Genomic DNA, 121,896 nt, shown 5'->3' with positions numbered 1-121,896 from the left:
GAGAGCATAGACCAAGGTGGGGATTAGCCGCAGCTTTCTGGAGTGGAATTAACCTGGACTCAATCGGGTGGAGGGAAAGGCCCTGTGCCATCAGGGACCAGAACCTGAGTCTCACGTGTTCCAGTGGCAAAGGCTGCATTGCCACTGGAACACATCAGACTCAGGTTCTGGTCCCTGACGGCACAGGGTTCTTTATTACTTTGGGTAATGCACACACCTGTAATGCAGAGGAGAGAGACCCTGTATGAAACAGGGTTAAACCGAAACCGTCTGCCCCAAACCACAACTGCTCCAGCCAGCCAGGCTAGGGAGTGTCTAGAAATTACTATTTCTGGGGAACATAGTGGGGGAGGGTCCAAAAAATTCAAGCACTGTGGAAATGTCAGTTGTTGGTGTAAGATCACAGTGCTCCCTTATGTGTATGCCTGGCACCGTTTGCAGGACCACAGGAGTGGAGTAAATTGTCAAGTGTTGGTCCTAAAGGAGGGTGCAATGGCCAGCTGGATCTGCTGTCCTCTGCCCAGCATTCAGCCCCTACAGTGATTACCCTCCAAATGCCTGGCCGTGTTCTGCTTTCCCTGGTTCCCTGAATGTGAAGAAGTCTCTCTGCCCTGAGCTCGCTCAGTGCCCCACCTTTTCTTAGCCTCAGTCTCTGGGTTTGGAGCCCGTGACCCTCTCCTGTAGTTGTTTGAAATCCACCTTCTCCAAAATAACCTGAAGCACAACTACTCACTGGTAGGGAGAGACCGTGGAAGCAGGAATGGACATGGAGCCCGACAAGGAGAATGGACAGCAACTTCGACCTGAGTTTACAGTGGGATGCAGTAGACGATAAGGTCAATGCAATTTTGGGCCTCAAATCCAGCACAGGGAGGCAGCAGCCTCTCTATCTGACACGACTCCACCTGGAATGCCTTGTTCAGCTCTGCAAAGCACATTGCCAGAAAGATACAGAACGTACCAACAAAAGTGATCAGGGGCCTGGCAGGAAGATTGAAAGGCCTAAAAAAGTCTGAGTTGCCTAAGCCATGACTAAGGGGTGTCAGGACAGTCTGCAGATATTTGAAGGGTTTTAACACAAAAGATTGAGAGGGGCTATTCATTAATTATTCACATTATGGTAGCACCATGACCATGTCAGGATGGGATTAAGGACAGGTTTAGGCTGAGTGTGGAGAACTCCCTGGCTCTGAGATTTTCAGTGCTCAGCAACCAAAAAGTGTTGATGCAAACCCCAAAACTATTGAAGAAAGATGTTAATTTAGATGAAAATGAAACTTTTCCATTTTTTACCAAATTTTTGTAGGAAGAAAAAATAATTTCCCAATGAGTTGCAGTTACTGAACCGTGGGAGGAAATGCCCCACCCACTTGTCCCAGCATTTCCCAGTGCTGGGATGAATTTTAAATGCAACCCCTAAAAGGGAAGAAACTCTGCAAGAGATTTTCTCATAATGATCGTGGTCAGCCACAGTATGGGCCTGACCTGACTCACATTTACTTCCTTCTGCAAGTTTATGGGCAGTTTCTAAGACCAACTCCTTTTTTAATTCCTCTCTGCTGTGATCCTGGCACCTTTCCAGCATGTCTGCTCGAGGGAGGGCCAGGTTACCTCAATGAAGCCAGGCTGTTACCTGTCAACATTAAAAGGAAGGCGAGCTCTCACTTTCCAGTGTACTTCCTTGGGCAACGTTGAAGTTTATTTGTCCAGAGAACTAAATGATCAAAAACATCTTGTGTCAATGAAAGTCTTGTTTACAAAAGTGGTGCACCCAGATTCCATCCCAAATGCCACACTTCACCCACAGAGCCAGGCTCAGCACAAAGCAGTCCTTGGACGCAAGCAAATGAGAGGCAAAGGTTACACTCATTAACATTCATCTCAGGCTCTTTTGCCATTGGCTCTTTCTGCACTTCCATGAAAGATGAATTCCTGGAGTTGGAGCAATGAGGGTTCAACCCTTTCAAATTCCCATGAGGCCTCAATGACACCAGGTCATTTCTGAAACAGAAGCACCATGGACCTGATTTTCAAAGAGGTCACTTGAGCTGCCACAATTCCCTTGGGCTTCCATTGGAGTTGTGAGGGCTCAGAGCTTCTGAAATTTGGGCCTTGATTCTGATTTCTCTTACACTGATGTGACTCCCTTGATTTCAGTGGAGTTTTTCCTGGTTTACATGAGTGTGAGCTCAGAATTAGGACCCCGCCTCTCCTGCACTTATCCCTCTTCCCCCCACCCCTTCCAGTGTCTTCTTTGAAACAGAACACCAGGGACTTGGACAGCTTTATCACAGGATGGGAACCTGGGAGGCAGTGACCATGAGATGGTCGAGTTCAGGATCCTGACACAAGGAAGAAAGGAGAGCAGCAGAATACGGACCCTGGACTTCAGAAAAGCAGACTTTGACAACCTCAGGGAACTGATGGGCCCGTGTCATGGAGTCCCCGGGCGATGCTCTGGAACTGCTCCCTACAAAGCCAGGCAGGACTCTGGGGAAGTCTCCTCTCTGGGAGCAGACTGTCTGCAGGGCAAACAGCTCACACAACTTCCACCTTCCTGGGTCTGTCCTCGGAGCATTCAGCATCCTCTCTGCCCTTCCGTGCGGTTCCCACAGCGAGTCCGCCCAGGCAGGCTCCTGGGGAAGCCAGAGGGTCCTGCACTCCAACTCTGCAGTCAGATGTGACTCTCAGCCAGACAGTAAAACAGAAGGTTTATTAGATGACAGGAACATGGTCTAACACAGAGCTTGTAGGTGCAGAGAACAGGACCCCTCAGCTGGGTCCATTTTGGGGGGCAGTGAGCCAGACAACCACTGCTGCACTTCACTCCATGTCCCCAGCCAGCCCCAAACTGAAACTCTCTCCAGCCCCTCCTCCTCTGGGCTTTGTCCCTTTCCCGGGCCAGGAGGTCACCTGATTCCTTTGTTCTCCAACCCTTTAGCTCTCACCTTGCAGGGGGGAAGGGCCCAGGCCATCAGTTTCCAGGAAACAGGGTGTTGGCCATTCTCTGTGTCCAGACCCCTGCACACACCTGCCCTCTAGGGCTCTGCAACGATCATACACCCTTATCCCACCACCTAGATACTTAAGAACTGCATAGGGGAAACTGAGGCACCCACACACTATTCAGAGGAAACATTAAGAACAGTCCCGCTTCATCACAGCCCGATCCCCTGGGAGAATAACATGACAGGGGGGAAGAAAAGGAGTACTTGTGGCACCTTAGAGGCCACAAGTACTCCTTTTCTTTTTGCGGATACAGACTAATACGACTGCTACTCTGAAACCTGTCATGAGGGGGAAAGGAATCCAGGAGAGCTGGCTGTATTTTAAAGAATTGTTATTGAGGTTACAGGGACAAACCATCCCAATGTGTAGAAAAAATAGTAAATATGGCAGGTGACCAACTTGGCTTAACAGTGAAATCCTTGCTGATCTTAAACACAAAAAAGAAGCTTATAAGAAGTGGAAGATTGGACAAATGACCAGGGAAGAGTATAAAAATATTGCTCAGGGATGCAGGAGTGAAATCAGGAAGGCCAAATCACAGTTGGAGTTGCAGCTAGCAAGAGATGTTAAGAGTAACAAGAAGGGTTTCTTCAGGTATCTTAGCAACAAGAAGAAAGTCAAGGAAAGTGTGGGCCCCTTATTGAATGAGGGAGGCAACCTAGTGACAGAGGATGTGGAAAAAGCTAATGTACTCAATGCTTTTTTTGCCTCTGTCTTCAGGAATGAGGTCAGCTCCCAGACTGCTGCACTGGGCAGCACAGCATGGGGAGGAGGTGACCAGCCCTGTGTGGAGAAAGAAGTGGTTCGGGACTATTTAGAAAAGCTGGACGTGCACAAGTCCATGGGGCTGGATGCGCTGCATCCGAGAGTGCTAAAGGAGTTGGCGGATGTTATTGCAGAGCCATTGGCCATTATCTTTGAAAACTCATGGCAATCGGGGGAAGTCCTGGAAGACTGGAAAAAGGGTAATGTAGCGCCCATCTTTAAAAAAGGGAAGAAGGAGGATCCTGGGAACTACAGGCCAGTCAGCCTCACCTCAGTCCCCAGAAAAATCATGGAGCAGGTCCTCAAGGAATCAATTCTGAAGCACTTAGAGGAGAGGAAAGTGATCAGGAACAGTCAGCATGGATTCACCAAGGGCAAGTCATGTCTGACTAATCTAATTGCCTTCTATGACGAGATAACTGGCTCTGTGGATGAGGAGAAAGCAGTGGATGTGTTATTCCTTGACTTTAGCAAAGCTTTTGACACGGTCTCCCACAGTATTCTTGCCAGCAAGTTAAAGAAGTATGGGCTGGATGAATGGACTACAAGGTAGATAGAAAGCTGGCTAGATCATCGGGCTCAACAGGTAGTGATCAATGGCTCCATGTCTAGTTGGCAGCCGGTATCAAGCGGAGTGCCCCAAAGGTCAGTCCTGGGGCCGGTTTTGTTCAATATCTTCATTAATGATCTGGAGGATGGTGTGGATTGCACCCTCAGCAAGTTTGCAGATGACACTAAACTGGGAGGAGAGGTAGATACGCTAGAGGGTAGGGATAGTATACAGTGGGACCTAGGCAAATTAGAGGACTGGGCCAAAAGAAATCTGATGAGGTTCAACAAGGACAAGTGCAGAGTCCTGCACTTAGGACAGAAGAATCCCATGCACCGCTAAGACTAGGGACCGAATGGCTCGGCAGCAATTCTGCAGAAAAGGACCTAGGGTTTACAGTGGACGAGAAGCTGGATATGAGTCAACAGTGTGCTCTTGTTGCCAAGAAGGCCAATGGCATTTTGGGATGTATAAGTAGGGGCATTGCCAGCAGATCGAGGGACGTGATTGTTCCCCTCTATTCGACATTGGTGAGGCCTCATCTGGAGTACTGTGTCCAGTTTTGGGCCCCACACTACAAGAAGGATGTGAAAAAATTGGAAAGCATCCAACGGAGGGCAACAAAAATGATTAGGGGACTGGAACACATGACTTATGAGGAGAGGCTGAGGGAACTGGAATTGTTTAGTCTGCAGAAGAGAAGAATGAGGTGAGATTTGATAGCTGCTTTCAACTACCTGAAGGGGGGTTCCAAAGAGGATGGATCTAGACTGTTCTCAGTGGTAGCAGATGACAGAACAAGGAGTAATGGTCTCAAGTTGCGGTGGGGGAGGTTTAGGTTGGATATTAAGAAAATCTTTTTCATGAGGAGGGTGGTGAAGCACTGGAATACATTACTTAGGGAGGTGGTGGAATCTCCTTCCTTTGAGATTTTTAAGGTCAGGCTTGACAAAGCCGTGGCTGGGATGATTTAGTTGGGGATTGGTCCTGCTGTGAGCAGGGGGTTGGACTAGATGACCTCCTGAGGTCCCTTCCAACCCTAAGATTCTATGATTCTATGATAGGATAACCTGCACCCCAGACCCATTTATGAGGGTGTGTACAAACCCTGTACTGGTGACGTGAGGGTTAAGGAGTTGATCTGGACACAGGAAGCCCCACTCCAGCCACCCTTGCTGGGCACATTCCCAGCAGAGGCAAAGCTCAGAAGGGAGTGGCTCAGTTCAGTCTGTGTAGGCAGAGCAGGAGGGGGTTGCAGCCTCTTGCAGAGAAGCCAGAGGCTGGGACCAGGCTCTATGGTCAAGTCACCACAAGCCCTTCAGTCGTGGGGGCTAAGGACAATGAACCATGGCAGGCAGAGGGGGACCCTCTGGGGAATGGCCTGAGAGCGCTCCAAGGGGGACCCCAAGACAGACTGGTGGGGCCAGCAGATGATCCAAAGCCAGGCTAGGAAGTGGCCCAGGGAACAGGCATGGAGTGCCTGTCTCCTAGGCCGTGCAATTTGAATTATTGTTTCTTTTGACTCTGCATTGCAGCCTGGTAGAAGAGGGGTCTGGGACCCCTGCCCATGGCCACCAACTCTCGCCATTGGGTGACACGGCCACTAAACCCTGCCACTAGATGAGGCGGCTGCTGACTCTCACCACTGGGTGCCTCAGTCCAGAGTATCGCCACTAGGTGGTGCTGCCAGCCTTTGACTAACTCCCACCCCCCCACCCACCATTTGACATCATTGTAATATGGGCCACTTGCTACGTTCCCAGTGAAGACTGTGGTAGAAGTAATAGGAAAGGCAGGAAGCAACATGGCGTGCTGTAGCAAGGTATAGTTTATGTCAGCTGGGTACTGGTACTTTCCTCATTGGGACACTAAGGATTCACCTGCAGTGCAGAGATATTCTGGTATCTCTATCTGGCATTTTGTCTGCAGTCTTGGGACATGCTCCCAGTTTGAGGCTGAGGTTTTGTTTGAAGCCCTGAATCACACATGACTGATGTTACACAAATAAATACAAACCCAAGAACAAAACAGTTAACTCAATATTAGGGTTACCCTGTTACACAGAAAGTGACGTTCATTTCCCCACATTGCACATACAGGATATGGTTATTCATTTACTAGCCTAGTAATCAAATATTTAAGCTGGCCAAGGTGAGGAAGTGAATGAAGGCACCTTCCCAGCAACCCTTGTTCTTGGGATTTCTTTCCTCCATGAAGGCACCCTCTAGGAGTCATGTACCTTGCCACAGACCCAGTCTGACCAGGACAGCCATTCAGACATGTGCATAGCCTCAAACTCAGCATGCCAGAACTCCCTTAGAAAACTCCATTAAACACCCAGCTCCTCAGTTCCGCTCCTCTCTAGAAGTTATAGGTGCCTAAACTCCAAAATTCTGGGGGAAGAGGGAAGCTAAGGGTTAATCTACACAGAATGTTTTACCAGTTTAATTATATTGGTATAATTACACCGATTTAGTTATACCAGTATACCTCCCTGGGTGGACACTGTTATCCTGGTATAAGTGTGGCTTTTTTCAATTTAACTTAAACCTCTTCCAAAGCAACATAATCTAAACAGAAGAAAAGCCACCATACCAGAATAAGTGTGTCCAGAAAGGGAGTTATTCTGGTAAAATTATAGTGGTTTAAATTCACACCTTAGCTTATACAGATATAACTTTCCCATGTAGACAAGACCTAAGGAGCCCCCATAGTGGCAGAGAATTTTTGCTTTCCTGAAATGAATATTTGATCTGGATTTGAATATGAACAAAACTCCCAGTAGGAATCTTACAAATCTTCAGTATAAGCAGGGTTCTGACTGTTCCATGATTGTACAGAATTTGCTTCAGAATCCTACCCTCTCTGCAACACGAGCTCCAGAATCTAGCTTGAACTGTAAAATAAATAAATAAATAAAATGGTGTTTGCTGCCCTCAGTAACTGTATCCCAAACACTGTGGGATACTCACAGAGAATGCCTCGAGACCTCTTGATTTTCCTTTACAATATCCAAAAATTCCTGCTGAGCCAGACTTGTCCACCTGCAGAATTTCACTGGCTTAACTAACAATGTTCTTTAAACCAATAGAGTTAAACTGATTCAACTTTGTGTGTGGATACTCTTTAATCAGTTTAAACCTGACATATCAAATTGACATTAATATTGACACACAATTTAAATAAACTGGAAGATGAGGCCTTAGCTTAGATGAAGCCTTAGCTTTCTCACAATTATCAAAACTGGGACGGACAGAAATTTCAGATAATTGGTGAACATTTTTTTTAAAGCAAATAAAATGTACCGACTCTCTGGTGAATGATGCATTACCCACTGGAGAGTGTATAGTACAAGTCCCCCTCTGTGCTGATCCACAGAGAATGAGTTGTTATAGCTGCCAACTGCAAAGTCGTGAGTCTGGTTTACACTACAAAGTTAGGTTGACATAAGTCGACTTGCATTGATCTAGTTGTGCATGTGTCTACACCAAAATTTGTCTCCCACTGACATAAGCACCCCATTACAACAATGCAATAACACTGCCTTCTCTTAGCCCTGGTCTACGCTGGGTAGGGGATCAATCCAAGGCTATGTCTACACTATGAAATTAGGTCTAATTTATAGAAGTTGATTTTTTAGAAATCGATTTTATACAATCGATTGCGTGTGTCCCCACTTAAGACCATTAAGTCGGCGGAATGCGTCCACAGTACCGAGGCTAGCATCGACTTCCAGAGCGTTGCACTGTGGGTAGCTATCCCACAGTTCCCGCAGTCTCCACCGCCCATTGGAATTCTGGGTTGAGATCCCAATGCCTGATGGGGCAAAAAACATTGTCGCGGTTGGTTCTGGGTACATGTCGTCAGACCTCTCCCCACCCCCCGTGAAAGCAACAACAGACAATCGTTTCATGCCTTTTTTCCTGGGTTACTCGTGCAGACGCCATACCACGGCAAGCATGGAGCCCACTCAGCTCACCATCACCGTACGTCTCCTGGGTGCTGGCAGACACAGGGCTGCATTACTACACAGCAGCAGCTCATTGCCTTGTGGCAGCAGATGGTGCATTATGACTGGTAGCCATCCTTGTCGTCTCCTGGGTGCTCTTGGCCGGCTTCAGTGAGGTCGGTCAGGGCACCTGGACAGACATGAGTGCTCCTGGCAGATCTCGGTGAGGTCTGTCAGGGGCACCTGGACATAAATGGGAGTGACTCAGGTCATTCTCTTCTTTAAGTTTTGTCTAATGGAGATCAGTACTGCCTGGAATATCAACAGAGGAATAGCTCAGTGGTTTGAGTTTGGCCTTCTAAATCCAGGGTTGTGAGTTCAATCCTTGAAGGGGCCATTCTGCCTCAGGTTGCTCTCCCAGTCAGAGCAGCACTGTGAGAACCCAGGAGACAATTACAGCTAGCAGTTGTACTGCAAGGTCGGCTGCTAGCCTACCCCTTGCTTCCTCCTCCCTCCATGAAAGCAATGGCCAGCAATCATTTTGCGCCTTTTTCCGTGCGGGCACCATATTGCTGTCAGCATCGTCATCCACCTGCCGCTTCCGCTGCCACTCTGCTCTCCTGCAGACGCCATACCATGGCAAGCATGGAGCCCACTCAGATCACTGTGGCAGTCATGACTATTCTAAACACCACGCGCATTATCCAGCAGTATATGCAGAACCAGAACCAGAACCAGAACCTGGAAAAGCAGGCAAGTAGGCAATGGCAGCACGGTGAGGAGAGTGATGAGGACATGGACACAGACTTCTCTCAAAGTATGGGCCCCAGCAGTGTGGACATCATGGTGGTAATGGGGCAGGTTCATGCCGTGGAAAGCCAATTCTGGGCCTGGGAAACAAGCACAGACTGGTGGAACTGCATAGTGTTGCAGGTCTAGGATGATTCCCAATGGCTGCAAAACTTTCACATGCGTAAGGGCACTTTCATGGAACTTTGTGACTTGCTTTCCCCTGCCCTGAAGCGCCAGAATACCAAGATGAGAGCAGCCCTCACAGTTCACAAGTGAGTGGCGATAGCCCTGTGGAAGCTTGCAATGCCAGACAGCTACCGGTCAGTTGGGAATCAGTTTGGAGTGGGTAAATCTACTGTGGGGGCTCCTGTGATCCAAGTACCCAATGCAATCACTGAGCTGCTGCTACCAAGGGTAGTGACTCTGGGAAATGTGCCGGTCATAGTGGGTGGTTTTGCTGCAATGGGATTCCCTAACTGTGGTGGGGCGATAGACGGAACGCATATCCCTATCTTGGCACCAGGGCACCAAAACAGAGAGTACATAAACCGAAAGCGGTATTTTTCAATGGTGCTGCAAACATCACAAGGGACGTTTCACCAACATCAAGGTGGGATGGCTGGGAAAGGTTCATGACGCTTGCATCTTCAGGAACTCTGGTCTGTTTCAACAGCTGCAGCAAGGGACTTTCTTTTCAGACCAGAAGATAACCATTGGGGATGTTGCAATGCCTATAGTTATCCTTGGGGACCCAGCCTACCCCTTAATGCCATGGCTCATGAAGCCATACACAGGCAGCCTGGACAGTAGTCAGGAGCTGTTCAACTATAGGCTGAGGAAGTGCAGAATGGTGGTAGAATGTGCATTTGGATGTTTAAAAGTGCGCCGGCGCAGTTTACTGATTCGGTTAGAACTCAGCAAAACCAATATTCCCATTGTTATTACTGCTTGCTGTGCAAGGGGGAGACATTTATGGCGGGGTGGGAGGTTGACGCAAATCGCCTGGCCGCTGATTACGTGCAGCCAGACACCAGGGCAGTTAGAAGAGTACAGGAGGGCACGGTGCGCATCAGAGAAGCTTTGAAAACCAGTTTCATGACTGGCCAGGCTACAGTGTGAAAGTTCTGTTTGTTTCTCCTTGATGAAATCCCCTATCCCTTGGTTCACCCTACTTCCCTGTAAGCTAACCACCCTCCCCTCCCTCCTTGATCATCACTTGCAGAGGCAATAAAGTCATTGTTGCTTCAAATTCATGCATTCTTTATTAATTCATCACACAAATAGGGGGATAACTGCCAAGGTAGCCCAGGTTGGGTTGGGGAGGAGGGAAGGACAAGGCCACACTGCACTTCAAAACTTATTGAATGCCAGCTTTCTATTGCTTGGGCAGTCCTCTGGTGTGAAGTGGTTGGGTGCCTGGAGGCCCCCCCAACGCGTTCTTGAGCATCTGGGTGAGGAGGCTATGGAACTTGGGGAGGAGGGTGGTTGGTTACACAGGGGCTGTAGCGGGAGTCTGTGCACATGCTGCCTTTCCTGCACCTCAACCATACACTGGAGCATATCAGTTTGATCCTCCAGCAGCCTCAGCATTGACTCCTGCTTTCTGTCAGCAAGCTGACGCCACCTACCATCTTCAACCCGCCACATATTATCTTCAACTCGCCATCTGTCCTTGCGTTCATATTGTGCTTTCCTGGACTCTAACATTGTCTGCCTCCATGCATTCTACTGGGAGGACTGCATGAGCTCAGAGAACATTTCATCGCGAGTGCATTTTTTTCGCCTTCTAATCTTCACTAGCCTCTGGGAAGGAGATGACAGTGTGAGCGTTGAAACATTTGCAGCTGCGGGAGGGGAAAAAAAGGGAGAGTAGTAGTTAAAAAGACACATTTTAGAGAACAATGGGTAGACTCTTTCAGGGTGAACCTTGCTGTTAACATTACATAGCACATGTGCATTCGGTAGAAGGTCGCATTTTGCCTCTTATATTGAGGGTCTGCCGGTTTGGTGTGACACACACAGGGCCAGCGGGCAACAAAATTTGGCTTGCAGGCAGCCATGGTAAGCCACAGTCATTTGGCTTCTTTAACCTTCATAACATGTGGGAATGGTTTCAAACAGCAGCGCCCTCATTTCCCATACCAAGCAGCCGTTGGGTTGGCCATTTAAAATGGGTTGGCAGTTTAAAAGGAGGGGCTGTGGTTTTTGAGTTAACGTGCAGCACAAACCCAACTAAACCCCGATACACCCCCCCCCCCAATTCTCTGGGATGATCGCTTCACCCCTCTCCCCACCGCGTGGCTAACAGCGGGAAAGATTTCTGTGCAGCCACAGGCACACAGCCCAGCAGGAATGGCCACCTCTGAATGTCCCCTTAATAAAACTACCCTATTTCAATGAGGTGACCATGAATGATATCACTCTCCTGAGGATAACACAGAGAGATAATGAATGCCAGCAAACACTGGAACCATACGCTGCCATGCTTTGTTCTGCAATGATTCCCGACTACGTGCTACTGGCCTGGCGTGGTAAAGTGTGCTACCATGGAGGATGGAATAAGGCTGCCCTCCCCAGAAACCTTTTGCAAAGGCTTTGGGAGTACATCCAGGAGAGCTTTATGGAGATGTCCCTGGAGGATTTCTGCTCCATTCCCTTTTCCAGTAGCTGTACTGGCCGCAAATTAATCGTTAAACACGCTTGCTTTTAAACCATGTATTATATTTACAAAGGTACACTCACCAGAGGTCCCTTCTCAACCTGGTGGGTTCCGGAGCCTGCCTTGGGTGGATTCAGGGGGTAGTAGGTCCAGGGTGAGAAATAGTTCCTGGCTCTCAGGGAAAACAGTTTCTCCACTTCCTTGCTGTGCGCTATCTTCAACCTCCTCTTCCTCATCATCTTCCTCATCCCCAAAATGCGCATCCCTGTTGCATGATAATCCATTGATGGAGTCAAAGCACAGGGGTGGGGTAGTGGTGACTGCATCCCCTAGAATGGCATGCAGCTCATCATAGAAGTGGCATGTCTGGGGCTCTGACCCCGAGCAGCCGTTTGCCTCTCTGGTTTTTCGGTAGGCTTGCCTGAGCTCCTTAAATTTCACGCGGCACTGCTGCGGGTCCCTGTTATAGCCTCTGTCCTTCATGCCCTTGGAAATGTTTGGGCATTTCATCTTTTGGAACAGAGTTCTGATAGCATGGATTTGTCTCCCCATACAGCGATCAGATCCATACCTCCTGTTCAGTCCATGCTGGAGCTCTTTTGCGATTCTGGGACTCCATCATGGTCACCTCTGCTGATGAGATCTGCACTCACCTGCAGCTTGCCATGCTGGCCAAACAGGAAATGAGATTCAAAAGTTCACGGGTCTTTTCCTGTCTACCTGGCCAGTGCATCTGAGTTGAGAGCGCTGTCCAGAGCGGTCACAATGGAGCACTCTGGGATCGCTTCCAGAGGCCAATACCGTCGAATTGAGACCACACTACCCCAAATTCGACCCAGCAAGGTCGATTTCAGTGCTAATCCCTTCACCGGGGGAGGAGTATAGAAATCGATTTTAAGAGCCCTTTAAGTTGAAGTAAATGGCTTCGTCATGTGGACGGGTGCAGAGTTAAATCGATCTAATGCTGCTAAATTCGACCTAAACTCATAGTGTAGACCAGGACTAAGTTATGCAACTTCAGCCAAGAGAATAACGTAGCTGAAGTCAACGTACTTAGATCAACTTACTGTGGCGTCTTCACCACGGTAAGTCGACTCTGCCTGCGCCTTTCGCAGCATTGGAGTACAGGTGCTGACAGAGAGTGCTCGGGGGTCGATTTATCATGTCTAGACTAGACACGATAAATCGATCCTCACTGGATCGATCATAGAATCATAGAATCATAGAATATCAGGGTTGGAAGGGACCCCAGAAGGTCATCTAGTCCAACCCCCTGCTCAAAGCAGGACCAATTCCCAGTTAAATCATCCCAGCCAGGGCTTTGTCAAGCCTGACCTTAAAAACCTCTAAGGAAGGAGATTCTACCACCTCCCTAGGTAACGCATTCCAGTGTTTCACCACCCTCTTAGTGAAAAAGTTTTTCCTAATATCCAATGTAAACCTCCCCCACTGCAACTTGAGACCATTACTCCTCGTTCTGTCATCTGCTACCATTGAGAACAGTCTAGAGCCATCCTCTTTGGAACCCCCTTTCAGGTAGTTGAAAGCAGCTATCAAATCCCCCCTCATGCTTCTCTTCTGCAGGCTAAACAATCCCAGCTCCCTCAGCCTCTCCTCGTAACTCATGTGTTCCAGTCCCCTAATCATTTTTGTTGCCCTTCGCTGGACTCTCTCCAATTTATCCACATCCTTCTTGAAGTGTGGGGCCCAAAACTGGACACAGTACTCCAGATGAGGCCTCACCAATGTCGAATAGAGGGGAACGATCACGTCCCTCGATCTGCTCGCTATGCCCCTACTTATACATCCCAAAATGCCATTGGCCTTCTTGGCAACAAGGGCACACTGCTGACTCATATCCAGCTTCTCGTCCACTGTCACCCCTAGGTCCTTTTCCGCAGAACTGCTGTTTAGCCATTCGGTCCCTAGTCTGTAGCTGTGCATTGGGTTCTTCCGTCCTAAGTGCAGGACCCTGCACTTATCCTTATTGAACCTCATCAGATTTCTTTTGGCCCAATCCTCCAATTTGTCTAGGTCCTTCTGTATCCTATCCCTCCCCTCCAGCGTATCTACCACTCCTCCCAGTTTAGTATCATCCGCAATCACTGTCTGCCAATCTGGTGGGTAGTGAAGACATACCCATACAGCACAGAGACATGATTGACTTATTATTATTACCTATTTAGGTTGATGAAATGTGAGTGTAGACACTGCATTAGTTGTGTCAACTCTAACAGTCTTCTAGCAGCTGTCCCAGAATGCCCTGGTTCCTTCAACAGTGACCACTTTGGTCACAGTTTTGAACTCCACTGCCCAGGGGTCACTATTACACAGAGGTTCCTTGGCAAAGGGTCCCCTCTTCTTTTCAGACCCCAACTCTCACAAACTCATTGACACCAAACACATGTTTTGAAGAATATTTATCCATATAAAGTAACTTGTAAGGTAACTACTGAAAGCTTGTAACTTGTCAAGATTCATAATCAGTGTGAGATGCATGTACAGGTAATATTTCAGAAATAATGAAATTATACTGCAAGTCTGCTTTATGGACTTAGAGTAAAAGTTAGTTCCCAGGATAGTATGTTTTTGTGATAGCCCATTCAGGAAGGAGGGAGTTGTCACCCAACCCTGGTTAGCCAGTGATGCAATGCAAGGTTCAATTGGCTAGCCTTGCTCCATTCTAAGATTATCAATGGAAAGCCATCAGAGACAACTGGAACAATTGCCAGAATTGAGGTTTAAAAAAAAAAAAGAAACATTAGAACATACAGGGGATCACCCTGTCTATAAATAGAGACCAGAGACAGTTCCAGTGTAATACAGCGGGGGGGAAAGGCCCTCTATATCTTTTCACTGAGGAGACACCTTGGGAAGGGGGAATGTTTTCATGAAAAACTGGATCCTGGTTCTTGTGAAGCCAGCCACCTCTGCAACAGAGTGAACTTTATTAGATAAGAAAGGTAACTATTAATAAGTATAGAATCAGGTTTGTGTTTTATTGTTTTATATTGTAACCGTTTGCTTCCACCACTCTCTTGTTTCTTTTTTCAGAGTAGCAGCCGTGTTAGTCTGTATTCGCAAAAAGAAAAGGAGAACTTGTGGCACCTTAGAGACTAACAAATTTATTTGAGCATAAGTTTTCGTGAGCTACAGCTCATTTCATCAGATGCATTCAGTGGAAAATACAGTGGGGAGATTTATATACATAGCGAACATGAAACAATGGGTGTTACCATACACACTGTAAGGAGAGTGATCACTTAAGGTGAGCTATTACCAGCAGCAGAGTGGGGGGTGGGGGTGGGGGGAACCTTTTGTAGTGATAATCAAGGTGGGCCATTTCCAGCAGTTGACAAGAACGTCTGAGGAACAGTGGGAGGTGGGGGTGGGAAATAAACATGGGGAAATAGTTTTACTTTGTGTAATGACCCATCCACTCCCAGTCTCTATTCAAGCCTAAGTTAATTGTATCCCGTTTGCAAATTAATTCCAATTCAGCTGTTTCTCCTTGGAGTCTGTTTTTGAAGTTTTTTTGTTGAAGAATTGCAACTTTTAGGTCTGTAATTGAGTGACCAAAGAGATTAAAGTGTTCTCCAACTGGTTTTTGAATGTTATAATTCTTGACGTCTGATTTGTGTCCATTTATTCTTTTATGTAAAGACTGTCCGGCTTGGCCACAATGTACATGGCAGAGGGGCATTGCTGGCACATGATGGTATATATGACATTGGTAGATGTGCAGGTGAACAAGCCTCTGATAGTGTGGCTGATGTGATTAGGCCCTATGATGGTGTCCCCTGAATAGATATGTGGACACAGTTGGCAACGGGCTTCGTTGCAAGGATAGGTTCCTGGGTTAGTGGTTCTGTTGTGGTGTGTGTGGTTGCTGGTGAGTATTTGCTTCAGGTTGGGGGACTGTCTGTAAGCAAGGACTGGCCTGTCTCCCAAGATCTGTGAGAGTGATGGGTCATCCTTCAGGATAGGTTGTAGATCCTTGATGATGCGTTGGAGAGGTTTTAGTTGGGGGCTGAAGGTGATGGCTAGTGGCGTTCTGTAATTTTCTTTGTTAGGCCTGTCCTGTGGTAGGTGACTTCTGGGAACTCTTCTGGCTCTGCCAATCTGTTTCTTCACTTCAGCAGGTGGGTATTGTAGTTGTAAGAATGCTTCATAGAGATCTTGTAGGTGTTTGGCTCTGTCTGAGGGGTTGGAGCAAATGCGGTTGTATCGCAGAGCTTGGCTGTAGATGATGGATCGTGTGGTGTGGTCTGGATGAAAGCTGGAGGCATGTAGGTAGAAATAGCGGTCGGTAGGTTTCCGGTATAGGTTGGTGTTTATGTGACCATCGCTTATTAGCACCGTAGTGTCCAGGAAGTGGATCTCTTGTGTGGACTGGTCCAGGCTGAGGTTGATGGTGGGATGGAAATTGTTGAAATCATGGTGGAATTCCTCAAGGGCTTCTTTTCCATGGGTACAGATGATGAAGATGTTATCAATGCAGCGCAAGTAGAGGAGGATCATTAGGGGACAAGAGCTGAGGAAGCGTTGTTCTAAGTCAGCCATAAAAATGTTGGCATACTGTGGGGCCATGTGGGTACCCATAGCAGTGCCGCTGATCTGAAAGTATACATTGTCCCCAAATGTGAAATAGTTATGGGTGAGGACAAAGTCACAAAGTTCAGCCACCAGGTTTGCCGTGACATTATCGGAGATACTGTTCCTGACGGCTTGTCGTCCATCTTTGTGTGGAATGTTGTTTCTAGGTAACACCCTACTTTTGTTTTAGTATAAGTGCTTACATGTGCTGTGTAGTTCACAGGAGTGGTGATTTCAGATGAAACTGGTAAACTGGAGTACACTGCTCTCTTGGGGGCAGAGGATGTGGGATTTCTGTGAGTAGCCAGTGTCAGGGGCTGAATATCACAGGGGAATGATTCAAAGGGACTCGAGGACAGGGGTGCACCTGTTGTTAACCTGCAAGGTGGAGACAGGGCTGGCATAGACCAGAGGAGAGTGCTTGAGTGTCTGAAAGGCTGGTGGTGTCAGGGAGCTGATTCCCAGTCCCCACTCACTGGTGCTGGTGCTTAGACCTGCTGCTTTTATGATGCACCGCAAATGAGTGTGAACCAGCAGATGAGTGTGAACACTTTGGAGAAACCCAAGGCAGAGACCCCCTGCCATAAACAGTGAGGAGGAGGATGAGGACAGCTGCCAGAGTCAGGTCAGTCCCAGCAGGAGGGTGAGGATGGGCCCACTGATGAAAGACAAGGGAGCTCAGGTAAGTGTGCACATTCATTATTCCTTATAGTGGGTTTTTTGCTTTTCATTTCCCTGAAACCTCATTTCTCTCTCTCCCTCACTCTTCCCCTCCTCCTGCTCTCCCTCCCCACTTAAAAATGGGGCTGCTCTCATCCGCTAGTTTAGAGAACAAGGTATTGAGTTTTAGTTGCTTTACTGCTATAATGTCACACAATAAAATGTTAGGAACAAATTCTAAGAGTAGAATGGCAGTCTGCTTACACATCCACCCAGAGCAGTGTCCTGTGCTCAAGCAGAGAGAGACCAAACAGAGGTAGAGTTGTCAACCACTTGTCATTTCTTTGGTTTTTGGGGCTAGTCAAGGGGGACCATGCAGAACACTGTGTTTATCTGAAGAAAGATGTCCCTTTTATCCCCTTGAAACTTTAATGGAGATAGTGTGCAATCCGCTCCTGAAGATTTCTAGGGAAGACAACCTGGTTTCTTCCACCATGATACGAGACTGTCCCACACCACTCTGTGATGAATTCGGCTGGCACCATTGCAGTCAACAGGCTCGTGGCATATGGGCCTGGTCACTGTCAGGACACCGCTAGCAGCTGGATTTGCTCAGCCAACAGACTTAAATGTTGCAGAACATTGTTGACCTACATGTCCAAAGACCCTGGCCTCAACAACCTTTCCAGTCCTTGGAGAACTCCCCACTTGTCCATACACCCCAACCTGCCAACATACCATGTGGCACTGCTTACCCCTACCAGTCCACACAGAACAAAAGGGAGAACACCAGCATACCTTCAGTCTACCAAAAGCACATTCAATCGTCTGCTAGCCCTTTCCAGCTGACTTGGGCTGTGGGGCTGTTTCATTGCTGTGTAGACTTCCAGCTGGGCTCTAGGGCCCTATGGGATGGAAGGTTCCCAGAGCTGGGGCTGATTTCGTTGGTGTTGGTCCTGCTTTGAGCAGGGGGTTGGACTAGATACCTCCTGAGATCTCTTCCAGCCCTAATCTTCTATGGTTCTCTGCAGTCCGAGCCTGGAAGCCTACACAGCAAAGAAACAGCCCAGCAGCAGGGCTCTCCTTGCTGTGTAGACATACCCCTACTAGTGACAGGTTTCAGAGTAGCAGTCGTGTCAGTCTGTATTCCCAGAAAGAAAAGGAGGACTTGTGGCCCCTTACAGACTAACAGATTTATTTGAGCATGAGCCTTCCTGAGCCTCAGCTCACTTTATCCCTGCTAGTAGTTCAGGCAGTGCTAATGGAAGCACCCAAGCAGTGGGCATGCACCGACCCAAGTGGCATACACACTCCCACGGCTGTAAGCTGACCTCCCATCACCGGACCTTGGTAGCCTAGCTAGCCCGTGTCTTAACCGCGCACTGCAGCGGCTCCTGCTTTTCCTTCAGGGGGACCCCGGTCAACCCTGGCGTGTCAGCGAAAAGCGGCCCTGACCCGTGCAGCAAGGGAAGGCTTAGAGAGAGGAGGGCTCCTTCCCTCCTCCCCCCACACCTGGCTGTGGTGGGGAAGGGAACCGCTGCTCCGGCAGCACCAGCCCCCGGAGCACCGGCAGCCCGCGGGAGCGCTGCTCAGGGGCCCGCTCACAGCCCCTTCCCCAAGGGTTCCCCCAGCAGCCCCGGCTCAGGGCGGGGTCGGGTGGCTCCGGCATCCACATTCCTGTTCCGTTTCCCCCTTTCACAAGCCGGGAAGGACCCAGCGCCCCCGCCCCGTGCCCCGGCCTGGAGTGGCCCGGCAGGTCCCACCCCGGCTGCAGAGCCGCCGAGCGCCCCCAGGGCCGGGCCCCAGCCACCCGTTGGCGGCGGGGCGGGCAGCGCCGGCCGGCTCCTGCCCTGCGGGGGCGGCCCCCGGCACAGCCGCGCTGCTGCCCGCCCCTCTCAGGGCGGTCGGGGGCCGAGCGCAGGGCCGGGCTGGGCAGCGAGCGCGGAGCCGCCTGCCCCTGGGCTCCAGCGCCCAGTGCCCGAGGGAGCCGCCATGGCCAACGCGGGCTTGCAGCTGCTGGGCTATTTCCTGGCGCTGGGCGGCTGGGTCGGCACCATCTGCAGCGCGGCGCTGCCGCAGTGGAAGCAGAGCTCGTACGCGGGGGACGCGATCATCACGGCCGTGGGGCTGTACGAGGGGCTGTGGATGAGCTGTGCCTCGCAGAGCACGGGCCAGGTCCAATGCAAGCTGCACGACTCGCTGCTCTCGCTGGACGGTGAGTCCCGCCGGGCCGGACAAGGGGCGCGGGGCGGGCGGGAGCCGGGGGGAGCCGGGGCCCCAGGGCGCTCCGGGAGAAGGGTCAAGGGGGCCCAGGGGAGCGGGGCGATCTGTGCAGGTGCAGCCCAAGCTCCGTGTCCGGTCGCTCCCGTTCCGGCTTCTGGGGGCAGCGAGCTGGAGCGGGCCGGGGGCCGGCGGAGCCCCGGAGCGAACAGGACCGGGCGCGTTATACGGCCCTGCCGGCGCGGAGCGGGGCAGCTGAGGGCTAAGCTCTGCCCGTGGGCCGGGCCAGCGCCGCTCAGACCCCGCGGAAGGCGCCGCCTCGGGGCGTTGCAGTTGGGGGGCAGGTGGGAGTGCGGCTGGGGGCCTTTACGGACCTGCCAGCCTGGGGCGGCGGGAGCTTGTCTGCTTGGCCCGTGGCTGCGGCAGGCCCCGGCCGTTCCTGCCAGGGTAGGACTGGCGCTGGGTGCCGGGTCCCTGCGGTGCGCTCCATGCCGCGGAGAGCAGCCCCCGAGCAAGGAGTTGTCATTCCGGGGGGAAGCCCGGGTTCAGGGAGCCTGACCGGGAGCGTGCTGAAGCGGCTGGAGGAAGCCGAGGGGGCGGGTCCCCCGGCAGTGTAGGGCGTGGGGGTGGATTGACGTGTGTTTGTATTGCCCCCATCTCTGCAGTGCCCCGGCACCGCCCCTCTACTTATGTGTTTGTCCTCACAACACCCCGGGGGGCAGGGCAGGGCTGTTATCTCCAGAGTACAGATGGGAAACTGAGGCCCAGATTCCCAAAGTCCCCTGGTGGGAGTTAGGGGCCTAAACACCTTTGAGCATCTGGGCCTGTGGGACTTGTTCAAGGTTACAGGTGGAGTCTGTGGCACAGCCAGGAGCAGAGACTCGACCAACCCTTTCCCCTTGTCAGACGTGCCTGGCTGAGCTCAAATGCCAAATCTTCCCTTTCATCTGCACTCCGAGGGCCCCGAAAAAAATCTTGGGACACACTGAATGTAGCTGGTGCCCAGATCAGCCCCTGGAGCACAAGAGTGAAAAGCTCTCCTCCCTCGTCCTCCTCGGGACTTTGTTCTAGTTCAGAAAGCGCCTGACCCAGTCCCTTTGCCTCTGGCCTCTGGCACAGGCTGGGTTTTGTGCTTCGTCCTCAGCGCCCTGGGGCCGGTCTCCCCTGGGAATTGACATCGGCATGTCTGTGTAAAGCCACACCCAGAGCGATGTGGCTATGCCGGCCTAACCCTGGTATAGACAGAGCTAGATCGAAGGAAGAATTCTTCTGTCCACCTCACTACCGCCGCATCTGGGAGGGGTGGATCATCTGACGGGAGACCCCCTACTGGCGGTGTAGGGAGTCACACACTGGGCACAGCTGCAGCCCTGCGAGCCGCAGGAGCATTCAGTGTAGCCAAGCCGCGGCCCTGCAAGGAAAGGGGTGAGTTGCCAGTGGTCCAGCGGGCGTTAATTACGGGTTACAGCACTGCAAACAGTGACCCACAGTTACCCTTTACTCTTGTCAAAGCACCGTTTGGTTCATTGAAAACTCCCCTGCCTTTGTAATGTCACTAGTGAGTCCTTGTGAACTGGAACGTCCTTCGCAGCCCGTTATAGTCCGTCCTATCTCCTCCTTTACACTAAACTCTCCTTGTCTCCTCTGCTCGGCCTTCCTTCGCAGCCGGGCTGTGTCTGTGCTGAAAGCCCCCATGGTGCGCCCAGAAAGGGGCTGCTGTGGGCGAGGAGCCTGGGGATTCCCTCTCCGTTCTCAGCAGTTCGCGGCACTTTCTCCCCCGCTGGCCTTTCTCTTTTGTAGCAGACAGAGGCCGTGTCTGACCCCCGGGCTCTTCTGCAAACAGACGTCCCGGAGGGAATCGGCTACACCCGGAGAAGTGTTCGAAGAGTGAGTTTGGGCTACAGCAGCCGCACCCTGGGAGAAAGCTCTGAGCCCTTCCCAGGAGCCAGCCAGATGCCATGTCTAAAATGGAAACGAGCTATTTGTTTAAACGAGAAGAGTTGAAACTATTTGTCCCTGTGTCCCTAACACAAGCCTGGGCTTAAAAATACCCAGCAAATCCCGCCTGCCCCTGCTAGTAGCTGCTGGAGATTTGAAGCCAGCTGGGAAATGAGATTAGCTTAGTTTGCAGGAGAGGAGTGAGTCGCAGATTCCGTTCGTATCCTGTTTCAGAGTAACAGCCGTGTTAGTCTGTATTCGCAAAAAGAAAAGGAGTACTTGTGGCACCTTAGAGACTAACCAATTTATTTGAGCATGAGCTTTCGTGAGCTACAGCTCACTTCATCGGATGCATGCCGTGGAAACTGTAGCAGACTTTATATATACACAGAGAATATGAAAAAATACCTCCTCCCACCCCACTGTCCAGCTGGTAATAGCTTATCTAAAGTGGTCATCAGGTGGGCCATTTCCAGCACAAATCCAGGTTTTCTCACCCTCCACCCCCCCACACAGATTCACTCTCCTGCTGGTGATAGCCCATCCAAAGTGACAACTCTTTACACAATGTATCCTGGTAACTCACATCCCTTTCCTGGGGTCTCCTTCTTTTGTTGGTACAGCGGTTGTGAGACGCAGCCTCCACCACCTGGTACGACGCGAGACCAGGAGGCAAATGAATGAAAACAGGCCCCAAAGGGGTGTGTGTGCGGGGGAGGGGTTGTACTTTATGGGAGCCGTGTGAATGCTCAGCCAGGGGGAGGTAACCGCAGTCAGAGCCGAGCAGCGCTTTCCCTTAGCTCGCGGTTCACAATCCCCTTGTCAGCGGTTCATTGCGCCGCTGAACACGGGGGTCACTGCATCGAGTGGGAGCTCAAAGAAGAGGAAATGCTGGTTCCTCCCCTCTGAGCAGGGTTCTCCTGATCGCTCATTTTTGCCCCAGGGAGGGATTTTCCAACCTGGTTTTCGGGCTGCGGAATAGGAGGCTGCGCGCCTTGGTTTTCGCTGGCCCGGGACGGGCCGATGTTAACAAACCCACCGCTGAGCTCTGGCGAGCGGGAGCAGCGCCTCCTTCTGAGACTGCCTGGGAGTAGCTCCCTGCACCCGGGCACCCTCCGCGAGCGGGACTTCGCCGTGTCCCCACCCTACATGCCCCATGTGCAGCGCTCAGGCGGGGCCAGCAACCTTCGCATTTCAAATCTGGCAGGGGGGAGTCTTGGGCTCCCAGCTGCGGGCTGCGTTTTTTGGTTTGCATCGCATCACAGGCTCCTTTCCCCTCCCTGCCAAGATAAAACGGGCTGGCAACCAAACAGGAAATGAGCAGCCGACGGGAGACGTTCCCGCTGCGGACTGAACTGGTTCAGCCGCCCGATGGTCTTGCTCCTGCGCAGGGGCGTGTGCACCCAGGGGGGCTTTTTAAAGGCGAACATTTAGCACACGATTTTCCTCACTGAAAAAACCCAGTAACCTAGTTAATAATCATTAATAATAACAATAACAATTAACAATAAAATCAACTCAGAATGAATGAAACACGTGTGTATACTGTAGGTGAGATTATTATAAGAGAAATGAGAATGAGCTTGCTTTGGGATTCTACAAGGCACTTATATCATTTAAACACATTTAAACCCTGAGTAAGGATAACACTTCTTGCAAAGCACATCAATAGGGATCTCATGGTCCCCTTCCTTCACCCCATTGCAAAGGCGCAAGTGCTGTTGCTGGCTGACCTAGGGCTGCCGAAAACCCTATGGGCAAAACATATGGAAAGAAGAGGATTAATTTATACAGAGGGCTGAAGTGCAAAGTGCATTAATTAACACTTAATAAATACATCAAAATTAAATACATTACAGAGATAAGAACCTGTAATGACAACTTTACTTCAGGAGAAGCTCCAGAGAAAGAAGCCCCAGAGGGAGTAATGGTAGGGGGAATCCCAGGGAGACCAAAGGGGCTGGTAGAGGGAGCAGACGGAGAACAAGGGTAGAGGCAGAGTGGCTGCAGGGTTGGCCCAGTCTTCCTGTGGGTGGAAAGAAGAAAAGGAGTACTTGTGGCCCCTTAGAGACTAACCAATTTATTTGAGCATAAGCTTTCGTGAGCTACTCTGATGAAGTGAGCTGTAGCTCACGAAAGCTTATGCTCAAATAAATTGGTTAGTCTCTAAGGTGCCACAAGTCCTCCTTTTCTTTTTGCGAATACAGACTAACACGGCTGCTACTCTGAAACCTGTGGGTGGAGACACTGATCTCTCTCAATGTAAGAGGGAACAATAGAATGGAGTGCCCAGAAGAATGAATGACTTGAGGACAGTTTCCTGAGGGACCCATACCCTTGCAGAGCTTTTCTAGCTCTGACATTTACATTTCTACACGGTTTGACCCACAGAAATAAAAATCTGCACATCTTCCATGTGTTTTTGGACCAATGGGAAAAAAAGAGTTACAATTCAAGTGACTTTTAAAATTCCCTATGAAACTGAGTTAACAAAATAAATGAGCTTATGAACAACCAGAAAATATACTTCTCAAGTGAAAAACTATATCTGGACTTGTTTGCAAAGAAAATGTAAGTTTTCTTACAAGAAAAGACACAAACTGTCTGGAAAGGAAGGGTAGATTAAATTACTTGCCTCAGTGAAATTAAATACCCAGAGAATTGCTGGGCCTGTGATGACGGTGACCGGGGTTTGCTCACCTGTGGCTCCCCCTCCCTGTGCTGTGGAGGCACCATCTGGAAGCAGGCCCCCTGCCTCAGGTGCAGCTCCCATTGGCTGCGCTGGCCAACAGCCTGGGAGCCTCCTGGCCAATGAGCTGGGGGCGGGACGGGGAAGGCAAAGGGGGAGATTGTAGGGAGCTGGGGAGCAGGGGGGAGGGGAGCTGTCTCTGGAGGCACAAAGGGGGGGCTCTCTGGAGAGGGGTGATGGGGGCACAGGGGCTGGTGGGGATCTTCCAGGAGGGCAGAGGGTTGTGTGGGTCTCTGTGGGGTGGGGGGAGTGATGGACAGAGCCAGCTGCAGCCTGGGTCTGGTCTGTGGGGGAAGGGAGTGTTGGTATACCCCCCCTCCCCAGGAAGCCCTCTCTGTACTGTGTATTTTATGCCAGCCCCGGGGTGCCCATCACTGTTACTTTCTCCTGCCCCTGGCTCCATCTGTTTGCCCCCACAATGCCGCCCCGCCCCCCATCTGTGTCTGACAGTGACAGACTCCTGCTGCTTTCTCTGCCTGCAGCTCCCTCCCTCTCCCTGCTGGGGAGGCGCAGTCAGGCAGCTCTGGCATTGCCCCCCCACCACTCTGGGAACCGGGTCAGCTCTGGGAGGGGGGATGGAGGCAGTGTGCGGAGGGATGCCGGGGAGGGGGGAGCTGCCCCACCCCACACTGCCGAACCATGAAGCATGGGCACCACGGCCCAGCTCACCTCCTATGTATCCAACCCACCCTGCTCCCTGTCCCCTGACTGCCCCTGGCCCTTGTCCAACACCATGGCCCCCCAATCATGAGGCTTCTAGAAGCGTTTGGCTCAGCGCAGAGCCAGACACGCTGCCCCATGGAAGCATGCAGCCCCGGCCCCCCAGAGCTCTGCCCTGCATTAGGGTGTGCCTGGGCACACCCGGCACACCCCGTGCGCACGCCTATGCTCGTGGGGTGGTGACCGGGGTGTTTCTGAGCGTTTCCCAGGAATCCACAGTTGAAGATGGTGGCCCCTGACGAAGTCTCTGTTTCTGTCTCACGGAATGTCCATGGTCCATGCCCCAAACTTAGGCATTTCACTTTGTTTTAAGACATTTCTTGTGTCCATCTTTTCTGAGCTCACAAGCGCATAGAAAGTACTTGGAGCCGGTCAATTCATGCAGTTCCTTCCCCACCAATCTGCGCTGGTGTTTATCACCTGTTTTATGACACATTCGCGGCTCATGATGGCCTCCTGGCCCCTTCTCTCCGTCTGACTCAGGCAGGTTTGAAACTCTAGCCCAGCTTTTAGGTGTTAAAAACAATCAAGTCTAAGCAACGAGCTTGTGGGACAAACCCAGAGCCATCATAGAATATCAGGGTTGGAAGGGACCTCAGGAGATCATCTAGTCCAACCCCCTGATCAAAGCAGGACCAATCCCCATTTTTTCCCCCAGATCCCTAAATGGCCTCCTCAAAGATTGAACTCTCAACCCTGGGTTTAGCAGGCCAATGCTCAAACCACTGAGCTATCTCTCCCCCTTATGTCTGGGGAACACAATCTCAGTGCATTCCTATGGCACTGGCCGAGAACAGCCTTGTCTACAACTCCACACCCTCAAAGCCCTTGTGAATAAGGATGACAGAGCAGGGCTGGAAGATGGCCAGGGTAGGGTCTCACTGCACAAGTTCAGGGGCTTTTTTATTCCAAGATGGCTGCAGCCTAAGGCTTAATTCTGCCTTTCTAAGGCGAGATTTTCAAAGCTGTTTAGGGGAGTTCAGACACATAACTGACATTGAAGTTACTGAGAAGTGGGTGTCCCAATCCAGCCCCTATGCTGATGTGTGTGTGTTTGATAACTGCAAGTTTCTAGTAACCATTTAACACTCCAGACTAGCAGCTGCTCCTCGGACAGAAGTAGCTAATGGCCACACTGATCCTCCCCCTGCATGTAATGGGCAGTGTAATTAATGGGCTGCATAAGAAACGGAAAGGGGGAGATTGAAAGGGAATAAGGGATAATACATTTGGAAAGTCTTCTTTCTCCTCCCGCATGGGGGCTCTGCCAGATACCCCAAGAGTATCAAGTGATGTGATTCCTCCTCCGGCCACCGGGGGCGCTGCACTGCGGGAGCCGCGTGGGCTGCGGCCTGGCCCTGGGCACGAGCCCTGGTGCTGCTGCTCCCCCGACCCCTGGCCCTGGGGCTCCCGCTGCTGCCGGGTGGGTCCCCGGCTGCTCTGCTGGGCCGGGGCTGCGTCCTGCTACTCAGGCTGCTCCGAGCCACTCTGCCCACGAGCACCCACCCCCCTGCCCGCAGCCAGCCCCTGCCGCACCCCCTGCCCTGCCTCCAGCCACCCCTGAACCCCCTCCCTGCAGCCAGGCCCTGCAACACCCCCTGCCCTGTCTCCAGCCACCCCTGAACCCCCTCCCTGCAGCCAGGCCCTGCAACACCCCCTGCCCTGTCTCCAGCCACCCCTGAACCCCCTCCCCACACCCCCTGCCCTGCCTCCAGCCACCCCCGCACCCACTGCCTGCAGCCAGTCCCTGCTGCACCCCTGCCCAGCCCGCAGCCACCCCCTGTCTCCAGCCACCCCCTGCCCTGTCTCCAGCCACCCCTGCACCCCCTGCCCGCACCCCCTGCCCTATCTCCAGCCACCCCCTGCCCTGTCTCCAGCCACCCCTGAACCCCCTCCCCACAGCCAGCCCCTGTCTCCAGCCACCCCCTGCCCTGACTCCAGCCACCCCTGCACTCCCTGCCCGCACCCCCTGCCCTATCTCCAGCCACCCCCGCAGCCCCTGCCCGCAGCCAGCCCCTGCCGCACCCCCTGACCTGTATCCAGCCAACCCCTGACACACACCCCTGCCCTGCCCACACCAGCCCCACACCCCCCCTGCCCTGTATCCAGTCAATGCCTGCAGCACACACCCCGTGCCCTGTCTCCAGCCAGCCCCGCACCCCCTGTCCACACCAGCCCAGCACCCCCTGCCCTGCCTGCAGCCAGCCCCTGCCGTACCCCCTGCCTTGCCTGCAGCCAACCCCTGCCGCACGCACCCCCTGCCCTGTCTGCAGCCAGGCCCGCAACCCCCTGCCTTGCCTGCAGCCAGCCCCTACCTCCAGTCAGCCCCACACCCCCTTGCCTCCAGCTACCCCTGCACCCTCCTGGCTCCAGTCAGCTCCGAACCCCCTGCCCTGCCCGCAGCCAGCCCCACACCCCCTGCCTCCAGCTAGCCCTGCCCCACGCCCCTGTCTGCAGCTGGCCCCATGTCCACTGGTGCCCTGCAGTTCCCAGGGCAGTAACCCTGCACATCTGCTTCAATGAGGGGGGCAGGGAGCAGCTGGGACCCACATATGTGCACAGTGACCAGACAGCAAGTGTGAAAAATCAGGATGGGGGTGGGGGGTAATAGAGGCCTATATAAGAAAAAGACCCTAAAATCGGGACTGTCCCTATAAAATCCGGACATCTGGTCCCCCTAGCACACCCCCAAGGCGTGGTGGGGCCTCACACCTGTGAAACAGAGCTCATTTCTAGCTCAGGTCCATCTTTTTGAAGAACTTTAGGCAGGGTTAACATACACCCGTATTTTCCTGGACAGGTCAGGCTTTCTGGTTCTTAAATCGCCATCCAGGAGGAATTTTTAAATTTTAAAATACGGGAAAATACGGACGTATGGTAACCCTGTTGGTACAAAAATACATACTGGGGCACAGCCCTTACATCAGAACTTTTTATAGGGAACCGGTTGTTAAGATTTTGGCAGCTCATCACAGGATGGGGCCTCTCTGCAGGGCTGTGCTCCACTCCTGAAGTGACCCTTGGAGAAGAGAGGAGGGGGAACTGCATCTGGTTACAATGCCTGAGGCTAAATCCCCCCCAATATACACAGCCTCCAAAGCCCCCACCTGGGGCTGGGAGCTTGATGAGTCGGGGTTGGATTCTGGACTCCAGAGAGCAGCGTGGCTGGTAAGGAAGAGGATCCTGGTGCTTGTGACGTGACCTGATTGGTGGAGAACAGCTCCAGGATTGGCCACGACGTTACCACTGTGCAGAATGGCTCCTCAGTGCCACAGAGCAGCAAACCTGGGGGAATGGCTCTTTAGACACCACAAGACAATATGGCCACGGGGAAGGGCTGCTGGGCACCTCAGAACTGCTACTTAGGGATGCGAATAGTTGCACTCATCAGTGCAGGGACTTGGGAGGCACTGTTCTTCCCCGGGGTGCTGGTCTTGTTGACCAGTGATGCCCCCTCTCTTCTCTGGCTCTGGTTCTTTGCATGGTTAATCTGCTCTGCAGCACCAGTGACTTGCACTTTTCTTGCTTTGCAGTTCACCTCCAGACCTCCCGGGCGCTCATGGTGGTTTCTATCCTCCTGGGCTTTGTGGGGGTCATTGTCAGTGTGGTGGGAATGAAATGTACCAAAGTGGGGGACGAGAACCCTGTTATCAAAAGCCGGATTGCTGTGGCCGGTGGCATTCTCTTCCTCATAGCAGGTAAGACAAAGTCCAGAGCCCCCTGTACCCACAAACTCCTGCCATTTGATGATAGTCTGAACTTGTCTGCTGTGATATTGGTTAGCACTAGCGTGGGGCAGGAGATCTGATGACATGTCACAGCTTCTGAATGGGCAGGTAGCCTCAAAGTCCATGTGAGTTATTCCCCTTGCAGGAGAGAGTGTGATCACAGGCAGGGGGTTAATAAACATTCTCCTCTATTTCTAGTAGATGCTATGCCTGTAGATACAACGTCTGGGCATAGGTGGGTCTAGCAGAATGGCCTCAGGGATCTGAAATCTGCCTATCCACCTACTCAGTGGTTCTAAAAGGGGGTCTCTCATTTTTACTCTGGGAGATGTGGAAAACTGTAAGATGAGGGGGTGGGGTTTAGATAAGTGGCACTTGTGTCTAATGGAGCCGGCTGGCTTCTCCAAGGCGGGCAGGCTCAGCTGAAGGCCCATTTAGCTATAACAGTTTAGCACAGGTGCTTTAGACCTGCCTCTCAGCTAAGGGGAGAGGCCCAGCATTGAAATGGGCTGATGCCAGCCAATGCTGGGATGTTTCATCTTGGTTCTTTTGGCTTTGACATGGGTTCTCCCTCAGGAAAATAGCATCTTCTGCTGCCAGTGATCCTGCTTGTTTATTGAAAGTGTTCAGTGCAAGGTGAGGAATTTGTAAAGTTAATTCCATCCCCGATTTATGTACAGATGAGGCCCCTGGCTACGAATGTGTAACTTGGATTGAAAGCTCTTTGAGGCAGGGCCACCTCTTTGTCATGTGTTTGTACAGCACCTAGAATAATAGAACCATCCATGCCTAGGTCCCCTAGACACTAGTGTAATAAGAAATGATACCCGAGACCAGGCTGGATGCTGCTGCAGGACCAGTGTTGGGTTGTTGTTAAAGTCTGATCCCATTCCATCCCAGGTGGTGTTTGGGATTCAGTTGGAGCCGGTAGACAAGCAGTGTTGTCTGGGTCCCTTTCTCTGACCCAGTCAGGTCAGGACATCTTTCAGGATTAGGCCGGAGGTCCCAGCAGATGATGGGGTGGCAGCCATGATGGTGAAGCTTGCTTTAGTAGCGCCATCTGCTCTTTCCCACTCCCCCCAGAGTCTTTGTAAATGGGAATGGTGGGCAGAATAGCCTATCCACTCATTATTTCATCCACCAATTAGGTCTGGTTTCTGACACACCTATTTTGAGTCATTAATTTTCAGACCCAGATTTTCTTGTCTACCAGGCATGATCTCAACACATGGGTTATATGTGGAGGCCTTTTTGTTTGGACTAATTCAGTCTCTGTCTGGTTTTCTTGCACCTGTTTGTAAGATTCTTTATTGAAAATAACTTCCTCTACTTCTCCCCATCAACATTTGTTGTTACAGGTTATGGTGACATTTGACGAACCTACACTCACCTCTTACAGTTGAACCCACAATTAGGGTAAATGTGTAGGTCCAGTTATCACAACAGGATACCAGAACTGGACAGCGCCCATTATTGGTCTCTTTCCTGCCCTATACAGTGGTATTAACTCCTCCTACTGATGCTTTATGTTCTCTTGTTTATATATCCAAGGATCATGTTAGCCCTTTTAGCTCCAGTTACCCACCATGACCCACTTTGAGTCTGTGCTTTCCAGGACACAGTTCCCCAACCACAGAAGTCTGACCAACATTCTTGTTTCCTTGAGGTGTGATTTTTGCCTTTGGCTGTAATAAATGGTGTTATTTAACTGCACCCAGTTTACCAAGCGATCTGATTGGTCTGTATCACTGACCCATCCGTGTCATTATTTACCAACCCACCAATCTTTGTGTCATCTGAAAACCTCATTTTTCTTCCAGATCATTGATAAAGATAATGAATAGCATTGGGCCAAAAACGGGTCCCGATGGGAACCCACTAGAAACATCCCTTCTAAGTGTTGATTCCCCATTAAAAATTTCAGCAAAGGTCCAGGTGTTCTTAAAACGAATATTCTGCCATGCCTGTAGAGTCCAAATCTGTGCTCAGTACTGCTCTGAATCCAGTCCGGAAAAGATTCACTTCTTTCCCAAGGTTATAAAGCTGTCTCTAAGAACAGGGGGGTCAAACCACCTTCTTCTGGTCTGGGATCCTCTTTGTTTAGGGCCATTTTGCAACAGGAAAGAGAAGTAGTTTGACAGTTTTGCACCTTATATTTGTTCCTGCTTCAAAGAGATCTTGTCTCTTAAAAATGGTGGCCCAAATTCTGGTCCCAGTTCCACATGGAGTAACTCAGCTGACTTCAGTTCAAAGAAGAACTAGATAAATTCATGGAGGATAGTCCCATCAATGGCTATTAGCCAGAATGGCCAGGGATGGTGTCCTTAGCCTCTGTTTGCCAGAAGCTGGGAATGAGCGACAGGGGATGGATCACTCGATGATTATCTGTTCTGTTCATTCCCCTGGGGCACCTGGCATTGGCCACTGTTGGAAGACAGGATACTGGGGTTTGGTCTGACCCAGTGTGACCGTTCTCATGTTCTTATTCACATATGTAAACTGAAAGCATATTTTAGTCCTGTCACATTAACTACCTATTACTCCTATCTGGCTAGCTGCCTCTTAGAATCTGCTTCCTTGTTTCTAAGCAACCTGGTGACAGTTTTAGCCCTTTATTGGAAAGTCCCTTCCTACCTCATATTACATGTGTAATGGTGGGTCTGTGTACCAACGTTCACCAAAATAACAAAAGGTGTGAATGAAACCAGTGTCGTCATTTTGGGTCATGGTTGTCCGTAGACGAGCCCTGAGAGTCCCATTGGACTTCAATGGAACTTCGTAGCCACAGAGAATATGAAGAATAGAATATTAAAGGGCTCAAATAGCTTTTAAAAGCGAAGGACTGTATTCAATTGTAAAGTCTATGGTGGGAAAACATCCCCAAAAGGCCTCCGGAAGCTGATTCTTTGGTTCTTGTTGTATATTCCCAGGTCTGTGCACCTTAACAGCTGTTTCGTGGTATGCAACACAGGTGACCTATGAATTCTTCAACCCCAACACTCCAGTTAATGCCCGGTAAGTGCCTTTAAACAAATGGGCTGTTTAGGGGGAAGCCATTTTCCTTGTGTTTTAGCTCATTAGTGGCATTGTGACAAAGGTACCCAGCCACGGACATCGTATTCAGAGCCTGGTGCCCCTGCCCATGGTGCCATCTGGTGCCCATTTGTCTCAGCCACACTCCTCCCTAGCCTCATGATAGAAATTGAAAGAAACAGTACACACAGTGTTATTCCCTGCATTGTCCTGTCCTTTCCTGCCAGAGCTAGCCATAGCCCATGGCTCACACGACCCTATGCTCTCCTCTGGTGCTATTGCCCCTCTGTTCGTGCCCACAGCAGTGCCAGCCCCCTGCCCCAAGCCTCTGTCCCTCTGTTCATGCCCCCAGCAGTGCCAGCCCCCTTCCCATATGCCACCATACATTCTCCAGGAGACTCAGTCACTCTGTCAAACAAGCCCCTGTTCTACCAGCAGCAACCTCCTGCCCTGATTCTCCCTTGGACCTAGGAAGCACAAATGGTCCTTTTCCTGTCACCTCACTGTATCCATGTTTCAGCTGTTATTTCCCTGGAGGGGTTACCTGTGTTTCCCCACGTGGGACCCTTTGTTGCTGTTCTCCGCAGCGTCTCCCTCTCTGTCCTCACTGGGGTTCGCAGCCCCCCCTGATTGAATGTCAGCTGTGAATTTCCGCGTTTGCCATCCAGGCCACCGCCTGTGCTGCCAACACCACTTCTGCCTGGGGAGCCACACTGTGGGGGCCAGGTGGGTCTCCTCCCCTCCCCCTCAGCGTGCTTGGGATGTGTGTCGTGTGAAAAGGCTGAATAAGCCCGGTTCCCTCCCCTACCTCCAGACATTATGAAATCAGTCCATCAGCGAGCCAATGCATTCTGTCCGGGCGCTGGCTCTGGAACAGATCTGGCCTGTCTTCCTCTCTGTAATGCCCAGTGCTCCATCAGCCTCTTTCTCCCAGAAGAGACAGAGGGCCACATTCTACATATGTGCCCATGTGGGGCATCTGGGTGATGTGTCGGTGAATGGGCATGGGGTCCCTTTCCCACCCAGCCCCCGGCAGAGGGGTGGAGCACCAGTCCCTCCACCTTCTCCCTTGTTTCCACCATCTCTTTTCTCTCTCACACTAGGTACGAATTTGGTTCCGCCTTGTTTGTTGGCTGGGCAGCTGCCAGCCTGACCATGCTGGGAGGCTCCTTCCTGTGCTGCTCCTGCCCCACCCCCCCTGAGGAGAGGAGAGGACAGCAGTACTATAGGCAGTCACAGCCTTCAACAGCTAGGGAGTACGTCTGACCCCCACCTTCCCACCCGCCGCCCAACGGTTCCCTTCCTTCTCAGGCATGTGCTAGAGACCGCGGTGTTCCCGGCCACTTCGTCAGTGCAACAGACACTAGATCCTTCTTCAGTGCTGCTCAGGCAGCCTTGGGCGGGCCTTCCCAAACCACACACACTTCTCGGGGGCGCCCCTAATAGCCTGGGGGGCAGCTCCACTTATAGCAGAAGCATCTAAAATGTTCTTCTCGACATAGCTCTTGCTTCAGCCATCGTCAGGTTCTTCCCTACTAGCTCCGTCTACGCTGGCCTCACGGCCAGGTTTATCACCGGTCCAGCATTGCTTGGCCTCTGCCATGTTGGCCGGCCAAACAGCTAGAACACTGAAACATAGGAATGACCAGGCTGGCGCAGACTTGGGGCTCATCTAGGCCAGTGTCCTGTTTGTGACAGAGGCCAGTCCCAGATGCTTCAGAGGAATGGCCAAAACCCATCACTCATCACTGGGGAAGTGTTTTCCTAATTCCTGGCAGACGCGGGTTGATTCATCCCATATACACTTTTATCGTAACTCATGTAAACGCAGCTATTCTCTATATAAATGTCTGTTTTAAAAAAAAATCCTAATACATTTTCAATCTCCATGATATCTTATGGCATTGAGTCCCACTGAGTTTTGTGTTGTGTAAAAACAAGTCTTTCTTCTTAGTCTAAATTTTGTTGTATTTAATTTCCTTGGGTCTCCCCTGGTTCTTGTGTTTCCGAGGGGGGAAATAGGAGGGTCTGGCAGATGTTCTCTGGGCCATTATTCATTCGAGGTACTTTTATCATGTCACCTCTTTTTTAGCTCCTAATCCTTCCAGGCCTCTGAAGGTTTTGTTGCTCTTCTGTAGCCTTTTTCTACTCTATCCTTCAGATGGCCTGGCTGAACCTGAACACAGTACTCCAGGAGAGAGTCTACCACTGATTTATTACTGACATTAGAGGTGTAGTAGCCATGTGTACTAAACTAAGGTTGCACCTTTATACATCCTGTTGACAGGCACCCTGTGTTTCTAAAGCTTTCGCCTGTCAGATTGAAATTCTGCAGCTTTGGTTTATACCCAAAACAAGTTTTTTGCAAGGCTGAGCACCCAGAGAGTTAGAAGAAATCCACTGTCAATTATAGACAAACTTTTTTTTTATCTTAGAGCTGAACTGGCTGAGGTTTGACAACTGAAAGTTGGCATGGGGTGAGTCCTCAGAGAGCAGGAGTATCTGGCCTTGTTTGGGGGGGAAGGGTTTTGATTTGGCTAAGTTCTGAGCATTTGAAAACTGGGTTTTGAGCATGTGCAATACATTGGTTTTTCTTTTTGCTAAGTACATATCCTAGGAAGGATGTAGCCAACTTAGCTACATGGTCCAGGTCAGACTTTTAAAAGGGGTTTGTACTCAGCAACTCCTCCACAAACAATGGAGGATCCTATGCCTCCAAAGGAGAACACTGGAATGCTTCTGAAATCTGACCCTAAACATCTTAGTCCAGTGACTGCTCCAAACCAGTTCCCGAAACCAAGGGCCTGGCAAAACTAGCTCCGGAGGAGGGTGAGTTCTTGAAGCTTAAGAAGCTCCTAAACTCCATGGGAGCATAGCTAGACAACAGAGCTTAGGAACCTGAAAATCGAAGTGGCTGTAAAGTCTTCTGCAGGCTTTGAAATGTTTCATTTGCTGCTAACTGGCTTTGGAGCCACAAATGGAAAAGGTGTCAGACGACTGGATCTGAATTCTGATACAGCGGCAGGGCCTCTGCTCCAGTGCGGGTGAGGAGCTCAGCTGAGCAGGCCCCTTCTCCTGCAAAACGCCCCAAAGCTCCCTGTAGATCTTCAGGCAGTGCCCCTTCTCCCAGCATCCCAGCACACCCAGATTACACCAGGAGCATCAGAAGGAATATAGAATAAGGGTTCTCAGCAGCTGGCAGCCCTTGGTCAAGCCAGCTGGATTCTGGTAGTTTCAGAGAAGAATGTCAGCATTCAGAGAGCATCCAGCCAAACAGGTCAGGATTATAGAACAAACACAAGTTTCTTACAGGTGTTTTGGAATTGGAACTTTTAAGTCCTGGAGATGGACCCATGTTAGGAGAATGTCACTAAGGTTGCACAGTTAAGCACTTAAGTGAAGAAGTGCCAATTGCCTGTGCAACCTTAACTCTGCCCCCTTGTGCATATACGTTGATATAGTCATTAACCACATCAAGTACTGTTTTGCAAATACAATAGCCTAGCCTATCTTTTCTGCAACCCTAGATTTACATGTAGCCTCTTATACTACTGTATACTACAGTCTCTGCATATGTGACACCCCCTATTTTAGCTGTAACATGTTGTCTAACAAGAGAGTAATAATGAAAATGTCCTAAAGTAGATAAATGGTTAGGGTTAGACAGACTCTTTCAATGACTGTCAGTGGTGTTAATACACTTAATAGTTAAAACAGTAATGTACTTAGCCCCTGGAAACACTCATACTTTTATGCCAGGCCTCAAAAAATTGAGTTTTACAGTTTTCTGCCTCGTTAGAAAGATATTGATAACTTTTAAATCGGTCACATACCAGTGTCAATTCTCTACTGATTCTCACTCACTTCAGAAACAGCATAACAATATTTTTTTTAAAGTGCCTCTAATACTCTGGAAAAGTAACACTTGGTCTTTGAGGGCAGGTCACCTGAAAAATACAAAAGTTGCTCTGTTAAATAGACAGACAAGAATTCTGTTAAGGCATCTCAGTACGTTCATTTCTCTGAGAAACAGCTTGTGAGATATTGACATAGGGCCCAGTTCTGGACCCCTTAGTTGCACTGGGTAGAACATGCCCTCGGGAATAGTGCCATTGAAATCAATGGGAGTTAGATGACTAGTGTCTACCTACGTCTTTCAGAGTAGCAGCCATGTTAGTCTGTATCCACAAAAAGAACAGGAGTACTTGTGGCACCTTAGAGACTAACCAATTTATTTGAGCATAAGCTTTCGTGAGCTACAGCTCACTTCATCCCTTATGCTCAAATAAATTTGTTAGTCTCTAAGGTACCTACATCTTTAAGTCTAAATACCTTTAAAAATCTGGCCCTATATTAAAGATGGACAGTGCCTCCCTGTGTTAGGGAAGCCAATGGCTCCCATGGAATATTTTGATTTATTTACCCCCCAGATGCCTACTTTGCATTTCTCGAAGTGGTGTTCTCTATTGTTACTTCCTGCCCACATTGCTAATCTCTGTAGGTCCCTGGGGGTTATTTCTGTTTACATGGTTCAGACCTCCCAGTTTACTAGCATCTGCAAATCAAATTAGCGTTTAACACCGTTCTCCAGATCATGATATGCAGCTATTTAAAGTGACTGGTTATAACATCAGTCCTCATAGCCTCTAGACACAGCCCCTTATATCATTAAATTCTCATTCTCCTTGGTTTGCAGCCAGTTTTTAGTCCACAGGAGCGGTTTGTTTTTTTAAAATCTATGCCAAATTCAAACTAATTTTTCAAGTGGAATTTTGTCAAACTATCAGGTGTTTTGCTGAAACCTGGGTGGATGGGTGCATTGAAGATCAGTAGGGAAGGGAGCAGTGTATGGTCTTTCTGCCCTATTTGCTGTTTTTTCTGCATAACTCAGCACTAACAGCTCTCTCTCTCTTTTGAATTTCAGACCCAATGTAAAAATGTCTTCTTCACCCATCAGGGGAGAGCAGTGTTTATAGTCTGTCTTCACCCATCAGGGGAGAGCAGTGTTTATAGTCTGTCTTCACCCATCAGGGGAGAGCAGTGGTTGTTTGTCTGAACCCAGCTTATTGTGTTTCCTTCAAAAAAAGTCCAAAAAATTTAAGTGACACTACTATAGCAAGGATTTTAAAAGAAACCTGTGACACATTTTCTGAAAGATCTTTTTATACAAAGAGTACAGCACTGTGTATAAGAATGTTTTTATTCTTTTAATTGAAAATTGTATTAACTTTTCTATGGTCCAAAATATACTTAAGGGGAATTATACAGGTTTGAATTTCAAATGTCTTTTGATTGTTTATACTAAAAATCACAACTCAAAGGTTAATAAAATATTTTTGGTCTTTGCCATCTTTCTAAATGCTTGCCTCTCTTTTACTCTTTAAAATCTACAGCTCCTTTTATGCAAACCCCCAGAAAGTTCTTGTAACCAGACTCTGTACCTCTCAGGTGATTTGCAAATCCTCCTGTGGTGTGATTTAAGGAAAAAGATTGCAACCTATATGTTCTTCCCAATTAGTTCCCTGCTCCTGGGTCTCCCAAGGTCAGAGTCCAATCTCTCTCCAAGGCGGGAAGGTTGAGATTTTTAATGGTATTTAGGCGTTGCTAGGCCTAAGTCCCATTTTCAAAAGTGACTCACCCACTGGAAGCCTAAGGGTTCGATCTACTCCACTTTGAAATGAGAGTGAGTTGGTGCACACTTTAATGCACGGTAGCAGGCTGCAAGCCAACAGTATGCGGCAGGCTAGTGACTGTAGATTCACACCCCAGCTTGGCACTTGCTAACTGACCATGTAGACAAGCCCTGAGCCTCACTGAAAGTCAATGGGAGGCCCATGCCTAGATGATGTAGCTTGTCGCTCAGAAAGCCAATTCAGGTCCTCGATATTTTATTAGCTATTTAACAGAAATGGAGGGGAAATCACAAAATGAGAGAGAAAATAAACACACCTGGACATGTGCTGCAGATATCGCTGCAGCCTGGCATGGAGCTGAAATAACACTGTATCGCAGCATGGCACCCAGGCTGTCTGGGGCCCACCACAAGTCTCACCTGTCCAAAGGGTTGGTGTTAATTGCTCACAGCCCCTATTACTGAGCAAGGACTAGGGGATCATTCCCCACATTTTACAGACAAGGTAGTAGGATCTGAGGATCTGCACAATAACCCTACTGGCAGAGCTCATGGGCTACCACAGCTGAGAACTGTCTCATTTACTTAACCACACGACTGTCCAGAAGAACAAAGTCTCATCTTTTTGCTCTCCTGACTATGCTGCCAGTGAGAGTGGAAGACTTCTACAAGGCCCTGTGAAACACAGAGCTGAATGGTACAGTCTCTAAAGACATGGTCAGCTGTGTTTGTTTCAGACAGTCGCCCTGCGGCTATGACATAGAATTGGGGCTCAGGAGCGGTGGGCCCTGCAATACGCTTCCTGTGGTGGTGAATGAGTTTCAGAGCTGCTTACTAGTTTTTAAGCCTTTAGAGCAAGTTACAAAAATGACTGTCATAAAATGATTACTGTTTTTAAAAAGAAAACTTTCAACTATATTTCCAATGCGAAAGTGTATCCCAATGCAAACAATGATTAGCATTTGTGCCAGCTATATTGTAATAATGCATAGTGAAATGGGATCACTATGCTTTTTAGGCTCTTGCTATTTGATGCTGGTCGCACACTCTTACTGAGGTTCTTTTACATAAGAACATAAGAATGTCCACACTGGGTCAGATCAAAGGTCCATCTAGCCCAGTATCCTGTCTTCCGACAGTGGCCAATGCTAGGTGCTTCAGAGGGAATGAACAGAACAGGCAATCATCAAGTCATCCATTCCCGGTCATCCACTCCCAGCTTCTTGCAAACAGAGGCTAGGGACACCATCCCTGCCCATCCTGGCTAATCGCCATTGATGGACCTATCCTCCATTAACTCATGTAGTTATTTTTTGAACCCTGTTATAGTCTTGGCCTTCACAACATTCTTGAGCAAATAGTTCCACAGGTTGACTATGCGTTGTGTGAAGAAATACTTCCTTTTGTTTGTTTTAAATCTGCTGCCGATTAATTTCTTTTGGTGACCCCTAGTTCTTGTGTTATGAGAAGTAGTAACCAACACTTCCTTATCTACTTTCTCTACACCAGTCATGATTTTATAGACCTCAATCATATCTCTCCTGAGTCGTCTCTTTTCCAGACTGAAAAGTCCCAGTCTTATTAATTTCTCCTCATATGGCAGCCATTCCATACCCCTAATTATTTTTGTTGCCCTTTTCTGAACCTTTTCCAATTCCAATATATCTTTTTTGAGATGGGATGACCAGATCTGCAAGCAGTATTCAAGATGTGGGGGTACTATGGATTTATATAGAGGCAATATGATATTTTCTGTCTTATTATCTATCCCTTTCCTCCCTTTTCTACTATACATGTTTTTCACCTCTCTTGGGAATATAATATTAATAATTTCCTCCTTTTCATTCACAATTTCAAAATTAGGGTTGATTTTAAATTGGAGTGGTTTAGTGGGAGCTCATGGTGGATGGGTTTGGGGGGGATCAAGGGAAGAGCACCTCAAGGGGGTACAGTGCTTTAGGGTGAGATAATGAGGAGGAGTTTGGGATGATTACACAGGGCCAGTGTATGGGGAGAACATAGTGGGGGGAGGGTTTGGGAAAGATCTCGCGAGAGTGAGCATGCACGAAGGACCAATTTAAGGTGAGCCTGGGGGGGTTGGTTTGGCATGACCACGGAGGGTGGAGCACTTTGGGGTGATCTTCACACATGGGAACAATTTGGGGCAGAGAAAGGGAGGGTGACAGCGTGGGAAGAAGTCTGAGCTTACAGTGGGAGGGCACAGAGAGGTGGAGGTGTGGTGGAAGGGGCAGAGAGGATGGAGGCAGAGGCAGCGCCAGGTTGGGGCATACATTGCCAGGGAGGAGGAGGAAGTGCTGCTGGAATCTGGATTTGTGCAGGCATGACAGGGGGCAAAGGGGAGGGCAATGGGAGGAAGTGTGGCGGGTGGGAGCTGTAGGAGAAGGAAGGAAAGGGGAGCTGGCACTAGTGGGAGGAGGGAATGCAGAGGAGATCTGTGGTGGTGGGAGCAGTAGAAGTCTGCAGTTGGCCAGGCCCGAACATCAGGATCCTTGTACTGGTTTTCACTCTCATCTCTGCTCACTGACTTGGCACTGGCCCTCAGCTCAGCCCAAACTCTTTGTTCCTAGGACTCACTCTTGGACTAACTCCCTTAATTGGCCTCTCCAAGCCAGAATGTTCATTCCCTATTTACTGACATTTTTCAGCCCGGTGACTAAACAAAGTCTTAATTAACCAAGGCTGCCTGCATGGAGTCGTTTAAGATGCTGTGCATAAAACACATAATCTCTTTTCAGTTGATTCAGAGTTTGGATTGTGCCTAATTGGGTGCGATGATTTGTGCTTTGCTAATTTAAACGGACTTTTGCTTTAAGATGGGCTGTAGGTTCAGCAGCCCGACACACACAGCCCTGTCAGGTAACATTATGGGGTGCTGCAATAGCTGTTTAGAAGGCAGTTTTGCTTGTCTTGACTGCGTTGGCAACATGTTTTTGACCAGTAAGCTGCTGGCTACAGTAACAGCTGTGAGATATTTGTGCCTCTCTGCAGTTCATCGTTTGGCAATTCCATCTGCAAAGTAAATCAGAGCTCGGTGGGGCTCAGATTAGCTAGAGACTAGGTCCTTAGGAGTACCTCTTTACTAGAGCATTTCAGTACTCAGTGATCTACGCCTCAGACATTGGTCCGCGCCGGACAGCAAGGCTCAGATTTTCAAGTGCTCAGCTCCCTTTGACAGTTATGGGCAGAATTTGAAGACAGCCAGTGCCACGCTCTCTGGAGTGGTTCATGACCGTGAGCGCCAGCCTCAGGGCAGACATCCCAGATGGGTGATACGTTTTATAATTAGATTTCACAAACCCAGTAACAAATGTGAACTCCCAAAGTACTACAATAATCTTATCCTGGAGCTACAGACAGTCCCCTTGGGCACTCCAGTCTATCTTGCCACCGAGCCAAGCTGGTAAGTGCTCACTTACACCAAATATCACAAAATAGTCAGGTTGTGACCAGTCACTTACCCCAGATTAATTTGTACCTTGGATCTCACACCAAAGACAATGCTGGTAGCCAATCCTATAGCAAACTAACTAAGGATTTATAAACTAGGAAAAAGAAATGAGAGTTATTTACAGGTTAAAGCAGGCACAATATAAGCACAAATGAGTTACAGTCTATGGTTCCAAAAGGTGACAGAGATCACAGAATCATAGAATCATAGAATATCAGGGTTGGAAGGGACCCCAGAAGGTCATCTAGTCCAACCCCCTGCTCAAAGCAGGACCAATTCCCAGTTAAATCATCCCAGCCAGGGCTTTGTCAAGCCTGACCTTAAAAACCTCTAAGGAAGGAGATTCTACCACCTCCCTAGGTAACGCATTCCAGTGTTTCACCACCCTCTTAGTGAAAAAGTTTTTCCTAATATCCAATCTAAACCTCCCCCACTGCAACTTGAGACCATTACTCCTCGTTCTGTCATCTGCTACCATTGAGAACAGTCTAGAGCCATCCTCTTTGGAACCCCCTTTCAGGTAGTTGAAAGCAGCTATCAAATCCCCCCTCATTCTTCTCTTCTGCAGGCTAAACAATCCCAGCTCCCTCAGCCTCTCCTCATAACTCATGTGTTCCAGTCCCCTAATCATTTTTGTTGCCCTTCGCTGGACTCTCTCCAATTTATCCACATCCTTCTTGAAGTGTGGGGCCCAAAACTGGACACAGTACTCCAGATGAGGCCTCACCAATGTCGAATAGAGGGGAACGATCACGTCCCTCGATCTGCTCGCTATGCCCCTACTTATACATCCCAAAATGCCATTGGCCTTCTTGGCAACAAGGGCACACTGCTGACTCATATCCAGCTTCTCGTCCACTGTCACCCCTAGGTCCTTTTCCGCAGAACTGCTGCCTAGCCATTTGGTCCCTAGTCTGTAGCTGTGCATTGGGTTCTTCCGTCCTAAGTGCAGGACCCTGCACTTATCCTTATTGAACCTCATCAGATTCCTTTTGGCCCAATCTTCCAATTGGCCTAGGTCCTTCTGTATCCTATCCCTCCCCTCCAGCGTATCTACCACTCCTCCCAGTTTAGTATCATCCACAAATTTGCTGAGAGTGCAATCCACACCATCCTCCAGATCATTTATGAAGATATTGAATAAAACCGGCCCCAGGACCGACCCTTGGGGCACTCCACTTGATACCGGCTGCCAACTAGACATGGAGCCATTGATCACTACCCGTTGAGCCCGACAATTTAGCCAGCTTTCTACCCACCTTATAGTGCATTCATCCAGCCCATACTTCCTTAACTTGCTGACAAGAATACTATGGGAGACCGTGTCAAAAGCTTTGCTAAAGTCAAGAAACAATACATCCACTGCTTTCCCTTCATCCACAGAACCAGTAATCTCATCGTAAAAGGCGATTAGATTAGTCAGGCATGATCTTCCCTTGGTGAATCCATGCTGGCTGTTCCTGATCACTTTCCTCTCATGCAAGTGCTTCAGGATTGATTCTTTGAGGACCTGCTCCATGATTTTTCCAGGGACTGAGGTGAGGCTGACTGGCCTGTAGTTCCCAGGATCTTCCTTCTTCCCTTTTTTAAAGATTGGCACTACATTAGCCTTTTTCCAGTCATCCGGGACTTCCCCGGTTCGCCACGAGTTTTCAAAGATAATGGCCAGTGGCTCTGCAATCACAGCCGCCAATTCCTTCAGCACTCTCGGATGCAACTCGTCCGGCCCCATGGACTTGTGCACGTCCAGCTTTTCTAAATATGTAGATGTAGTAATCCGTCAGCATTGAATGTCTTTTAGGGCTAACCCAGGCGGTCCCTAGGGATTTCTGCTTTTGTCCCTTAGCTCCAGCCCTTCTGAGATCCAAACAGCAAACTATTTCTTCCTGTGAGCATTTTTATATGACCTTCACCCAGAGTTCAAACTGATGGAACGAGCATATCTGCACGCAACTTCTTCATGGGTGGATGGGGCAATCAGCAAAGTTTTTGTCCTACAATGGCCCACTTAGTTTTGATAGTCCTCCTTAATGGGCCGGGGGAACACGCCTCCTGTGTGACTTCACAAGTTCAGAGCAGGCATTTTTACAATTATAAAGCAAAATTTTCATATTACCTTATAGCATGGGCTACAGACACTACAAGTCAGAGTAAGGCATACAGCAACTTACAAGCCTTTTATAGAGTCAAACCACTAAATACATCCTTACAAGTCTAACATCTAGCTCTCACAGTACTAACATACAGGTGAGCTGGTCTGGTTTCTAGCTATGAATTTGTCAGCACTCAGCTGATGCCTACAGCCTTGACAATAGCTGGCACCTGGTCCAACAGCATCACACCCCCCCAATGCAAAACTGATGTCAGAAGGGGTGTCACTGATGTCCTAGAATCCCCCTAGTCTTGCTAAGGCATCAGCCACTATATTTTCTTTCCTCTTGCTATGGACTATTTCCATGTCAAATTCCTGCAGAACTAGGCTCCACCATAATAAGAACATAAGAATGGCCTTAGTGAGTCAGACCAAAGGTCCATCTAACCCAGTATCCTGTCTTCGGACAATGGCCAATGCCAGGTGACCCAGAGGGAATGAACAGAACAGGTGATTCATCCCCTGTCACCCATTCCCAGCTTCTGGCAAACAAAGACTAGGGACACCATCCTTGCCCATCCTGGCTAATAACCATTGATGGACCTATCCTCCATGAACTTATCTAGTTCTTTTTTGAAGAAATTGGCCTTCACAACATCGTCTGGCAAGAAGTTCCACAGGGAGACTGTGCGTTGTGTGAAAAAATACTTCCTTTTATTGTTTTAAACCTGCTGCCTATTAATTTCATTTGGTGACCCCTTACTTCTTGTGTTATGAGAAGGAGTAAATAACCATTCCTGATTTATTTTTGCCACACCAGTCATGATTTTATAGACCTCTATCATATCCCCCCTTAGTTGTCTCTTTTCCAAGCTGAAAAGTCCCAGTCTTATTAATCTCTCCTCATACAGAAGCCATTTCATACCCCTAATAGTTTTTGTTGACCTTTTCTGAACCTTTTCCAATTCCAACATATCTTTTTTGAGATGGGGCGACCACATCTGCACACAGTATCCAAGGTGTGGATGTACCATGGATTTATATAGAGGCAACATGATATTTTCTGTCTTATTATCGATCCCTTTCTTAATGATTCCCAACATTCTGTTCGCTTTTTTGACTGCCACTGCACAGTGAGTGGATGATTTCAGAGAACTATCCACGATGACCCCAAGATCTCTTTCTTGAGTGGTAACAGCTAATTTAGACCCCGTCATTTTATATATAAAGTTGGGATTATGTTTTCCAATGTGCATTACTTTTCATTTATCAACACGAATTTCATCTGATGGACTGAGATGCGCTGTCCTGAGGTTGGGGGTTCCACGACCACCACCCCCAAGAGGAGAAGGCGGGTGGTGGTGGTCGGGGACTCTCTCCTCCGGGGGACTGAGTCATCTATCTGCCGCCCTGACCGGGAAAACCGAGAAGTCTGCTGCTTGCCAGGGGCTAAGATTCGTGATGTGACGGAGAGACTGCCGAGACTCATCAAGCCCTCGGATCGCTACCCCTTCCTGCTTCTCCACGTGGGCACCAATGATACTGCCAAGAATGACCTTGAGCGGATCACTGCGGACTATGTAGCTCTAGGAAGAAGAATAAAGGAGTTGGAGGCGCAAGTGGTGTTCTCGTCCATCCTCCCCGTGGAAGGAAAAGGCCTAGGTAGGGAGCGTCGAATCGTGGAAGTCAACGAATGGCTACGCAGGTGGTGTCGGAGAGAAGGCTTTGGTTTCTTTGACCATGGGATGGTGTTCCATGAAGGAGGAGTGCTGGGCAGAGACGGGCTCCATCTTACAAAAAGAGGGAAGAGCATCTTTGCCAGCAGGCTGGCTAACCTAGTGAGGAGGGCTTTAAACTAGGTTCACCGGGGGAAGGAGACCAAAGCCCTGAGGTAAGTGGGAAAGCGGGATACCGGGAGGAAGCACAGGCAGGAATGTCTGTGAGGGGAGGGCTCCTGCCTCATACTGGCAATGAGGGGCGATCAACAGGTTATCTCAAGTGCTTATATACAAATGCACAAAGCCTTGGAAACAAGCAGGGAGAACTGGAGGTCCTGGTGATGTCAAGGAACTATGACGTGATCGGAATAACAGAGACTTGGTGGGATAACTCACATGACTGGAGTACTGTCATGGATGGTTATAAACTGTTCAGGAAGGACAGGCAGGGCAGAAAAGGTGGGGGAGTAGCACTGTATGTAAGGGAGCAGTATGACTGCTCAGAGCTCCGGTACGAAACTGCAGAAAAACCTGAGTGTCTCTGGATTAAGTTTAGAAGTGTGTACAACAAGAGTGATGTAGTGGTGGGAGTCTGCTATAGACCACCGGACCAGGGGGATGAGGTGGATGAGGCTTTCTTCCGGCAGCTCACGGAAGCTACTAGATCGCATGCCCTGATTCTCATGGGTGACTTTAATTTTCCTGATATCTGCTGGGAGAGCAATACAGCGGTGCATAGACAATCCAGGAAGTTTTTGGAAAGCGTAGGGGACAATTTCCTGGCGCAAGTGCTAGAGGAGCCAACTAGGGGGGGCGCTTTTCTTGACCTGCTGCTCACAAACCGGGTAGAATTAGTGGGGGAAGCAAAAGTGGATGGGAATCTGGGAGGCAGTGACCATGAGTTGGTTGAGTTCAGGATCCTGACGCAGGGAAGAAAGGTAAGCAGCAGGATACGGACCCTGGACTTCAGGAAAGCAGACTTTGACTCCTTCAGGGAACGGATGGCCAGGATCCCCTGGGGGACTAACTTGAAGGGGAAAGGAGTCCAGGAGAGCTGGCTGTATTTCAAGGAATCCCTGTTGAGGTTACAGGGACAAACCATCCCGATGAGTCGAAAGAATAGTAAATATGGCAGGCGACCAGCTTGGCTTAATGGTGAAATCCTAGCCGATCTTAAACATAAAAAAGAAGCTTACAAGAAGTGGAAGGTTGGACATATGACCAGGGAAGAGTATAAAAATATTGCTCGGGCATGTAGGAATGTTATCAGGAGGGCCAAATCGCACCTGGAGCTGCAGCTAGCGAGAGATGTCAAGAGTAACAAGAAGGGTTTCTTCAGGTATGTTGGCAACAAGAAGAAAGCCAAGGAATGTGTGGGCCCCTTACTGAATGAGGGAGGCAACCTAGCGACAGAGGATATGGAAAAAGCTAATGTACTCAATGCTTTTTTTGCCTCTGTTTTCACTAACAAGGTCAGCTCCCAGACTGCTGCGCTGGGCATCACAAAATGGGGAAGAGATGGCCAGCCCTCTGTGGAGATAGAGGTGGTTAGGGACTATTTAGAAAAGCTGGACGTGCACAAGTCCATGGGGCCGGACGAGTTGCATCCGAGAGTGCTGAAGGAATTGGCGGCTGTGATTGCAGAGCCACTGGCCATTATCTTTGAAAACTCGTGGCGAACCGGGGAAGTCCCGGATGACTGGAAAAAGGCTAATGTAGTGCCAATCTTTAAAAAAGGGAAGAAGGAAGATCCTGGGAACTACAGGCCAGTCAGCCTCACCTCAGTCCCTGGAAAAATCATGGAGCAGGTCCTCAAAGAATCAATCCTGAAGCACTTGCATGAGAGGAAAGTGATCAGGAACAGCCAGCATGGATTCACCAAGGGAAGGTCATGCCTGACTAATCTAATCACCTTTTACGATGAGATTACTGGTTCTGTGGATGAAGGGAAAGCAGTGGATGTATTGTTTCTTGACTTTAGCAAAGCTTTTGACACGGTCTCCCATAGTATTCTTGTCAGCAAGTTAAGGAAGTATGGGCTGGATGAATGCACTATAAGGTGGGTAGAAAGCTGGCTAAATTGTCGGGCTCAACGGGTAGTGATCAATGGCTCCATGTCTAGTTGGCAGCTGGTATCAAGTGGAGTGCCCCAAGGGTCGGTCCTGGGGCCGGTTTTATTCAATATCTTCATAAATGATCTGGAGGATGGTGTGGATTGCACTCTCAGCAAATTTGCGGATGATACTAAACTGGGAGGAGTGGTAGATACGCTGGAGGGGAGGGATAGGATACAGAAGGACCTAGACCAATTGGAAGATTGGGCCAAAAGGAATCTGATGAGGTTCAATAAGGATAAGTGCAGGGTCCTGCACTTAGGACGGAAGAACCCAATGCACAGCTACAGACTAGGGACCGAATGGCTAGGCAGCAGTTCTGCGGAAAAGGACCTAGGGGTGACAGTGGACGAGAAGCTGGATATGAGTCAGCAGTGTGCCCTTGTTGCCAAGAAGGCCAATGGCATTTTGGGATGTATAAGTAGGGGCATAGCGAGCAGATCGAGGGACGTGATCGTTCCCCTCTATTCGACATTGGTGAGGCCTCATCTGGAGTACTGTGTCCAGTTTTGGGCCCCACACTTCAAGAAGGATGTGGATAAATTGGAGAGAGTCCAGCGAAGGGCAACAAAAATGATTAGGGGACTGGAACACATGAGTTATGAGGAGAGGCTGAGGGAGCTGGGATTGTTTAGCCTGCAGAAGAGAAGAATGAGGGGGGATTTGATAGCTGCTTTCAACTACCTGAAAGGGGGTTCCAAAGAGGATGGCTCTAGACTGTTCTCAATGGTAGCAGATGACAGAACGAGGAGTAATGGTCTCAAGTTGCAGTGGGGGAGGTTTAGATTGGATATTAGGAAAAACTTTTTCACTAAGAGGGTGGTGAAACACTGGAATGCGTTACCTAGGGAGGTGGTAGAATCTTCTTCCTTAGAGGTTTTTAAGGTCAGGCTTGACAAAGCCCTGGCTGGGATGATTTAACTGGGAATTGGTCCTGCTTTGAGCAGGGGGTTGGACTAGATGACCTTCTGGGGTCCCTTCCAATCCTGATATTCTATGATTCTATGATTCTATGATTCTATGACTATAGTCTGGAACCCTAATAGTCTGGAATTGGTGCCCTTACCTTGATGGAACCATACTAGAGAGGCATGATATGTCAAAACCTTATAATTTTTATTATATAAATAAGATTTTAGTTGCTTAGCAGCCCAAACAATGGCATAGCCTTCCCGCTCAATGACAGCATAGTTCTGTTCAGTAGGGGTCAGTTTTTTACTCAAGCAGGCAATGGGATATCGCTTGTTTCCCATACCATCCTGCATTAGCACTATACCTAGAAGCCTCAGTGCACAGCACAAAGGTTTGCTGAAATCAGGACTGACCAAAACAGGCTTTTTAGACAAAGTTTCTTTTATGTTCCGAAAGCCTTTTTCACGGACCTTTGTTCACACCACCGACTCTGGTTTCCACTTTTTTTAAGGTCTGTTATGAGCCCACAATGTCACTAAACATCTTTACAAACCTATAAGAGTTGGCCAGAACAATAAAGGATTGAGCCGGCTTCTGTGTTTGTGGGGCAGGCCAACCCTGAATAGCTTCTACTTTTAAAGGGTCCGGGTGAACAAACCCACTATCCACCCTGTGTCCTCGGTAAGATACCTCTGCAGCCCCCCCCTCCCCCCCTGAATTTGGAGTCATAACAGTGAGGTTGGCTTCTCTCAGCCTTTGTAACACAATTCCTACATGGTTCAAGTGATCTCACCACAAGCTACTGAAAATCGCCAAGCCATCTATTAGGCCCTGGCAAAGGTTTCTAATCCTTGCAACACTTCCTTGACAAGCCTCTGGAAGGTGGCCTCTGCATTGACTAATCCAAAGGGCATAACCTTAAACTCATATAGGCAAGATTTCACTATAAAAGCGGATTTTTCTTGGTCAACAGCATCTAAGGGAATTTGCCAATACCCACAAGTTAAGTCCAGACTTCTTATGAACTTTGTACACCCCCCTCACCCCAAGGGATTCAGTAGGTCCTCTATTCAGGATGTGGGCTATGGGTGATAGAATTTGGGTGATAGAATTTAACCCCATAAAGTCCACACAAAACCTCATGGTTTTATCCTTTTTAGTTACCATCACAATATGAGACACCCAGGGGCTTTTTAATGTAGTAATCACCCCCATTTCCAGCAGGCTTTCCACCTCCTGAATTTGCTTCTGCATCTCTCCTTTAGAACAATGTGCTTTGCTAGGAGCAGAGTAGTTTCAATGGAATGTAGAATTCTGTCCCTTAAACTTGGCTGGTTGGAATTACCTGTTTATGGTGCTTTAAAAGGGCTGACATTGCCTGCTTTTGGGTGGGTTTCAGACTCTCCCACATCTCAGTGCTCTCCAGAGGAACCTCTTCAAATCAATTAAAGGGGCATTAAACGTTCCCTCATCAGCACAACAAATCACATTGACTCCCATCTCCCTTTCCTGGCAAGCTCTAAATCTGTCGACATGTACAGTTTGTACATCTCCCCTGCACTGGGGCTAGAGTGCACTGTAAGTGACTTGGTTCACTCTCTCTAGCACCTCACACGGTCCTTCCCAACAATCGTGCATTTTGTTTTTCCTCATTGGAATCAGCACTAACATCAAATCACCAGTATCAAACCATCTTTCTTCAGCATTCCTGTCATGCCAAGTCATCTGCGATTCCTGACTCCTTTCAAGGTTCTGTTCCATTATCGGTTATTCATTGTGTGACATGCTCCCATCCATTCTGTCCTAGCTCCTCAGTGCTACCCTCCTAAGAGCCTTGGATTAAATCTAGGGGTCCCCTCACCTGTCTCCCATACAAGAGATCAAGGGGTCAAAGCCAGTATATTCTTGGGGTACATTTCTGTATGCAAATAACTAACAAGGGAGTAACACATCCCAGTCATTCTCTCACATGGTGACACACATTTTCAATACAGCTTTCAAAGTTACATGAAATCTTTCCACCAGACCATTCATTTCTGGATGAGAGTGGGCAGCTGTTACCTTGCCTCACTCCACACAACTCCCACAATTTTTTGAAAACTAGACATGAAATTTGCACCACGGTCTGACAGCATTTCCCTGGGGCTTCCTTCATGTCCCCTGTTGAAGCTGTTCCACTGTGTACAAATAGTTAAACTGTCATTGGACCAGGGGGACTGGACCCTGAGTCGTCCCATCTTGCCAACAGGGGCTTTAGCCGCCAGATTTTAGAGTCATTCTCACCCAATGGCAATTTAAGTATGAATCCAAAGTGGAATAGCTTCACCAGGAGAGACTGAGGGCTCAGAATATCCCATGGCCCACTGGTTCAGGCCCTCTCTCCCTTTTCCCCACTGGAGGGGATGGGAATCAAACCAAGGTCTTACACATCCTGGGTGAGTGCTTTAACCACAGGGCTACAAATTATAAAGGAGACAGCACCACCTTGTTGTCTAGATTTTAAAGGGCTGCAATGCAGGAAGCATGCTCTGAGCATGTCTATCAGATCATGTCCCACAGGCAAGATAGGCAGAGGACGGTGTGTCCTCCTTCCCCCAGTTTCTGGCTCATGCTGGGGCTTAGGCGTCAGGGCGCCTAGAGGGATGCAGCAGTGTGAATGCCCAGAGGCAGAAATGTAGACACATTGGGAACGTTTATTCTGAACATTTAGGCACCTGCAGGGTTAGGCAGCAGCCAAGCAGCAGTTTTAATTATTACAATAGCCCCAAAATCTGGGTTTTAGGCACCTAAGTACCTTTGTGGATCTGGGCCACAGTGACTATCTACTGGCCTTGCGGATAGGAGAGAGACCCAGGGCCTCAGGCATGGCATATGTATTCTACTCTGGCTGAGGCAAAAGCTAATATCCACTTACAAATGTGAACGTTGCGATGGGTGCCTGAAAATCTGCAGCAGAGCAAAAGAGAAAAATATCCAAGTATTGACTCTTAAGTCAGCCTTAGTACATGAGCACTATAGTGATGAAGCCCTGGGAACTCAGGCTCCTGGATAAGCGATGGTACTGCGGGGAAGTCCTGAGAAAAAGGCCTCTCTCTCAACTGATGAACTGCCACTAAGATCTTTGCCCCCACAACAATGTGTTCTATGCAACTCTACTAAACTGGCCCCAAGACTCGGAATTGACTGGCTGAGAGCCATCCTAAGACGAACAAAGTGCAAAACAAAGGGCTAGTTCAAGTCTCAGCTTAGCAAACAAGATATCTGACCTTGCGATTTAGCAGCCACGGCAGAGTCTGGAACCTTACCAAGAGTTAAAAATGGTGTGACTGTTAAAGGAATGATAATAATATATTTGTGTAGCACTAGACGGAACATGAACATTTTACTGCCATTAAGACAGTTCCACTGGGAGCTTGTGCATGACAAGGCTGGATGACATATGGGAATCAGAACTCACTTGTGGCTTCCCAGTGGCCAGAGCTGGAACAGAGCTGCCTTTGATAAGGGCACCACATCACCTTATCTAATTGCCTAGAGAGCAGGCTCCCATTGGGCTGGCTGAATAAGAAATTCTTCAGTTCCCTGGCAATTCTGGAACATCAAAGACAAAGTTTTTTTTCATGTTGAACCAAAAACTGAAGTTTTTTGAAATTTTTGGCTCATTGAAAGTTAAAAAAAAAATCGGTGAAATAAAACCCTTTGTTTTGACCTACGTGAATTTTTTCATTTAAGCTTCCAGGCATTTTGATGTTGAAGACACCAGTTTATGTCCCTCCCCCTCCACTAAGGAGAAGGTATTTGCCCTTACATTTTCACTCTCTTAAGTGAGTGCCATAAGCACTGGAGGCTGTTGCAGCTGTTCCACTTTGCATAAACAAGTACACAGTCACAGGAGGAACGGCTTGAACCTGGGTCACCTATACGCTAGGTGAGGGCCCTACCTGGCAGGATATAGAATCTGCCCAACATTCTTTCCCTCCCCCAATGATTATTCGTTATCCATATGATTTACTATGGATTGCCACTATGAATGACCATTGATGCCCATCACAGGGTGCAGGTACAATCCCCATAGCAGGTGGATGCAACTGTCTCTTGGGATTGAGATGTACAATTTGCTAAAATCAAGATATATCATGTCCACCTCTTTCCCCATATCCACAGAGCCAGTTATCTCATCATAGAAGGCAATCAGGTTGGTCAGGCATGACTTGCCCTTGGTAAATCATGTTGACTGTTCCTGATCACCTTCCTCTCCTCCAAGTGCTTTAAAATGGTTTTCTTGTGTACCTGATCCATGATTTTTCCAGGGACTGAGGTGAGTTTGACCAGGGTCTGTAGTTCCCCAGGTTCTCCTTCTTCCCTTTTTTAAAGATGGGCACTATATTTGCCTTTTTCCAATAGTCCAGGACCTCCGCCGATCACCATGAGTTTTCAAAGATAATGGCCAATGGCTCTGCAATCACATCAGCCAATTCCCTCAGCACTCTCGGATGCATTAGATCTGGACCCATGGACTTGTGCATGTCCACCTTTTCTAAATAGTCTTTAACCTGTTCTTTGACCACTGAGGGCTGCTCACCTCTTTCCCATACTGTGTCGCCCAGGACAGCAGTGTGGGAGCTGACCTTGTCTGTGAACTCCGAGGCAAAAAAAGCATTGAGTACTTCAGCTTTTTCCATATAATCTGTCACTAGGTTGCCTCTCCCTTTCAGTAAGGGTCCTACACTTTTCCTGATCTTCTTCTTGTTTCCAACATACCTGTAGAAACCCTTCTTGTTACCCTTCACATCTCTTGCTAGCTGCAACTCCAGATTCAAAGATGCCACAAGAACTGGTGGAAGCACCTGGGGTTTTTTTCCCTTATGAAATGTTGAAACAAAACAAAATAAAATTTTCATTTTGTATTACATTTTAATTTCAATTTTTGAAAATGGAAAAAAAATCTAAAATTTTTTATTTTTTTGTACCTTGTCCCCACTGCACTTTTCATTGTTGTTTTTGTTGTTTATGTTGTTGTTAATGAATCCAATAGGATGAATGATGGCTGGGTTTTGGGGGAGGGGTTTCTCTCACTTTTTTTCCCCAATTTCTAATTCTAATTTTTCAAAACTTGTCCAACTTTGGAAAAGTTGCTGAGTGGCAGAGAATTTTGTTTTTCCTTTTGCTGCTCTCTATCTTTTTCAAAGGTGGGGAAATTTTAAAAAGGCAGAGAGGAAAGCAGGAAAAAATTTCTGCTAAAATATATCAGCTAGCTTGAGGTGCCACCACTCCCAAGGTGTTATCCCTAGTCACAATAAAATTAAGAGTTCAGGATGCTGTGCTTTGGCTTGGAGTATTCATTTTCTAGACACTTCTGCTAATGTAAAACTTCATATATAGCATCGGTCTGTTGGATTCACATGGTTTTTAATCCATTTTACTAGCTATCCAGCTACTCACACTCGTTACTGTGGTATCTCACAGAATACAATCACATTCTGGAACAAACCACTAACCTTACCTTTCCATTACAAAAAAAAAAAATTGCATACACCCTTCTTCATCAACTTCTGCTCCTGAAACATCTTCAGAGTATCTCCAACATGTAGTAAGACCTCTTCCAGCATCACCTTCATTAGATAGCCTCCCCTGTTAAGCAGCTGACTTTTGTCACTGTATTTCACTTCCAGGAATCAATAAATAATCTCTCCTGCATGCTCTGCATTAAACTAAAAATCTGTGTAAGCCGGGAGCTCAATTTATTTCATTCTGCATTACAAACCAATGGAATTTTGGGAAGCAAGTGCTGCTTTCCTATTTAGCTACCTGTGGGGGGAATTATCAGTACTATAAAGAGAGCCATGGTAATCTGAAGGTCAACTTTTAATTTTCCACCTCAAGGAGACTAAACCAGGGGGTCAGTGATCAGGCTTTATGTGTCATGTAGCATTTTGTAGGTGATTTATCCTCAAACTATCATAATAAAGATCAGATATTACTTTCTCCCAGACATCCCTTAAAATATTATAAAACTATTTTCTTAGTGAGAATTTGTGTACAGAATGTTCCCTGGTACATGACAGGTTTACACTCCCAGCTCATCTTTTGACAGTGTTGTGCAGGTTTCATTTGAGGACCAGGACTGAGAGGTCAGATATGGACTGATCATTTTGTGAAAAGTGTTTGCCCAGGGGTGATATGGTATTTTTGTCTTTTATCATTTTCCTGTGTGAGTTCATACGAGTGTAGCAATTGTCTGGTTTCACCCACATAGTCGTAATTCGGGTATTTAGTGCATGGGATGCACTATCCATATGTTGCTATATGCATGTGTTGGACCCCTGGAACTTGAGCAGTGTGTTGTGGGGAGTATTGATTGTCACAGCAATAGATATGTCTGCTGGTTTTGCATCTGTTGTTATGGCAGGGCCTGGGGTTGCTTTGAGTTGGTGAGTCCTAGTTTGTGAGGAGCTTGCTTCTAATGATGAGCTTGGTGAGACTCAGGGGTTGCTTGAAGGCCAGAAGTGGGATCAGGAAAGATTTCTTTCAGGGTGCGGTTCCAATGCGTGCAGCTTCAGACCTGGGCCCTATGCTGCTCATCTGTGTGCCACTTTTGTCCCTGCACAAGCAATTGCTGATTGGCATGGGAAAGTTTCCTACAAAGGGGGAAGGAACAAAGCAGCTCTGCCAAGCAATCTTCAGCAGAGGATTTGAGGGTACCTCCAGGAAAGTTTCCTAGAGATCTCGCCTGAGGATTCCATGAAATCTCAGTGTGCACCAACACTGTTCAGTGCGCTGCTTTGCTGCACAGAGGAACGTGGAGCACACTCAAACACAGCTGATCTTGTACATTTCTGTCCCTTCACCTACTTCTAGACTATACAGAGCAAAGGCCAGCTTTACCTCATATAACTGAGCAGCATCAACTCAAAAAGACCACTTACCAGGGCGCTCCTCTCCTGCGTCATGCACACCAGAGATGGACTGCTGGGACTGACTAGACCCCTCCAGAGTGGAAAAGAGGTCCCGACTCACCACACCACTGGATGACCCTGCCATCTGCTCCACATCATCCTCCAACCTCCTCGTCCATGATTTCGTCCTCAGGATTGAGTCTACTATCTGCTCTTGGCAGTGGAGGTGGGAATCACCGCCAAGGATGGCGTCCAGCTGCTTATAGAAGCTGCAGGTCTTCAACACAGCACCAGAGCGACCATTTGCCTCCCTTGCCTTCTGGTAGACCTGTCTCAGCATCTTTATCTTCGCATGGCACTGCACTACGTCCTGTCTGTTGTTCTTTTCCAAGCCACAAGAAATCTGACTGTAGGTATCGAAGTTCCTACAGCGGAAGCGGAGCTGGGACTGCACAGCCTCCTCTCCCCATAGTGCTAGCAGATCCAGCAACTTGGGTGTGCTCCAAGCAGGAGAGCATTTGCTGCATGGAGCCGCCATGGTCAGCTGGGAAGATGTGATATGAGGTCTCCACGCCAAGTAAACAGGAAGTGAAATTTCAACAATTCCTGGGCCTTTAAAAAGGGAGGGGTGGATGATGCCTGTGTACCTGGGCCATGGCAGCAGAGTTCGAACTGCTGACCAGAGCGGTCAAGATGGGCATTGTGGGACACCTCCTGGAGGCCATTTACAGCGATAAAACCAAGCCCAGTGTCTACACTGTCACTTTGTCAATATAACTTTGCTGCAAAAAGGTCTGTGTCTCTTGTTGAGGTGGTTTTATTTTCTTAGCAAAGCAGGAGAGTTTTGTTGGCAGAAGGAGCATTGCAGTGTGTATCCCTACACTTTTTTGTCAACGAAAGCTGACTTTTGTCAACAAAACTGTGTAGTGTAGACAAGGCCTTAATATATTCCGTCAGCTCTATTACTTTTGTCAATCAAATTTGTAATCTCATCAGAAATAGATCTCAGGTTAGTTTGACAGGATCTGTTTTCCATAAATCCATGTTGATTGGCATTAATTACATTATCTTCTTTGAATTCTCTACTAAAAAACTGAGCCTATCTAGCCAGTAGACTCCACAAACTGTGAATTAGGCACTAGGCTCCTTATGCAATGGATGGGGAGAAAGAGGTGCCTAAGAATGGGATCCACAAAAGTGAGCGTATGGTGGGGAGATGCCTAAGTATCTGCCTAAACTGGGCAGTAACAGATGCCATGGAGAAGGACGGATCCCAAGCTCCCTCCCTCACTGGGAGTTAGGTGTCTAAGGTCAGGCTGGAAGGAGGCACCTTGCTCTCCTAGGGATTCACAGCCAAGATCCCTCACCTGGAGTTACACACACAAGCCATTTCTTGTGAGAAAAGCTGCAGTGCCTTTCTAATGCCACCCAAAATGGCCAGGACGGGGACTCCTCCCCCCTGTAATAATCTTTAGCCCAGGGGTTAGGACACTTACCCAGGCTGTTGGAGAGCCCAGTTTAACTCCCCCCTCTGCCTGATATGGAGAAGGGATTTGAACCCAGGTTTACTGATTAGCAGATGAGTACCCAAATCACTGGCCTGTGGTAATCACTGCGGACTGTGATATTCCAGCGTAGGTTGCAATCTCTCCTATGAAAGCTGTTCCACCGAGTATGAAATACTTAACTAACTAAATAGGCATTGGGACAGAGAGTGAGAATGAGGACTTGTCTATGGGGGACGTTAATGCACAGGAAGCTGGAGTGTGAATTTAAGGTGCATTAGCTGCTCTGTGGTCCCCGAGTGGACACCTGTGCAGTGTTGTAGGAGCAGCAGTGATCTGTACCTCTGTATGACTATGCTCTGAAAACCTGTATGATCAAAAGGTCTGTTACACTTTCCCCCCCTTTTGTCTCCTCTCCCTCTCTGAATACCTGTGAAGTGGCTTTCCCCCTCCCCCTGGAATGCTTGTGGGAGGAATGGGCTGGCTGAACAACTGGAAGATCAGAAGAGCTCCCAAGTCCAGGAGGTGTTTGGCACTCTAATTAGGCAGCGATCACACACCCAGTGCACGGACACTGCATGGACACTGCCTGATGTGGAGTGTGACCAACCAGACGTGTCCAAGTCATCTCTAGTAGCTGGCCATAAGGAGTAGGTCCTTAAAAGGGGCCATGTGCTCAAGGGTGTGCACTCCCAAGCTTCTACCTCCTGTGAAGGCCCTTCGCCGGGACCGCCTGGCCAGTGGCTTGCTGCGTTGCATTCCACTGTGCCTCGGGAGACTTACCTTCATACACTTACCTTGAAGGATCCTGACATCTCCAGTGCTGTGCCTGTCCTGGGAGTGTGAGTATGCGAGTGTCAGAGTGACCCTCCCCCCTTCCTTGGAGCTTAGCTATCAGTATAATAAATGTGCTGCTTTCTGCCAAACCCTGGTGGATCATTCGTCCTCCCTAAGCTTACGAGTTGGCCCAACTGTGGGTAACACTTACTGTGCATGAAGAGTGTACTTTAGCTAAATGTATGTCCAAAATGTACTAGCTACTGTGGGCTTTTTCTGTAAGTAGCGAACCCTGGACTCAACAGTGCAATGGTAGGGAGCTGCTGTTTAAACCCCTTCTCTGTATTAAGGAGGAGCTGGGTTTTAGGCCCCCGTCCACAGACATGTGGCTTATCATGGGGAGCTGATTTTATTCCTCCTTCTACCTTCAAAAATAGAAATCCTTCTGCCTTCTGTTTTTCAGATTAATCTCCTCATTGACACCTTGACAATTTTTGAATAAGCAAAATAAGGATTTATGGAGATTAATGACTGGGAAATGGCTCCTTTTGGAAAAATCTGTCAAGTATGTCAACTTGCCTAGTATTCCTCTGCCAGCCTGAGAAATCATATCACCATATAGACACTGGAACAGGTTGATTTTGACACTGGCTTGTGCGTGAGGCAGTTTTCAAGCACAGGAATTAAGACATATTTAAGAAATTGCCACTATTTTATAAGGCCTGGTCAACGCTAGGAAATTATGTAGGTGTAAATACATCGCTCAGGGGTATGGAAAATCCACACCCCGAGTGATGCAGTTAAATCAACCGACCCCCAGTGGTGGAGGAGGTGGAGTACTAGGCCGACAGGAGGACCTCTCCCATTAGCTTAGCACCACAGCTGCGTTGCTGCTCCATTGTCCATCTCGGCAAGTCCTTAGACTGTCACCTGTTCAGGACCAGGGTTGTGTCTGCCTCAATACATACAACACCATGCACAGCTGACTCTCCGGCCGGTTCAGGGCATGCATATAAATGGTCAATAATAGTAATTGGAAACTAGAGGTGCTTCTGTGTCAAAACCTCATGGCTGGAAGACTGCCCTCTTTGGCCTTCAGAATAGCCTGGAATACTTAGTCCAAAGAGCAGGTTAGTGGGAGGCACTGAATCTGAGTCAAAGAATTTAGGGCAGGTTTAGAAAATTGTGAGCAAAGAAACTGCCTTTTGTTGTTTGGTCCTCCTGTGTTCAGGTTTTTGTACATTCTTTGTAAATAAACAAGATTGCACTGAAGAAATATCTGGCTCTTTTTCTTTTTTCCTCCTTACAGAACCAAGCAAAGCCAAAATATTGGCTCAGGCCAAGGGGCAACATTATTATAATCTTGTATTATTCACCATAACCCTTATTGATGAAAGCTCAACATCATTACCCAGCTGGGGCTGAGATACCAACATACTCACCTATTTCATAGAACCAAAGGGCTAGAAGGGACTGCAAGCATCACCTAGTCCAGTGTTTCTCAACCTTTTAGATACCAGGGACCAGCTTGCTGCCTTCCAAAACCATTGGAGATCTCAGGGACCGGCACCATTAGAAACACTATGTGACACTGCACCCCATATTCATCATAGTGGTATGATTACGATATTATTATGCCATAATTATGATGCACCTTATACAAGATATGTCAAGTGAGGTGTTAATGGAAAAGTTATGATTTGCTGAATATTATTATCCTATTTGTATGCATGTATCGTTTTTGTATCTGAAGTTATGAATATTGACTATGTATCTTCATTTCAAATGTGCTTGCTCTGGGTAACACCCACAACTAGTTGTTCAGGTACAACAATAAAGAAGCTAGACAGTGATAATAGCCCATCAACAAAGGCAGTGGCCATGGAAAAGGTTTGTCCACATATGGGGACATTTCAACAGGCTAGGGATAGTGGCTGCTGTGACTCAGCGAGGCATGCCCAGGGCATGTGACCACATCACATGATACTGAACTCCATTTTGGTACCTGTATTTTTCCACAAACTGGGCTGGGAACTTAGCTTAGAACAAAGGGGTTCCCACCATATGGGAAGACTATCAAAGATGGGGTCTGACATCATTTCTTGGCCTCACTTCCCACACAAGAGAATACCTGAAAACACCTAAGGAAAAAAGACTGAACTGGGGAAAACGCTGGTCCCAGGCTAAAGGGATTTCTAGCCTGTGTATGGAAGCTTGGTGGACTGCTTGTATCATCAGCCAGAGTGAGATATTGCTTATACAAATCAGATCTAATTTATAAAAGTCTTAGATTGAGTTTTTGTTTAATTTTCTGCTGTGATTGGTTTCTAGTCACTTAAAATCAACCATTCTCTAGTTAATAAACTTGTTTCATGTTTTATCTTAACCAGTGTGATTTTGAGTGAAGTGTTTGGTGAAAAATTTCAGCTCACTTAACAAGGGCTTGTGCATCGTCCTCTTCACATCGAGGGAGGGGCGGACAAAATAATAAATTCATACTGTTCAAGCTTTTACCAGGGCAGGATGGTACAGCTCTGGGGTCCTAGGTTGGGGACCTGCAGGTATTTTGGCTGTAGCATCTCTATTCTTGGTTCATACAATGGCTGGCCAGAGCCTGCCGGTAACTACAGCTGGATGTGTCCCTGCCTTTGTGAATGCTGGTGGGAGTGTAGGATCAGGAGCAGTCTGCAGCTTGTCACAGCAGCACAGTGTGAGAGGGAGCCCTGGCTGGTGAGTCAGAGGGCTCAGTGGTACCCCAGTTCCAGGTTGCACCCTGGGGGGAACCTGTCTCACACAGTGATCTAGTCTAGCCCCCTGCTGAGATGCAGGTTTTGTTGTGTCTAAAGCATCCAAGACAGTTGGCTACCCAGACTCCTTTTGAAAGCCTCCAGCGAAGGAGCTTCCACAACCTCCATAGGTGTCTGGACTGTTGTCCTACTGGACTTACTGTTAGGAAGTTTTCCCTGAGATTTAAGATTTTTATGAGGCATTCATCTTTTGTGCGAACCTTCTCCAGTTCCTCACTCAGAAATGCTTGGGCTTTATCAGGGGAGAGGAAGGATGTTCACGGTGGCATGGGGTACTAGCCTGAGACTTAAGAGCCCAGCTTTTGATACCCTGCTCTGTCCTGTTGCAGGCTTAGTGGCTCAGTTCCTCATCTGTAAATGGGGTAACAACACTTCCCTATCTTGCAGGGCGCTGTGAGAGGAAATATAAGGAAGATGCCGAGGCGCTCAGATCCTGCAGTGATGGGAGCCACGCAAATAGCACTGAGAGGGAAGCGCAGTGTTGTCACCCGGCAGCCTTAAGTGGTGCTTGAAAATGCAGATTTTGGTTTTGAATACTAAGGTGAGCTGACAATGCCCCTTTGAGTCACACGCTTGTTGACTGGTGCAAGTGGCACCTAACAATTTGGAGAAAGAGTAATTAGCTGATTCAGAGCATGACACTTGCCTCTCCCAATTCAGACCCTCCCTCACGCTCACATCCTTGTCTAATGCTCACAAACGAGATGGCAACTACAATAAACATAACATCTGTACGTGATCCCAAGATGGGAACACGCCTTAACTGTATGGCCTGGGCTATGCAGGAGGTCGGACTGGTGCCGTCTGGTCTTAAAATCTATGACTCTGCAACTGAGACTCCATTAACTCCTATGGTTATAATCTTTATCCTTCCTCCTCCTGTGCCCTGCCAATGTCACATTGACTCATCTCTTACATTGGACTGGAAGCCCCTCAGGGCTGTGGCCTTGTCTTTCTTCCTCTTGCACTGGATCTCAATATCTAATACGCTTTGGAGCACTTAAAAATAATAAAGGGCAATGATGGTGAAATGAAGAATGCCCTGATTTTAACTCAGGGCTGAGACTACCCTACCTAGCAAGCGTGATGTCTCCCCACAACCACCAGCCAGCTCCTGTGGACACCGGCACATGGACATGGCACTTGATTTCTGACCCATTACCATTTTAATTACAAGGCTGCACGTCACATCTTACAATGCAAAGCACATCTGACATGACTTGGAAAAACTTAAAATGGTCTAACCCGGGTGTTGGCTTTGAGTGCTGCCTGTCCCAGGGGGGCTCTGCTTTCTCCAGACTCAGTCAGGTGATTCCAGGCCCCCAACTGATTCTTCTGGATCAAACTCATTTTACCTTTACAACTTTCTGAAACAAATTCTCTTACCCTAGTCTGTGGGTATTTCTCCATTCCCTCCTCCAGGGAACAACAAGGATGAGTCTGACTTGAGCACAGTAAAGGTAACCTCTTAAATTCCTCTTCATTGCTAAGGGGGGCATTACTGTCAGCAGGACAAGTCTGGGTTAGCCCTCCCATCCTCTTCCCTGACCTCTATTTTGTCAGTTACTCTCAGGCAATCTTGCATAAGTCTAAGGTCTTTGTATGGCTTTTAATGACATTGGTGGGGTTGGGATAAAATGTACAGCAGCTTCACATAAGAGATCGGCAAGGAATTAAACTTGTGTTAACGTTGGGAATTAAACATGTGTTAATTAACTTCCAGTTTTCATAGTCAAACATAAAGCAAGACTGCTCAATCATAAGGGAGTCAGCTGAATTAACAAGATTTGCCTTGCAGTTTGTTTCCCGTTACAATGAGTTATTACATACTGTCTCATACACTGGAATGGATGCTAAGAATGGAGCTCTTGGAGATCCATTGCAGATCACATTGTTATATCAGTGAGTGAACACTCTCGGCTCTTCTGCTTACTCCTCAAGCGAACTGAGTCTGGATTATCACCGGGGGATTCAGCTCAAGACATGCAATGAGCAGCCCCACAGGGTTCTCAGAGGTACAAAACGGACTTACCCTTCGGGTGTTGTTTGCAGTCTTTTTGTAGCCATGATGGTCCCAGGATAATACAGGGAGAAGATGGGTGAGGTAATATCCGGGTAACCTGTCCCCTGCAGCTGGTACTGTGATAAACCCAGGTTGGATAAAATACAGTCAACTGGACTTTAAGAGACTCAGAGAACATAAAAATGAATGTCAGTGTCTAGCAGGCAACCAGTTGCTCCTGTTAATCTGTTGGCAGCTTCCAAAGGTGTTTGTGTTTCTTGCAGAAATGCTGCCAGTGAGTAGGGCCAGGATTTTCCGCCACCTCATACAAGTTCACTGGCAGGGGCCTGCAGAGTGCGAGCTCACCTTTACTGGCCTGTAAGGGTTAATGCTGCTATTTTGTTTTATTGGGTAGCTTGGGTGTTAGGCAGTTTAGGTGCCTTCTGTGTGAGGGGCCAGGATGAGGGCTGGGTCATCTGCTGCACTGGGTGAGGCTAGAGGGTCTGAACAGGGCGGGGGAGATGCTAGCCCCTGAGCTGCAGCAGAAGGAGGTGGGCCAGTGGCAGGGGGTAGCTTGTGCACTGGGCAGAGCTGTGGGACACATTTGAAAGGTTTCTCTATAACCACCAGGGCTGAAGACCTCCTCTTTAAAATGAAAGCTGAGGCTCTGGAGCATCACAGTGCAGCCTCAAAATGGAAGTGCCTGTTGTTGATCTGGACTGAGCTGGTCCAATTCACCCGGATGCAGTGGTTCCTGCACTATTCTGGGCTGTCTTGCATGAGGCAGATATCAGGGTGGCTCATGTGATTTGGGAGGGTTTTTTCCTTTGGGGTAGGCAGAGGACGGAAAATTCTGGGAATTCACTGTCTGGACTCCAGTTCCTGTCACTTCCTTTATGCTTGCAGCAGAACGCTGTACACATGCGATCAGCGGGAATGTCAGACACCATAGACACCAGGCTAAAGGAGATGCAGGACTCTCACCTCACTCCATCCTTATCCAGCCACATGTAGAACCTCTGCAGTGATGACGACTCACTGGCCAACCCTGGAATCTATTCTATGGCTCAGTTGTTCTTACCGTTCAACACATTTTAACTTTCCTTCTTCCTCTTCAGGCCATTGCACCTCATCCCCCTGAGGGCTTTATTCATGTTATTCCCCAAAGGGTTTATAGCCTGTCATCCGCACACCCTGACTCATGTCTCCTGTGACCCTTCTCCTCTAGCTCCCTCCACCTTTCCTGACAGTTATCCTCCAAACTTGGAATTATTGCTGTATCCAACTTTTTTTCACTAGTTTTGCCTCCATTCTTAACAAACCATGGTGCTACATCTTCAAGTGTTAGGGTGACCAGATGTCCCGATTTTATAGGGATGGGCTTTTTTTAATATGGGCTCTTATTACCCCTCAGCTCCTGTCCCAATTTTTCACACTTGCTATCTGGTCACCCTACCAAGTGTGTGATTTCACACACATACTCCACCCCCAATAAAAACAGCATCTCACAGCAAGCTCATATTTTGCTTCCTACATACTATGACCTCAGGATCTTTCTCAGATGCACTGCTTTCCAGACATCATGCCCCACTCTTTCTTTTGACTTTTTAAGTCCCCTCCCACAGTCCTTTAGTGGTATCTTAAGTGTGATCACGATATGGGAGGGGGTGGGGTGGTATGATACTAAGTGACTTGCCCAAGGTCACAGAAGGACTGTGTGGCACAGCCAGGAATTGAACTCTGGTGTCCTGAGCCCCTGTTCAGTATTTTAACAACAAGACACTCAAACAACCACTCTTAGCTGTGCACATTTTTCTCTCCTGTACCTTACACTCAACATTCTTTTGTTTGATCAAATCTGGGTAGAATAGGACTGGCTGTTGGAGTAGACCGTATGATCATCCTGCAGCACACATTTCTCTCCACATTGCTGCAAGTAGCACTTCAACTAGCCTCTTAGGAATCTCTTCCCAACTGTCTCCCTCTTGCCTTTTCTCTTTTCCTTTTTTTCTGTCCACTTCCACACAGGGTACCCCTTTGCCTGTGCATTGTTCCACAAGCATGTTCCAGTAGATTTGTCAATGCCTCACTACTAGAGAACATGGCTTTTTCATTGGGAAATCCTCATCTGATCAATACAGCAAAATACCGTGGGATGGGGAGCACTGGAAGTGAGTGAGTGGCAACAGTCGTCCCATTCCCCTGATCTACACTGCTGTTTGCACCATGCCCAGCCAGCCACACCTTCACTCACCATGTTCTGCCTTCTCTTCATAGCACAATCAGCCTGTGTGTCTTGGGCAAGTGCAGAGTCCCCGACCACAGTCTCTGTGCCCTCCTAGCAGTCTCCTGTAAGCAGGCTATTGCACAGCAAGGCCCGTACATTTCAGAGGGTTAGGCAATAGTCAATTCCTTTGAATGGGGCTATTGAGCCTGTTTACGTTCCAAGAGTCAGTTTAACAGCACCATGGCCTGGCCTCTCCTGTTCTGTACCAAACATGCTATTCCTTGCACTGCCTAATCCTGTTATACAAAGCCCTGGCAGGTTTGTTACTCGCACTGCCTCAGGTGGTGCCTAGGCAGGAGCCTTGGTACTGAGGATTTAGGAATCTTTTCCCCCGGGGGGTGTCACAGCATTGAACATGTAAAACAGCCACTCTTAACAATAGCTATTGTACCCTATAGGTCTACCGGGAACATGTGCCTGGCCAATGTGCCTGGCCAGCTGGGTGTGTGCAGGGCAGGGAGGGCACATGTACCACATCAATCTGCTGCATGGAATATTGCCTGATAGTCTTAAGGTTACTATTAATTAGTAGCAGCATTACTCAGAGTCCCACTGATAGAGCACTGTACAAGGCACCATGTCTCCCTCTCAGGGTGGGCATTAGCGCTACGGGTGATGGGCATTCTCCTTTAGCTGAACATCCTGGGGTCTCTCTCTCTCTCTCTCTCTGATGCCACACGTGTGTGCATTAGCTGGTGTTTATGTGTGTACAGCCGCTGATCCATGCTCTGCCTGGTTCACTGGGCCTATCCTTTGCCAACAGCTGGCCCAGGTCACCTGCCCACTGAGCCCCATTCATGAGGAGGATCAGGGATCACGGTTATTCCCCATGACTGAGAAATCCCCAGGAAGTGCGGGTCACAGACTGTCACCGACTAAGTGCTCTGCTGCTTCCAGAGGAATGGTCCTATGGGCTGCTTCCCTCTTTCCTGCAGGACTGTGAGCTAAAAGAAACTTCCAAGCTGCCAGGGAGGAGACCCCAGGAGCCTAATGGGAAATAGGACTGGCACATTGACATCACTAGCTTGCTTTCAGTGAAACTAAAGAGAAAGTAGAGGGCAGGGACACCTCTTCCCAGCTGCCCTTGGCCCTGGTGATAAACAGTCACTCTGCAGGTAAAGGGGGGACCTTCAGGAGATCTCCTTGAAGGGGATAATAGAATAATAGAATCATACAAGATTTGGAAGAGACCTCAGGAGGTTTTCTCATCCAACCCCCTGCTCAAAACAGAACCAACCCCAGCTAAATCATCCCAGCCTGGGCTTTGTCAAGCCGGGCCTTAAAAACCTCTAAGGATGGAGATTCCACCACCTCCCTAGGTAACCTATTCCAGTGCTTCACCACCCTCCTAGTGAAATTTTTTTTCCCTAATATCCAACCTAAACCATTGCCTCTTATCTGAAAAATCATCCTGGACTGAGGACGGGGATCAAAAAAAGGCAATGTCGACGTATGGTAACCCTACTACAATATCCAACCTAGACCTCCCGCACTGCAACTTGAGACCATTGCTCCTTGTTCTGCCATCTGCCACCACTGAGAACAGCCGAGCTCCATCCTCTTTGGAACTCCCCATCAGGAAGTTGAAGGCTGCTGGATCGGGTGGGGTTCATCTTGTGCAGATTTCAGACTCCTGTTGTCTCTAATGAGTAAACAAAAATAAATGAGTAAACCTGCAAAAAACTGTAAAAACCTTAAGTCGGCACTCAGAGCTAGCTGCTCCCCTCTCACTGAACTCAATAAGAGAGAGAAAAGTCTTCCATCTCTGCTCGTCCTCTCCACAGGAACATGTGGTACTCTCTTACTTTGAGTGCTTTAGAATAAACTACCCGAGATAGATAGGCCAGACTGACCGGATGGATGACTGGGTCCATAGGATGAGTATGTTTCACATTCTTTTTAGGATTGATTAAACAATGTTCATTCAAAGTAAGTCTGATTCCCCTGCCACTGATGCAAGATTGTCTGGGTCTGGCATTTTGCACTGTCCCTGGACTTTTCCTTTAAGGAATACAAAGTGCTGCTGTTCTCATGGTATGCAATTTTTAATCAATTCTAACTTCATTATTTCTTGACAAAATGTTTTCAAACACAGCAAAGCTGGCATCCCACCCAACAGCTATGCCAGGCCAAGACTTGGATGTTGAAACTAACTTGTTTTTGAGCTATCCGAGCGCAAACAAAGACTGAACATTTCTTTTAGAGATTGATTTTTTTTGTGCTCACATAACTCAAATTGCTGAAGAGATTTTCTTCAAAGTTTCCTGGAACAAGCCACAGTTTGCCTGAGAACAAGCAAGAGACATACTAGTCCCAAAGCGTGACTAAGATTGTCAGGCTCAACGGGTAGTGATCAATGGCTCCATGTCTAGTTGGCAGCCGGTATCATGTGGAGTGCCCCAAGGGTCGGTCTTGGGGCCGGTTTTGTTCAATATCTTCATAAATGATCTGGAGGATGGTGTGGATTGCACCCTCAGCAAGTTTGCAGATGACACTAAACTGGGAGGAGAGGTAGATACGCTGGAGGGTAGGGATAGGATACAGAGGGAACTAGCTAAATTGGAGGATTGGGCCAAAAGAAATCTGATGAGGTTCAACAAGGACAAGTGCAGAGTCCTGCACTTAGGATGGAAGAATCCCATGCACCGCTACAGACTAGGGAGTGAATGGCTTGGCAGCAGTTCTGCAGAAAAGGACCTAGGGGTTACAGTGGACAAGAAGCTGGATATGAGTCAACAGTTTGCCCTCGTTGCCAAGAAGGCCAATGGCATTTTGGGATGTATAAGTAGGGGCACTACCAGCAGATCAAGGGACGTGATCGTTCCCTTCTATTCAACACTGGTGAGGCCTCATCTGGAGTACTGTGTCCAGTTTTGGGCCCCACACTACAAGAAGGATGTGAAAAAATTGGAAAGAGTCCAGCGGAGGGCAACAAAAATGATTAGGGGACTGGAACACATGAGGAGAGACTGAGGGAACTGGGGATGTTTAATCTATGGAAGAGAAGAATGAGGGAGGATTTGATAGCTGCTTTCAACTACCTGAAAGGGGGTTCCAAAGAGGATGGCTCTAGACTGTTCTCAGTGGTAGCAGATGACAGAACAAGGAGTAATGGTCTCAAGTTGCAGTGGGGGAGATTTAGGTTGGATATTAGGAAAATCTTTTTCACTAGGAGGGTGGTGAAACACTGGAATGCGTTACCTAGGGAGGTGGTGGAATCTCCTTCCTTAGAAGTTTTTAAGGTCAGGCTTAACAAAGCCATGGCTGGGATGATTTAATTGGGGATTGGTCCTGCTTTGAGCAGGGGGTTGGACTAGATGACCTCCTGAGGTCCCTTCCAACCCTGATATTCTATGATTCTAAGAAAGTTAGTGACCACAAATTGAGGCTTAGAATGCAATGGTGGACCCTAGCTTGTGTTGAAATGAGATTGATGGATGAGATAAAAGATTGGTCAAGAAATAAGATTAGGCTGATGACATAACTGGAAGTGATGTCACCAGACATGATGTCACAGGAAATGATGCTGTACCATATGTGGTATTATGGCCTAAACCCTTTCCCTTCTGGGGTCATGCCTAATGCCTTCAGCCTCCTGTCCCCCAACCAGAAGGCCCACCTTACCTAGGAAGGGAAACCAATGGCAGTTGGTGTCTGGCCCAGAACCCCAGAATCCATGACTGATAAGTAACGAAACCCCTAGAAATGACAAAGAAACACAGCTAGCTCAAGGTGTCTGTGGGGTAGTGTTGAATGCCCCAGGTTCAAACCCTGCTTGTGGTTCATGAAGGGAATAATTGCAAAAGTGGCACCCAAACCGACCTCAGAAGCTTGGACATCTGCGAATATATAATAATATGCCTCCCTCAGTGGGCTTGTTTGTGCCTGTTAGCAGATACGTTACCATTTCCCACCAGAAAGGGTAAACTCCTGGTCGCTCCACAGCTGATGAGAGGCATGAACACTCAGGGCCCATTAGCACGTTTTAGAGATTTTGAGGCTCATACTTTTGGCTGTAGGTTTCCAAAGGTGCCTGTTCTAGGCCAAGGTGTTCGAAGCACCGCAGGCCAGCAGAGGTACTCTGGAAAACGAGACTCACATACAGCTAAGCAGCAAGTTATTGGCTTTATGGAAGGTTAGTGACACACCCGCAACGGGGACTCCAAGCGTTGCTGTCACGGAGGCGGAGAACCCAGCACACCGGAGCTTTGCCTGGGACGGAGTCCGACGAAGGGGCAACCAGCGAGCCATAATAAGCAGTACACGAAAACAGCTCATAAATATATAATTAGATACTTCCCTAAGGGGGCTTTTCACTACCTGGCAATGGGCCATGCAAGGCAGACAAAACCAGCCTAAAACCGGTTAAAGTTGGTTCTCCATGTCCTACAGTGACCAGGCGGCCTCGAGAAAGCGGAAGTTCCCTAGCTAGGCCATCACAAAGTCTTCCGCAGTCCCTTACACTCCTCCCCTCACTTTCTCAAGCGACGTCAGGGCCCAGGCGGAAGCATAATGGGTGGAGCGCGCACAGCATTGGGACATTAAGCCACGACCACAAAGACAGCAAAAATACAAGCTAATAAGGCAAATGAGGCCTACAAGGAGGCCCTGGACTAGATGTGCTGCCCACCCCCATAAGGTGGAAAGCCAGGACCAAAGCCAGGCATCCCCTTGCTGCTGGTGGATGCCCTCTGCTAACTTCCGGAGGCGCAATAAGTTGGCCTCAGCGGAAGGCCCCGCATCGGTTACATTAAAACAGCACATGCCAGCAAACTCTTGGCACAGGTGGCCGTGGCGCAGGAGTAAATAATCCACAGCCAGCCTGTTCTGTAGCATACCCTGGCCTACCTCGCCCAACTCATGTGAGAGGAGTGCGAGGACTGCAGAGGTCAGACTGATGGCTTTTGCCACGGCACAGGCAAGGTGCTCCGCCGCATGCTAACTGTGCATCACTAGCCTAGGAATACCAATCAAGGAAAAGGCCAGGGCCCCGGCTTCGGCCTCGGAGAATAGGGTCACATCCGATTTACAGGTGGAACCAAGGGGGGTGGCATCCCTCCAGTGGCGGGCAGGCACCTGTGGGGGAGACGGAAAAATAAGGGGGGCCACCCGACCAAGAGCGCAGGGGCTCCCAGAGCTATTGGCGGGGATGTAGGAATAAGAACGCCTGCCACAGAAAAGAAACCACCCAGCAGGCAATTTCATATGCCCGTATGCAAAGGAGATCTCCATACTCTCATTCCACATAAGGTCTCCATTGGTGAGGTCCGCCCCAACGTGAGTAGCATTTACAAACCACATACAAGAAGGGGCAAGCGTTACATTGGCAAGCCAAAAGGAATACATAGAGGCGTCCAGTTTATATTGGGCTGCCCCCAATGCATACAAGTCTGTATACGTAAAAGTCTTATCAATTGTCTTCAGTAGGGAACAGTGCTGGACCAGGGTCGATGCTGCAGAGACGCCGATGAAACAGGTCTCCATTACCGCACCCACAGCGAATGTATGCGGTAGGCAAAACGACGTCGCATTCACAGCACTGCGAGCCAGCACCAGCCAGGTGTTCACGGGTGAGGAGCTGGCTGCGGCGGTGCTTATAAGGAGTGTCGCGACAAGCGGGAAAGTGAGACCATGCGGGGATGGTCTTCCCCCTCCGGGAGTACGTATGCCCATCCTTCCCCAGTGGTGAGGACTACAGCGGCTTGTGGTTCTCACTGCAGTAATGTCCACCACACGTTAGCCAGTACGTGCCAATCAGTCTCGCTCAGGGTGCTGGTTTCCAGACCTACGGGAGGTAAAGGAGAGAGTTTACACAGGGCCTCCCCTCTCTCCCATTGTACAGGTTGGGTCACCACGCTGGTGCACGAAGGGGCGCCTAGCGAGGGGTCTGCACTCAACCAGTACGGTGGATAGAAGTGCACGCCTGTGGCCAATGGTGTAACAAAGAACAAACTGGGCGGCCCACATTGCAGTTGCGCCTGGGCGGGCCAGGGGCTTACTGCTTGTCCAGCCTGCAAGACAAAGGGGTGAGGCACGTACAAGGTTACCACGCCTTGCGTTGGGTCGACCACCCCCGGTGTATGGAGTAAACTAACTCGTAGGTGGGTAGGTACCATAGGGGGAAAGGTCAGCCGCTGGAAGGGCGCCCAGGGAACGATTATTCAACAGCCAGACAGCCTGTTCCAGTACCCCTGACCAACCGCGCAGCATGTGGGTAGGGGTAAGGCTGCGAATCTGGTCCTTCAATAACCCATTCAGGCGTTCAATGAGGCCGCTCGCCGTAGGCGTATACGGAAGATGGTAATGCCAGTCCACTGCCACATCTGCGGCCCAGGTTCGAATGGTCTGGGCCGTAAAATGGGTTCCTTGATTGCTCTGCAGGGTGCGTGGCGTCCCGTAGCAGGAGCACAACTATCGTGGTGGCTGTGGCTGCGGTCGCACTCGGATACACAAATAACAGGCCAGTATAGGTATCGACGGCTGTAAAGGCATACTGCCAGCGTCGCTCTGAAGGCAAGGGGCCAATGTAGTCCACTTGCCAGTCCTGACAGGGGCTGGTAGCTCGATGAATCTTACCGGCTGGCCCCAGGAGAGCAATAGGTGCCAGGCGAGAACAAACCAGACAACTGGCATGGACAGTCCGACACGCCGCCGGGGCAGAGAGGCGCCTTGGCGGAGGGTCGCAATTTGCGTCACGCGGGCTCCTCGGTGGCCCCCCTCTACATGGTACCATTCTGCCAATTGCAAGACCTCCCCTCGCGCCATGTCATCAGCCGCCGCACTCCAGTGAGCCTCAGCGGTTTTAGCCTTCGTGTGGGCATCCACATGGCGCACGGCCAAAGGGGCTTGTCAGGCGTAGCACAGTAATTGTTGCCAGAGCGTAGTTCCCCATAAAGGCCGACCCGCAAGTTCCCAGCCCTTTGCCTCCCATGCCGTCACTCAGGTCCGGAGGCCCTTATACAGTACCCAGCTGTCCGTATACAAATAAACCCGTGGTGGGTCGCCCTCGATCGCCAGGGTAGCGGCCCGCAGTTCGGCCCATTGGCTGGAGCTGGCCGTTCCCCACGCCATGGCAACTACATCAGTATATGGGGCATAGGCTACGGCCCGCCACTGCCGGGCCCCTTGGGCTGTGTAGGAGGCTGACCCAACCGTAAACCATGCATACTCTCGTTCCTTAGTGGACAACTGCTCCACGGGGGGAGCCTCCTCTATCGGGGAGGAGGGCACAGGGTCTTCCACGGGGGGCAGCTCATCAGTGAGGGACGGCACATGTTCAAAAGTGACAGCCCCCAACAACAAGGCATAGGGAATGGAAAGAGAGGGCCGGCCCAATAGCATAGGGTGGTGAAACACTGGAATGCGTTACCTAGGGAGGTGGTAGAATCTCCTTCCTTAGAGGTTTTTAAGGTCAGGCTTGACAAAGCCCTGGCTGGGATGATTTAACTGGGAATTGGTCCTGCTTCAAGCGGGGGGTTGGACTAGATGACCTTCAGGGGTCCCTTCCAACCCTGATATTCTATGATTCTATGATTCATATGCTGCTGCAAATAGTGCTTCCACGTAAAGTGGGTTGCGAGCTGTGCAACCCCTGTCTGTTTGGGCCGGCTCCGCATGCACCCAGCGTCCTAGCGGGATAGGTGTGCGCATGACAACCGGCATGGGACCTGTCACTCGCTCCATGTCCTGCAGCGCCCAAACTATGGCTAAAATTTGCTTTTCCAGAGGAGGGTACCTGGGTTCCGCCCCTTTCAACGCGCGGGACCAGAACCCGATAGGTGCCTTTTGCTGGACCCCTACCTGTTGCCAGAGCCCCCAAGAGGCCACGTCTGCTACCGTGGTGACTTCGAGCTCGAAGGGGACCCCTGGCTGTGGAGTGTGGAGCCGTGCGTGGGTAAGCAGAGCTTTTTACACAGGTCGAAGGCAGTTTGATGGCTCCGCGTCCACTGCCAGGGCGCCGCCTTCCATACTAAAGCCTGCAAGGGCTGCATGAGGAAAGCCAAGTGGGGGACAAAGGCGCGCCAGAACCTGAGGAGACCAAGGAAGGCTTGCAACCCTTTCTTCGACTGCAGCGGGGGATACCCCTGCACCGTTTGTCTCACCTTCTGGGGAATTTGTTGTTCTGGGCCCGCCCACATGATACCCAGGAAGACCACCATCTGGGTGGGGCCCTGTATTTTGTGCGGGTTCAGAGTCCATCCGCGCACCTCCAGGCCAGTGATGACTGCATGCAATGCATCAACCACCAGTTCACGGGAGGGGCCGGACCATCACATCGTCAATGTAATGATAACAACGGGTGGTATCTGGCAATTGTATACGGGCAAGATCTGCACTCACCAGCTGGTGGCAAATAGTCGGGGAGTGTTTCCAGCCCTGCGGCAAAACACAAAAGGTATATTGGCGAGCTTGCCATGAAAAGGCAAATTGCTCTTGACTGCTGGTAGTGATGGCGATGGAGAAAAAGGCATTAGCGAGATCGAGGACGGCGTGCCAGGGTAGGGCAGCCGCCGCAATCCGCTCAATCAAGGTTACCATGTCCGGTACAACAGCTGTCAATTGGGGGGGTCACCTTATTCAACTCGCGGTAGTCTACCGTCATGCGCCAAGTTCCATCTGGTTTCCGCACAGGACACAGAGAGCTGTTGTACGGGCTTAGGGTAGGCCGAATGACTTTGGCCTCTAATAGTGCGCTGATGGTCTGGGTAATCTCCTCCTCCCCTCCAGGGAGGTGATACTGCTTTTTAGAGACTACGGCTGTCGGGGAAGGCAGCACTATGGGCTCCCAGCGGGGAGAACCCAGCAGGATCGTCAATGCCCGCACCTCCCGTACCCGCGTTGCGCTTACATACCAGGGATGTCCAAACACGAAGAGACAGTACTGGGTATCCACCGAGCGGCCTTGCAGGACGTAGATGCCTAGTATATACTCTCCGATCGCGGCTGCCAAGACCGTGGCCCAAAACGGGGGTGCCTTTCCCAGGGTGAGGGTGACAGTGACCTCATATGCCGGAGTTTCCGCTCCTCCGAGGCCTTTTACCACAGCGGCTCGGCCCTGGGCCTGAGCGGAGTGCAAAATGGTAACTTCGGTGCCCGTGTCTATCAATGCTAGGACATGTTGGACGCCTCCCCTTGGCCAGCAGATCGGGGTACATAGGGGCATTGGTCCCCCGCCTCTCTACCGAGTGTGGCTGCCGCAACACACAGGGCGGAGGACCCGCCATGCCCTCAGTAGGGGCGTGGCAGTTTCCACTCGGCGGGCAGGGCAGAGGGCTCCGCCGGCTTGGTTCATTCTACACTCTTCTCCCCTTTTCCTCCTGCACTCCGTTTCGTAGGGGGCAACTGCAGCCAGCGCTTGTATAGGTCCGCCGTCGGCTTTCCATTACTGTCCTCGCGAGAGACACCAGCCTGCAAAAGATCTAGCCACAAGGTCTTCCGGGGCACTCGTAATACCCCCTTCTCCTGCCCCCCGCCCTGCTGCCCCTTCACAGCCCATACGGCTCGCGGCCTAGCACTCGCCAGGGCCGCCTCCAATTGCGTAAGGGTGGCTGCCAAATCCCCCACTCGCCCGTTCTTTGCCAGGACAGCTGCTAGGAGGGAAGGTTTTAACTCATCAGGAGCCAGGCGTAAAATGGTAGCCTTTATCGATTTCGTCACTGGTATGTCGTCCAGCCCTGCCTTTCTGCCTGTGGCAACAGCCCAGGCCATCCCCAGCTGGCGGAGGACTTGCACCCCCTCCGGAACAGTCTTCCAGGGGCACGCCTGTGCTTCCAATTCCCCCATCGAGGAGTAGGCTGCCTTCACTGCAGCCACCAACCAGCGGTACAAAGAGGGGCTTTCAATGGGTTGCCCTTTGTCCTGCGGCTGTGGCGAGGTCGCCAATTGTGCATGTACCTGAGAGTCTTGTGAGAGAACGCCCCATTGCTGAAATTCATAAGGGAGCAGCAGAACCATGTTGCCTGCATTGTCCCAGACCCGCACGAGCCACTGAATGACGCTCTCCCCGGGCTTCATGATTTCCTGCAACTCACTTGTTTTAAATGTATGTATGAGCTCTGGCTGCAGGGTGCCTCCCTGCACCCGTAGCTCCCGTACCAGCCATGCCAGAGCCACCACGGGGGACAAGGAGTCCCAAATGTTCCCATCCCAAGTCTCGGGATCCCAAGAGGGGGCAGTGGTCACCGCACATACCTGGGCGGTGGTCACTGGTCACCACCCGAGCAACCAACACTTCACACCATCGCATTAGCTCCTGGGCGCACTCCGCCTGGGAGGTCACGACTTCTTGGGCCACGGCACAGGCCGCCGCCTGCGCCATGCATTCCTGAGTCTTCCCTTCTTGTGCTCGCTGTAAGCGAAGCAACTCCTCATCCTGGGCCCGGACGGCGGTCAGGAGGAGCCACCCAAGCTCCCCCATCGCCCGCCATTCCGTCCCAGAACACTGGTTCCCCCATAACCGTTGTAACCCCTCAACCAGCTGCACAGGCATGACTCCTGGAGCCTGTTGAAATTCCGGCCAATCCATGGGGGCAGCCCACCCGGCCATAACCCGTGCTACCGGCCCCCAGCGCTCTGTCGGGGACCATCCTGGTATGCGCTGTAGGGACAGTGGCGGCTTCCCCACTTCCCCTTCCTTCGGCCAACGTGGCATTGCTTCTCAAAGTACCCTGCTCGCTGCACCAAATGTTCTAGGCCAAGGTGTTGGAAGCACCGCAGGCCAGCAGAGGTACTCTGGAAAACGAAATCCACATACAGCTAAGCAGCGAGTTATTGGTTTTATTGAAGGTTAGTGACACACCTGCAACAGGGACTTGAAGCGTTGCTGTCTCGGAAGCAGAGAACCCAGCACACCGGAGCTTTGCCTGGGACAGAGTCCGATGAAGGGGCAACCAGAGAGCCATAATAAGCAATACACGAAAACAGCTCATAAATATATATTTTTTTCCCTAAGGGGGCTTTCCGCTACCTGGCAACAGGCCATGCAAGACAGACAAAACCGGCCTAAAACCAGTTAAAGTTGGTTCTCCATGTCCTACAGTGACCGGGCGGCTTTGAGAAAGCAGAAGTTCCCTGGCTAGGCTGTAACAAAGTCTTCCGCAGTCCCTTACAGTGCCTAAGGGATTTGGATGCCCACTTCCTACTGAAAGGGATGGATGGATCCAACCAAGCCCCTAGGTGGCTTCGAAAAGCCCAACCCTAGTTTGAGCATCAACAGACCCATCCAGTAGGGAGCGGTAAGTGTTGTGTTTAGAGGAAGTTGCACCTTTGTTTATAGCACTAGAGGGCTGTGAGAATTTGCAGAGTGTGGAATCAGTCAGTTGATGATCTCTGTTAGGGCCCCCTGCCTGAGTTTCTTGCTTCAAATAAAGTTTGCATGAGTACACACACCAGGGTCCCCATGAGTTTCATGAATGCAGCAACACCCCCAGATAATGAGGCATTTTGTGAGAAAATATGAAAAATAGATGCTGTCAAACTAACTTGATTTCTTTTTTTTTTGTTGAGATTACAAAGTTTGGATACGAAAGGTAATAGTGTTGATGTAATAGACTTAGACTTCTGTAAGGCGGTTGACTTGGTAGTGTATGATGTTTTGATTAAAAAAGTAGAAAGATTCAAAATCAATATGGCACACATTAAATGGATTCAAAACTCGCTAATTGATTGTTCCAAAATGTAACTGTAAATGGGGACTCATCATCGCATGGGTGTGTTTCCAGTGGGGTCCCACAGGGATCAGTTCTTGGCCCTCTGCTATTTAACAGTTTTGCTAATGACCTGGAAAAAACCACCAAATCATCACTGATGAAGTTTGCAGATGACACAAAGGTTGGGCGAGTGGTAAATAATGGAAAGGTCATGGATTCATAGCAATCTGGATCGCTTGGTAAACTGGGCCCAAGAAAATAATAGGCATCTTAATATGGCTAAATGTAAATATCTACATCTGTACAAAGAATGTCGGCCACACTTGCAGGATGAGGGACTCTCTCCTGGAAAGCAGTGACTCTGAAAAAGATTTGGGGGATCTGGTGGATAATCAGCTGAACATGAGCTCTCAGTGCGACGTTGTGGCCAAAAGGGCTAATGCATTGCATAATGGAGGAATACCGAGTAGGAGTAGGGAGGTTATTTTACCTCTGTATTTGGGACTGATGTGACCACTACTGGAATCCTGTGTCCAGTTCTGGTGTACACATTTCAAGAAGGATGTTGGACTGGGTTCAGAGCCACAAGAATAATTAAAGGATTTGAATATATGCCTCTAAGGATAGACTCAAGGATCTCAGTCTATTTAGCTTAACAAAGTAAAGGTTAAGGGGTGACTTGATTCATTCTATAAGTAACTACCTGGGGAACAAATATTTGATAATGGGCTCTTCAGTCTAGCAAAGATAGATCTGTAGAGAAAAGGTACAACACAATGAAATGGCTGGAAGTTGAAGACAGACAAATTCAGACAGGAAATAAGGTGCACATTTTTAACAGTGAGAGTAATTAACCATTGGAACAATTTACCAAAGGTCATCCTACAGCCAGTGGTTCATGCGCCGCCTATGGGTCTGTCTTCACTGCAGAGTTAGCCTGGTCTCCTAGTAGGGTGTTGCCTCTAACTTTCCTCCTGTCTACACACAAAACCTTCTGATGTGAGTTTAGTGGTGATTTCAACCTGGACTTGCTGGTCCAGCTTGGGGAGAGGCCGGAGCTCAGGTGCCGCTTTCATTCAGGCTGGTAACTTGCTCATTTTGCATTGAGGCTAAATCATTTGAGTGCTGATGATAGTCCTCCATTGCCTTCCCACAATTCCCGGTATGTGCCTAGAAGGACAGACAACTTCTCCCATTATTCACGGGGAAAGAATCACAGAGCAACTGTGACGGGATCCCCGGAGTGGAGCCTAGGACTGTGGGACCACTGTGCCCCCTTAAATCTCTCCAGCCTGGGCTTTCTCTCACAATGCCTTGCTAGTGACAAGCAGCAAAGCCTCCAGACACTGTGATCACTCAGCACAACAGAATATGGAGCCCCATACCCAGCTCTATTGCTCCAGAGCCACTCATGAATCACACAGAGAAAGGCACTAGCACCAAATCCAACCAGCTCCCAGCTCTGTACCTCAGGAATATACCATCTTGCATTGCTCAAGATGGGCAGTGCAGATTTATTAATTGGTTCACCACTTCATCAATGGAAAGTGGACACACACCAGCCTTTGCAAAACCTGAGCAAATTTACAACACACTTCATACAAACTCACTGGTAAAGATAAAGAGTAAAACAAATTTATTGACTACAAAAGATAGATTTTAAGTGATTGTAAGTGACAGGCAAAAAGTCAAGAGTTAGTTACCAAAATAAAATAAAATATAAGCACGCAGTCTAAATTCTCAACACTATTAGACTGGGCAACATCTAGACTAAGCAGTTTTTCTCACCCCCACTGGATATTGCAGTTCATAGTGCACAGATTTCACCCTTGAAATCTGGGCCAGTCCCCTCAGATGGAGTCTTCAGCATGTCCTTATTGCTTGCAGCATGGGTGGGTGAAAGAGAAAGGCCCAGCATGTGGCCACTGTGTCTGTTTTACACCCTCAGTCCATGTGCTTGGAAAACACAAGTCCAGGCATGTCTGGGGACATTGCTGAGTCTCATGGCAAGGTTGAGCAATTCCTCTGGTGTGGCCTCATGGAAGTGAGTCATTGTATTGTCGCTCCCTTGGTAGACAATGGTTGTTGATGGGTTGATTGACACCCTACTCGGGTGTTGGCTATTTTCTTTGCTGTTGCCTCTGAGGAGCTAATATCTGGCTGATTCTCCAACTTACAGCATGTTTTAGTGACCCCCATACAACACAATTCTCATAACTTCATATGCATGAATGATATCCACATCTATAGATAGAGAACTGACTTTCAGCAGATCACAGATCACTTTTCCCTGATACCTTACTAGGCATGCTTTACATACAAGATCACACTCATGTATAAATGAGGTATTTGGGAGTTACAGGGCCCTCTCCCAAGGTACAGAATGTCACAGCAACTCAGCTTATTACAGCACAAAGAACTATGGGATGTGTCCCCAGAAGTCTTAGCAACACACACAGGTGAGTGCAGCCCTGGTGAGGACCCAATTACTCCGGTATGGCTTTGCACTGTGGGTGCTAGGGAGTGGTGAGCGCTACACACAAGCAATGCAGGAACACGAGGATCAGAAGTCCCATAAGTGCCATGAGACACCATTCCAGCCCTTTTTTGGGGCGCTGGAATGGGGTCCAAGAGCATTCCGATGGACTCAGGCACTGGCACTAAGCTAACGCAAGTGCTGAGACATAGGTGCCGATCACCTGAGTTAACTCGGCCATGAAAACCTGTCTCCTCTTAATATGCACATGAGCACACGTATGCACAAACACCCCAGTACACATATAAACACGTGCATTCATTTGCACACACACAGAGGAACCCATCTATGTTTTAATAAAGCCGGTATATTGCTATTATGCTGCTTATGATCAATTTCAGCTGAGAGAAGAAAATGTTTGTAGCATTCCAGAACCACGGGCTACATAGCCTAGAAATGATAAACAGCCCCAAAGGAGCCTTTTCCCATTTCAAATGGGCCTCCGTCATTTTTTCGTCCACTTCTGCTTCTCCAGTGGAACAACGTATACCCCTATCGCTTACTTACGCTCACTCTGACCGCAGGTAGTTTAACCCCATTATTCCCCCTGTGCAGAGACCTGGAACCACATGGGTTAACCAACTGATCCCCGCCCCCTCCAAGCACAGGCCCACAATCATTCATGCCCCTAAAGTTGTTGGGGACTGGTCAAGCAGTGGAATGTTCCTGTTGAACACATTCTGTGTGCAGAGACTGTGTTCAGTTTGCTGTGAGAATTGCTTACCTAACTTTTGTTTGACATTTGCCTATTAGGGATCCCTTGTAATCCTGCACTACAGTTCTGGAAACAATGGGCGAACTGCTGGCCGCCTGGAAATCAAGAGGAATTTTGCCATCGACTTTAGTTGAGCCAGGACTTCGTTCTCCATCTCTTGAGTTCATTGCTGGTTCTAAACAGAGTTAGCAGCACTGTGTGGGCAGCACAAATGCTGCCGGCTTGTGTGGCTGGAATGTATTGGTGCCTGGTTTGGGGGATCAGGATGCATAAATAGTGCCAGGCTAGGGTGGGGAAGTTCATCTCTCTTCAGGGCTGATGTGTCAATGTCAACCCACTGTGCTTTGGGGTCCTGCAGTGTTCCAGATGAGTGTGATCTTCCAGCTGATGGCTTTCTGCCTGGGTCTCCTCTCCACCCTCTTCCTGGTCATAGCCACCTGCACCGATTGCTGGATGGTTAATGCTGATGATAGCTTGGAGGTGAGCAGAAAAAGAACAGCCTTTTGCTCAGTGTTCAGTGCTGTGACTAAGGAGCTGCTTCAATTTAGGAAGTATCACAGCACATCTGCATGTATTTTCATAACTGTGTCTTACATAGAAATAGATATCAGCTTAAGGTTAAATGCAAGCTTAAAATTTGGAGAACACTTCACAATGTAGCAAAAATTGTGGCAAGCCCATGAAAGTACTGGACTGATGGTTCACAGCTGCCAATGATCCTGATACATCCCTTCCATCGTTAAGTCCCACGTCTAGCCTTGACCAGGGTCCTAGGAACTGTGGGCAGTATGGGGGTTCTGTAGCAAAGCAAGGGGCAGGTAATACCATCTCTTTCCTCCCCCTGCCCTGCCTCATGGCTGCACCCCATGAGGCAGGGCAGGGGGAGGAAAGAGATGGTATTACCTGCCCCTTGCTTTGCTGCTGAAGATGACTCAAGTTGAAGATGACTCAAGGATTAGCCGTAGCTGGGTAGATCCTACACACCATACAGTGAGCACGCAGTGCTTTGCATTTAACCTGTTTCACATATTTTATAGGTTAGAATCATAGAATCATAGAATATCAGGGTTGGAAGGGACCTCAGGAGGTCATCTAGTCCAACCCCCTGCTCGAAGCAGGACCAATCCCCAATTAAATCATAGAGGTTCATAGAGTTTAAGGCCAGAAGGGACCATTAGATCAAAGTCTGATGTTCTGCCAGAGAATTTCACCCAGTTACCCCTGTGTTGAGCCAAGGAACTTGTGTTGGCTAACATGTATCTTCCAGAAAAGCAGCAAGTTTTGATCTAACGACATCAAAAGATAGAAAATCCACCACTCCTCTTGGTAGTTTGTTCCAAAGGTTAACCACTCTAACTGCTAAACATGTGTGCCTTTTTTCTAATTTAAATTTGTCTGGCTATAACTTCCAGCCATCGATTCTTGTAAATCTTTCTCTGCTAGATTCTTTAGAACCTGGCATTTTCTTCTCATGAAGATACTAATGTACCATAATCAAGTCACCTCTCAAGCTTCTTTTTGAAAGTTTAAGCAGATTGAGCTCTTAGACTAACACTGTAAGGTATTTTTTCAGCTCTCAAATCATTTTCATGGCTCTTTTCTACTTCATCTCCAGTTTTGTGCCTGTGAACTACAGAGAGTTTTCAAATTGTGTCCATTGGCTGGTAGCTCAGGTTTTGCCTTCTTGGGTTAGATTAGCCCCAAAGGATCATGGGATGCTTTTTGCTTGAGTGTCTCTATCTCTTTCTTTCTTCCTCTTCTAGGTCAGCCTCAAATGCCGGGGCCTGTGGAGGGAATGTGTCACCAACGTGCAAGATGGCATCAGGACTTGTGACCAGTATGATTCCATTTTAGCAGGCCATCCATGTGAGTCCTGCTTGTCATGATGAGAATGGGTGTTCGGGAACAGGGTGTGTTTACAAAAGCATATGTTACATCGTTAAGCAATTCATTGTGATTTGGAGTTTGCATTAAGCTATATGATTTGCTTCTTCCCACTGTAACAACCAATGCTTTAAAAAAACACACATAAAAACATTCAAAACCTTAAAAACCCAAAGTGAAGTAAAACTTCATGTGAAAAATTTCCTCTTTTTCTTTGGTTGTTTAGATTCTTTTATAGGGGTAAGTCCACTGCTTAACAGTCACATTTAAATGGCATTAAAAGCTTTGATTGTGTGATGGAGTATACAGACCTCATACTAGACAACAAGGGTTTAAGGGATTATTTTGGGCTCAGCCAGGCCCACCCCTCCACACCTGCAGCAAATGCTCCATCTACTGGAGGAATTAAAAAACAGGAATTAGCTCATTTGGGTGGCAGAGCTGGAGGTGAGCAGATCTGCAGCCCCCAGCTCCAGCAGAGCAGAGGGAAGCCTAAAGGCTCTGACATAGCTGCCCAAAGGGGCCCTACTTGAGGGAAGGGAGGACCCACCCCAGAGACAACCAGAGAGGGAAATAGCCCCCTCTCTCCCATCTGTGGACCCTGGACATTGGTAGCCCCCTCTTACGTATTATGGTTTGGACTTCCCAACAGGAAACTAAGATTTGAACTAAGCTGACCCGAGGGAAGGAGGAGAGGAAGTGGCCCAGGGAGGACAGCCTTAAGCAGCTTTGGTTGCCAGACTATTGATAGCACAAAAAGGCCCTGGGTCGGAGCTCTGTGGAGTGGGAGAGCCTGGGCTCCTCTCCCCACAGCCCCCTTGGCACACAGGGGTTGTGGCTGTGACCACAAGGCCAAGCTCCCCAACCAGACCCCAAGCGAAGACCATTACAGATTAAGATAAAGGCAGTGGAGGAGATGTCAGCTGGTGTCCATTCCCATAGCTCCAATGATGCCAACGGAGCTCTGACAATTTAAACCAGCAGAGGATCTGCCAGAGTCAGTTTTAGATGAATTTCAATTGTTCTTGTCATTATTCTGTTCACTGTAAGACAAAGGCCTTACCTAAACACACAAGTTCTACCAATGGACCATACATCGATGTCGATGGTGGGCATTCCCCCTGGCATCAGCTACATTACAAGTAAAGCATGCGTCCAAACAGTGCTGTGCTGCCCGGATTGTCAAACGCCACATTGTGGGTATTTGCCTGGTACCATCGTTGTAAGTGCGGTGGAAAGGGGAAATAACGCTTCAGACATTCAGGCAGTTGTGTCTTGCGGAACATGGTGAAATCCTTGCAGCGGTGAGAAGACTGATACTAGTAACACAACACCACCGAGACATGGCTCATACTGTGATATCTATATTAATTATTATTGTTATGCCTAGGAGCCTTAGTCATGGCCCATGACCCCATTATGTTAGGCACTGTACAACATGAATAAAAAGACAGTTCCAGAGCTCACAGTCTAAATATAAGATAACAGATGGAAATGATGAGACACTACTGCACAGCATGATAAGCAGTGGTCTTATAATGTGGGACAATCACCCTCTTAGACAACATATCAGGACTGAACCAGGGACCTCCACGGCTAAGCTAAACTATTACTGCTTGAGCTAAAGAGCCAAGGCTCTGCAGCTGGGGGTTGTAACAGACTCATGTCCTCTTTGGATCAGAGCCAGAGGGGGACCTGTAACAAACACTCACCCATGGGTTACAATAGCACACATGTGTTACCCTAGAACAGCAGCATGCCTAACACCGAGTGATAGAAGGTGTTTGGAGTCAAATCCACACTGTCATGACTGTGATCTGTCCAGTTTTTGCTTTGTTCACTCTTCTCAGTGAAGATCGTGGTGACGCGAGCACTGCTGATCACAGCTGACATTCTGGCGGGCTTGGCTTTGATTACGCTGCTGTTGGGTCTGGACTGCATCAAGTTTCTCAAGGAAGCGCCCCATATCAAACTGAAGATGTGCTACATGGCTGGCTTAACCCTTGGCCTTGGAAGTAAGTGTTCCAAAGCACTAGCAATTGGCCTTGTCAATAACAAACCTGTGCAGTGGAATGGGATTTGCATCCACTGGGCCTGGGGAGTGGTGGTGGCTGGGGCTGGTGGAGCTGGATAGATGAAAAGAATAGGGAGTGGGCTGGCGTCAGGTCATGGTGGGTGCTGTGGTGTGGCGTGGGTAGGATGGAGCTGTGGTGTCTGTGATAGTCTCAACTGGAGGGAGTGGGGGTGGGGCTGTTGCTTGTTGAGTTCATTGCTGTGGGGCAGTGGCTCTCAACCTTTCCAGACTGCTGCACCCCTTTCAGGAGTCTGATTTCTCTTGCGTACCCTCAAGTTACATCTCACTTAAAAACTACTTGCTTGCAAAATCAGACATAAAAATACATAAGTGTTTCACACACACTATTACTGAAGAATGGCTACTTTCTCATTTTTCCCATATAAGTATAAAATAAATCAATTGGAATATAAATATTGTACGGACATTTCAGTGTATAGTATATACAGTATATATAAACAAGTCATTGGCAGTACAAAATTTTAGTTGGTACTGACTTCGCTAGTGCTTTTTATGTAGTCTGTTGTAAAATTAGGCAATTCACTAGATGAGCTGATGCACCCCCTGGAAGACCTCTGCTGGTACGTACCCCTAGTTGAGAACCACTGCCGTAGGGCAGCAGTAGAGAGAAGCTTTCCCCCAATTTGTCTCACAGACAGGATACAACAGGCAGCTACAACCATTAGGATATTTTTCTCACTGAGCTCCAATCTAGTGAGTAAACACTGCCAGCGTCTCTTCAATCTACCAAAAGTACATTCAACTGTCATTCTGCACCTGCTGTGCTGGTAGTTGAATCTTTCCTTGATGCTGTCGAGGTGGCCAGTGTACGGCTTCATGAGCCAAGGGAGCAAGGTCCCCCAGAATCACTCTTGGCGTTTTGTTATTGCCAATCTGCCAGTCACAAAAGACTGTCTCTGCTTGCAGCTTTGTGACGAGTCCTGTGTTTTTACAGATGCGAGGGTGCACGTACCTTCCCCAACCATCCCTGTTGATCCACTAATGCTTGTATAAGCATAGAAAAGTAGCCCTTTCTATTAATGGGCTCTGTGACAAGGCTAGTGCCAAAATAGAGGTATGCATGCTGTCTGTCACTTCACCACAGTTTGAGAACTCCATTGCTGCAAAACCATCCACTATGTCCTGCACATTGGCAAGAATCACAGTCCTGTGTAGCAGGAGATGGTAAATGGCCCTACACACTTGCATGATGACTGCCCCCAGAGCGGGTTTTCCAACTCCAAAATGATTTCCCTCTGCCCAGTCCAGTACTTGCAATCCAGTATTGCAAGGTTCCAGAGTGCGATGACTGCTTGCTTCTCCACTGTCAATGCAGCTCTGATTCTGGTGTCCTTGCACTGGTGGGCAAAGGCAAGCTTGGCACACAGGTCCAGGAACGTGGCCTTTCACATCTAAAAGGTCTGTAGTTGCTGCTCACCATCCCACACGCGTATTAGACTCAGATCACAGCACCCAGTGCTCGTTTCTCAGACCCAAAAGCGACACTCCACTGTCTGCCGCTTCTCTGTGAATGACACCAACAAGTCTGAATTGTTTTTCTCTATGTCCCTCAGCAAACTGTCTCGGAAGAAATCTTCATGTCCCGAGTTGTAGTGGTACTTGCTGAGGTTCAGCACATACAGGAGAATTGTGCATTCTGTACTTGCAACATTCATGAGAACAGTGCAGAGCTCAGCGAGCCGCTTGCTTCTGGTCAGACATGGCAAAGACTGAAAAGTGCTGCATAGGTTTGTGGGATTTAAAAAAAACTATATGAAAATTATGGGATATGGATGGTATTATGGGATGGATTCATAGATTCCAAGGCCAGAATGGACCAATGTGATCATCCAATCTGACCTCCTGCGTAACACAGGCCATAAAACTTCCCCAAAATAATCTTTTAACAACTCATTCAGTCTTGATTTCAGAATGATCAGTGATGGAGAATCCACCACAACCTAAGTAAATTATTCCAGTGGTTAATTACCCTCGCTATTAAAAAGTGCATTTTATGTCTAGTCTCAGTTGATCTAGCTTCAGCTTCCAGCCATTGCATTGTGGTGTATATTTCTCTGTTAGAGTGAAGAGCCGTTATTAAATATTTAATCCCCATGTAGGTTCATATTGATTGAATCACATTCCCACTTAATCTTCTCTTTGTTAAGATAAATAGATGGAGCTCCTTGAGTCTATCACTATAAGGTAGGTTTTCTAATCCTTTAATCATTCTCATGACTCTTCTCTGAGCCCTCTCCAATTTATCAACATCCTTCTTGAAATGTGGACACTAGAACTGGTTGCAGTATTCCAGCAGCAGTTGCACCAATGCCAAATAAAGAGGTAAAATAACCTCTTTGCTCCTCCTCAAGTTTCCCCTGTTTATCCCAGGGATTGCATTAGCCCTTTTAAGCACAGAATCACACTGGCAGCTCATGTTCATCTGATTATCCATCACCATCCCCAAATCTTTTTCAGAGTCACTGCTTCCCAGGATAGAATCCCCAGTCTGGTAACTATAGCCCACATTCTTTGTTCCCAGATGTATGCATTTACATTTAGCCATATTAAAATGCATACTGTTGCTTGAGCCCATCTTACCAAGTAGTCTAGAGTCTTTTGTATCATTATTCACCATGCCCCAATTTTTGTGTCATCTGCAAACTATATCAATGATGATTTTATGTCTTCTTCCAGGCCATGTTAAATAGTGGAGGTAATTTGGTAATAGTGTAGTTGATTTTTCTCTGCTGGGATTACCTTCTGAGAATAAAAAGCACAGGGATGGAGCTGGTTGCAGGGCCCTACCTGTTGAGATAATACGCACCTATGGCAAAGTTCGAGATGCCAGCCTTACTCATAAATGGTTTAGTGGGATATGGGTGAATCAGGGTAGATTCTGAGGTGAATGCACTCTTCAGTTGATCAAAGGCCAATGGAGCCTCTGTGGACTAGGCAAAGCAGGCCCCCTTTTGCAAGAGTGCCATTAGGGGTACAACCAGGCTAGAGAATCCTTTAATAAATCACTAGATATTGGCAATCCTCAGTAATTGCTGCACTCCATGTACATCCTTGGGTGCAGCACAATTGGCTGTTACTGCCATGAGTCCCTGGTGAGTCCCTTGGGACTTCTAAGGTGTCCTTATTGAACTCATGTTTCACAAGCAATGTGTAGAGGTGGTTTTGGCAGAATCTCTCCAAGACGGTGTGCACATGATGATTCTGGCAGTCCTGACTTTCACACAAATAATGAATAATGAAGTCACACAAATGAGGGTCATTCTTGTCAGTTGCCAGCTTGTGCAGATCAAGAAGTGACTGGTTCATATTCTTTTTCAAGTGACTTTCAGAGAAAATGAGGATTTCATTCAGGCAGCCAACGACACAGGCACAATGGCATAGGAGCCAGAAACAGAGCTGAAAGTAGGGGGAGTTTGAGGAAGTTTGTTTGGGGAAGGGACTGTGCAGTGATCAGGTTTTGTCTTGGTGTTTGTTTTTTTGTTTTTGTTTGTTTGTTCCCTTGACAGGCGCTTAGACCTAAGGAATGGAAGAGACAGTAAAGATGACCAGATGTGGAAGCTGCAGGATGTACATTATCATGGAACGGGTACCCAAAAAGAGGGTTGTCTGTATGAAGTGCTGCCTGACAGAGCTGATGGAAGAGAAGATCTGAGGTTTGGAGATGCAGTTGGAAACTATGGTTGAGTTCTGAAGGGGATTTGAGCAGATGATGCAAGGAAGGCAAGAGGAGGCTGAAGGCAAATGTTAACACACACAGATGCAAGCTAGACTGGAAAACTCTGAGGGGAGACTGCTGGGTCAACGAATGGCTACGCAGGTGGTGTCAGTGAGAAGGCTTTGGATTCTTTGACCCTGGGATGGTGTTCCAAGAAGGAGGAGTACTAGGCAGAGACGGGCTCCACCTAATGAAGAGAGGGAAGAGCATCTTCACAAGTAGGCTGGCTAACCTAGTGAGGAGGGCTTTTAACTAGGTTCACTGGGGAAGGAGACCAAAGCCCTGAGGTAAGTGGGGAAGTGGGATATCGGGAGGAAGCACGAGCAGGAGAGCGCAAGAGGGGAGGGCTCCTGCCTCATACTGAGAAAGCGGGACGATCAGTGAGTTATTTTAAGTGCCTATACACAAATGCAAGAAGCCTGGGAAACAAGAAGGGAGAACTGGAAGTCCTGGCACAGTCAAGGAATTATGATGTGATTGGAATAACAGAGACTTGGTGGGATAACTCACATGACTGGAGTACTTGCATGGATGGATATAAACTGTTCAGGAAGGACAGGCAGGGCAGAAAAGGTGGGGGAGTTGCATTGTATGTAAGGGAGCAGTATGACTGCTCAGAGCTCCAGTATGAACCTGCAGAAAAACCTGAGAGTCTCTGGATTAAGTTTAGAAGTGTGAGCAACGAGGGAGATGCCATGGTGGGACTCTGCTAGAGACCACCAGACCAGGGGGATGAGGCGGACGAGGCTTTCTTCCAGGTACTAATGGAAGTTACTAGATCGCACACCCTGGTTCTCATGGGAGACTTCAATCACCCTGATATCGCTGGGAGAGCAATACAGTGGTGCACAGAAAATCCAAGAAGTTTTTGGAAAGTGTAGGGGACAATTTCCTGGTGCAAGTGCTGGAGAAACCAACTAGGGGCAAAGCTCTTCTTGACCTGCTGCTCACAAACCGGGAAGAATTAGTAGGGGAAGCAAAAGTGGATGGGAACCTGGGAGGCAGTGACCATGACATGATTGAGTTCAGGATCCTGACACAAGGAAGAAAGGAGAGCAGCAGAATAGGACCCTGGACTTCAGAAAAGCAGATTTTGACTCCCTCAGAGAACTGATGGGCAGAATCCCCTGGGAGAATAACTTGAGGGGGAAAGGAGTCTAGGAGAGCTGACTGTATTTTAAAGAATCCTTATTGAAGTTACAGGAACAAACCATCCCAATGTTTAGAAAGAATAGTAAATATGGCAGGCGACCAGCTTGGCTTAACAGTGAAATCCTTGCTGATCTTAAACACAAAAAAGAAGCTTACAAGAAGTGAAAGATTGGACAAATGACCAGGGAGGAGTATAAAAATATTGCTCAGGCATGCAGGAGTGATATCAGGAAGGCCAAATCACACTTCGAGTTGCAACTAACAAGAGATGTTAAGAGTAACAAGAAGGGTTTCTTCAGGTATGTTAGCAACAAGAAGAAAGTCAAGGAAAGTGTGGGCCCCTTACTGAATGAGGGAGGCAACCTAGTGACAGAGGATGTGGAAAAAGCTAATGTACTCAATGCTTTTTTTGCCTCTGTCTTCACAAACAAGGTCAGCTCCCAGACTACTGCACTGGGCAGCACAGAATGGGGAGGAGGTGACCAGCCCTCTGTGGAGAAAGAAGTGGTTTGGGACTATTTAAAAAAACTGGGTAAGCACAAGTCCATGGGCCCAGATGCACTGCATCCAAGGGTGCTAAAGGAGTTGGTGGATGTGACTGTAGAGCCATTGGCCATTATCTTTGAAAACTCATGGCGATCGGGGGAGGTCCCAGACAACTGGAAAAAGGCTAATGTAGTGCCCATCTTTAAAAAAAGGGAAGAAGGAGGATCCTGGGAACTACAGGCCAGTCAGCCTCACCTCAATCCCTGGAAAAATCATGGAGCAGGTCCTCAAGGAATCAATTCTGAAGCACTTAGAGGAGAGAAAAGTGATCAGGAACAGCCAGCATGGATTCACCAAGGGCAAGTCATGCCTGACTAATCTTATTGCCTTCTATGATGAGATAACTGTCTCTGTGGATGAGGGGAAAGCAGTGGATGTGTTATTCCTTGACTTTAGCAAAGCTTTTGACACTGTCTCCCACAGTATTCTTGCCAGCAAGTTAAAGAAGTATGGGCTGGATGAATGGACTATAAGGTGGATAGAATCTGGCTAGATCATTGGGCTCAACACGTAGTGATCAATGGCTCCATGTCCAGTTGGTAGCCGGTATCAAGCGGAGTCCACCAAGGGTAGGTCCTGGGGCCGGTTTTGTTCAATATCTTCATTAATGATCTGGAGGATAGCGTGGATTGCACCCTCAGCAAGTTTGCAGATGACACTGAACTGGGAGGAGAGGTAGATACGCTGGAGGGTAGGGATAGAATACAGAGGGACCTAGACAAATTGGAGGATTGGGCCAAAAGAAATCTGACGAGGTTCAACAAGGACAAGTGCAGAGTCCTGCACTTAGGACGGAAGAATCCCATGCACTGCTACAGACTAGGGACCCAGTGGCTAGGCAGCAGTTCTGCAGAAAAGGACCTAGGGGTTACAGTGGATGAGAAGCTGGATATGAGTCAACAGTGTGCCCTCATTGCCAAGAAGGCTAACGGCATTTTGGGCTGTATAAGTAGGGGCATTGCCAGTAGATCGAGGGATGTGATTGTTCCCCTCTATTCGACATTGGTGAGGCCTCATCTGGAGTATTGTGTCCAGTTTTGGGCCCCACACTACAAAAAAGGATGTGGAAAAATTGGAAAGAATCCAGCGGAGGGCAACAAAAATGATTAGGGGACTGGAACACATGACTTATGAGGAGATGCTTAGGGAACTGGGATTATTTAGTCTGCAGAAGAAAAGAATGAGGGGGGATTTCATAGCTGCCTTCAACTGCCTGAAAGAGGGTTCCAAAAAAGAATGGATCTAGACTGTTCTCATACCAGTGGTAGCAGATGACAGAACAAGGAGAATAGTCTCAAATTGCAGTGGGGGAGGTTTAGGTTGGATATTAGGAAAAACTTTTTCACTAGGAGGGTGGTGAAGCACTGGAATGCGTTACCTAGGGAGGTGGTGGAATCTCCTTCCTTAGAAGTTTTTAAGGTCAGGCTTGACAAAGCCGTGGCTGGGATGATTTAATTGTGGATTGGTCCTGCTTTGAGCAGGGGGTTGGACTAGATGACCTCCTGAGGTCCCTTCCAACTCTGTTATTCTATGATTCTATGGTGAGGAAAGTGACCAGTGGATGCAAGTGACTATGAGAACCAGGTAGAGGAAAAGACTGGCTAATGAAGAAGAAATAGAGCTCAGGAACAGGTTTGCTGAGTTGGAAAATGAAGGTGTACATCAGGCAGTAACAGAAGGTGGACAGGCCAGAAAGAAGAGAAGAGAGGCTAGTCCTATAAGAAGAGGGGACGAGTCAGTGGAGACAGTCAGAGTTCAGAGCCCCAGGAGGCTACAGGATGACTCACAGAAGACAGCAAGAGGGAACAAAAGATGAGAGGACTTGCAGCGAGAAAGAACAGGAAGTAGGCTGGCGAACCACACCAACACCAGGAAGGGACAGGTCTATAAAGAACAGACAAGCCTGTCACCAGAGCTAATCCAGAGAACAGAAGGGTGTGTTGTCTGCTTGGAGCTAAGATAGGGGATGTGAACCTGAGGCTCAAGAGTATCCTAATGAGAGCAGGAAAGAATCCACTGATTGTCCTCCACATAGGAACCAATGATACCGCCAGATTCTCACTCAAATGTATCAAGGGAGACTATGCCAGGCTGGGGAAGACACTCAAAGATATGGAGGCTCTGTGGATTGTCAGCAGGGTTCTACCTGTCTCTAGAGAAGGAGAGTGAAGACACAGTAAGATTATGATGATCAACAGATGGCCCAAGCAGCTATGAGGGCAGCTTTGGGATGTTCAACCACTGGGAGGCATTCATGGACAGAGAACTGTTCTCATGTGATGGACTCCACCGGAGGAGTGAGAGAAATAGACTTCTGTGATGGAGGTTGGAATAACTGATTAAAAGAGCTTTAAATTAGGAACTCAGAGGAGAAGGAGATGTTCATGTAATCTCCATGTCTTATCTAATATTGACTGGGAGGAAAATCAAGAAGAAAGGACACAGCGATGGAGAAAGGAAGAGCAGTGGGTAGGGGAATGGACATTAAGAGGAGATAAAGTGCTGATACCAGTGAAGCTAACAGTCAGGTAGGCAATACTGACAGTAGAATGATTTTATCCAATTGGGTGAGGAAGGGGGGCGAAGCCAAGCAGAAACAGCTAATATGTTTATACACCAACGTAAGGAGCCTGGGTAACAAAATAGAGGAACTAGCGCTACTGGTGCAGGAAATGAAACTAGATAATATAGGATAACAACAACATGGTGGAATAGTGGTCAGGACTGGAGTACAGGTTTTAAAGGGTATGTGCTGTTCAGGAAAGACAAAAATAAAGGTAAAGATGGTGGAATAGCACCGTATATTAATGATGAAGTAGACTGTCAAGAAATTAGAAGTGATGGGATGGATAAAACAGAAACTCTTTGGGTCAAAAACACTCTGGGGAAGAAAGCTAACAGAGATTGTCCTGGGATAGTGATTGAGATATGCTACAGACACCGATGAGCTGAGTTGAATATTGATAGAGACCTCTTTAATGGTTTTAATAACTACTACTGGGGATTGTGTGATTATGGGAGGCTTTAATGTCCCAGATTTAGACTGGAGGACAAGTGCTGTACACAATAGTGGGGCCCAGATTTTCGTGGATGTGATACTTCCCAGATTTCTTCACCAAATAGTCACTGAACCAACAAGAGGTGATGCCATTTTAGATTTGGTATTGGTGAGCAGTGAGGACCTCATAGAAGAACTGGTTGTAGGGAGCAACCTTTGTTCGAGTGATCATGAGTCAATTCAATTTAAATTAAATGGAAGGATAAGCAAAAACAGGTTGGCAACTAAGGTCCTTGATTTCAAAAGGGCAAACTTTAAAAAATTAAGGAAACTAATTAGGGACATGGACTGGACCGAAGAACTCAAGGATCTGAATGGGGAGGAGGTTTGGAATTAGAATCATAGAATCATAGAATATCAGGGTTGGAAGGGACCCCTGAAGGTCATCTAGTCCAACCCCCTGCTCGAAGCAGGACCAATTCCCAGTTAAATCATCCCAGCCAGGGCTTTGTCAAGCCTGACCTTAAAAACCTCTAAGGAAGGAGATTCTACCACCTCCCTAGGTAACGCATTCCAGTGTTTCACCACCCTCTTAGTGAAAAAGTTTTTCCTAATATCCAATCTAAACCTCCCCCACTGCAACTTGAGACCATTACTCCTCGTTCTGTCATCTGCTACCATTGAGAACAGTCTAGAGCCATCCTCTTTGGAACCCCCTTTCAGGTAGTTGAAAGCAGCTATCAAATCCCCCCTCATTCTTCTCTTCTGCAGGCTAAACAATCCCAGCTCCCTCAGCCTCTCCTCATAAGTCATGTGTTCTAGACCCCTAATCATTTTTGTTGCCCTTCGCTGGACTCTCTCCAATTTATCCACATCCTTCTTGTAGTGTGGAGCCCCAAACTGGACACAGTACTCCAGATGAGGCCTCACCAATGTCGAATAGAGGGGAACGATCACGTCCCTCGATCTGCTCGCTATGCCCCTACTTATACATCCCAAAATGCCATTGGCCTTCTTGGCAACAAGGGCACACTGCTGACTCATATCCAGCTTCTCGTCCACTGTCACCCCTAGGTCCTTTTCCGCAGAACTGCTGCCTAGCCATTCGATCCCTAGACTGTAGCAGTGCATTGGATTCTTCCATCCTAAGTGCAGGACCCTGCACTTATCCTTCATAGAATCATAGAATATCAGGGTTGGAAGGGACCCCAGAAGGTCATCTAGTCCAACCCCCTGCTCAAAGCAGGACCAATTCCCAGTTAAATCATCCCAGCCAGGGCTTTGTCAAGCCTGACCTTAAAAACCTCTAAGGAAGGAGATTCTACCACCTCCCTAGGTAACGCATTCCAGTGTTTCACCACCCTCTTAGTGAAAAAGTTTTTCCTAATATCCAATCTAAACCTCCCCCACTGCAACTTGAGACCATTACTCCTCGTTCTGTCATCTGCTACCATTGAGAACAGTCTAGAGCCATCCTCTTTGGAACCCCCTTTCAGGTAGTTGAAAGCAGCTATCAAATCCCCCCTCATTCTTCTCTTCTGCAGGCTAAACAATCCCAGCTCCCTCAGCCTCTCCTCATAACTCATGTGTTCCAGTCCCCTAATCATTTTTGTTGCCCTTCGCTGGACTCTCTCCAATTTATCCACATCCTTCTTGTAGTGTGGGGCCCAAAACTGGACACAGTACTCCAGATGAGGCCTCACCAATGTCGAATAGAGGGGAACGATCACGTCCCTCGATCTGCTCGCTATGCCCCTACTTATACATCCCAAAATGCCATTGGCCTTCTTGGCAACAAGGGCACACTGCTGACTCATATCCAGCTTCTCATCCACTGTCACCCCTAGGTCCTTTTCCGCAGAACTGCTGCCTAGCCATTCAGTCCCTAGTCTGTAGCTGTGCATTGGGTTCTTCCGTCCTAAGTGCAGGACCCTGCACTTATCCTTATTGAACCTCATCAGATTTCTTTTGGCCCAATCCTCCAATTTGTCTAGGTCCTTCTGTATCCTATCCCTCCCCTCCAGCGTATCTACCACTCCTCCCAGTTTAGTATCATCCGCAAATTTGCTGAGAGTGCAATCCACACCATCCTCCAGATCATTTATGAAGATATTGAACAAAACTGGCCCCAGGACCGACCCTTGGGGTACTCCACTTGATACCAACTAGATATGGAGCCATTGATCACTACCCGTTGAGCCCGACAATCTAGCCAGCTTTCTACCCACCTTGTAGTGCATTCATCCAGCCCATACTTCCTTAACTTGCTGACAAGAATACTGTAGGAGACCGTGTCAAAAGCTTTGCTAAAGTCAAGAAACAATACATCCACTGCTTTCCCTTCATCCACAGAACCAGTAATCTCATCATAAAAGGCGATTAGATTAGTCAGGCATGACCTTCCCTTGGTGAATCCATGCTGGCTGTTCCTGATCACTTTCCTCTCATGCAAGTGCTTCAGGATTGATTCTTTGAGGACCTGCTCCATGATTACTTTTACTTAATTACATTACTTTTAGTCAAAGTTGCAGAAACTATCTGACGCCTGCATCCCAAGTAAGGGGAATAAATTCATAGGGCAGGGTTGCAGACCAAGCTGGATGAGCAAGTATCTCAAACAGGTGAAAGCAGAAAGCCTACCAGGAATGGAAGATGAGATGCATTAGCAAGGAACACTACCTCTTGGAGGTCAGAAAGTGTATGAGAAAACTGAGAGCTGCCAAAAGCCAGCAGAGTTGAACCTTGCAAAGGAGAGTAAAACCAATAGTAAAAGGTTCTATAGCCATATAAATAAAAAGAAAACAAATAGAGAAGGGGGACCGCTAAGCACTGAGGATGGGGTGGAGATTAATGATAATCTATGCATGGCCCAACACATAAACAAATAACTTGCCTCGGTTTTAATAAGTATAATTGGAACCCTTCTGCCTGTTTGAGTTGGCAGCAACAAGGGACGGGTTCAGTATCTAGGGGTTCCAATAACACAATTCAAAACCAGCTTGAGGCCCCACCCAGTGACCTGGGATAAATATAAACCACCTCCCCTCCCCTGGGCGCCTCTAAGAGGCAATATTTCCCCTCTCACAAGCACAGAGTCTGAGTGTGGCAAAAGCCTTTTAATAACAGAGAGAAACAATGTGGCATTATGTTGGGGAAACACCACCAACAGGATTCATAACACAACCCATGAGCAAAAACCCACATCAAGCAAATTGGGCTGTGTCCTTTCCCTTTGGTTCTTGAGTCCAGCAACCCAAAAGTCACCCAAAGTCCCAAAAGTCCAACAACCCCAAAGTCCAGCAACCCAAAAGTCTCTAACTCTGTCCTTTGTGAGTCCAGAGTTCAAAAGTTCATCTGCAGAGTTCCAGCCTGTGTGGAAATTGGGGGGATGTAAAGAGGCACCTTACATGCTCCCAACAGCCAACTGCCCCGCCTCTCTGTGGGTTTCTGCTGCAGCCTTCACAGCCAGCTGCTCCTCTCCAGTAGCCATCCTTCGAGCCGCTCACCAGTAGGTCTTCAGGCCCTCTACTACTTAACATAGTACTCAGTGATCACTTCAGGCCCCCTGCTACTTAACATAGTACTCAGTGATTTCAGCTCATAGTAGGGGAAGCACCATTGGCCCAAACTGAATTTAGCTCTGCAATCTGTAACCAGACTCCTCGTGGAATCAAAATCAGCTCTGCCATTACAGGGGTCAGGTCAGGTGACTCAGAAGGAAATCTGTCCCCACCCACACTCCATTCACTGAGAATTGGAACCCATGTCCCTTGCCTAGCGAGTGCTACTTAGTTGATGGCAAGTCCCTCCATCATAACAAAAGCCAAGTACAATTCCACTGTCCTTGATTCACATAATCAGGATAATACACTTTATTCTTCCTGCCCCAATAACAGAGAAACTGGGGATCCCACAGCAGCCAAAGTGACCATCTAGGCAGGGTGGGTGTGCCTATGCAAATGAGATCAGCCCCTGGAGTTCTTTTCCATGACCTGCCAAGGCGCACCACCAGATGTCAGAGTAGAACTCATCCTGACTCTGCTTACATAATGAAGAGCTTAGGGGTAGTGGCAGGGTGGCTAATGGCAATGAGGATATGGAATTAGATATTACCACAGCCGAGGTGGAAGTCAAACTCAAACATCTTAATGGGACTAAATCGGGGGGCCTGGATAATCTTCATCCAAGTATATTAAAGAAACTGGCAGATGAAATTGAAAGCCCAATAGCAAGGACTTTTCATGCGTCTGTAAACTCAGGGTGTCATGCCCTATGACTTGAGAGTTGCGAATATAGCTCCTATTTTAAAGAAAGGGAAAAAATGTGATTGGGGAAACTACAGGCCTGTTAGTTTGACCACAATTGTATGCAAGGTCTTGGAACAAATTTTGAAAGAGAAAATCATTGAAGACACAGAGGTAAATGGTAATTGTGATAAAATACAACAAAAGGTAGATCATGCCAGACCAACCTGATCTTCTACTTTGAGAAGATAATTGATTTTGTTTATTTATTTATTTTTGTTGACAAAGGAAATGCAGTAAATCTCATCTTCCTGAATTTCAGTAAGACGTCTGATACAGTTCCAAATGGGAAATTAATAGTTAAATTGGAGGAGATGGGATTAATATGAGAATTGAAAGGCAGATAAAGAACTGGTTAAAGGGGAGACTGCAATGGGTCATACTGAAAGGTGAACTGTCAGGCTGGAGAGATGTTACTAGTGGAGTTCTGCAGGGACTGGTCATGGGATCTATCTTATTTAACAGTTTTATTAATGACTTTGGCACAAAAGGTGGGAGTGTGCTAAAATTTTGCAGATTACACAAGATGGGAGGTATTGCCAAAATGGAGGAGGACCAAAATATCATACCAGACCTCGATGACCTTGAAAATTGGAGTAATAGAAATGGGATGCAATTTAATAGTGCAAAGTGCAAGGTCATGCACTTAGGGACTAACAAGAATTTTTGCTATAAACTGGGGATTTATCAGTTGGAACTGAAAGCGGAGGAGAAAGACCTGGGTGCATTGGTTGATCACAGGATGACTATGAATGACCAGTGTGATGGGGCTGTGAAAATGGCTAATACAGTCCTAGGATGCATCAGGCAAGATATTTCCAGTAGAGAAAAGGAAGTGTTAGTACCATTATACAAGGCACTGGTGAGACCTCATCTGGAGTATTGTGTGCAATTCTGGCCTCCCATGTTTAAGAAAGAAGAATTCAAACTGAAACAGATGCAGAGAAGGGCTACTAAGATGATCTGAGGAATGGAAAACTGACCTTAAGAGAGGAGACTCAAAGATCTTGGCTTCTTTAGGCTAACCAAATGAAGGCTGAGGGGAGCTATGATTGCTCTCTATAAATACATTAGAGGGATAAATACCAGGGAGGGGGAGGAGTTATTTAAATTCAATGCTGACACAAGAACAAATGGATATAAACTGGCCATCAATAAGTTTAGGCTTGAAATTAGACAAAATTTCTAACCATCAGAGAAGTGAAGTTCTGGAACAGCCTCCCAAGGGGAGCAGTAGGGGCAAGAAAAACCCTAACTGGCTTCAGGAAAGAGCTTGATACATTTATAGAGGGGCTGGTAAATACATCTGATACATTTATAGAGGCTGCTGGTAAATATCTGCAACGGCTGGTGATGGGACGCTAGATGGGGAAGCTCTAAATAACTACAGAGCCTCCGCATCTAGCCTACAGAGAATTCTTTCCCAGGTGTCTGACTGGTGAGTCTTGCCCACATGCCCAGTGTCTAACTGATTGCCATATTTGGGGTCAGGAAGGAATTTTCCCCTGTGTCAGATTGGCAGACTCTGGGGTTTGTTGCCTTCCTCTGCAGCCTGGGGCATGGGTCACTTGCAGTTTTAAGCTAGTGTAAATGGTGGATTCTCGGTAATTTGAAGTCTTAAAATCATGATTTAAGGACTTCAGTAACTTAGCTAGAGAGTATGGGTATATTACAGGAGTGGGTGGGTGAGGTTCTATGGCCTAGATGATCATTATGGTCCTTTCTGGCCTTAAAGTCTATGAGTCTATAAGGTAATTGGTCCAGAACGTCCTCAAAGGTGTCATTGATTAAATGCTTGAAAGTTGCTGAGGTGCTGAACAATCCAAATGGTATGACAAAATACTCAAAGTGACCAGAGCTAGTACAGAAGGCGTCTTCCAATCAGATCTTTCCCAGGTTAAAAGCTCTGTGGAGGTGCAACTTTGTGAAGATCTTGGCAGAGTGGAGTCTTTAGAACAACTCATTAATAAGTGGTGAGAAGAACCTATTTTGGATTGTAATCTTGTTCAGTACTTGGTTGTCCACACAAGGCTGAAGGGAATAGTCTTTCTTTGCCAGGAAGATGACTGGACCCCAGCTGGGGATGTGGAGGAGTGAATGAACTTCAGGTTTTCCTTGAGATATTTTGGGAATATCTGTACTTCAGATTTGGAGAGGGAGTAGTTGCGCCCAGAGGGACCCTCTGTTTCTGGCTGGAGGTCGATGGGCTGTCATACCAGCAATGAGGCAGTAAGATGTTTGCTTTCTTATTGTTGGAAACATCAGCATAGAGTTGATATTTAATAGGAATCCCTGGTCCTAGGGGGTTGCCAAGTTTGGCTTTGGATCCTCTGTTCACATCTCTGACTTCTCTGGAGGACCAAGTAAGCCACAATGGGTTGCTGGCCCTAGCTTGGCTCTCAGGAAGCAGGATTGTCTGCAAGATGGGGAATCAAAGTGTATCATGCCTGACTGCCATGAGCTTGCACAGGTCATGGCAATGAGCCCAACTGATGAGTGAGATGCATGAATTAGCCCAAACTGGAGGATTCCTAGGTAGCCTGAAAGGATAATTACCTCTTAGGGAGCCATCTGGTGGGTGTCTGGTCCTGATGAAAGGAGTGACCTATCTATGGACTCTGCTAACTTGTGGGGTTGCAATGGATGGGGTTATTATGTGCTTGGGAAAACTTCAGATCCATGAAACTGCCTGAGGCAACTGACTCCACCAGTGCCTCGATGGGGGTGTTGGGCATTGCAGGGTGCCAGAGCCAAAGAGGGAACTGGAGATGTTTTGGACACTGCTTGCCTATCACCAGGGGACTGGTATCTGAGTGTTGGTGTGGGCTGCTGGGAAGAGGGGAAGGTGCCAACCCAGCCCAGCTCTGCTACTGCGACTGCAGCTTGACGTTTCCCAACCCAGGTACAGATCAGACCTTGGCAGGGCAGCTTGTTGCACAGTGTCCTGTTTCTCCACATTACAGACAGAGGCCCTATGTCCGGTGTTGATTCTTCTCCAGAGCAGAGAGGTGGGGCCAGACATGCTCAACTAGCATGAGCTGAGGTGATGGGGAAGGGACTGGGAATGGGACCAGCTCTGGCAGCCTGGTAGGAGCCAGGAGGGCCATCCTTTTTCCTGGAGGTGTTTTGCTCGATCGGTCAGCTAAGGCAGCCAAGCCAGATGAGGAGTCCAACATGCCAGTTCATCTTTAATACGGTCATTAGGCCAAGCTGGAAATGATAATGCTGGGCAGCCTTACTCCATTTGGTTTCTACTAGAAAGCACTGGAACTCTGCTGCATATTTAGCTAAGGGCCAGCATCCCTGTTGCAACACTTTGGCCACACACTCATGACTTGGGTCATCGAATGTCACTGTCATAGCTCTGATGAAGTCTTCAAGGTGTCCCAGAAAGGGGTTTGATTTTTTCAGGAGCAAAAACACCCAAGCCAGGGACTCCCTGATAAGCAGGCTGATAATCAATCCCACTTGGGCTTGATCAGTGGGGGGTGTGACTGTGGGCATAGCAGAAATAGGAGAAAGAAAAGGAGGACTTGTGGCACCTTAGAGACTAACAAATTTATCTGAGCATGAGCTTTCGTGAGCTACAGCTCACTTCATCGGACGCATGTAGTGGAGATGACCCTGACTTAGGAACGCACAGAATTTGTTGTGATCATCGTTAAATTAGTCAGGCAGTAGGAGCTTGGGCTTGTGGGGAGCAGGGGTTGGGGTTGAAGGCGGCATGACTTGAGTTTTACAGGACTGCATTCTACACCTGCAGGGTGGCAACTTGGGCCTACAAGGTCCATAGGGCTCCCACTAGCTCCGTCAAAGAGGGATTGTAGAAGTCATGCTCACCACATCAGCTCTGGTTCTCTTATTGTTTGCAGAGGGACTGCTCAAACTGTCAATGACTGGGATGTGAGTGGTCATGCCTAGTGGTTAGAGCAGGTGTCAATAGCCAGGAATTGGAGCCCAGCATCAGAGCTGGAGTCAGAGGCCAGATGCCAGAGCCAAGGGCCAGCTGGAGTCAGAAGCCAGGAATCAGATCCGAGGGTGAGAAGCAGATTCTACGGACTGAGGCAAGGCTGGGGCTAAGGCAGGGGCAGGGCTGGGAACAAGCCGGCGTAAGAGCTATTGCAGCCATGGGCAACTGCTTTGAGCAGCCACTGAACTACTGCTTTTGGGCTTCAGCCCCAGTCTGCTGACTCTTCCGACCAATCATGCAGCATAGCCAATTAGGCAACCATCCACAGGCCAGCTGTGCTTGTTAGCGTGCCCAGAGGCCAGCTCTTCTGCAACTCCTGACACACTGGGGCTGAAGCCACAGGCTGCCCTTATTCAAGATGGTGCCCATTTCCCTGCAGGTGAAAGTGAGGCTGCAGCTAGTAAAGATGGCCACTCTATCCCATTGTTCCCAATAGAGCTGAAGCCAGACTGTCTGCAGAGGAGGATGCTCACACTCGTGTTCTATGGTTAGGGAATTGGACAGGGAATTGGGTGGAGGTAGGGGAAAGAGACAACACCAGAAAGAGATTGGGGTGTAGTGGAATGGGGAGCAGGAGGTGTTCAAGGGAGCAAAGGAAATGGGGGGAGGTGGAGGGAGACAGGGAGTGAAGGATAATTTGGCGGTGCAGGAAGAGGCTGAAGGATGCAGGCAAATGGAGGCTCAGAGAAGCAGAATGTGAGGAGTAGGAAGCTGGGAAAGGTCAGGGAGGGAAATGTGTGGGAAGATAAATTGAGGCAACAGGTGGGGAAAGGAGGCTGTTGGGGAGCATGGAAGGAGAATGTGAGTGGGGGAGAGATGCCTGGTGCAGCAAAGGAGACAGGGAGGGGACAAAAAGGGCCACAGTAGGGGAGGCAGACGGCGAGGGATAGAAAGGCAGCTCCCTCACCCCAGGGTGAACCCCAGGGGTTCAGAGAGATTTTACTACCCTTCTCCTCTTCTCTTCCCCTCCCCAAATATTATATTATTTTGCAGTCTAACTCATGATATTTGAAGCCTTGGGATTGGCACCCCGGTCAGACTGGCCTGGCCTGTTCCCCCAAGGAGAGTGGCTGGTGTGGCGTCTGTAGGGAGCATTCTGTGCAGGTGTTTCTCAGCTCACTTTGTTCTTTTGCTAGGTGTCCTTGGCATGGTCGGCTCCGTGTGGTATGCGGTGGATGTCTATGTGGAGAGAGCCACTCTGATATTACACGACATATTCCTGGGGATCCACTACGACTTCGGGTGGTCTTGCTGGCTGGGAATGGTTGGTTCGACAGGTTGCTTTATGGCATCCATCATGCTAACCTGCTGCCTTTATAGCTTCACAGGTCAGTAGTAGCAATACCAGCCGACTAGGGACAAATCAGTTACAAACAGATTTGCAAACTGTCCAGTATCTTCAGAAACCTAGTGACACAAAGTTTGAAACTTTTGGCCCAGATTTAGGAGAACAGTGTCACAGTTGAAGAATCTCACTGACCCATCAATATTAAATGTGAATGTCACTGGCTAGTTTCCTTCACCATTAGGACAAGTGGGTGAGTTTCGGGTTAGGTTTAGCTGATGTAAACTCAGCCTTTTCCCTCATGCAGATGCAGGGGAACACCCCAAGTGGTGGTCTAGCCTAGACTAGAACACAGCCATCCATTTTCTTCGCCAAGACCATCCTTAGAGAGCACAAAATATGTCTTCTGCTTTAATACAAATTGATTATTGTTCAGCATAATGTCTCTTTAGGCAGAAAAATAATTTAGATAGAGAGCCTGCTCAGAAACATCAGGAGAGTCTCCTTGGCCTATATTCGGTTCAGCGTTCTCCACTGAAGTCAATGTATTCTGGATTTGCCCTGGCCAGTGTAAGAGATTAGTTAGCATTTGGCCTTGGTTGTGATGCTTGCCCTGCTCCCATAATGCATACCTTCAAGTCAGCGGCACTGCTATGGGTACCCGCATGGCCCCACAGTATGCCAATATTTTTATGGCTGACTTAGAACAACGCTTCCTCAGCTCTCGTCCCCTAATGCCCCTACTCTACTTGCGCTACATTGATGACATATTCATCATCTGGACCTATGGAAAAGAAGCCCTTGAGGCATTCCACCATGACTGCAACAATTTCCATCCTATCATCAACCTCAGCCTGGACCAGTCCACGCAAGAGATCCGCTTCCTGGACACTACGGTGCTAATAAGCAATGGTCACATAAACACCACCCTATACCAGAAACCTACTGACCACTATTCCTACCTACATGCCTCCAGCTTTCACCCAGACCACACCACACGATCCATTGTCTACAGCCAACCTTTAAGATACAACCGCATTTGCACCTACAAGAGCTCTATCAAGCATTCTTAAAACTACAATACCCACCTGCTGAAGTGAAGAAACAGATTGACAGAGCCAGAAGAGTACCCAGAAGTCACCTACTACAGGACAGGCCCAACAAAGAAAATAACAGAACACCACTAGCCATCACCTTCAGCCCCCAACTAAAACCTCTCCAACGCATCTTCAAGGATCTACAACCTATCCTGAAGGACGACCCATCACTCTCACAGATCTTGGGAGACAGGCCAGTCCTTGCTTACAGACAGCCTCCCAACCTGAAGCAAATACTCACCAGCAACCACACACCACACAACAAAAACACTAACCCAGGAATCTATCCTTGCAACAAAGCCCGTTGCCAACTCTGTCCACATATCTATTCAAGGGACACCATCATAGGGCCTAATCTCATCAGCCACAGCGTCAGAGGCTCATTCACCTGCACATCTACCAGTGTGATATATTCCATCATGTGCCAGCAATGCCCCTCTGCCATGTACATTGGCCAAACTGGACAGTCTCTATGTAAAAGAATGAACACAAATCAGATGTCAAGAATTATGACATTCAAAAACCAGTCTGAGAACACTTCAACCTCCCTGGCTCACTTAATTTCAAACCTAAAAGTTGCAATTCTCCAACAAAAAAAACTTCAAAAACAGACTCCAATGAGAAACTGCAGAATTGGAATTAATTTGCAAATTGGACACTATTAAATTAGGCTTGAATAAAGACTGGGAGTGGATGGGTCATTACACGAAGTAAAAACTATTTCCCCATGCTAATTTTCTCCCTATGGTTACTTACACCTTTTTGTCAACTGTTTGAAATGGGCCACCCTGATTATCACTACAAAAGTTTTTTTCTCGTGATGATAATAGCCCACCTTAACTGATTAGTCTCGTTACAGTTTTTTCATGTTCTCTGTGTATATATCTATCTTCCTACTGTATTTTCCACTGAATGCATCTGATGAAGAGGGTTTTAGCCCACAAAAAATAAATGTGTTAGTCTCTAAGGTGCCACAAGTACTCCTCGTTTGTTTTTTTTGCTGATACAGACTAACACGGGTACCACTCTGAAACTAGGGATTACTGTGTTGTTCTGTACGCCATATGTATGTAAAACACTCACTTCCCGTTAGCGTGCATGTTAAAGAAGGCTCAGTAATGGCTTTCATTCCCAGTTTGGTTCAAACCAGTGAAAGAAGAACCTGTCAAAAATTCAACAACCAGAGCCTCTATGGCGTCTGGATGGGCCGAGCTACTGACTCCAGAGCAGAAGCCCTCATGTGGCTGGTCTTCAAAAGTGCTGAGCGTGTGGGGACACATTGCACTGAAATCAATGGGAGCTGCAAATTGCCTTTGATAATATGGACCCTGGTGTCCTCCCATCCCCTTTCTCAGTATCACAAGGATACTGAGAGATTGTGACAACCTGCTCCATGGATTTACCTGCCTTGGCTCAGAAAGGAAACCCAGCAGCCCAGCATAATCAGGTAGAGTCACCCTATTGTCAGTAAAAGGAGCAGGTCACACACACATACTCCCCTGGGCTCAGCATCGCTCTGGCTTTTGTTCACACATTTCGGTTTGGAGAACAAGGTGCCATGTATGTGGGACTTCAGCACAGGATTATTCAACATATGCTCCAGATTGGAAGCGTCAATGCATGCTACACGTCACTGAAAGTCAACTATGAGACACTTCAGGGAGCGTCACAAGAAGGACCTGATCTCCACTGGGGGAATATAAATAATAATGAGTCACTTGTTTGACAGGTTGCCCCCTCCAGTTCAGGGTGCCACCTGATGTACTGGGGTACCACTGAGTCTGCCTGTTCCACCAGCCTGGACTCCCTCACCCTGTCCTGCTGAGTCAGGCCCTCAAGCCTCCTCCAGCACACACACACACAGACGACACACAGTTAAAGACACAAGCAGCTGTAGAAAGACACAGACACTGAAATCAGCTCTGCATGGGAAGACTCAGCTCAGGAATTGCCTGGCACTCAAGTACACACCCCCTCTGGAGTGCAAACCCAAAATTGGTTTGTCTTGCACTGCACAGAAATCTATACAGCGTGCGCTCATGAAAATTGCCCCCTCCCACAATGTGGAGAAAAATATGCATGGCCTCCCCGCCCCCCCACTTATGAATCCCACAAACTGGGTTTTAGAAAACAAAACAAGTTTATTAATCACAAAGGTTAGATTTTTAAGGGATTATAGGGATTAGCAAACAGATCAAAGCAGATTATTGAGCAAATAAAACAAACACACAAACTAAGGTCAAGATACTAAAGAAACCAATTACAAGTGGTAATTTCTCACCCTAAATGTTGTTTTAGGCATTTCTGTCACAGACCAGACACCTTTTCCGGGCTTGGCTCAGCTCTTCTCCACCCGCATCCCAGTCCTTGTTTCTTATCCTGGGCAGGGATTCAGTGAAGAAAAGAGCCCTGATTAACCCACTTCGCTGCCTTAAATGGGATTTACATATGGTGGGAATCCTTTGTTTCCCACTTTGGTCTCAACCCCTTTTGTGGAAAAATACCAACAGGCCAAGAAGGGGGTCCAGTACCAGGTGACAGGATCACATGACCCTCCAGTGTGGCGCAGCATCCCAGGAAGTTTCTCAGGAAAGTGGGAGATTAGTCTCTTCAAAGTCCTAGTGTGCTTCCTAATGGCCCATTGACTAACCAGCCAGACTGATTGCATTCTGTCTGGTGGACATTCCCCAGGTGCAAACACTTTTTCAATAGATACATGGTTAATATTCCTAACCTCAGATACAGAAATGATACATGCACACAAATAGGATAATCACATTCAGTAAATCATAACCTTCCCAATGATATCTCACATGACCCATCTTGCATAAAAGATATTTTAGTTATGCCATATTCATATCATAACAATATCTCTACAAAGAATATGCGGTGTAGTGTCACAACTTGACTTTACCTCTTTTCTAGATTATAATCTTTCTCAATTACATTATTTTAAATCTTTTCTCTCTGTCAGATGATAGACCCTCCAGGAGACCTCAAAGGTCCATCTACCCCTCTGGAAGAACTGCCACTGGGCAGATGTATATGATAAACTCCCGAGTGTAATGAAGTAGCTGTACCTCCAAGGATACCTGCCTTCAGTCCCACACTCTGTCTGCTGCTCTTCCAAAGCACCCAAACCTCCTGAAATTTTCTCTGGATTTGCTTTTGAAGTGGATCTGAGCCATCATATCAGCTTCCAGCTTGTGACAGTGGCTTTTGACCGTGAACAATTATCTCACTCAATTTTCCAGAACCTTGATGTGTTTTTAGGGTAATTAATGAAAGTTTCTGTAGCGTTCTGTAAGTGCAGCGTAGCTGCAAGGGGCTTTAAGGTACTCCACACAGAGGCTGGCATCATTTTGGCAAGATATGGGCGTTTGTTGAAGATGGTGTCATGTTAGCATGATATAAACGTGCTAGGCTGAGCACCTGCTTAATAAAGGTCGGTCATGAGCACTGTGGATTCTGATTTGGTCTAGTTACATTTTCGAGATTTAACACAAATATTCCAAAGCGTCGGCAGGAAAAGCTGCTTTTGCCCTCTCATAAGAAGGGGATTCTGGTATCAGTGGAGTATGTTCAGCATCAGGTCCCTCTGAAGATTGCTGCTGGTAGACCCAGGCCCCAAGTGCAAACTGCCCTCCCAGGGGAAAGGGGAGGCTGGGCTACAAAGCACTTTGAATTCCGCAGATGGAAGGTGCAGTGTAAATCCCGACTGATCATGGAAGGGGGCTACGTTCTTTCTCCCCATAGGCAGCAGGGAGGAAAACGAACTGCAAACAGACATGGTAAGAGGAACGGATTCCAGTCATTCCTGAGGCCACAAAGTGCCTTTAGTGTTGACAGGAATCACGTTGAAAGGTTTCACTCCCTCCAACATTGCTCCCTCATCCTTTGCCTTCTCCTGACCTTCTCCTGCCGGGCCCATGCCTTCTCCCTAATCGTGAACCCTTCAGCTCTGACTGCCTCCAGGCCCTTTGTCCTCACCAAAGCCTAGCTGAATTCCACAGACTCAGTGACTCGCCTCTCTTCTGGTGGCCACACACTCATACCCCAAGAGTGACACGGGGCTTCTGCTTTCTGCCCCTAGCCCTTCAAGCTTCCATCCCTCTCAGCCATTTTCTTTCTTCCAGCCACACATCCCCTTTGCCTCTTGCTGGAGGAGATATCACCTACCATTCCCCCTGTGACAGGATCTCCAGAGCGCCGCCTGGGACTGTGGGACCGCTGTGCCACCTTAACTCTCTCCAGCCTGGGCTGTCTCTCACATTGCTTTTGTCATAACCGTACAGCTAAGGGTAGCCTAGAATTCCTCCTTACCTGTAAGGGGTTAAGAAGCTCAAATAACCTGGTTGGCACCTGACCAAAAGGACCAATGGGGAAAGAAGATACTTTCAGATCTTGGGGGGGAGGCTTTGTGTGTGCTCTTTCTTTGTGTGTTCCCTGGGGAAGCAGAGAAGCATCAGGTCAGAAAACGCCTTCTCCTAAAAATCATCCTAAAATGAGTCTCAATATTGCAAAAATAGTAAGTAAATAAGGCAAGGCGCTTTACATTATCTTTTGTTTTTAGCTTTTGAATTTCCCCTGTGCTAAGAGGGAGGTTTATCCCTGTTTTTTTGTAACTTTAAAGTTTTGCCTCGAGGGGAATCCTCTGTGTTTTGAATCTGATTACCCTGTAACGTTACCTTCCATCCTGATTTTACAGAGGTACTTCTTTTACTTTTTTTTCTATATAATAAAGTTCTGTTTTTTAAGACTCTGGTGTACCTATTTGGTTGGTAGATTATTCTCAAACCTCCCCAGGAAAGGGCTTGGGGGGATATTTTAGGGAAACAGGAACTCCAAGTGGTTCTTTTCCTGAATCTTTGTCTAACTCAATTGGTGGTGGCAGCAAGGACAAGGAAGGATTTGTGCCTTGGGAAAGTTTTTAATCTAAGCTGGTAGAAATAAGCTTAGGGCATCTTTCATGCGGGTCCCCACATCTGTGCCCTAGAGTTCAGAATGGGGAGGGAATCCTGACATCTTTGGTAGTGACCAGCCGCAAACCCCTCCAGGCGCTGTTGCCACTCAGCACAACCACATGTGGTTTAAAAATCCTTGTTGTTTGGCGCACTGGACATGGGAAAATTATCTGCATATGGTTACGTATCCTGTGCAGCTCCTGGGAGCCACCAACTCACAAGCATTCTGTTTTACACTCCTACTTTTTTCACAAAACTGGACCAATCAGTTAAGTTTATTGACAAGGAAACATTCTGGGTGGAGTTGCGATGTGCATATACACACAGCATGCTGCAAAATACTTCTCTGAATGCAGCAACCACTGATGTCGATTCATAGATTCCAAGGCCAAAAGGGACCACTTTGACCATCTTGTCTGACCTTCAGTATAACAGACCTTCCCAGAAATAATTCCCAGAGCAGAGCTTTTAAAAAAACACTGTGTCTTGATTTAAAAATTGTCAGTGATGGAGAATCCACCCCAACCTTTTGTAAATTGTTCCAATGTTTAATTACTCTGTTAAAAATTTACATCTTATTTCCAGTCTGAAATTGTCTAGCGTCAGTGTCAAGCCAGTGGATCATGTTATAAGTTTCTCTGCTAGAATGAAGAGCCCATTGTTTCACTGTCTGGAGTGATTCCCAACTGAGAGTGCCAAGCTCAGGGCAGACTGTCAAAAAGAAGGGAAGACACCTGTGACGTTACTGACATAACCTGACCGTATAGATCATTGTTGCAACTACTGTTATATATTTGCAGCAAACATTGTACAAAGCTTCTAAGTAGCCTTAGTAAAGCATTTGGTCAGCTTCTTGAGAAAGGAATTTGCAAGTTAAGTGCCCAATCAAGAAACACTTAACTGACAGACCTTGGGAGACTCCAATCCACATAAGAAGTCTTCCTGGGGACGTTCAAGATAGCATGTGGGCAATGGCTGCACCTGTAAAGAACTGAATCATGCATGGACATGTGACTTGCCTATATGACTCCAAACTCCATTTTGCTGTAATTTTCCACCGTAAGTTCTTACACCCGGAAGAGACTATAAAAGGCAGATGCCTCATTTCCATCTTGTCTTCAATCCTGCTTCTTGCCTCTGGAAGGACTTTGCTACAAACTGAAGCTCTGAACAATGACCCACCCCAGCTGTGGATGTGCTCCAGAGACTTGATTTGAACCTGCAGTTTATTCCATCACTGCTACAAGTCTGAACCAAGAACTTCGCCATTACTGTATGTAATTCATTCCATTTAACCAAGCCTTGCTCTCATCTATAGCTTTCTTTTTATGAATAAACCTTTAGATTTGAAATTCTAAAGGACTGACGACAGCGTAATTTGTGGGTAAGATCTGATTTGTACATTGACCTGGATCTGGGGCTTGGTCCTTTGGGATCAGGAGAACCTTTTTTCTTTTACTGGGGCATTAGTTTTCATAACCATTCGTCCTCATAACAAATGGCACTGATGGTGATACTGGGAAACTGGAGTATCTAAGGGAATTGCTTGTATGACTTATGGTTAGCCAGTGGGGTAAAACCATTTGTTTGGTTTTCCTTGGTGTGCAAAGGAACCCCAGCCTTGGGCTGTAATTGCCCTGCTCTAAGCAATTTGTCCTGAATTGGCACTCTCAGAAGTGTCCCACCAAGGTCAGCATCAATGCGAGACCCAAGACTGGTGGCAAGTTTTATAATTAGATTTCACCAACACGGTAACAAATGTGAATTCCCAAAGTACTACTATAGTCCTACAATGGAGTCACAGACAGCCCCCCTGGACACTCGAGTCTATCTTGCCACCCAGACTGGCCTTAGTGATAAATGCTCACTTTAACCAAAGATCAAAATAATCAGGTTGCTTCCAGTCCCAAGAGATCAGTCATTCATTAGTTTCTCCTTGTAAGGGATTTTTACCCCCTCCTCTCCAGAGTCTAAAACCGATGGGATGAGTTCATCCGCAGGTCTCACCTGCCTGGAGGGAGTTGGGAATGAAATCAACAGAGTGGGCTTTGATGCTACACAATACATCTTTTGCCTTCCATGGGCCATTCTTGTCTGCAGGCTGAGCACTTTACATTAATCAATGCTTCTTTGCCTGTGTGTTGAGTTACACAATTACAGAGGCCTACTGTGCAAACTCTCAATATAACTTTATACCACGGGCTATAGAGGTTATAAGTGAGATCACCACTCACAGCACCCTACAAGCATTTTATAAAGCTTAAACACTAAACACATTTTCATCAACTTAACATCGAATAGTGATTTTGATAATGCTAAAACACAAGTAAGCAAGACTGGTTTCCAGCTATGCAATTGTATGTGTTCAGCAAGGCTCAGGGCCTTGGCATGAGCTTGCACCTTGTCTGCCAGCGTCATATCCATTATTAAATATTTGTTCCCCATGTTGCTACTTATAGATTGTGATCAAGTCACCCTTTAACCTTCTCTTTGTTAAACCAAAGAGCTTGGGCTTCTGGAGTCTCTCGCTATAAGGCAAATTTTCCAGTCCTTTAATCATTCTCTTGGCTCTTCTCTGACCCATCTCCAATTTATCAACATCCTTCTTGAGTTGTGGGCCCTATAACTGGACACAGAATTCCAGCAGCAGTCGCACAAGTTGGCAGGAGGGACTGGCAGCCTATCTGATCATCTCTTTCCAGTAGCATAAGTGCCAAATACAGAGATAAAATAACCGCTCTACTCCTATTCGAGACTCCTTTGTTTATGCAGCCCGCAATCTCATTAGTCCTTTTGGCCACACTGTCACACTAGGAGCTCAAGTTCAGCTGATATCCACCACAACTCCCAAATCCTCCTGGGTGAAGGCCGGGATGTTCAAAAGAGCCTAAGGGAGTTAGGTTCCCAATGGGATTCCCGTTCTTAACTCCCTTGAGGGGCTACTTGGAAAACCCCAGCCCAAAATCTCAGTGCTGTAAGGGGGAGCAGAGTCAGGCCAACAATATTAATCTCTTCCTATTCCTAAAACATGCCTGGATCCCTATTAAATTCTGCTTCTAGCAGAAACATGAGGAGCCCAGCTGGCTGTTTCTATTAAATTAGTACCTGGCAATTCACAATGGAGGAGCATTTCCATACAAGCTGTTCTATTGCCCACAACCAGGTGGAATATTTTTACAGAGCTTTTGCAATTCAGCGAGCTGAATAATACAGACTATGCACAACAGAGTACTACGGTCCCGTATCATTTATACTGTGATGTTTCCCAGTTCCAGTCTTTCTTTGCCCTGAGATCACTGGCACAGTGATTTTTTTCTCCACGTTTTGTGTAAAAAGAAGTCATTTGCTGTCATTCCTAAGTGCTCCATTTGTAGGACTTTCCACCGCCTTGTTTAAATAGCACCATTTGATGCTTTCTTCTAGTAAATAGGAAGTTTCCTCCACTGTAGTAATGTGTAATTTTAATAGATTAATATGAAAAAAGAGCTGAAATGAGCGGAAAACAAAGGAATGTCTAATTCTTGCTAGAGCAAACAGGAATGAATTACTGCTGCTTATTCATACTGCTCTAACTGCTCTTATCTAAGGGCTAATCAGTTCATTGCTGAGACACTGATATCTAGATTCTAGTACTCCCATTTGCACACACACTCAAGCGCGCGTGCGCACGTAAAGAGCAATGAGCCCAGTGTGGCTGGCACTGCCTTCTGTCCCCAGGCCATCCTGACCCTGACCCTGGACCAGAGTGCAAACCCTTCACTACTCTGGGACTTGCACAAGTAGCCCCATGGATGTCAGTGTGCATGTGACTGCTCACCCAAGGGAGTGAGGGGCTTCTCACAGCACTGGGGTACAGCAGAGCTGGTCAAAAATGGGGGTGGGGGTGGACAGTAAACTTTGACAAAAAGAAAATTTCATTTAAGTTTTCCAGAGCATCCTGCACTAAAGCAAAGGCCAGTGGTTAGCAGGGAGTGGAGTGCTCAGCTCCAGCCTCACAGGTAGGTGCCTTTCCTCTGGGAGGCAGGTGGCAGGCAGACCCGTGGATGTCTCCTCCACCGTCTTGGTGTCCGGGTGCTGGCACAGCTGGCAACAATAAGCAGAATCCCCGTCACACAGGTGCAGATGGTGCCCGCCGCAGCCATCCAGTAAGAATAGCCCAGTTCATAGGTCACCCCTGGGATCCCAAGACTGACCTGAAAGGGAAGGTAGACAGTGAGCTGAGTGGGACACAAGGAGCTGGCTATAAGCACCAAAGTGAATTTTTCAGAAGGGTCTGGTACGTTTACTGGGATAAATGCTCTCAGAGTTCTTGTGGGACAGTTCTCTGGCTGTGCTACACAGGAGGTCAGATTGGAGGAGCACAATCCTCCCTTCTGCCCTTGGAATCTCGGGCATCTCCTGGTGACTCCATGTACATCCCTTCAAAGTCTCAGACCTCGGGCTGTCACAGTCTCTTGGGGTGGACTCATGCATTTCTCCCACTCTGAGACCAGACACTGGGTTGAATGGGTAACCTGCTCTGGAGATGGTTGTTCCTGACATATTAAGCCAAGCTTCTAAGGAATTGGCCCCTGGACTACAGCAGCAATGGCTACAGAGGCGCAGGACTCCATTTCCCAGAATGCCGAGAGTCCAGTGTGCCGCTACTCCCAGAGCCAAATATAAGCTTTACTACCAGGTTTGGGTGTTGTTGCCGTGGGGTGGAGAGAGAAGCATCACAGCCTGGGAGGTCCCCATTAAACTTCCCATTCCTTTCTGAAAGGAAGCTTTGAACTCAACAGAGACCCGCAACGCAGGAGCCTGAGGAGCGATTCCAGACCAGGGCACTGTGTCAGCATCCTTTTCCATTGGGCTCCAGAGCAGGAAGCCTCAGGGAGAGGTGTGAAGAGCTTGTAAGAAATCCTATGTCTATTTATTTTGCTGGTGAGGTTTAAGCTGCCTAATAATTACAGCATTTCATCACCCACTCAATCCACTGTCTGCCTAGGCAGGTGCTAGGAGGGAGCTGGGTGGTTTGGGCCTGTTGTAAATGTTGAGAGGTGGAAGGTTTAAAGTACTGTTGCTATTTTATTATTCTAGTTACTCCTATTCTTTCCTTATCCCTAATCCTTTGTTCTCTGTCTCCCCTCTTGTTGTATAGCTACTCTGGGAACTGTGATAATTGTTTTATTCCTTGTCTATTGGAGTACACTCCTTGTGTATTATTTGTTAGTAAACAATTCCCCAAGGGCCAGCATCCCTTGTGTCCCAGGCATTGGGAGGGGCCCCCTTGGGTAGAGGCACCAGGTGCTAAGATACAGAACTTAGGATTCAGACCCCTGAGATGAAAAGCCACTCCAAGGCAGCAGGGAGAAAGCTTGAGCCATGCAATGACAGTGGTAAGCAGTGACCAAAACAGGCTTCTTCAAGCAAAGTCGTGCTTATTTAGAATAAAAGCCTTTAGCAGAAAATATATTTATTGTAAAACGCACTATGCACATTTCCAGCTTACCAGGGGTCTGGCAGTCTCCCAACCTGGAATCTTAGCAGGACTAATTCCTGACAGGCTCTTCTGCAAAGCCTCTCCCTGGAGCAGCTTGTCTCTGTGTCTGAGCTCACAGATAACACCCGTGCAGCTCCTGGAGAGTGTCAACTCCTCTGTGCATGGATCAACCCACTTGTCTCTGGTAAGCCTTTGCTCTGGTAACCTCCAGTTTTGGAAAACAAGCTGGCATCTTCCTCAGTGCCGGGATTCTGTTGCCTTTCAAGTGTGTGCTTGGGCATTCGTCTCTGGGAAGTCATGGTGCTGCCTTCCCTTACAGACCCCACTGAATTCGAGCATTATAGTAGATATGTGTGACAGAATACACCCTACGCGCTGTTGTAATAACCTTTGTACATGGTCTGATTTTTGAGGTACCATCTGAAAACTCATAATTTGTCAGTATTGTCTTTATAGAATATGTGTGGCAACATTGTATGTGAAGTTATAAGATTTCTCTGTATGATGTTAAAAGTTCATGTTCAAAACTCATGTAGCACCAAACTGGTCAAACAGGCCTATCTTGAACAAAGAAATGTATGTTTGCCCTAATTTGCGTTTAAGCAATAAACAGATTCATCAAGCAGGAAAGGGAAACAAAGGAAGCTCAAACAGGTGGAAAAAAAATCCAACAGACTCTTTTTTTCACCATTCCCAGTTGGAAATATTTTTCTAGAGGACTGGAACTATAAAAAACAATAAACATCCCTCCCTCTCATCCTGTCTGCCTCTGGTATCACACATAAGAAAACAAAGGAAACAGGCTTTGGGGGGAAATGTCCTGACCTGACGAGTTTGGCTGGAAGCATGTAGTGAAAAATGTTGTTTGAATCTAATATAGTTTGTTATGTTAGGCACTAGAAAGGCTTTTATTTTTATTTTTCTTCTAACCATTTCTGACTTTTATGCCTCATTAGTTTTACTCATTTAAAAGCTATCTTCATTTAGTTAATAAACTTGTTTTATTGTTTCACCTAATCTAGTGTGTTTAAGGAAATTTATATCTCTGGTCTGTCCCAAGGCTGGACAGTGCAGAACATACATTTCTGGGGGGAAAGTCCCGGACTGGGAGTGTGTGGTGGTCACCTTGCAATTTAACCACAGCTGGTGAGAGCCAGGGTGTGACTGGCAGGCTGCAGTTACACAAACACATCTGGGGAATGGCTTGCATGCTGATAGCTGGTTGTGAACAGCCTAGGTTGGAAGCTACAACAGCAAGCCACCCCAGGTTACAAGGAAGGTGCGACAGCCCCTCACTGCTCTGGATTATACCCCAGCATGTCACGGCATATACTAAACGTTCCACTTCAGACAATTAAATTTAGAGCCCTACAGTCATACAGGAAATTCTAATAATCAATACACAATAACTTCTCACTCACCCACTTTCTTGAGGTGCAGTGGCTGAATGGTTATGGTGCTTGACTACAATCCTACAGGATATGGATTTGCATCTCACTTGATCTCCCACTGAAAGGTCCTTTCCAGTTCATCCAGCTGCAAACTGTGTACCTGAACCATCAGGTTGAGGAGGTCTGATGTGTTGCTGTCTACCTCACTCCCTTATGTACTGTTGACAATGAAACTGATGTACTTTTAACCACATCCGCCTGACAAGCCATTGGCTTGGAGGAACTTTGACTGACCTACTCACACAGAGTGTCCATAAAATGATCATGTCTTAGCACTCATAACATTATATATGAGCTCCATGTCTATCACCTGGATAGTATAAAAAATGTCCAGACCTAGACAGATAACCAGACTGATAAGCTTCATGCTTTTAACCAAAACTGGCTGGTATTTTACTGACTAGCTGGGCTAAAATGAAGCTTCAGAAACAAAGGAGCTGTTTTCCTATAAATATTCCCATCAGGAAAGAAGAAGAAAAGAACTATATGTAATGTACTGGGCCAGAAAGATGACTTCAGCTGTGATCTGGGTGTGACTTGCCATAACAGAGAAAAGCCACACTCCTGAGAGGGGAGAAGAGGGCCTTTTGGTGCTGTGGTAAGACAAATTATAAGAGAACATGCCATTGTCTTCGGCCACCCTCAAAAGGAAATAGTCTTCCTTGGGATAGCATTCCAAAATTGGCCAGAGGGATTAGTGGGGATTCACTGAAGAATCTGTCATGCTCAGAGATCGGACAATTGGCCTGTACCAGTGTGCTAGCTCTTATATTCAAATATTGCAAATCAATAGCCATAAATCAAGATTAGCCAGGTATGATGAAATGGGAATTTTTTATAATATTTTTATGAATCCTACATTTGCCTCAGTTTCCCTTATACTTTGCATGGCTACCCGGGCAGGGAGGAATACTACGTTTGCTCTTAGGGAAAGCTAAAGGACATAAACATGTGTGTCATCTCCCTTCTGGGTGGAATGAAGAGTCGTTATGGAACTACTTGAAACCGACGCAGACAAACAAGGAGGCCAGAGAGACAATGCAAGCTCCAATGACTCATAGATTCCCGCACCTCTCAGCAAAGAAGCTGAGCAGAAACTCCAGCTTGAGAACAAAGGACTGGAAAGTACGAGATGGGGGAATAAAAGGTTGGCTTCCGAAAGGACTCTGGGCTCACTGACCAAAATAGTCCACTATGACCAGATAATGTCCTCTGAATTCACATAAACCTGCAGCTAGTCTCTTCCAAGTCCTGGCTGGTAGGCCTGGTGTTGTTATTAAAGGTACTTTGTGTTGTGGTACTCTGTTAGTTCTGCAATGGTCACATGCAGGTACTAAGGAAGGATATCAGAGAGAGAGACAGAGAGCCTGAAAATGGAGTTTACTACAATTTGGCTGGTGCTCTTGCTAACCAGGATGGTCTATGTTTTAATCTTCATTTCTCTATGATAACCTAAGAACTTCCAATTCTGTGTTCCAGTTGACTAATAAACCCAACTGTGTTGAAAGCACTGCTTGAGTATAACTGTAAATACTTGGTAATGTGAGCAAATTCCTGAAGAGGGAACAAGTCTCTACCAGAAGTCTATCTGTTGGACACACGGAACAGTGCTCACAACATGAAGCCCCAGAAGTTCAGTTGCAGGAGGCAGTGGGCAAAGGAAGTGTCAGACCTGTTGGGATCTGGCACATCACAGGGTTCCTCCAAGAGACAGTTCCAAGGGTAGGAGCAGAGCACCTATCCTGCGGATGTGTGACACCAGGGAAAGCAGAATAGTTCCACACTGCAAAGCACCAAAAGCTGCAGGTGAGTCCAAGGTGCAGCTCCAGAGCCCACATGTCAATGTGCTGCCCAGACCCACCTTGCTGGCCTTTTTCATCGATTCATGGATTTAAGGCCAGATGGGGCCATAATGACCATGCAGGCTGACTCCCTGCTTAGCACAGTCCAGGAACCCTCACCCAGTGACTCCTGCATCCAGCCCAACAATTTATCATCAAGCTAGAGCATATCTTTTGGCGCGCAATCCATTTTTAATTTAAAGACTTCCAGTGACAGAGACGTGACTACCTCCCTTAGCATTCTGTTTCAATGCTTTTCTTGCACTCTATTTCCAGATTGAACTTTGTTGAGCCATTAGATCTTGTCATGATTAATTATTTGGTCCTCGAAATAAACACTCTGCCCTACCAACACAGTAAGTGGCAAACAGCTGCAGTAGCTGAACATTGTTTGTCCCTTTGGAATGCCAAGGCTCCGAAGAAGCTTCCCGGGGTTGCCCATGACTCCACATCTTTGTGCCGTTTTCCAGAAGGAGACAATTGGGCGCAGTAATGCTGACATTTTACAACAATCCATACCTATATGACCCTTATCACGGCAGTGTCTCATGGCCTCGTAATGCAGTTATCCTCACACAAGTGCACGGTAAGGAAAGGGCATCCCCATTTCACAAAAGGGAAACTGAGGGTCCGGGCTCAGCAGAGGGAACCTGTGCCAGGAATTAAATCCAGGTCTCCCTAGTCACTAGACCACCCTTCCCACCCCTCCGAATGGGAATTGGCATCCAGAGGCTTCAGGCAACTTGGACAATCTCAGGCTGTCTTTTTCTGCCTCATCCTTTCCTTGTAACTGACGCCTCTGAGCACAGCCCAGTGCCAGTCCCAGCAAACAGAGATGCTTCATGAGCTGTGATGTGATCTGATTAAAATATGACCATATAGACGATTGTTGCAACCACTGTTATATATTTGCAGCAAATATTGTACAACGGTTGTCGAGTGAGGTGGTGATGATTATACTATCTGTATACATGAATCATGTATCTGTATACATGTATCCTGTCATTTTTGTATTTGAAGTTATAAGTATTGGTTCTATACTTGGATTACAAATATTTGCTCCTGGGGGGACGCCCACAAGGTAGCTTGGAGGAATTGTTCATATTAAGTGGTTCAAGCAAGAAACCCTTTGTTGACAATGGACCATGGGAGATACCCATCTACATTGAGTGGACTACGCTGTCCACTCTGTCTGGAGTGTAGGTAATGTAGGTTTCCTGCAATGACTAAGGGAGATTGGGCATGAACATGTGACTTGCCCATGTGACTCCAAAATCCAGCATGTTGCTGAAATTTTCCACAGTAAGAATAATGGGATGTCCTCCACATGGCAAAAGCTATAAAAGACCCTGGAAACAGCTCCATTTTGTCTTCAATCCTGCTTCTTTTTGCTACAAATGGAAGCTCTGAACAATAGAGTGAATGATCCATCCAAGCTGTGGATGTACTCCAGAGACTTGACTTAAGTCACCAGTTCATTTCATCACTGCTACAGGCCTGAACCAAGAACGTTGCTTTTATTGTATGTAATTGATTCCTTTAACCAATTTTAACTCTCACCTTTCTTTCTTTCTGTTTATAATTTTACATTTGTGGCTGCTTTATTAATTAATAAATTAATAGGCAGCAGATTTAAAACAAACAAAAGGAAGTATTTTTTCACACAGCGCACAGTCATCCTGTGAAACTCTTGGCCTTCACAACATGCTCCTACAAGGACGAAAACAGGGTTCAAAGAAGAACTAGATAAGTTTATGGAGGATAGATCCATCCATTAGCCAGGATGGGCAGGGATGGTGTCCCTAGCCTCTGTTTGCCAGAAGCTGGGAATGGACAACAGGGGATGGAGCACTTGATTATCTGTTCTGTTCATTCCCCTTGGGGCACTTGGCATTGGCCACTGTTGGAAGACAGGATACTGGGCTAGATGGACCTTTGGTCTGACCCAGTGTGGCCGTCCTTATGTTCTTATGCTTCTTCCAAGCTCAAAACTCACCTCTAGCCTATACTTCTGAACAGTGTCCACCGCATAGCAGAGAACTGCGATTGCTCCTGACAGCCCTGCAAAAGAAAGCAGTCATTACCCCCCTGGGAAAAAGGTTGCACCCCAATAGATGCTAGACTGATGCTTTGCATTTCTGTACAGTAGGAAATGCACTTTAACATGGGATATTTCTCCAGAACATAGGGGGAAACTAGCAGGGAACCTGGAAGAGGGTGTGCTTCCTCTCTAACGCAGGCTGCGGGCCCAGCTCTGTCCTGGTACTGGTTTCAGTGCACACTTGGTGGAATTCTGGATATTGTTATTCCCAGGGCTGAGGGGTGTTAAAAACTGTCACAGCTAGGAAGGTTTGGAAGGAGCTTTATCGGACATATGCAGCAGGGAGAGACAGGAGAAAGGAGCAAGAGCTGTTGTGGGTCCATCTACAGAGAGAGAGAGACAAGGAAAGGAGAGGAGAGCTGGATCATTCCAGTCTGAGCCCAGGAAAGCCGCCCCCAAAGCCCTCTCTCAGTACACACACCCTTCCCGCACACCGCAATACCGCTTCCCTCTCATCCCAAATAGCTCCTGCAGCACCCCTCCACTGTACTCCCTCTCCAGCTCCCCCACTCCTGGCAGTGTCCGCTACTTGGGAACTTGAAATATGGTAAACCTAATTGTAGCCACTGGCTCATCTGATTTCTTTGCAGACTCAGCTGATAAAGTAGCAGTGTAAACCTGACCAAGCTTACAAACCATGGTCCCAAGTCCACAGAACTCTTAGCAACTCACAGAATCCATCCCTAAGATTGGCAGATGCAGTTGCTTGAGGATTACCGAGTCTAAGGAACTGGTGCAGAACCACCATGGTAAGTAACCCCCTGCGTCATGCCAACCTGGCCTCGGACAGAGGAGATGTGGCTGAGAGAAAAGAGCAAATGGCCAGGGTACCCTGTATCTAGCCAATCCTGGTTACTTAAATGCCCACGAGGGCTGCTGGCAGCTGTTGCAAGACAAACTTGCGCCAGGCACTGGGATGTACCTCGTTTACTGCCACTTGTGCCCCAAGCCTGGACAGGTGCTGAGTGGTGCATAGCTGGTGCAGAAATTCTAGTGATCTATCTATACTATTTACAGCACCACTGAAATGCAGCCACATCTGTGGGGAGAGCAGTAGCCAGTCAGCGCAGCCGGCAATGTGTCCTTGAAAAGATCTTGGAAAAAGATATTTCTCATCCATAGCAACAGAAAAGCCTCTAAAACACCCAGCAGACAAATTGCACCAGTGGGTTGACCTAGCACAGTGTCTGAGATGCATTTCGCAACTTTGGGGACTATGCAGATGCAATAGCTGGAGATTGTTCCCAGTTAGATAACGGCTTGTCTATACCTGAAAATTAAACTGGAATAAAGTTGGGTGTGAATTGAAAGCTGGTTATTCCTGATTAACTCCATGGAGTTCCAAACTGCACTTCTTTTCCAAAAGGTCTCCTTCATTGGGTGGGGTGGACCAAGGCACCAGGGCTTCTGCTTGTTGGCAACACATGCCTGTTACACCCCCTTACAAGTGCCTTATTCCAAATTAACTTAATTCATGTTCTGGAATAAAAGCATCCAGACATGGAGTTAATCAGGAATAACTATTCCCAAATAACTACCAGTGTAGAGAAGCTCTAAGCACCTGTCACATACAAACCGGTCACAGCTACACTGTGGCACTGGGTTTTCATACAGCAGAGAAGAAATGTGAAGCAGAGTAAATAAGCACCACCCAAGAGCCGAAAACCCTCAAGAGACCACACGGAGCCAAGAGATACAGGGCCAAAGTCAGAAATGGTGGTGTGAGTTCTGCACCAGGAAGTGGGGGTAAATTGGTTTAACTAACACGGCCTGATGATAGTAGGGTGATAGCAGGAGAGCAACCAATAAGAGAGTGTCAGAAGGTGTAAGATCAAATAGCAGGGACCGTCTGACAAGCATCAGTTGGCTGCTTTCTGGCTATCTTTCCACCTTCCTGGCATGCTAGCTACACCAATTGACACCCACAAAGTGACATGGACTGATACTATGACTTACACCACTGTTAAATCCAGGCTCATTTGACGTCAATAGGAGTTTTGCCATGACTGCGGTAGGGCTGGGATTGTCACGAGGCCGTAGGGCGCGACGGAGCCCTGCCTACAGGCAATGGGTGGGGTTTTCAAAGCCTTCCGCGCTGGCTGAATGCCGCTCTTACAGAAAGAGCGGCAAAGAGTCCTGTGGCACTCTTACTGAAGTCAATGTCAAAACTTCAATTGACATTCCTTGGGGCAGAGTGAAGCCAGTGCCTTGTGCTTTTCAAATCCCACCCCAGGACCCTGAGTCAATATCCAGGAGTGAACCTCAGACAGTGCCCTGATGCAGCCCTAGAGTTACCATACTGAAGCCCCTTTGATGGGTGTATAAATGCAGATCCAGGACTATTTATACTATGCTTGCATTAAATAAAAACATTGGTTTTACCTCCCAGAAAGAAAAGGGTCCCAGCAGCAAGGGAGAATTTGTATTTCTGATGGACCTGCTCACTGATCAGCTTGGTGCATTTCATTCCTGCGATTAAACAGGGCACCGCACCAAGGCAGAAGATGCCAGTCAGAATCACCAAAGCACGAGTAATCACCAGGACAGCTGGAAAGACAAGAGTGACACAGTGTACAGCTGCTACAACTAGTTATGTCTGCTAGGCGAATGCCAACATTGGGTGTATGTCACCACTTTATGCCTAGACAGCAAAAAGCCATGAAATGCTGGCAGATCCAAGCTATGCACTGTAGCAGAGCACAACGTGTAGCCAATGCAGCCAAGGTTGCATAACCTTTCCATTATAAGCCTCTGTTTTCTGACACTCAGAGCTTTATGAATAGTTCACTTTTAAGGCTGAAATTTTCCAGCTTTCATCCCCAGCTGAACTGAATTTTAAAAAGAAACAAAACTTGGAGCCATAGCGTTTCCTCCCTGTCGGAATAAGAGCACTGTGAAAAAGTAGAAAAAATATATTGTCAAAAATTGGGCTTTTTTGCTTTTTTAACAAACCTCCAGATGGAAATGCTGAGAGTTGAAGGGTGAAATCTGGAACAGGAATAGCTCTCCTGATGAGCTGTGCCGATCCTGGTCTTGGACAAAATGAGTTTTGGCTTGTTGGAGCCATCTCATACGTGACAACCAAGACTTTGAGTGTGCTTGAGAATGGTCTCTTGGCTGACGTACCACAAATTGAACCTGTAGAGCCAAAAGCATGAGCAGCTACAGCTTGAGGTAAAGTTGCCTGTAACAAGCTCACATCTTCTGAAGATAAGGCAGAGGAGGGGACAATACACATTCATGTGTACCCACCACTGTGTATAGGAAAGTTAGCTGCAAGATAAGGGTGACACTTTTAAACGTGTGTGCCAGCTATGGAGCTTGGCATACTAATGTATCATGTATGCTGAGAACCTAAACAAACTGGGCCATCTAAGGCCACTGTTATCATTACCTGTATAAGCATCTAATCCTTTTTTTTTTTAACCGTTACTAGACTCTTGTACTCAGCAAGTCCTGGTGGCAATTAGTTCCACCGGTTAGCTATGCATTAGGTAAAAAGGATGTGAATTTATCATTTTTAAATATGCTGCCATTCAGTTTCATTGAATGTCCCTTTGTTCTTTTATTGTGAAAGTAAATAACAGTACGTGATCTACCTACTCTAGACCATTCTTTATTTTGTATAGTTCGAAAATGTCCACTATTATTTCCCTTTCTAAGATCAATAGTCCCAATCTTTTCAATCTCTCCTTATATGGAATTTTCTTTGTGCCTCTAATCATTCTTGTCATCAGTCTCTGAGCTCCTCTCTTTCTGCTATATCTTTTTTGAGATGGGGTGACCAGTACGGCCCACAGCATTCCAGGGGAGAACAAATCATTGATTTATATAATAACACTATGATGATCATTTTCCATCCCATTCGTAGTCTGTTTGTTTTTTGTCTGCTGCTGTACATGGAGAAGAGGGCTTCATTGAGCTGTCCATATTCATACTCAGCTCTTTGTTCTTTGATGGTAACAAGCCCCAGTCATATCAGATTCCATCAAAGCTGGCACCAGAGAGCCATGGAACCTCCGAAGGGACAGCGGAGGTTGGAGACTGGAGCCCTGCCGAAAGAGACAGAAGCGAGGAGGGTGCAGAGATGAAAGTGCCTCAGCTAAATTTGCTGGGCAGGCTTCTACACAGAGGCCTGGCAAGGACAGACAAGTTCTCCCACAATACATTGCAAACTAGTTCCTAGATCAGCTCCAGTTTGTGAGATGCTAAGATTCCCCAGGGTATGTCTCCAGAAATCCTAGCACCAAACTCACGTAACTTCACTGCCAGTGCGCGGGTGGATATGTGTAGCCCTGCAGGGTGGATGCTTGCAGGGGGCTTGGAAAACACAGTCGCACATACATGGGAAGATTTGCAGAGATTGGTTACACTAGGCTCAAGTCGCTCAGGCATCCAGTGAAAAAAACCAAAAACCAAGGCTAACATTAAATGATGACAGGGAATGATTTGGTTGACAGGGCTGGGCTACCTGAGAGATAGACCAAGAAAAAGGTTTGCTGCTCAGCAGGAAAGCTCTGGCTCTCAGCAGCA

The 121,896-nt window shown here is 47.9% G+C and overlaps 1 protein-coding gene across 3 annotated transcripts; it reads left to right on the top strand.

The window, feature by feature from the left end:
• The first annotated feature begins 18,857 nt into the window (after positions 1-18,857).
• Positions 18,858-104,590, top strand: CLDN19 (claudin 19). 3 transcript variants are annotated; one of them, XM_073316663.1, is made up of 7 exons: positions 18,858-19,195; positions 28,141-28,305; positions 78,837-78,958; positions 80,242-80,344; positions 82,213-82,377; positions 100,279-100,470; positions 104,499-104,590. In XM_073316663.1, the coding sequence occupies exons 1-7, from the start codon at positions 18,973-18,975 to the stop codon at positions 104,588-104,590; spliced, it is 1,062 nt and encodes a 353-aa protein (XP_073172764.1). In that variant the 5' UTR covers positions 18,858-18,972. The 3 variants fall into 3 exon arrangements, with proteins under 3 accessions (XP_073172764.1, XP_073172765.1, XP_073172767.1); XM_073316664.1 differs by lacking the exons at positions 78,837-78,958; positions 80,242-80,344; positions 82,213-82,377; positions 100,279-100,470; positions 104,499-104,590 and adding exons at positions 31,266-31,350; positions 32,472-32,624; positions 36,293-36,715; XM_073316666.1 differs by lacking the exons at positions 78,837-78,958; positions 80,242-80,344; positions 82,213-82,377; positions 100,279-100,470; positions 104,499-104,590 and adding exons at positions 31,266-31,350; positions 32,472-32,679; positions 36,293-36,373.
• Positions 104,591-121,896: the final 17,306 nt, after the last annotated feature.

This window comes from Lepidochelys kempii, chromosome 18 (genome assembly GCF_965140265.1).
Source record: "Lepidochelys kempii isolate rLepKem1 chromosome 18, rLepKem1.hap2, whole genome shotgun sequence".
Lineage (NCBI taxonomy): Eukaryota > Metazoa > Chordata > Testudines > Cheloniidae > Lepidochelys > Lepidochelys kempii.
The sequence above is the reverse complement of the archived record's forward strand: the minus strand, read 5'-3'. Positions and strand labels throughout refer to the sequence as shown.

What these genes read in the sequence shown, in the direction of transcription:
- CLDN19 (XM_073316663.1), top strand. Translation starts at nt 18,973, where the DNA reads ATGGCCAACGCGGGCTTGCAGCTGCTGGGCTATTTCCTGGCGCTGGGC. An exon ending in CTTAACCCTTGGCCTTGGAA is followed by an intron (nt 82,378 to 100,278) that starts GTAAGTGTTCCA and finishes TTCTTTTGCTAG; the next exon opens with GTGTCCTTGGCATGGTCGGC. An exon ending in CTGCCTTTATAGCTTCACAG is followed by an intron (nt 100,471 to 104,498) that starts GTCAGTAGTAGC and finishes TCTCTCTGTCAG; the next exon opens with ATGATAGACCCTCCAGGAGA.